The sequence below is a fragment of the Mytilus galloprovincialis genome, chromosome 10, assembly GCF_965363235.1.
Source record: "Mytilus galloprovincialis chromosome 10, xbMytGall1.hap1.1, whole genome shotgun sequence".
Classification (NCBI taxonomy): domain Eukaryota; kingdom Metazoa; phylum Mollusca; class Bivalvia; order Mytilida; family Mytilidae; genus Mytilus; species Mytilus galloprovincialis.
The window spans coordinates 63,292,335-63,436,513 of NC_134847.1; the positions used below are offsets into that span (position 1 = coordinate 63,292,335).

Here is a 144,179-nt window from a genome sequence, read left to right on the forward strand (position 1 = left end):
TATAAGCAATTAACAAAAGTTATTCCTTGAAAACCTAAGTACATAGTGGTTACATTAAAACACATTAATAACCCTGAAACATTTACACATTAAAAAAAAAACCATTGATAACCCTGAAATATTATGCATGTGGCTATAGGAGAGGGCTGATGCAATCATTAACCTTATCAGCATATTCAGGTATTCTAATCCAGAGTGATAAAGGATGTGTATGATCCAGTAGAAAATTTAGAACAATTAGCATAACTAACTTTTTAATTTTAGACTGTTATTGAAAAATTTAATATCATTATATGTATTATGAATTAATTATATAATTATGTATCACAATATATACTTGGTGTATTTTCAGATGAAATAAAAATAAATTACAAAAAAAAAACCCTGAAATATTTACAAACTATTGGTCATGTAATTGTAAAACAATTCATGTAATATCCAGTACAGGCCATGTAAAACTAACTGAATGATTATCAGATACACTAGATGTCATTTCTTTAAGCAATGTGTATTTGCATTGTTGGTGGTGAACTGTTTTTCACTTGATTGTAATATATCATGTGAAACATAATTGCCTTTAAATTTAATTGTACTCAAATGGCTATAGATTCAGGGATCAAAATTTATTATCTACTTATAACCAACTGCTGCAGAACAAAAAATATGATTTTTCTTATCTGTTAAGATTTTCAACATAAAAATTAACAAACTTGAATAATAGAATAAACTAACAAGATATTCAAATACAGATTTTATGAAATTTTTAACTTTAACAAGTACTAGATAGTGACTGATTTAAAGATTTTTAAGTCTGAGTACCAAATAATTTGCAAAAATCATGGCCACAATATCACCCTGAGTTCTAATCCCAAATTGTGCTGTCTGCACTTAATATATATACAATGTATTTACACAACTACCACTTATATTTAGCATTGCTCCTCCTTTTCTTTTTCTGTTTTTGTTTTTGGGAATTAGTTGCACCTTTAATGGTACCTTGAGCCTGCTGGTGATTTCCTTCCTTAGAAGAATCAGTAGCTTCTTTTGAAGTATCTTCTGATAAATCTGGTTTTTGATCTGAAGAACATTTCATTTTATCACCACTACCCTGACTACTTTCTAATGCTTTACTAGGAATATCTTCACACTTTGGAAGAGATGTTTCCTTTTTACCAGTAGATCCTTGTGCCTCCTTCTGATTTACAGACTTAGAACCGCTAACTTTTTCACTCAATTTTGAATAATGTTCCTCTTGTTTCTCTATTTTTTGCCTAGAATCAGAGGACTTGTACTTAGTGTCTATATTTTTTGGTTTACCGGTAGTAATATAATCTTTTTCTCTTTCTATCTTTTTTTCAATTCCTCCGCCCATTTCTGATTTTCTAACATCACTGCTTTTATAATTGCTTCCATGTTTGTCAGATTCTTGTTTATCAAAACTTCTTCCTTGTTTTCTATCATGAGTAAATCTATCAGTTGTTTTTCCATTATGTTCCTTTACATAGTGACTTTCTTTGTAAGAATGTGATTTGTATGACGAGGAATTGGTCTGCTGAAATCTATCAGGGGTATTGTAATTCTGCTTTCTGTATGATCCTCTTGGGGTATTCCCATATGATCCTCTCCCTCTATTATTTTTGTCATGACTTTCTGAATATGAATGATATTGTCCATACTGTCGAGGTGACCCATAAGAATGATCATACCATCCATGTACTGGCTGTTTACAACTATCATGGCGACTGTTACCATAGTGACCAGGTGTTGATGTACCATGCCAATTTCTTTCTTTAAATGAAGATTTATTTGGAGTTTCATGTGACCTTGAGTAAGACTTTGGTTGTTGGATTCTTGAACCAACTGTTTTTCTTTGAGACTTTGAATTTGAACGACTTCCCCCATCTGATTTTACAGACAGGTTTTCCAAAGAATCTGCTTCACTCAAATTTCCATCTTTTGCCAGAAACTCACAAGATCTCACCATTGTAGGACTCAAACTTCCAGCCATACCCAATGGGGATAACCTCCTGACCTGTTCACCAATTTCTTCGGAATTTGTAGGTGAATTCCTATAATCCAATTGTACTCCATTATCATCAGCACCAATTTTCTCTTTGGCAGCCATTTCTGTAATCAAATCTTTCAAACCTTTTTCAATGGTTTTAATATCAGTCTGAATAATCTCAGACTCAATGTTTTCACTAGTTACTCTGGTATCATCTGTTGTAGTTTTTGACTCCGCTCCTTCAATCTTGGTATCATCAATAATTGATATGTTGGCAGCCTCTTTTTCAATGTCACCTTGAACTGTTTTGGTCAAATCTGCTATGGTTTTAGTGTCATCTTCCACTGTTTTATTGATATCTTTTAATGTGTTTTTAACATCTTCTATTGTTTCAATTACGTCTGCCATTGTTTTGTACTCATGTTGTACTGTTCTGACATTGTCTGTTTCTATGGTTTCTGCAGTTTTCAAAGTTTCATGTGATACTGTCTTTGTAATATCTTCTATTGTTATTCTATCATCTTCCACAGTTTTTGTGATGTCCATTAATGTTTTTCTTACACCTTCTATTGTTTTCACTACATCTGATGTATTATTTTTCTCATCTGTTTCATTTGTATTGTCCATCATTGACTTTGAGTGACCTTCAGATTTTTTTGTGATGTCTTTTGTTAAAGTGTCTTCTGCAGCTGCTGCTTTAGAGTCTGCTGCCTTGCTGATTGCAACTTTAGTCTTTGTGTCTTCTACTTTATCTGATTTAGTTTCTTTGCTCTCAGACTGCATCTTATAATCAGCCTGTACTGTCAGAGTGTCCTCACAAGTAATAATGCCTGACTTATCTGTTTCTGTAGTCTTTGACATACCTTTCACCAAGCTTTCTAACTTTTCTTGAGTGTTTTCGACTCTTGTTTCTTGTACTAATGAGAAAATACTGTCTGTAAGTGTTAAAGGCAAAGATTTTTTCTCAATGGTTTCTTTTTTATCTGTAGTCTTGTCTTTTTCATCAATCTTTTCTAATCCATTAGCTGGCATTTCCACTGGAATTTCATTTTGGACTTCTTTAGCAAGTGTTTCTACCTGTTTTTGTACTGATGATTCACAAACTTCATTGACAAGTGTAATGACACTTTGAGTAAGTGAAGAACTTTTTTCAACTGACTCTGATTGTATGTTTACAGATGTTAACTTTTCTGTTTCTTTTAGTTTCTGGTCTGATGCACAACTGATATTTTCATCTTCAATTTTTTGCTGATTTTCCATTTTGGTTACATCAAGGGTAACACTATGGGTTGGTAAAGGTAGTGATTCACCACTTTGTTCAAGGGAAGGAAGTGTTTCTTCGCTCTGAACCAGACCTAAAGCTGCTGCATAGCTCTGTTTATCATTCTCCTGTCCTACTGGTTCCTTGGTTACTTTGCTTTCTTTGTTGTATTCAAGTGTATCAGAGGTCTCTGTATAGATACCAGTATCAGATTTTACACTCTCATGTAATTTTGTTTTTACAACAAATCCTTCTCCTTCAGTTTTAACATCAACTTCTGATATAATTGTCATTGTCTCCTCTTTCATGTCAGTTTGTTTTTCTTCTGTCATTCTTTCCCTGTCTTTAATCTCTCTATCATGGTTTTCTCCCTGATGATCATATATTTTAGTTACATTCTCTGAAAATGTTTCACCTTGTTTTTCTGTGATAGGGTTTCCATTATCATCGAATTTCTTGGTTATTTCAGTTTCAATTAAAGCTAACAAAGATGTCAATGCACCACTGACTTCGTTCTTGACATCAGTATCACTCTTGTCTGGTATTAGATCATCCTTTTCAGTTTTGGTCTCTTTACATTTCCCAGCAGATTTTACAGCCTCAGAATACTTCAGCATAGTTTCTACTTTTGATGGTGTCAAATCCTTATCACAAATCAATAGGTCCTGTCTTCTCTCTGTATTGTCTCCCTCTTTCATAGCTGATTCATTCTCAGGCTCTGAGGTAAATTTTTCTGATTCCAACTCAATTTTACTCACTTCTAAGGAGTTTTTACTAGCATCTGTACTATTGTTCTTAATTTGATCATGTGCAGGCATAACATCTATGTTAACATTCTGATTTTCACCTTGTTCAGTTTTAACTTCTGCATCAGTTATATTTGAAGAAGTGATTTGCTGTGATTCTTCATTTGTCTGAATGTCTTTCATAGATTCCTTTGCCAACATTCTTGTCTTACCACCAGCATTTTCTCTAACAGTAGTAAGATTTGGATTTGATTCAAGTCTAACGTCAGTATATTTGAGTCTGGATGATCTAGACTTATCCGCAGCATTTTCTCTTACAACATTTAAATTAGGGTTAGTTTCTAATCTGACATCCGAGTATTTCATCTTTAATGACCTGTCAGTCATCTCCTTTTGATTTTTTGACTTTGATCCAGCATTCTCTCTAACAACCATTAAATTAGGATTAGTTTCTAATCTGACATCAGAGTATTTCATTCTTAATGACCTATCAGTTTTCTCCTTCTGATCTTTTGACCTTGATCCAGCATTTTCTCTTACAACCATCATATTAGGATTTGTTTCCAATCTAACATCACTATATTTCATGCGAGATGATCTTGAACTATCTGACGATCTTTGATCATTCTTATTATCAGATTTCAGATCCAATTCCTTTTTCGTATTTTCAGTCAATTTTTGACTAGTTTCAACATGTGCTACCTTTTCAATTGATGATTTACTTCCTATATTTTCACGCACAACTTGTAGAGATGGATCTGTTTCTAATCTAACATCTCTGCACATTCCACCAGCAGGTCTGTCATACTCAGAATGACCACTTTTTCTTCTGAAAATAAAGACAACACTATTTATGAAGAAAAAGATTTATAATTTGATTTTTTCATTATTTAAGGCTTTTAAATATATTTATGATTTAGTTGGTGTAAAATAAGGAGGTATGTTATGATTGCCAATGAGACAACTATTCATCAAAGTTCAAATGAATTTACTAAAGTCACTACATGAACACCAACAAGACCAGATATCTCATTTGGCAGTCAGGAAAAGAGAAATGATGGACAGAAAAGTAACTTCTTGGCCCTTGTTACCCAGTTGCTTGAGCCCTGTTGGTGTCTCCTTGACAATCAGATCCCATATCTTCCTATTCCCATATTACTGAAACATTCCAAAAATTGGAAAGAAATATGAACATTTTAAAAAGTTAATGAAACTAAATTTGGAACATGAATCCTGTTCTTTATTAAGAAACTTAGGAGAAACAAGATATTTAATACATGAAGATAGAGCAAAATCATTCAAAATGCTTACTTTTAATTTTATTTTGACTTTGAAAGTTTATTTGCCGACCTCACTAACCCTGATTTATAATAGTATAAGTTTTATTTCAACTAAGTTATTTGTCATTTCTGGGGCCTTTTATAGCTAACTAAGCTGTATGGGCTTTGCTCATTGGGAAAATCAGTACAGTCATCTATAGTTGTTAATATTTTGTGTAATTTGGTCTCTAATGCAGAGTTGTCTCATTGGCAATCATACCACATTTTCTTATTTTTATAATAATAATCACTCATATTATGTTCAGTGTGCTTTGCTTATTGTTAAAGACCATACCATGACAAAGGTGGGCTAATCTTGTATAAATTTTACTTTTTTCTCTTGCTTCTTACACAGTGTACTTACTTTTCTTGTTTTTTCTTTCTCCAGTCTGACTTTTTCTCTCTGTTTCCCTCTAATGATGGTAAATTCCTATAAAAACAAATCAAAATGCATTAGATAAACTGTTGAAACAGTGATATCTTCTACTTCTATGCAATAAGATAACTATCTACTAAAGACATAAGGACAACAATGTAAACAACATCAGGTCACTACATACTTCAACAATGAGCAAAACCAATACCAAATAGTAAGATGAAGATGTGCTCACTTTAAATGTTCCAAACTATATATATTTGAATGCATAAACCATGCTTTTCATAAAACATGTTTAAACTTTATATTAGTTAGATGGGACAACATCCCTAATGCGCCTCAAAATGAGGAACTCAAAAGTCACGTGTAAAGAAGAAATCTCTGTGTAGTGATATTGGACATGTTTCTATTTTTTACAAATGACTGAGCTTAACCATTTGTGGTGATTAGGAAAGTAGAGGAACATAGAATAAATGTGTAAAAACTATGGAGCTATTAAATGTGTTCAAAGTATTAAATTTTCAAAGAACTTATTGTGTTAAAAAGGGGATATTTTACCACAAGGAGTCGCTTCACAAAAGGATGTTCAGTGTATGCTAATTTACAGATAAAGTAATCTCACTTCGTACTCCAAAAATTTAACCACATATGTGAAAATGTCACAGCTTCAAACAGGCTATCATACATATCCAAGTTTACGATATGGACTGAGCAACGGGAAGAAACGTTACCATTACCGCCTATGTAAAAACAATTAAAGATATTGACCCAGATCCAGGAAAATTACTCTAAATGTCTGTCTGAAAAAGTTTCTTTTTCAATAAATGACAACTATTAAGAAATATTTTTCATGTTCATACAAGTACATCAACATTATCCTGAATTGTTCAACTTGCTGTCAAATTTATGACGATTTCAAAAGATCACTAAAGCTTGTGTTACTTTGTTTACAATGTATTGACAATAAATAAAACTTTAATTTGATTTGATTTAAGTGTTTTGTGTTTGTGAAAGTATAATAGTCTTCCTCTATAAATACTTAAAACATTATCTTGGTATTCAAAATCTGTTTTGTGTGACCCCTTATTGACATCTGTGTTACTTATATCAGCCTCTTTTTGACACACACCTGGATATTAAAGGATGTAATTTTCAAGCTTTGATTTTGTGTTTATTTCTTTTGAACCTTACTTAGTTTCTCCAAAATAAGTCAAATATATTACAATAGACACATGTTGTCTACGAAGCTTTGTTTCCTTCTCTCTTCTCTCTCTGTGTTACACATGACTTTAATACATAAGTAACTTACTCTTCAATCCAATCTTGGGTGAAAATAAGTTCTGCATTGTAGCGAGCTTGTTTTATCCAATAATGAAACTGAAATAAACAGAAATAATATCTAAAGCTAAAATAATGGTACAATCATATGAAACCCTTCTTAAAATTTTGTTTGATAATCAAAACTTCAAATAACAGTACCATGAGTACTGTCAGGTCTTTTAACTACTATTGAACCTGGAATGGTGCATTCAGTAAATATTTCTTTTGTTTAGTTTCATTGTAAATCACATCACATTTCCTTTTTTTTTTTTTTTTGCATTATGTTTTTAATTTAGCTAATAAAGTACTACATTTTATTGATCAACACTACAAATACAGCTTAACAAGCAACTATTCTACACTGTTGCAAAATCTCCACTAAGGATTTCCTATGAAGGCTGATAAAATTTTGCATCTTTACACTCAGATGATCTGATATATTTTGATCTAATTCATAGTTATTAGAAAAATATTAAAATATGATGTGGTAAAATTGCTGATGAGATAACTTTCCACCAGAGACCAAATGATGCAGAGGGTGATCAACTATACAATGTAGGTCACTACAGTTAAATTTAAAAATTGTCTATCATGTCTATAATATATATTTGTCCCTATCTATAAGTAGTATATATGTACTGACTGGCTTAATAAGCTATTGTAGTTTTCTACTTACCTTTCTATCTGCCGCCATTTTGTATTGGTCAATCACAGCTTCATGAATAGCTGTCTGCTTCACGTCCTTCAGAAATCCCAGTTCAAACATCAGTTTTTTAGCATCCACAATTACTCCTTTAGCTGTCTTTCTCTGAACAAACTCTAGAAAATTCTTAGGTTCAGTTTCATACTTTTCTTCCTTCTTTTCCTCTCTTGTTTCTGATGCTGAAGCACAGATTTGATCTTTTTCTTTTCTTGGTCTTTCTGACGGTGAGATAGAGCCTTTATTTCTTTTGCTTGGAATCACATATTTCTGCTTAGGTTTGCTTGTGTTTACATCTGTTTGCTCAGCTTTTTTTTCTTCTACTTTTTCGTCCCTCTTTGAACTTGTTTCTGCCTCATTTTCCTCTATATTTGCACTATCTGTTTTTACATCTGAGGCAAGAATTTTCTCTTCCCCTTCTTTAGATACTTCATTATTTTTCTGCTGCAAGCTAGAACTATTTTCTGTTCCCGCATCTTCTTTAGATTTGGTATCTTTTTTAGTTAAAGATTTTTCAGGTGTTTTACTTTTTCGTTTCTTTTCCTTCCATCTTTCCCGTTTTTCTAATTTTTTACTCAGTTTATTTCCTCCTTGACCTTGTGAAACTGGCATTTTAGGTACAACATACTTTGCATCAGCATCAACATTATACTTCCCATTTTCAATCATGGATTCTGTTTTATGAACTTCAGTTGATTGATTTTTTTCTTGAGTATTGCCACAATCATTTGTTGACATACTATCATGTTCAGATTGCTGTTTAGAACTATTTGCACCAAATGTAATGACATCTTGTGCATTTGAGTTTTTATCAGAGCTGCTTATTGATAGTTCATCAACTGTTTCCAAGTTTCCCAGTTCTCCAAAAGCACTCCTAACTTCTGATTCAGCATTGTTCTTGCTTTCTTCCAATCCAAAAACATCCTTTTGATCAATATGCACAAAGCTTGTAGTCAAGCGTCTACTTTCACTTTCTGATGGCATATCAATATCAAGAAATGCACTAGCATTCATATTGTTCCAGTTTTTGTCATTTAATGAAGTCATATCTTCAGAAGCTTCCTCTATTTTAATAAAACTATCTGTTGATAGTTGAACTTTGCCCTCTGAATTATCTGGCAGGCACTGAAATTCTTTGGACAATCTATCTTTATGTTCTGATCTGGTTTCTATGACAACACAGTCTTTGTATACATGTTCTGAAATGAATACTATAATATATCAAATGTCAATTTGAGTCTTCAGGAATAACATAAATTTAACCAAACAAATCTAACTTTTCAACTAAGATATTACACTATTATAAACCATCATAGAATATATGTATCTGCATGATAATACAAGAAGTCTCACAGAAGTTATGTTCAAAAATTGATACAGAAAGCAAGCAGGCCCTTACTGTGTATTACTTACTTTGCAAGTTTAAATAGTAATGGTCAGATCAAATCAAGGGGAAATGGCAAAACAATTTAGACATTGGTACAAGAAAAACCAGGGGATTTTATAAGAAAAACAAAATAAAATTTATAGGAAAACAATGGTTAGTGGAAATCTTGCCCGAGGAAAAAAGATTTTATAGAAATTAAAATGATTAAAGAGGCTACGATGAGGGTGGTTTTTAATGACCTTGACTTCCTATGTGGGTCATGCATGGTCAATTAAATGGATAAGGATTACCTTTAGTTGTAGAGGTGTCCACACTTTCCCATGTTGATGCTGACATTGCAGGTCCATCTACAAGTACTGGTTGGTCTGGACTTGATTGATTCACAACACATTCAGGACTAGCTGATTCTCCGCTGGTTTTGCTTTGTGTCAGTTTTATATAATCATCAGATTTATCTGTGTCCACTACTGTTGGATCCTTCTCACCTGTAAATAGACATTTTTACCTGATGTATTTCTATGCAAATTATTCTTGGTCAATTCGTCAATTGACCAAAATCAAATCTCCATTCTGGTTGACCGTTTTAATTAAATATATATTTTATTGTCTATTTTGTTTTAAATAATTGCCACTGACATTAAGAAACAACCAATTAGATCACATATTTTGCATACTTTATCTGCTTCACTCCTTTAGTTTCCAGGTAGAATTTTTATATGGGCACAAATTCCCCAATTACGGTAAAAAAAAAAAAAAGCCTGTGTCGCTCACCTTGGTATATGTGAATATTAAACAAAGGACGCAGATAGATTCATGACAAAATTGTGTTTTGGTGATGGTGATGTGTTTGTACATCTTACTTTACTGAACATTCTTGCTGCTTACAATTATCTCTATCTATAATGAACTTGGCCAAGTAGTTTCAGTGGAAAATGTTAGTAAAAATTTACAAATTTTATGAAAAATTTTAAAAATTGACTATAAAGGACAATAACTCCTTAGGGGGTCAATTGACCATTTCAGTCATGTTGACTAATTTGTAAATCTTACTTTTCTGAACATTATTGCTGTTTACAGGTTATCTCTATCTATAATAGTATTCAAGAAAATAACCAAAAACAGCAAAATTTCCTTAAAATTACCAATTCAGGGGCAGCAACCTAACAACCAGTTGTCCAATTCATCTGAAAATTTTAGAGCAGATAGATCTGGACTTGATAAACAATTTCTCCCACTGTCAGATTTGCTCTAAATGCTTTGGTTTTTAAGTTATAACCCAAAACTGCATTTTACCCCTATGTTCTATTTTTAGCCATGGCGGCCATCTTGGTTGGTTGGCCGGGTCACTGGACACAATTTTTAAACTAAATACCCCAATGATGATTGTGGCCAAGTTTGATTTTATTTGGCACAGTAGTTTCAGAGGAGAGGATTTTTGTAAAAGATAACTAAGATTTACGAAAAATGGTTAAAAATTGACTATAAAGGGCAATAACTCCTAAAGGGGTCAACTGACCATTTTGGACCTGTTGACTTATTTGTAAATCTTACTTTGCTGAACATTTTTTCTATTTACAGTTTATCTCTATCTATAATAATATTCAAGAAAATAACCAAAATCAAAGAGCTGAAGAGCTCTGAGGGAAAAGACGGCCATTGTTTCAATTTTTAGGGGGTATCTTTTGATAGTCTACATACAAAGAATGAGCAAAAGAACAGCTAGAACATATAGAAAGGCTGACAATAATGAAACTAATTGTTGTTTATTGTTATTTCATTTCCTTAGTAAAGAATTCATCATAGAGACAATTTGGACCAATGAGATCTGCACCTTCTAAATCAAAACATTTGATTAAAGTTGGGAGTTAATTATCTAAAATTCAATTGAATTTAACAACTACTACAATATATTTTAGAATTTTAATTATGTACAACTGAACAGCAAGCTAAGACCATTCTCATTTTTTGTGACAGTATTCTCAAGAATGTGAGGACTGAAAACTGAAAATAATTTTCCATTGATAAAGTTCCCAGTTACAACTCTCATCACAGGGATACATGTACTTATAAAATCAAATATGATTGATATAAGCTGTGTGAAGTTTGTTTCCAGATCCCACATTTTGATATATCTGTAAAATTCATGAATAAATAGCTTTAAACTACAAAAAGCAATATTTAAAAAAAAATGAAAAAAAAAATGACCACTACCAGTGTTTTCATTAAGAACCGGCCGCCGGCCATTTTGACCTGTTCAATTCAATTTCTGGCCGGTTCAGTTGTCCTGAATAAAAAAAAAAAAGTCCTATTTTTTTTTTATGAGATCTTTTTATATTAAAATCATGACAACGGAGTTCGAGGGAGTTCGAAGATTTGTGTTTATATTTTAAACCGACATGCGGTTGCAACGACGATTTTCATTGGCTGTTATTTTAGACTTCCTGTTTGACACACGTGTTTATCGTTGTTATGATTGAATGAATAGTATGTACCCTCGCAGCTCTCGAGTCTTCATTATGTATGTATGTACGTAGATCTCTCCGTTTACGGAGCACCCAGAACACTACATGATTTTTTTCACTTTAACAACTACCACGTCAAAGAGTAGAAAAGGTTTGGATTACTATGTAGTTTGACAAGATTTGGAACAGTTTGAATGACGTTATAGTTTTACTGTTTAATTGATGTCTACAACTGGCCCCGTCGATCTGCCGGCAACTACAGAGCATCCGAAAAGGGGGCAGGGTACATCGATGAAAAGTTGCATTGACAGGTCCCGTTCCAAATCATAGATATATTTCTGGTCATAATACTTTCAGTTGTGAGGTATGTAACCCTTTTAAAAGCTATCAAATGAAATTAAGAAGAAGTGGAAGCTCATGTTTTCTTATAAATGAGCCTGGCCAGCACTTCTTCTTCTTCTTTCTTTACACATCTTTTCATACCACCGGGATAATGGGAAGGGGGATATTTAAAACTGCTGCGTGCAGGGGAAGTGCTGTCCAAATTTTTTAGGGGTCCTCAAAGGTAGGACAAGAATCTGGTTTTAAATGTAAATAGCACCATAATTTTCTTATTGTCCCAAGTCCCTATCTAAATAAAATTAACCTCTTGTCAGGTTCAGAGTTTTTGCTACTACATGTACATGTAACCTTTTATCAACAATATAAAGCCAGAAATAAATTATGATGCTCAATGTAGTATTTTTTTATTCTGAGGATGAATCAGATTTTGAGGACGATTGTTGCTGGTGAACTCTATTTTGGCATGGATAACAAGTTGTTATACATAAGTGTCATTGAATTGTATCCATCAATCATTATAATAATTAATCTCTTATTAAAGTGATAAAAATGAAAATATTTCAATATTATACTTTCTGACTTGGTGATGTTAGATAATAATTCATTCATTGACTTTGAAAAACTTTAGGTTGCCTACATTAACAGTAGTACTGTAAAAGTGACATTTTAAGAACAATAATAATTTTATGCCATGGCCAGAATTCAGGATTTTGTGTCTAATTTTTTTTTTTAAATCTTTGAGGGGTAGAAATGACATTTTCAGAACTATAGTTTTATGCCAGGAATGCAGGTTTTTAAGCCTTTTTGTTTCAAAAACAAGGGGGCTAGTGGTAAAAGTGACATTTTCAGAACTATAATTTAATGCCCAGAATGCGCCAGAATGCAGGATTTTGCGTCTAATTTTAAAAAAATCGTGGGGGGGCAAGCCCCCCCAAACCCCCCCTTTTAGGTTTGGGCCTGCTTAAATCTCTAATTGGCCACTTCAAACAAAATGAAGTGAAACCCCTGACTACAATAATTATGCTGGTACGCAAAATTATTTTTTAATTGATGACTACTTATCATATATATACTTAATGTGACATTTTTAGTGTTCAGATACATTAGCTTTCATTTTAGTGGGTAATTACTCATCAATTGAGGTGATCCTTAATTGGAGAAAGATTCTAAAAACATAACTTTACAGAAAGAATAAAAACTGCAGTGGCTCTTCTCAATCTCAATAGGTATAAAGTACAAAAAGCAACATTTTATTTTTTTTAATCTTTTTTTAACCATTTCAATAATTATGTTGGTACACAAATTTTTTTTATGTAGAAGACTACATATACTAAATGTCACATTTTAAGTGTTCAGAAACATTTACTTTGATTTTAGTGTATAATTACTCATCAACTGAGGTGCTCCTGAATTGGAGGAAGATTCTAAAAACAGAACTTTACAGAAACAATGAAAACTGCCGTTTCTCTCCCCAATCTCATGTGTCCCCATTGACATTGTTTACCGCGAAAGTTGACCTACAAATTATCTGATTATAGCCTAAGATTAAATCATTGCATGTTGGTGTGTGAATCATCTACACTACAGCAAACATCATTAGGTTTACATTTAACAAATACGGATTTTGAATTAGTATGCAAATACTGTGAATGATTTTTATAATGAATAAAGGATATCCCTGTGTAGTGTGGCATTCCAACAATGACGTCACTAGGTTAGATATATTTAGAATATTTCGTAATTCTGATTTTTCCGGAATGTAAAAGAAACGTATATAGTGTAAGGGAAAGCTCAATATACGATAATTTCACGAGAAACAGAAGGGAAATGTGTAAAAAATGTATTTAAAGTCAGTCTGTTCTCCTTGCCATCAATTTCAGTATGACATTTTGAGGGGGTTTCCAAACTATCAAAACAAAATGATTGACGTGAGGGAATGATACTCTGGCCAACCCCATTAGGGAATTGACGGCTTGAAGCCGTCTTTCCCCAAATAGCAAAAATTTCCTTAAAATTACCAATTCAGGGGCAGCAACCTAACAACAGGTTGTCCGATTCATCTGAAAATTTTAGGGCAGTTAGATCTTGACCTAATAAACAATTTTACCCCATGTCAGATTTGCTCTAATTGCTTTGGTTTTTGAGTTATAAGCCAAAAACTGCATTTTACCCCTATGTTCTATTTTTAGCCATGGCGGCCATCTTGGTTGGTTGGCCGGGTCACCGGACACAATTTTTAAACTAGATACCCTAATTATGATTTTGGCCATATTTGGTTAAATTTGGCCCAGTAGTTTCAGAGAAGAAGATTTTTGTAAAAGATAACTAAGATTTACGAAAAATGGCTAAAAATTGACTATAAAGGGCAATAACTCCTAAAGGGGTCAACTGACCATTTTGGACCTGTTGACTTATTTGTAAATCTTACTTTGCTGAACATTTTTTCTATTTACAGTTTATCTCTATCTATAATAATATTCAAGATAATAACCAAAAATAGCAAAAATTTCCTTAAAATTACCAATTCAGGGGCAGCAACCTAACAACGGGTTGTCCGATTCATCTGAAAATTTCAGGGCAGTTAGATCTTGACCTGATAAACAATTTCTCCCACTGTCAGATTTGCTCTAAATGCTTTGGTTTTTGAGTTATAAGCCAAAAACTGCATTTTACCCCTATGTTCTATTTTTAGCCATGGTGGCCATCTTGGTTGGTTGGATGACGACGGACGCCAAGTGATGGCAAAAGCATACATTTCCTTTTAGGAAAGGTGAGCTAAAAACAGGACAATTTCCCGAAATTTTCATTCTACTAATGAACTCAAAATCCTTAACTTTTTTTTCTAGACTTTTTCAATTCCACGCATCTGCGCAGCAATCTACTTCCTTTTCCAGTTTCGTTGGCACAAGACTTTAAATAAAATTTATCAGTCTAGTAAAATATAGGAAGGGACTCAATACCTTTTCATTTTTAATAATTGTTTGATATGAAAAAAACGTTACCTGATGACAGCATTTCTTTGTTTACCATGTTTACATTGAATACGACTTCATAAATTAAATAATGTCACAAATAAAATCCCTAACAACAGAACTAAAATCAGAAACGTTCAGTATTTCTTTTTCTTTTTTAACAGATTTTGAAGTTACAAAAAAATAATTCATACAGACTTCATCCTCTTTCACAGGTAAAGCCTGCCTCATAACAAAATGTCAATACGTACATTAACATGAGAATTTTGTTCAACAATGAATGTTTCCAAGTGACCAACTTAAAAGCTAGATCTAGCTGGCAAGTAAAGAAAAAATGCAAGCCAAAAATATGGTTTGAAGTTCCAGGTGAAAATACAACAGTGGAAGGCAAACATCAATAAATCTCTTAATAAATAGTTTTCGTTGAAAATAAAAGAATACATTACTGACTTTGATTTATTCTCTATTAGCCAGTTTCTGTCATTTTGTATTGAATTTCCCACTATTTTTATTTTGTGTATTGATTTTCACAGTCACATGGTTTGTGTACATTGTATATAAATATGCTTAACTAATAAAATCTAAAATCCTAGAATGAAAAGGAGATGACACTGTACATAAAACAATAAAGTGAGAAAAGTATTTAACTGATTTTGTGAAATTAGAGTTTTTAACACTAAATGTCTAACATATGCATATTTCATGGGCAAAATAATCAATACAATGGTGGTTGAAAGTGTGCCGTAAATGCAATGTATGGTATTGATTGACAAGCAGAAATCAATTGATAGCCCCTTAATTGGTGACACACAGTTAATTTTACTATATAGGTGTGAAATACATATATGAGAAACAGGTGCAAAATATATAGACAGTACTTAAAGAGTTGTTCATGATCATGAACTAGTTAATTATCGTCTCTCCATTACATTCATTATTTTGATTATCACTATAAGTACTAGGGGTTTTAAAGAGGTCATTTATGAAATTCCCTAACATTCTAAAAGTAAATAAAAAGATTATTTAGGTTCAACAATGAACATACGACAATCAAAAACACTCTTTTTAAATGTTTTTGATTTTTAAAACTTAAGATTATAAAACATAAAACTTATTAATAACGAGAATACAGCCAGGTAGGCCAAATAAAAAAGAATGTGTTTACTGTACCCATACCTACCCTATTTTTTATCCCCTACCCCAAAGTTTTATGGGCCATTTTTGATTAAGCAATGTTAAAGTCACAATGTTGCTCCCATAGACTCAATGTAAAAAATATAATAAAAATTAAAAAAAATCCCTACCAACATGTACCTATCCTATTTTTTTTTTCAGCATGTGACAGTAAACACATATACTTTTTTGTTTGACCTAATCATTTTCAATTGCCTAGTGGGTCATTTTGTCCGTTGACATGGTCTGGAGAGTAACCTTGATCAGTTGATCATTATTTCATGTGTTTCCAGAGTGGAATTCATTATTATAAATCAGCAATTATGTAAACCCATAATAAATAAAAGAGCCCACCTAAATTTTAATGAAAGTGTGAAAAACATGGTAAGCGTAATCAGAACACATAAACTGTGCTCCTTTTAATCTAAACCATATAATGTGAGATAAGATAACATTACTTTAACATGCATAGTGATTTTACGATAATTTTATGAATCATTTAGAGCAACATGACCTCTTTCAAAAAGAAACATGAATTAAATAACATTATACCACACAAAGGATAATTTAATATTTTGTTGAAACATCTCAAGAACAAAATGGCAGGTATACAAATGAACTTTTTCACTCCTCTACATTCTTTAATATTCAAACAGTTGTGCCCTTGAAACTTCACAATCCCACTTGTTTTTCAACTGTTTCAATAAATGAATTTCATTAGAAAACATACAAAGTATTTTTAGAATGACATGAGAGGAATTTGCTTAAAAACTTTAGCTTGATCTAAGTCACAAAGAGAGCTATATGCCATAGCATTAAAAGTATCTTAATATTTAATACATACTAGTACTACTTTCTTGTAGGTTATCTGAGGGTGGTTTTATTTCCACATTTATCCATGCTGACTTTTCAGAGTCAGGACTAGAATCTACTGAGTTATTTCCCTTTGAAGCTCCTTCTTCAATTTTTACATTTGAAAAAGCTGCAACTAAACAAAGTCATGAACACAGTATGATGAACAATAAATTCAATGTCAAATGTTTAACAAAACAATAATATTACTGTCTTTTTTTCAGCTTCTTTTTTCTTCTATCACTATAAGTTTTGACATATTTTTTTTTGTATTTTGTGCTATCCATGCAGTTCAGTCAAATCAAATCATGCACAGTAAATGTAATATCTAGATCACTTTTTATTCTGACAGGAAAATTCAGAACTTTTTTTGAAAATAAATAATGTTCCATTTTTCTGATTGGTCAAAATTTTCAATGATCTCTAATTAGAAGAGAGAAATAAATGGTCTACTAAAGTATGTTAACTTGTAAATTTGTCAATTTGATAAGTGAGACCCAATTCAAATCATTGATAAGACACAAGTGTTAATAGATTGTGTATTTTAAAAATGTTTGAATATAAATTAATAGCTAAGGCCAATTAAAATTAATTGCTAGATTTTCATCCCCGCCCGCCCCTCTGAAATCGTCCCGCCCCGACTTTTTTTATTTAACAAAAATACGATTTCCGGATTTTATCATGTCCGTTACCGGGAACCATCGATAATTTCGTTTCATTCAACACTCCCTGTTTCAAATTTCGTTTTTGTATTTCTCCGAGTAATCTAATAACGATATGATTGAGTCGACATATTCTGCTGCTCTATTATGACAACATCTACCGAGAATAGAGATTGATAACGAGAAGGGCATGAAATATTCGAGTAACGAGTAAAACGCCTTGTCATTAAACGCACAAATTGCAGTAGTCACAAGTGAATCGAAAACCGTGTTTTTTCTTTATGTATACGATGACTTTGTGTCAGGAAATTTGGACTGTGAATGATATCCAAAGCGCAAGAATCGTAGAACAAATTGGTACAAAAAACATGACTGGAGTAAAGAAATTGACACAAGCACGAATTTGTTTGATTTATGACCGTATATTGTGAAAAAAAAGTCGACAAACACGCATTTTAATTCCCTTATATTTACCCATGGCTGTTGTTTTTGTTGACAAACAGCAAACACCCTCTGTAACTGTCCCAATACCCTCGATTTAGTCATTAAACAACAACTACTTTTTGATTAAGTTCATGTTTTACATCATAAGGCAGCAACCATCTTTTTTTTCCAAAAAAACCATAGCCCCCCCCCCCCCCCCCCCCCCCCCGAAAATCAAATGGTTGCTGCCTAATTACTTTCCACACTGAGTTTACATTTTATTATGTACTCATAATACTTGTGTTGCATACAATTGTACCAAAACATTTTATTGATTTTATGTGGACTACAAACTATTGCTTAGAAAGCAAAATAAATTTGGTGTAGGTCTAGTCCAACTGAAGAGAGCATTTCTCTTCCCTTTGATGTATACTATAAATAGGTTTCTAAAGCGGTAATTACATGTATAACAGTGGTTGTCAATCAGGGATTTTTATTTAAGAGTTTAAAAAATAGTGTCAGATTCCTTATACAACATGTATCTACATTATACAAGCTTGTTTTCCACTAGCATATACCCCGCGGTATGAAGAACTTGTGACAAGGGTTTCATATGAAATAAAATTTAAAAAATAAAATCCTCCCACCCGCCCCATGTTTTTCAAAAATTTGGATGAAAATCTACTAATTAATTTTAGTTGGCCTAATAGGCCTGGCATACTAAGTTTTATTTTTTTTTAAATGTTATGTTAACTTGATAATGGCTATCACTTTGATGCGAAAGCCATTCAAATCTAACCCTGGATTTGCCTAAGGATTAGAACTTTTCTGACAGAGCAGAAGATCATTTTTCTTCTCTTTTTTTCTTTCTTTCAGGACTAGATTTCATCTTACTAGTATGACCTACTCTGCTAAATGTAAGGCTAAAATTGAGAATGGAAACGGGGAATGTGTCAAAGAAAGAACAATCTGTCACGTGAAAGACCAGAAAACAGCCGAAGGCCAATAATAAGTCTTCAACTCATCTAGAAAATCCTGCACCCAAGGCGGTTGCAGCCAGCCCCCATACAAAAATCTGGAAGATTTTTTCTTACCAAGTGGAGGTTCCTCACTTCTTTGTCTTTTTGCTTCTGGAGTAGACCTTTTCTTCCCTTTTGATCTTGTTTGATGTTTACGTGGGCTAGTATCTTCAAATGAATGTCTTCTTTCCTTTGAAGAACTTTCATCTGTTTTCTTTTCAATCCCTATAACAAGTAATGGTATATTTTTTTGTATAAGAGGTCCTTCATTCCAAATCAATTCTACATTTCATATTAGTCACTTTTAAAGGATAAAGATTAACCACAAAATATATTAATTTAACATGCCAGGATATATTGAACAGATGTTGAAAAAATTGAACAACAGTTTCAGCAAGTTAATTTAAACTGCTGGTCTTAATGTATTGCTGTTTCAAATTAAAAAAAATAATAATAAAAGAACTGAGGTCCAATGTACCGGAGTTGAACATTTTTTATCTGTCCAAAGAGCAATAACTAAACAAACCCTTTTTTCTGTTCTTTAAAGTTGCTTAATGCATATCTTACGTGAAATGAAGGCATGACAGCAAATACAATGCAACTTCTGATAGGATTTATATTTCCAAAGGGGCATAACTATCATCGAGAGACAAGTTTTGCAGTATGTTATCTTGTGTCCTGTTCCTTGTTATAACCTTTTTCACTGAAACTCTTTTGGCATGGCCAGTTGTGCTTGCAGTACTTGGAAGGCAATGCTTACTCTGTTGATGCACCCCAATTTGAGCTGTTTTTTAACTGAAGTATCAAATCTTGGTTGGAAAATTTCAATTTATTATTGGAATAGACCATCAGAAAACCTCTTTATCTAAAGAGACAGTGAATAGGGATTCCCTTGATTTAAGTGTTAGCTAACAAACTAATATGAAGTAAATGTAGTCTACTTTCCTTACAATAGTAATGTTTCTTATGTTCAATCTACTTACCAAATACTTTGGACATTAATCTACCAAACATATTGAAGTGGTTCTATACTTATCTGAAATAAAATTAAAAACATGAGTATGCATTTTTAATTAAGAATGAATTATTTTTTTCTATAAATAAACTGTCAACACAGATATGTCTTGCCTTTTTGTGATTTTAATTATGCATATGTTGAAATTAAAAGAGCAATACTTTAACATGTAAGTTATATTCAAAGTCAATGAACCATAACTGACGGTACATGGCTTAACAATCTCCATGGGAATGAGATGTGCTAATGCTAATACAACTGCATACCAAATACCATTGACTTATCATAATTATATATATGTAGTTCCTTTTAAACAAACGTAAACACAAACATTAACTTTGAAAACTATGAAAAAGTTTCAGTAAATGAACCATGAGGGGGTGGGGTGTTAAAATCTCAATGGAAATTAAAACTTGCAAATGACAATAAATACCAAATATCATTGACTTAACATGTACATAAGTAGTTCATCTTAAACTGATCTAATCACAAACTAATACATGTAAAACTAAGCCAAAGTATTAAAGTCAATAGACCATGACTGAGGGGGCAGGGCCAAATATTCTCCATGGAAATTAGATATGCTAATCCTTATTCAACTGTATACCAATCAACATTGGCCTACTACTAATGGTTCCCCTTGAACTGACCTAATCACAAACTAATACATGTAAACACCGCAAAAGTTTTAAAGTCAATAGAACATGACTGAGGGGCAGAGTCAAATAATCTCTATGCAGGGCCAAATCTCCAGGGAAATAAGATGTGCTAATGCTAATACAATTACATACCAAATATCTGACGTACCACAAGTTGTTCACCATAAACTAGAACTAACCACAAACTAATACAATTGTTAATGCTGCCATCGCCAACACCCCAAACAACATACCTACATCTTTCCTTTCGACTCCGTCAAGGGGAGAAAAAGAGTATTACTGGTCTTAACAAAATTGCTTACATCCCCTTTATTCAAACTTTGGTGGATAGTTGTTTCATCGGCAATCATACCCCATATTTTTTTAATTATTTTTTCAGTGAGTCAGATATTCTTTCAACCAAGTTATATCCCCCTTTCATGGCAATCATTTATTTAACCACATTTTGATTTTAAAGTTAACTACAACTTGAACTGCAAAGAATTAATGAAGTGCATGTTTTCCCCTGCACATTTGGTTTTGTATCTGTGGATACTGACCTTTAAAGTTTTATCAATCATATTGAATTTCAATTTGTATTATAAATTTGAACTGCCTACTATAAATCATTTCACTGATATCAGTATTCAGTTAAAAGGAAGTTGATAAATGATGAATGTGACACATTTTAACGTGCTCTCTTATTTTACTGCTTTGATGCCTTTCAGTCGCAGTAAGGCGTCATAGCAAAAAAATAAAATGGCCTTTCATAATTGTTTGGACTAGTGGAAAACTGGGTTGGATAACATTGATAAATTGTTTCCTGAATGCTAGGACAGTTTATGAATTGTCACAGTAAGACCTCAAAGCAAAAAAAAAAAAAATAGCCTTTCTGACAAGACGTCATAATCCACTTTATACAAAGTCTAAAATCCTTCATAAAAGATGTTGTATCAACTAAACTATAGGATGAACTATTTTTTTTCCTGATATTAATGTGCACAGTGGATTTCATTTTCTGACAAGTGGCAAAATATTTACATTAGAGTGTACCTGAAACACCTCACAATTTCCTCCTGGAATTTCCTTGCTATGAGAACGTTTGAGAAGATATGTTACATCAAATATCCAAAGAGGTCACGATCAGAAACCTGAATTTTGCTACTATGCTAACAAGACTAGACGGCGAGAACACCAAAGAAATGAAAGCCAATCTACAAAGTGGCACACGACATCGACAGAACTGGCACACTTGATACTGCTGTTCCTCAATCCCAATCTTAACCAGTGCCATACCATTTTACAGCACAGAGAGGAAAATACACTGAGCAAACAGAACAAGGGTAGCTGCAGAACCGTAGCTCTTATACATGTAGGTCCTTATGTTATTTTTTGACTATTTGCAGACCCTAGATGCCAACCCCCTTTTGACACAATCAGTAACAATCTAACAAGTTTTCAGTAATTTTGAAAACTTTTCAGTAATCATTCAAAAACATGCATTTAAGAAAACAATTACTGACGAATGGTTGTAGAATGATGTGCAATAACATGTTTCGTTCAACATGTTATCTGTAGTATGTATTCCATTCATTAGTTGTTCAAACAGCCTCTTCTCATACATTTTCGTTTTGTCACGGAAGTAGAGAAAGCGGGAAAGGTACTTCCATAAAATGCAAGTTTGCCTGTTCGGAAGTCAGTTGGTTATCAAACGATAGGTCGATAACTCCCGTTAAACCGGAAGCATTACATTGGCGTTTTCTAAATACCCAACCAGGCCGGAAAAGCAATGATAAAAATCTGTGTTTTACAAAATTGAACGGCGATGACTGGGCAGTCTGTAACTAATCAACTTTGACCGTAATAGCATAGTTTTAATCGCTAAATGGGAAAAATTACTGAAAAATCGTAATGGTTTGCATCTATGTATGGACTGCAAATAGTCAAAAAAAATAACATATGGACCTACAAGAGCTACCGTTCTGAAGCTATGGTCCACAAATAGTCAAAAAATAAAAGAAAGACATAACAGCTACAGTTCTGCAGCTTATATCAAGGGATGTACTTATTTTCATGTGTAAATAGAGGTGGTGGTTAATGTGTAGAACAGAATCTCTATTAAAGTGCATTGGAATAATTGACAATTTCATGATATTCACACTGAAAAGTGGGTGACTAATAAAGGGGGAACAGTACAGACTAAACTGTATCCATTATCTTTAAAACGAGTGCCCAACTTTTATAACCTCCCTTTTTTATTTATTCTTTTGACACTCCATCCAACAAATATTGTCTTTCTATTCTGTGTACGTATTTATTAATTTTATAGAAGTATTTGTTAAGATGGGGGAAAAATTAATAGATGCACAATATTCTTGGGGAACACTATTTTGGTTTACAAATACAGCATGCACCCGAGCTAATTGATGCCATACGAGGTTCAAAAGTGATTGTCACCTCGAGTTTTGCATGTCAATTGGTCTATTCCAATCTGTTGAATGTATTTTTCCCCGCTTAAAGTTGTCTTTTACTGACAAAGAGACGAATTTTAGTTGATATAGCTGACTGTTCTGTTCCAGTCATCAAAATTTGCCGCCATTTAGTCAAGGTAGGTAAAACGTTTGAGTAAAAGCTTCATCTGTTATAGAAAATCCCTCCTGCAAAGGAATACTTCGCACAAAGTTGCTTTTTAAGAGAAAATTACTTGTATTTTCCGAACAAACATGACAATTTAAAGACAAAACGACTTCTTTCACAATTTTATCTTTTCGTCATTGCAATGTAGTAATGTTGAGGTATCTCACTGCATGCTTTATTTAGAAGGGTGTGCTCGATTCATATTACTGTTTTGCCACGTTATGGTTTTTGTCGAGCCTGCGACTTTTATCGCAGAGAGCTCGACATAGGGATAGTGATCCGGCGGCCACGGCTTTATCTAACTTCTTAAAAGCTTTATATTTTAGAAGGTGGAAGACCTGGATGCTTCATACTTTGTATATGGATACCTCATATTACGAAGCTTCCGTCAGTTACATGTCCAATGTTCTTGACCTTCATTTTCATGGTTCAGTGACTACTTGAAAAAAAGTTAAGATTTTTTGTAATGTTAAATTCTCTCTTATTATAAGTAATAGGTTAACAATATTTGGTATGTGCGTACCTTGCAAGGTCCTCATGTCCGTCAGACAGTTTTCACGTGACGTAGACCTCATTTCATGGATCAGTGAACAAGGTTAAGTTCTGGTGGTCAAGTCCATATCTCAGTTACGATTCAGTTACTATAAGCAATAGGTCTAGTATATTCGGTGTATGGAAAGACTGTAAGGTGTACATGTCCAACTGGCAGGTGTCATCTGACCTCGACCTCATTTTAATGGTTCAGTGGTTATAGTTCAGTTTTTGTGTTTTGGTCTGTTTTTCTTATAATGTATGCAATAGGTCTACTATATTTGGTGTATGGAAGGATTGTTAGGTATACATGTCAAGCTGGCATGTGTCATCTGACCTTGACTTCATTTTCATGGTTCAGTGGTCAAAGTTAAGTTTTTGTGTTTTGGTATTTTTTTCTAATACTATATGCAATAGGTCAACTATATTTGGTGTGTGGAAATATTTTATGATTTATATGTCAGTCGCCGGTTTTATTTGACCTTGACCTCACTTATAGGTCAAGAATCATTGCTTAAAAGTGTTAAATTTTCTGTTTTTCTTAAACTATAAGCAATAGGTCAGCTTTATTTGTTGTATGGCAGAATTGTTAGCTGCATACAGTACATGCCTGCCTGGCATGGTTCATCTGAACTTGGCCTCATTTTCATGGTTCATTGGTCCATGTTTAGTTTTCTTGGTCAATGTTAAGTTTATGTGACAGTTGTAATAAAGCTTTATATTTAGGACTATCAACATAATACAAATGATTAGTAAAGAACTTGCGAGACATTTCAGCGTGTGCACGCCTCCGGGTGCGGGAATTTCTCGCTACATTGAAGACCTGTTGGTGACCCTCTGCTGTTGTTTTTTATTTGGTCGGGTTGTTGTCTCTTTGACACATTCCCCATTTCCATTCTCAATTTTACTCTTATTTTTCTATTCATTTGATTTTCTTTTAGACTGGTAAATATGTCTCAACTGTGGTCGATATATTGAGTGTAGGTATCAAGCCAGGGGACAGCACTCACCAGTCTAGATTTCCTTTTTAGGCAGAAGTGGGATAGTTGGGTTCGTGTGTTTGTGATTAGTTTGTTGGAATGCAAATCGGCAAAGTGCGGATTAAAATCATTATGATTGAAAAGTATAGGTATAATCCCATTTCCTAAACAATTTTTTTATAACATTTTAGAAAATAACATTTTATTTAGACTGAATGAAAAACAAATGAAATATGCCCTAAAATTTGCTTCTGTGTTCAAACTACATGTATCTATGAGTGCATAAGTAATTGAGTACCATACATAGATTTGACTATGCTTTATCAAAAATATTTTAAAAGGTATGGGTCACCGTACTATTTTTAAATTTATTTTTTTTAAACAATAGTTTGTTCATAAAAAAAAAAAAACATTTTTGTGCAAAAAAAGAAATCTACTAAATAGAATTTTGAAATAGAATATGAGAAGATGATAGGTCTAATAATATGCTTTAAGAAAATTTTCAAAAAATGGTGTCAACAAACTTGTTTTCTAAGGGAGCTACCATTTGATTTTTATGGGGGGGGGGGCTAGGATGAAATTTGAAAAAAATAGGCAGGACAGGAGTTTTGAGTAAAAAAAAAAGGCAGGATGTGACACTTGCCAAAAAAAAAAAGTCAGGACGACAATTTAGGTAAAAAAAAGTCAGGATAAACTAAAAAAAAAAAAGGCAGGACCGATTAGAGTGAAAAATAAAAAGGCAGGACAGAGATTACAGCTAAAAAAAAATGCAGGACAAAATTTTTCATCCTAGCCCCCCCCCATAAAAATCAAATGGTAGCTCCCTAACTAGTTTTTTTTTTTAATTTCCCTATCATTCCGGTATGGGGAAAAAAATAGTATAAGAGTTATCTCCCCTTAAATGACTTAGTTGAAAATTAGATTAAAAAAAACACAAATATTTAATATTTTGTTGATAAAAATTGATAATGCAATACACCTCTCATTTTTCTCTTTACAAATGAACAGTCTTAATTAATTTCCAATAATTTACAAAAAATCTGTCTTCAAATCTGCAGATTTATGCAAATCATAGATGGAGTTATTGCTTTTGAAATAGCATAGTTTTTTTACCATTTTTTATGATAACCATAGCAGCTTAATAATTAGTGACAATGGTAAACTGTAAAATATAACCAGCATGACAAGATGTATCCACCCAGGAAATTGAAGAGATCTGAAATCCAACACATATTTTTTTGCTCATCTCTTGGAAACTAAAGGATTTAGATTAAGAGTGTAATTGAAAAAATGTTACCAGCATAGCAAGGATTTGTATAGTGAGACTTATGTACAAATACTTGAGCAAAGTAAGATCTATAAACCCTGAAAAAATGTGAATCTGTTTTTTGAGTTATTGCCCATGGACAAAATATGTCTACTTGAAAATTTCAGAAAATCAGACATTCTGTTACGGAATTGTTGCCCCTAAAAAATTAAATCTTTATGGTTGTTGTGTAAAATTAGAAAAGAACAACTTTCAAGCATATGAAGTAAGCAGTCGAATATGATTTTGTGAGTCCATGTCAGTCACAGAAACCCGCGGAATATTAAATCAGTAGTGAAAGTGTTCAGAAGCATTATTTCTTGACAAAGAAACCAGTGTGTAATTAAATAGTTTGACATTAGTGACTTTCTTAAATCAAAATACATTTTTTATATTAGAATTCATAAAAGGATGTGATTGTAATGGTTAACAACTCCTTCTTTTAAAGGACTATTTTTTGTTTAACTTTGTCTTGAGTTAGACTAATATTAATTCAGGGAACATGTAAATCAAAAATCTATGTTAGAAAGAACTTACTATTTCAAGAGAAAATATAATCAGATAAAAAGAGTGAAAACTGATACCTGATAGATATCCAGGATGAAACGAATATAAACATATCTTATTTTATATAAGTTAAGTAAATATAATCTGTCCTAAGTACATCCTTTTCCACCGCAATTGATATTATAAAGGGTATAAATAGGAATACTGTTTTCTAGATAAGCTAAGTCGATGCAATGATGTATTGTCTTTGGAACAAATCATTGACTCTAATAATAAAATGTCACTGTGATTTACAAATGAATTCTGTTGGATTGACATCATTAATATGCTTGATGATTTTTTTTAATGAGAATATGCTTATATTTGTTAATGTTTGTTAAGTGTGATGAACAGAATATGTATCAATATTTAAAACAACTTATAAACTATCTCCTCATAAAATGTTTTTCCTCTTGAATTTAGAGTACAACTGCAAATAAAACACACTGCAGTACAGCACAGCTTGATATAAGACTGCAGAGTTTAACCCTGAACAGTTGGGCCAAGTAGACACAACATTCAAGCTTTATATAATTCTGAATTTGGACTGTGATTAAATATTGGCCACAGCATTATATATATAGGTTTCTGACACAGTATATTATTGTTGTTTAGGAACTTAAAAATTCGAAATTTCCCTATTATGGTCAAATATCTAAAATCTAAATACATGGTTAAATTTAGCACATCAAGATTACAATTTTGATGATTAAACAAATTATAAAATTCCACTCTTTGGACCAATTTAGAAATGTGGCCAAATATCCAGAATTTAAATACACATTTTAATTCACCTTATCAATACCCAAGAATTCTGAACTAAAAATGAAACCCCATTGAAATTGGTCAAGAAATTAGTTATTTATACAAAAATTTGATATTTGTTTTTGTTAATCCGAAACAATTAGGGTCAAAGCATAAACAATCTGTCCCAATCTTTTCCTTTTTGGTTGGGAAGTTGTGGTACAATTTCATAGAGATCCATACACTAATACACAAGTTATTATCAATAAACAAGAAAAATGCTTGTTTTTGGCATCTACTGTCTACAGTTAGAACAATAACTATATTCATTAATCACAACCTTTCTTTTGTGGTATGGAATCGTGTGGTACAATTTCATACTCAATGGTTCATAAGTAACTGCATGGAAACTATATAAAGATCCATTTCCAAATCAATCAAGGTTCATAACATAAGAGTGCACATAATGACCCTTCATTTTGACAGTTCTAAATATAAAGTTATACTACAAGTGTCACATAATCTTTACATGATCAGGAAAAAATTTAGGTCAACCACCAAGATTAGATAAACTTGAAAACCATGAAAATGAGGTCAGGGTCAGATGACTTCTGCAAGTTAGACATGTACACCATGTACACCTGACACTTATTCCATAAACCAAATATAGTAGAACTATTGCTTATAGTATCTGAGATATGGACTTCACCTTGTTCACTGATCCATATATGATATCAGGTCGAGGTCATATTAAAACTGTCTGAGAGGCACAAGGGCCTTGAAACTTGCTTGCAAGAGACGCACATACTAAATATAGTTATCCTATTACTCATAATAAGAGAAATTAACATTACAAAAAATTGTTTTCAAGAAGTCAGTGAACCATGAAAATAAAGTCAATGATCATTAGACACATGACAGACTGAAATTTCATAACATAACATAACATATATACATGTACAAAGTATGAAGCATCCATGTCTTCCACCTTCTAAAATATAAAACTTTGAAGAAGTTAGTTAATGCATCTGCTGCCACTGGAAGACTATCACGTTGTCAAGCTTGACAAAAAAAATGATCATTATTAACCACATGTAAAAAGGAGAATGGCCAATTTCCCCATTTGTTGTTCATTTTGTATGTCATTGTTTATAGATATAATTTTTATGAGTGGGCTGTTGATGATTGGTTCAGTCTGTTGTATTGTCCAATATTTCTGGTAATTCTCGGTATTCTTTTTACCTGTCATTGTTTTGCTTTATAAATACAAAGTTTCATTCAATGTTGCACTTGGATTAAATACTGTAAACCAACTTAATTTCATGGATACTTTATTTTGCATTTAGCCCTTTGTAGCCAACTTTGCTGTGATTTATATTCACGTTTTTAAATTATTTTGACATTTTTATATAAAGGAAGATAAAATTTCAACAATTTCAAGAAGATATATATATTTGCCATTTTTTTTCAACTCGTGAAAGTTGAAAAATTAAATTGCTCATGAAAAAAGTTTGGTTTACAACAGTTAAAAAAGACGTGGTGGGATTGTCATTTAGATAGTCAGCTATCAAAGTCCAGTAAAGCACAGGCACTTGTCTCAGAAAAGAAATTTCCTATAACATAATAATTACGATTGACATACTTCGGTAGGCCTACTACAAATCATTCTAACAACAAAAGTAGGCGTGTTATACTCCATTGTCTGATAAATCAATTTAGATATACGACATAACAAGTTTTAATGGGGTTGACTGCCGAGAAATTGGCATATAATGGAATTTCTCCACCGGCTGACATTTTTCTAAAATGCAAGTTAAGTACTCTGTGTTATATTAAGGTACATAGGGGGAAAAAATTCTGAGACAAGTGCCTGTGCAGTAAAGGTAGCAGATGAACACTGAATAATTATTGAACAGCCTTCTATAATTTAAATTGGTGGCAAACTGTATTTAATAAGAATAAATATTAAATTATTCAAAAGCATAAAATAAATACTGAAGAGGCAGACAAAAATAACATACTTTTCTATAATGTAGCCTTTAATTTGTTGTGATCATTATTTTATACACAAAATAAATAAACCACATATTCAGTAATACAATAGCATTAATAACCCCTCTATGGACTGTACATATCTTTACAAAGGACAAAAAACTCATTGTCATCAATAAAAATATTTATTGCATTGTGTACGAAATATAGACATTTTGGCAAAATATGTACTTTTATTATAAAAATACCAGTCTCAATAAAATAATGAATAATAAACATAGCTGAATAGAAAAAAATATTTTCAATATTAAAAAAATCTAAATTTTGTATGGTGGTCAAACTTTCAAAATGTATAGGCTTTTTACATACACCATATGAATATTTGCCCACCATAAACACAGCAATACCATGTACATGTATTTATAATTTTTGACAAGTATGATCTCAACTGGTGAAGTGTTGTAGAATCCTTAACAGACAAAAGGTCAAACATTGAATTAAAGACTCCCTTTTAATATTTTAAAATTTTCACCTGGCCAAATTCAACATTACATTAAATTTTAATACTTCTTATGGATTGATATCTGTAAATTTGGTCTATGAAAAATAAACTTTAATGTAACAGCTGTATTATAACCTGGCATTGAAAGAAAATGGTGTATAATAAACAAAATATTCTATAGAATAAATACAATAAATTTTCCAATGGTTCTTATGAAATGAATTCTGACACTTAAATGTATATTAAATCACATAATCTTATAAATTACAATTAAAGCACTGAAAATAATTGAAAAGGAGGAAAACAAATGGAGAAAAATAATAAAGAGAACCAGGTGCTCCGCAGGGCGCAGCTTTATACGACCGCAGAGGTCGAACCCTGAACAGTTGGGGCAAGTATGGACAAAACATTCAAGCGTGATACAGCTCTGAATTTGGATTGTGATCAAATTTTTGACATTACATGGTTTTTTTTTACACAAAACAAATGTCAAGATTTAAAAAATCAATTAAAGATTTCTTCTTCAAACTTTTTAAGTCTAAAATTAAATAGTTGATCATGACACAGCATAGGTTTCTGACACAGAACGAATGTGGTCTAATGAACTTAAAAGTTTTTTTTTGCCTCTGAGCAATTAACTATGCTGTTGAATATTAATCCTCTCAAAAAAATGTTTGAAGAAATTTTCTTTTTATTTATGAAATCTGAAATGAGAAAAATTTAAACCCCCCCCCCCCCCCTTTTCACATCCCCGTTTCCCTTTTTCCAAAACTGATATCAATTCAAATTTCTTATGGAGTTTGCAACAATAACTACTCTTTTAAATACATCATAAAATATTAAAATGTAAAATAAAGTGCTTGTTATCACTGAATGGTAAAGATTGGTTGGTAGTAAAAGTGAATATACATTGTTTATTGTATAAAACAATAAAAAAAACTTCATCAGCAACATTTTATATTGGCAAATTTCCAATGAAGTTATTTACATAAAGTTAGGCCAACTAAAATTAATTAGTAGATTTTCATCCAAATTTCTGAAAAAAATGGGGCGGGTGGGAGGATTTTATTTTTTAAATTTTATTTCATATGAAACCATTTTGTGACGAATTCTTCATGTAGGCAAGTGTAATAATAAGCTTATAAATAAGCTTATATCATGTATACACAGGTATGAGGAATCTTACATTATTTTTCAAATCCTAAAATAAATGTCTCTAATTGCGGCTTTAGAAACTAAACAACAAAGACGTGTAGAAATGCTCTCTTCAGTTGGACTTTCTACACCAAATGTATTTGGGTTCCTAAACGATTGTTTTTAGTACCCATAAAATGAAGCAAATGCATTGGTATGCAACACAATTATTATGAGTACAGAATAAAATGAAAACTCAAACAGTGTTTAAAATAAGGCAGTGTCTGCGCGTACCCGCATGTGGGTACAAATAGTCAAATTGCCGTTCTAGGCTGCGCGTACCCACATCTGGTTTTATAATAAAATGCCGTCGGATCGGGAATGAAACGTGAAATATATAGTGATTAAAACTACTCAGAATTTTCATAAATATACACATATATATTTCATACAATTGTATATAAGAATTTATAGAAGCCGCAGAGAAAAGAAAGAAGAACCGGGAGCACAAAAATTAAAGAAGATTTAAAGTACAACAGAATAAATTTTTCCTGCATTCATAGTGGGAAGCAATTCCAAACAAATTCGACAAGAAAAAGGCCTAATACAAGGTATTTGTTTTAAATTGTAGTTTTTAATCGAATTTGCCACGCGTTTCATTTAAGTTTTTTTATAATGTCGATTACTTATAGTTTTTGTATTGTAAATCGTTCGTGATATTAAGGATATGTCTAATTTCAGTACTTTCCAAATGGAATGTCCTTTCCACATTAAACTTGGCGTAACTAAAGATGGACAAAACCTTAATTAGTTACATGAATCTTTTATAATTGGTTTAAATTGATATCGAGTCATTACTTGCTTCTTTAATTTTTATAAACTCAAGCTTAAATTTTAGAATTTTTATATATTTTAAAATTTCAGTTTCTGTTTTACATTTTACTAAAAGATTATTTTAAAATATCATATGGGTATTTTTTTAAATTATTAAAATTTTATTCTTAAAATTTTCATTTAAATTTTATAATAGTATTAATTTCTATCATGTTTTCTTTTACAGGGAATGTACAGTTTCATTTTCCATCATTGTGCATTTAATTTTTGCAATGTTTATTATGTATCATTATTTAATAAATACAATTTGAAAATATTATTTTTCATACTCTTCACTCGTTCTACACGAAATCCCTATATTATCGATAATTTCCGTATATATTTCACGTTTCATTCCCGATCCGATGGCATTTTAATAGAAAATCGGATGTGGGTACGCGCAGCCAAGACTGGCAATATGACTATTCGTACCCGCATGCGGGTACGCGCAGACACTGCCTTAAAATGATAGGGTTTGTACAGTACTTATGCATTTATGCAAGATGAAAATTACCATGTAAAACACATGTGAACTTAATAAAAAAAAAAGAAGTTGTTGTTTAATGACCCTTTTGGGGATATTGGGACATTTTGTGTTAATCAACAAGAAAAGACAGTCATGGGTAAAATCTAAGGGCTTCTGTAAATAAAAAGCGTATGTTAGTCGACTTTTTAAACTCAATAAACAAGTTCGTGTTTGTGTTTCAATATCTTTAATCCAGTCATGTTTTCTGTATCAATGGGTTCCACGATTTTTGCGCTTTGGATATCTTTCACATTTAAACTTCCTGACACAAAAATATTGCCTAAAAAATCCAGTTTTCTAATCACAGAAATTTTTGACATACCGCGATTTGTGGTCTAGGACACAGCGTTTTTCTCGTAACACGAATATTTCACGTCATTATCGTTATCAGTTTTTACTCTCGAAAGAAGATGTTGTCATCATAGAGCAGCAGAATATGTCGACAATCATTTTGGTTAGATTTACTCGAGGTACATAACCGAAAATTGAAACAGGAAGTCATAAATGAAACGAAATTTTAACGGTTATCGGTAACGGAAACGAACAAAATCCGTAAATCGTAAATTTTATAAAATAAAAAAAAATCGGGGCGGGACGATTTCAGAGGGGCGGGCGGGGATGAAAATCTATCAATTAATTTTAATTGGCCTTATTGGCAAATAAAAATAGAAAATGACATCATAGTCATGTCTGGCAAATGTCCAACATACATTATCTAAAAACATTTTAGATAAGATAAGGAAAAAAAGCTTCATCAGCAACATTTTATATTGGCAAATTTCCAATGAAGTTATTTACATAAAGTTATTGGCAAATAAAAATAGAAAATGACATCATAGTCATGCCTGGCAAATTTCCAACATATATTATCAACTACTATTCTATACAAAGAAAGATAACTCCAATTGAAAATTAATTGCTATTGCACAATATTGTGCAATTAGATATTTCTTGCTATTGTGCAATACTGTGCAATTGAAAATTTCTTGCTATTGCACAATACTTGATATGGAATCCTGATTTGGACCAACTTGAAAACTGGGCCCATAATCAAAAATCAAAGTACATATTTAGATAAAGCATATCAAATAAGCCCAAGAATTTAATTTTTGTTAAAATCAAACTTAGTTTAATTTTGGACCCTTTGGACCTTAATTTAAACCAATTTGAAAACTGGACCAAAAATTAAGAATCTACATACACAGTTAGATTTGGAATATCAAAGAACCCATTTATTCAATTTTTGATGAAATCAAACAAAGTTTAATTTTGGACCCCCATTTGGACCAACTTGAAAACTAGGCCAATAATTAAAAATCTAAGTACATTTTTAAATTCAGCATATCAAAGAACCCCAAGGATTCAATTTTTGTTAAAATCAAACTAAGTTTAATTTTGGACCCTTTGGACCTTAATGTAGACCAATTTGAAAACGGGACCAAAAATTAAGAATCTACATACATAGTTAGATTCAGCATATCAAAGAACCCCAATTATTCAATTTTTGATGAAATCACACAAAGTTCAATTTTGGACCCTTTGGGCCCCTTATTCCTAAACTGTTAGGACCAAAACTCCCAAAATCAAACCCAACCTTCCTTTTATGGTCATAAACCTTGTGTTTAAATTTCATAGATTTCTATTTACTTATACTAAAGTTATGGTGCGAAAACCAAGAATAATGCTTATTTGGGCCCTTTTTTGGCCCTTATTTCCTAAACTGTTGGAACCAAATCTCCCAAAATCAATCCCAACCTTCCTTTTGTGGTCATAAACCTTGTGTCAAAATTTCATAGATTTCTATTCACTAAACTAAAGTTATAGTGCGAAAACCAAGAAAATGCTTATTTGGGCCCTTTTTGGCCCCTAATTCCTAAAATGTTGGGACCAAAACTCCCAAAATCAATCTCAACCTTCCTTTTGTGGTCATAAACCTTGTGTTAAAATTTCATTGATTTCTATTTACTTTTACTAAAGTTAGAGTGCGAAAACTAAAAGTATTCGGACGACGACGCAGACGACAACGCCAACGTGATAGCAATATACGACCAAAAAATTAAAATTTTTGCGGTCGTATAAAAATCATGTAATAATAAATATCTCATTGACAATGAATAAAGCATATATTATAACTGATTAACATAAATTAATACATCAACATTAAGTAGTTTCTGAAGTGTGTATTATTTTTTTCCCATGGGTATGGATTAAGCAAACAATTGCACTTTCATTGTGACTTAATTTTTGGATACTTGTTGATACTTATAATTGTGGTTCCCCTATACTGACTGTCTGACAATTATGATGACTATCAATACTTCATGAAAACTAACAAATCTACAGTAAATTATTGTGTACGATGAATAGTCATAGACATAATTGAGATGAATTTTTATGCTAATTTCAAAGTCATACTATGATTCTCAGTAATATGCAGACAAACAAGATAAAAGCAATGTATGATTATCAGTGAGAAACCAACCTGAGACAGTTAATTTATTGTTAAGTTCAAAGTATTGTAACATCTGCACAAAATTGTTAATATTGTAAAAATGTAATCAAAACAGGGTTCAATAATATTAAAGGAAAGTTTCATCACCGAAGTATGTATATACCAGAATACATATATTTCACAAGCTAAGTGAAAAGTTATCATTTGCATACATGGTAGAAATTTAAATACAGTCAAAGCTGCTTTAGAGACCACATGTATTAAGCAATAATTGGTGTTATATGACCATTAATTTAAGTCCACCTGTAACACAATAAATTGCTCACATGTTAGTTTTTATATACTATATGTTTTATATATGTTTTCCAATATGTTATGTTAAATGCAATGTTTTATATGTATATTGGAATGTATAATATTATACAAGTGATGAATCTTTAATATAATATTGAATCATATAATAGAAGACCAACTGTCTCATGAGAACACTTTGTGCTCTCCTTAAATGGTCTAAAAACTAGGTTTTACTGTAATTATTATTGATATATGTCGTGTTAATGTCATGTGATTATCTGAATGCTGAAGGATGATCATTTTAAAATTATGGATTACTTTTTTGTATAACTTCTACCCTTTACAATATATATATATTTAACAAAAGGATAAAACAAAATAACCTATTCATATTATTGAATACAAAAACATAACATTGTAAATATGACTGAGAAACTAATAAACATTTCAATCTGCAAAATAAAAATAAACAATAACAAAAATCACAACAAAAATATCACAGTGAAGAAAATTGGATTTCACATTGACCTTAAACTTTGTTCATGTCTTGTTTTAGACTGATATTTATCCTTCTCTTATCAAGTGGTGTATCCAGAAATTATCATAAGGGGTGCCCACTAACTGCCTAAGAGGGGACCCACTCTAGTCATGTTCCATTGATTCCCTAAATAATAAACCAAATTTTTCCCACAAAGGGGGGTGGTTGGGTACCTCTGGAAAACCCACTAAATCCCCCTCTTCTTATCAAGTGGCATTTGTCCGGTACATATCATTCTTGTATTCTTTCTTAATTTAACTCCTCCTACATAACTTGAATGGTTTCATGGCAAGTTTACACAATTCAGTATATAATATAAATATATGTGAATAAATGAATATGCTTGTAGTCTTAAAAGAACTGGATTTTTTAGTTTGATAGGAAATAAAACAATAGGATTCAGTAATTGTGAATAGCAAATCTTTCTTTACTTTTATTTTTTTTCCCAAAACTAAACAACCAACCTATTAATGGACTATTTTGATTTCATATCTTAACTCTTTTGCTTAGCTAACTAATGACATTACTGTAAATCAACATATATCATTCTCAAAAGACTCAAGTTAAATAATGACGATGGATTGGACAGACATTTTTAACATACATGGTCTTACGGAGCACCAGGGGTACAACAAACCATCACTGTAAAAAGCTGACTACAACGCTTGAAAAGAGATCAAATGACACAGAAATTAACATCAATCGATCACTGAACGGCCTACAAAAATTAGCATAGCCCATACCATATTGGCTCATAAAATAGTTAAACAGCCTAGTACATATCTATTGATAAAACCCATTTTCAAAGGATATAAATAATGAAAATAAAAAAAAAATTGTACAAAAATTATACCATTACCCTTTATTCAATGAGTCAAATTAGAACAAATATATCTAAATAAAATAAAAATATATGAAAAAAAAACCACCAGATAACTTGAACCAAATAAATATTCTTAAAAGAACAATTAAGGCGACTAGCTTTGAGTACACAACTATTATTTTTATAATTAAAACATATGAAAGACCAGTAATTTTCAAAATTGTTCTTAGTATTAATAGTCAGAACAGATAACTTGATGCACAAATTCCAATGAGTTATTCATTTAAATATATATTTAACTTTTTTATAATTTTATCCTGCAGTTGATTTTTCTACTTGACAAATACAAGAGGGGGGATAGGACCTTTATCGGGACTCCGGGATCGGGTGTTTTAAAACTCGGGATTTCGGGATTGATCCTTTCGGGATCCGGGAATTCTTTTTTTCGAATTTCGGGACCTCGGGATTTCATGTTTTTAAGCCCGGGATTTCGGGATTTCGTGTTTTTAAGCCCAGGATTTCGGGATCAGGACCCCTTCTATCCCCCCTCATACAAGTGGTTAACTACTTTAGCTAAAACTTTAACCTGAGAATGTACTTATTGATATTTATGGTCTCTTTATTATATAATATGTATTTATCTATCATTTATCATTAAAATGAATTACATCATGTTATATTTTTAATTCTGCATATATCTAAAAAGAACGCCCAGATGGAATGCTTTAAATGTGAAAATATAAAATTCCCAGTATGTACGTACACATATACAAAGAATTTGATAAAAGTTTTAATTGTAGAAATTCAGACTGTGGATATTGGATTTAATCATTAATAATTTAAAACTGATTTTTTTTAAATACAGTTTCAACAAAGAAAGCAAAACATATTATCTGTATAAAGCATGTTGTATCTTAAAGCTGCTCACAAGCCAGTAAAGCAAAATTAGATCAATACAAATTGTAAATAAAATTGTGTAGAAGCATACCAGAGGGGGTTCAATTTTTTTTTAATCGAACCATTACAGTTCTAAACTGATCCAATTCTCTGTTTTGAATATTTAACTAGGTCAAGGGCCCTTTTAAAGGACAGATCATATTCCAAGTCAAAGGAGTAGGTCCGGTAAGGGCCGGTTTTGGCCTCAAATTTCAAGTTGATCTGACGAAAGATTTTGGACACTTTCTAAACACTTAAATGTCTATTTCAATTGATTCAATTATTTTTTGTGAAAGATTTTAACTGATTCACTTATTAAAAACGCTCCGATTCAAGCTTAAATATAAAAAATCTATCAAATATTCCAAAAACTGTCACTTTTCATATGGTTTTTGTCAAAAATGAAAGTGGCCGCATCCGTGTTCATCCTTGACCTTTATATATGTTATGTATTATCATTAAACACAACTTACATTTCAATATCAAGAATGAACACGAATGCGGCCACTTTCATTTAAGACGGAAACCGTTTAAAATTTAACTAAAATGCTGAAATTGTGAAGATTTCAGTAATTTAGCATGAATTAATGATGCAAGTACCCAATATATGTGCATTGTAATGCCCAAATAAACCCATATTTATGTAGCAGAGGCATTATACCTTCCAAAAAATAACTAAAAGTTCACATTTAGCAATTTTGCAAAACTGCTATATTTTGGGGCCAAAAAGGGGTCTTACTGAACCTACTCCTTTGACTATGTAGCTATAGGTGCCACACAGAGTGAAGAAAATAAAAAAATAATTTCAAATTGGAAAACATTTTACCTTTGGTTATCTAATACTTTATTTGTTAATCTTCTTCACCCTTTATGGTACAAAAGGTCATTCAAATTTTATGAATATATCAAGAAAATTATGTGGTATATATAATTATGTATAGCTGGAATTTTTATATAAACCAGATTCATCTTTTTTCAATATATCTCCTTTTTTCAAAATGGCTTCACAGACATTATATAAAATATTTCATAGCTACATAAACATTTCTTGCTCATGAAGCATAAATATAAAGTCTAAAAAATATTTAAACTTCTTTTTGCTTTAATACTTGTTATGCCTGTTCCAGAAATAAATGTTTAAGGGGTCAGAAGACACTTTCCATTTAACCCAGCCATGCATAAAATCTAAATTGACTTTTTCCTATGATTGTTCAAGCTATCTTTAAAACATAATTACCAACCCTCAAACTGTAAAAGAAGTGTTATTTGACCACTATATACATTAATTCAGGACCAGCCCCATTACTATCAAACTTTAAATATAACATTTAACAACAAATTATAACAAACAAACAATTTCAATCTGACGACTTTTTGGCAGTTTTACTTTGAGATATAACTGGTCTTCACTGTAATAAAACCATTGTCATGTTGACTGAAAACTTGTTTAACATTCAATGTAAAATCATAATAATATAAGTAATCTATATTGCACTACTAATAAATGCCATCTTTTATCACATTCCCATCCAAAATGGTCTCTACGAGTACCCTTGACCACAGATCAGATCTACTGTCCCATAATGCTTCAGTGTCACCATTTTCACCGTCGGAATATTTCTTCATCACTGTCATGATAACGACTGACATGTCGACTTGTTGTCAGTGTTGTTTCTTCTTGATCTGACCTAGAATAGATGTTGAAATGAGTTTGTCAAAATAATTTATCTACTATAGCAAACTGTAGTTGTTCTTTATCTTTATTACTTAAATCGCATTGCAGTCTTGTTAATTTGAATTCATATACTAGTTCACCAAGTTAAAACCAAATCCTCAAATAAAGTACTTCAAGAGTGCAAACGCTGAAATGTCTCTCCTGCTTTACTGACCATTGATTTTATGTTGAAAGTCATAAATATGAAGATTTTACTTCAAGTATCACATAAACTTTATGTTTATAATTTATACAAATGACAATGTGATTGAAGTCATATAAAGTCTGTCAGAAAGATATTTACACATTACAATTATTCTATACACCAACTGCTTATAGTAATTAATAGTCAGACTGAAAAACAAAAACTTAACACTGTCCAATGTACCATGAAAATGAGGTTGAGGTCAGGTGAAACCTGCCAGACTAACATGCAACCCTTACAATTATTCCATACACCACATATAGTGGACCTACTGCTTATAGTATCTGAGAAATTGACCTTATCACGTAACTTTAACCTTGATCACTGATCCATAGGGTACCAACTACCAACGAGTACCAACAGTAGTATACACAGCCGGCAGATACTGCAACTGTCATTACAGGTAAAACAATATTGTTACCAATTTTTCTGCAAGTCAATATTTCAGCTTATGACCAAATCAATGTTTGTTTTGTATACAAATTCCATTAATCATGTTAATGCTGTCTTTTTGTAAGTCAGCTTTATCTCACAAAATGAAGCATTCTACAGAATTGAGAATTTCTGTATCAAAACCAAATTTAAAAGAAGAGATTTCTATACCATAACAGATTTCAAAATGTCTGTAAAAATAGTTAGGCATCATAGCTTCAACCTTTTCACTAATCATAAACTAATTATAAAACCTACCCATAATGCACATCTTCATCTGAGTCATTTAACATACTCATTCCAGGATTATCTTTAAAATTACTCTCTGTGAAAGAAAAGTATTGTTATCGTCAAAAATTTAAATGCAATATTTTGGACTAGGGTACTATTTTATTCTTCATTCAAAAACCATGAATTATTGATCATGAGCATTATTTTTTTTAAACACAGACAGATTTTTTTTTAGCTCTCAAAATGTCAGACTAACAAATGATTCTAGTATTGCTTATTTGAGCTACATGTTAATTCTGATAAATAAGGGAAGATAATTTGCACCTCAATTTTTTCCCACTATTTTATATAATGTTTCTGTGGTCCTGTTAATATTATTGAGTTAAAATATCAAAAAGATTGACATAGAAAAGATGTATAAAGAAAGGAAACAACATATTTGTTTCATACTCTGAATATGCTTACCATATATAGCATTTTTGGAAGGCGAATACACAAATGCCATTGTGTACATATAGAAATTGAGCAGACCATAAATGGCAACAAATTCTGCTGAATTTTTGTAGTTCGTGGACAATTCTGCTACAAAATTATCTTGTAAAGCTGCAGCACCATATCTCATCACTGTTATTGTAATACTGATTGTCAACACAATTAACATCAAAAACGTCATGAACTTTAACCTCAAATCTGAAATTAAAACAATTTTAGTGAAAACGAATGTAGAAACACAGATATAAAGTCAGTTACCGGAACAAAAGCTTATTGTATAACCAGATGCTCCACAGGGCGCAGCTTTATACGACCACAGAGGTTGAACCCTGAACGGTTGGGGCAAGTATGGACACAACATTCAAGCTGGATTCAGCTCTAAATTTGGATTGTGATTAAATAGTTGACACAGCATAGGTTTCTGACACAGAATGAATGTGGTCTAATGAACTTAAAATATTTTTTTTGCCTTTGAGCAATTCACTATGCTGTTGAATATTAATCCTCTCAAAAAAATGTTTGAAGAAATTTTCTTTTTATTTATGAAATCTGAAATGAGAAAAATTTAAACCCCCCCCCCCCCCCCATTTTTTTTTTCACATCCCCCTTTCCCTTTTTCCAAAACTGATCTCAATTCAAATTTCTAATGGAGTTTGCAACAATAACTACTCATTTAAATACATCATAAAATATTAAAATGTAAAATAAAGTGCTTGTTATCACTGAATGGTAAAGATTGTTTTAATTTATCAGTTGGTAGTAAAAGTGAATATACATTGTATATTGTATAAAACAATGATTTAAGTTGATTTAACTACTATTCTGGACAAAGAAAGATAACTCCAATTGAAAATTTCTTGCTATTGCACAATATTGTGCAATTAGATATTTCTTGCTATTGCGCAATACTGTGCAATTGAAAATTTCTTGCTATTGCACAATACTGTGCAATTGAAGATTTCTTGCTATTGCTGAATACTATGCAATTGAAAATTTCTTGCTATTGCACAATACTTAATATAATAATTTTGGATCCTGATTTGAACCAACTTGAAAACTGGGCCCATAATCAAAAATCTAAGTACATGTTTAGATTCAGCATATCAAAAAAGCCCAAGAATTCAATTTTTGTTAAAATCAAACTTAGTTTAATTTTGGACCCTTTGGACTTTAATGTAGACCAATTTGAAAACGGGACCAAAAATTAAGAATCTACATACACAGTTAGATTTGGCATATCAAACAACCCCAATTATTCAATTTTTTATGATATCAAACAAAGTTTAATTTTGGACCCCGATTTGGACCAACTTGAAAACTGGGCCAATAATCAAAAATCTAAGTACATTTTTAGATTCAGCATATCAAAGAACCCCAAGGATTCAATTTTTGTTAAAATCAAACTAAGTTTAATTTTGGACCCTTTGTAGACCAATTTAAAATGGGACCAAAAATTAAGAATCTACATACACAGTTAGATTTGGCATATCAAAGAACCCCAATTATTCAATTTTTTTATGAAATCAAACAAAGTTTAATTTTGGACCCCGATTTGGACCAACTTGAAAACTGGGCCAATAATCAAAAATCTAAGTACATTTTTAGATTCAGCATATCAAAGAACCCCAAGGATTCAATTTTTGTTAAAATCAAACTAAGTTTAATTTTGGACCCTTTGTAGACCAATTTGAAAATGGGACCAAAAATTAAGAATCTACATGCACAGTTAGATTCGGCATATCAAAGAACCCCAATTATTCAATTTTTAATGAAATCAAACAAAGTTCAATTTTGGACCCTTTGGGCCCCTTATCCCCTTCCTCCATAATGTTGAAATAGTTGTTTTTAGCAATGCCTTAATACTTTTAAGTATATTTTCAGCATTTCATTAAACAAATCAAGTATGCAAAAAACAAAATTCAATGGAGGAAAGGGTTATTCTAAACTGTTGGGACCAAAACTCCCAAAATCAAACCCAACCTTCCTTTTATGGTCATAAACCTTGTGTTTAAATTTCATAGATTTCTATTTACTTATACTGTACTAAAGTTATGGTAGGAAAACCAAGAATAATGCTTATTTGGGTTTGGCCTCTAATTCCTAAACTGTTGGGACCTCAACTCCCAAAATCAATCCCAACCTTCCTTTTGTGGTCATTAACCTTGTGTTTAAATTTCATTGATTTCTATTTACTTATACACATGTACTAAAGTTATTGTGCGAAAACCAAGAATAATGCTTATTTCAGCCCTTTTTTGGACCCTAATTCCTAAACTGTTGGAACCAAAACTCCCAAAATCAATCCCAACCTTCCTTTTGTGGTCATAAACCTTGTTTCAAAATTTCATAGCTTTCAATATACTTAAACTAAAGTTATAGTGCGAAAACCAAGAAAATGCAACTAAAAGTATTCGGACGACGCAGACGACGACGCCAACGTAATACCAATATACGACCAAAAATATTTCAATTTTTGCGGTCGTATAAAAGCATTCACTTATTTTACAGTGTCTGTAGCAAGCTAGCTATGCTACATGTTTCTGGACCATGTGTTTTTATTCTATGTTGTTTGTCCTTTTTTTTGTACTTTGTAGGTCTGGATTTAGTAGTAGGGAGTTGATATGGTCTGATATAATGTTATAGAATACCAAAAAGTTTTGAATGTAAACTTGATCATACACAATGGATATACAGTCAATGATGTTATTTTCATTTTGGTGAACCAGCAATGAAGTTACCCATGAACCAATAACTACTAAGATTCTGAAACAGTCAATTGACAGCCTAGTTGATTAATTTGAAATTCATTTTATGAAATCTCAATAGAACACAAGTCAATATAATGATTTTTTTTATAATTTTGAGGTCCAACTACATGAGGCATTGCAGAAAATAAAGTCATGAGTTAAATATATATATTCAAAATATGTCTGGATTGATTAGCTCTTAAATTTTCTGAAATATTTTTTTTTTTATCATATTCCCTTGTAGCCACATCCTGGCTGTCACACCAATCTCTAACACTGTAATAACGGCAGCAGGCCTAGGCAAGATAATAAAACTGTAAAATATTTTGTGAGTATTGATACTTCAAAGAAACTGCAATATTAAACACCATATATGCATTCTCTAACACTTAGTAACACACATAATTTTACTTTTAACATAGGCGGATCCAGGGCCCCCCCTTTCGTGGGAAAAATTTGGTTGATTATATAGGGAATCATTGAAGCATGACTGGAGCAGGCCCCCCTTAGGTCAGTCAGCGGGCCCCCCTTATGAAAAGTTCTGGATCCGCCACTGTTTAATATTGTAGAAAAACTTTACATTATTGTTTCATAAAATCCTGAAAATAAACTTGTTCATGCTCTTACCAAAATATGGCATAGATCTCAGCTCTGCATATGCTCTGATTAACAAATACCCTAGGTACAGAAGATACAGGCCTCCAACAATGAAGAAAAATATTTTAAAACCCTGAAAATAAAAAAAGATATAGTAGAACTACATGTATATACAATATTAGACTGAAATAGGCAATAGCATAAAACTTTTATGAAAAAATGTGAGTAGTGGTATTTTGCCATCTGTCCTCCATGCTTTATCTAGGGAAAGACAACTATTAACAATAATACCTCATCTTAATATAGACACAAGTATCGTAAGCCTTGCACAATACCAATTTATGGTAATAAATCACTTGTGTGTAGTTCAAGTCACACATAATCATTTATACAAGCACTTATCATAATGTACAAACACTTCTGATGTCAAGAAGCATTACTTTGCTGTGTTGATGGGTTTCTGTCCCATGGGCATGTAAACCACATCCCCATACATAAGAAAACATCTCAAGTATCACACAAAACAAGAAAAAGATAGAGATTTTAGAAAAATAATTTCTTTAAAAAAAGCAGTATCTACTGAGGACCATATTGGATGTAGATCTTAATCATCTGATTTAAACCGACTGTGCAAGACCCTCAAGAGTATTCAAGGTCATTTGAAACCCCCCTTTTTGAAGTCTGATTTATTTCTAAAAGGTGTAAACATGAAAGCTACTATTGAAACATAGGTGGGCGAATAAAAATTCTCATCTTGAAACAGAATTAGTTGAAATCCTGTATGGTCAAGGTCAAACATTATATTAATGTACAAGCACTTCTGATGTTAAGAATCATCACTTCAGATAATTCAAATTTAAGTGTGCTGCTCAGTAACTATCTCATGAACAAGTATACCATATCTCCTTGTTTCATCAATTTTCCATAATCTAATCTGTTGAAATATCAGAAACTGAATGTGATATCTGCTGTTGAAAAAACTATATTTGATGATTTTTTTTAAATTCTGTGTTGTTTTAATTGATTACCACAGCATTAAACAAAAAGAAAAAATAGAATAGTATTTTTTTCTGTTGGCTTAATGTTGAATGCATGCAGAAATGTGACGTCTTTGTTATTTATCATCTTGATTTTAGAACACTTAATGTCTTTTGACCGACAAGGCAATACATTTTTTCTTCTCTTTATACTATAAAATAGTAAAATATGACATAGAAATTTGGATGGATTGAAAACTGCAATATATTTGTGGACGGTTCATGTTACATTAACTAGTTCGTTTAGCCATAAAGTATCCCTAAAATCAGTATGTACTATTGACCCTCTTTCCATTGTAGAATCAAAGAATTTAAAGTTAAAGACTATAGTGATAAAAATAAAGATCGGTTTATCACTACTAATATTCTTCTTCCGAAAATCTTCTTAAAATATCAATCAGTGACCTTATACATGTATGGAGATTTTAAAAAGGTTTTATGAAGAAGAATATTAATTCTGAAAGAATGTGGTACTTGATAAGTACTACAGAAGATAGGATTTTGTACCAGTCACATGCGCTTCACTTGATCCTTATCATACAGTATATATTGTCATGAGGTTACCATTCCTTTAAGTATTGACTTCTTATACACTCTGGTACCAAAATTGTTGTTTAAGTGTATGTGCTTAAACTAAATGATTCAAAGTTTTTTGTTGCAAGGAAATTATACTTGTACCAAAGAGTCCATTAAATATTATAAAGTATAATATGTAACTACAACTCATGAAAGTTCTCAGACACTTTGAGTAAGTGTTATACAAAAACAATCCACTTTGATGTCACATTGAAAGGGACTTATTTTTAACTAATATAAAGTATCTGCTTTGCAATTGGCAGACATATAATACTTTAATATTTAAAGTGAATAGTACAGCTGTGTGAACACATTGTATTTAATTTTAATTAAACAAAAGTCAGTCATTATTTTCAAATATTCAGTCAGTAGTATATTGAAACAGTTCAGAATGAAAGGATTATTAGCGACTTTTATCATTCATGTCATTCTAGTGGACACTGTCTTATCCTTATCCGAATCTGACTCCTGTGATGGAGAACACTGTGGTAGTGTTATATCTATGCCAATAATGGACAATATGAAAGCTTCCTTAAAAGCTGACTTGGATGTGTCTAAAATGAATAAGTATTTAAAGGCATACATTGAACAGGAGATTGAAAAAGGTGTGAAGATAGCAATGGAAAACATAATGAAACAAATGATAGAAAACAAAACAGAAAAGATGGAACTGCTCATAAAAAACAAGAGTGAAGAAATGTTGACATTATTTGAAGTCAGAGATGAAAAAAGTAAAGCAAGCTTTGAAGTCAAAATGGAAGAATTCAAACAGAAATTCGAACAAAAGAATAAATTGAACTATGCATTCTTCTCCCATTTGTCTTCTACCAAGACAAACTTAAAACAAAACACAATAGTTATATTTGATGTTGTACGACTGAACATTGGTAGTGCTTACGATGGTACCACAGGAAAGTTTACGTGTAAAGAAGATGGGGTATACACATTCTCCTGGACTACACTGTCTAATGCAAAACAAGATTTTACCAGTGCTCTAGTGGTTGATGGAACACCAATAGCTAGTAATGTAGTAGACAATGAGTCAACTGATGATGCTTTGTCAGGATCCATTCGTGTAATTGTTAAAATGACCAAAGGACAAGAGGCATGGATTAAAGCTGTTGGATCACAGGGGGATTATGTATATGGATCATGGTATGGTAGTATACCATCTTCTGTTTTCTCAGGATTTAAAATTTAACTGCTAGCAAACAAGTTGTAGTATTTAAGATTTCTAACAGTCAACCTCATTTTACATTTTGATATTTTTGCAATTTATTAATTTCATAAAAAGACATTCAAGGACAAAAAGGATTTATCAATTATGAAATGAAGGAATAAAACCAATAATACATAGCCCATTGCTTTCTATGTTTAATTCTGCAATTTCAAGTATTAATGGCTAATTTGTCTTAAGTTTAAATAAAGTGGCAGCCATTTCATGTCAAAATTAAACCTTATCCTGACTTGTGATGAAAAGTTCAACATACCTTTAATTACATACTAGAGCACACTGATTCTGAGAAGTTTGGTAGCACAAAAACAGGTACTTCTGATCTGAACAACAGGGCAAATGTGCCCTTCTATTATAATTTTTAATATTCAAAATACTATTTGAACAAGGGTTCAACAGTGAACTCCAGTCCCCAAGCTTTCGTTTATTACTAAAACTACCCAAATATTTTACTTGTTGACAAAGTTGCAGCTATACGTGGGAACTATTGTTTTGATTAACATTTGACCTATTTTAATACACTTATAAATGCACTAAAGCATCAGAATATTAGACATTCCTTTTGGTTCCATTTTCAAAACCTATGATTGTAGCCATTGTTTTTGTACATCATATGAATTTGTACTATGCATGCTTTTTTAGTGAAAATGGTGATGTCACAATGCATTCTTACTAGCACGAAAACCCATTAGATGAAAATATGTAGCCACATCAATTCATAATCAAATAAGTCTTTAAGGCTAATTTCCTCTACCATTTATTTTTTAAATTTGAATCAATAATCCAAGAAATATTTTTTGGTAGTTTCCTGTTTGTTAGTATCTCACATAATTGAAACAACAAGTGTCCTTATTTACCTAAAATATTAGTTAATGAAATTGAATGTTGAGAAATAAACAACACTATGAGAAGGAGCAATTACATACCATAAAATTAGTAGTATCTAGTCTGTAATAATATGTAGGATCTTGTATTTCATTATACTCTTGCCAGGAGGATAAAGTTACTGCAGAAATCCAGATCAGTCCTACTATAAACAACTTTGGGATGTAGAACTTCACAAATCTTCTGTCAGTCTGAAAATAAAACCATACAACAATTAAAAATGAAACATCAGTATGTAGACTGTAAGCATACTTAAAAACTTTCTTCAGTTTTTGACTGTATTAAGATTTATCAACATACAAAAGATGGGATATCGTCTGATTTATATTTCATTATTGTGTTTAAATCATATTAAAGGATGATTGGGATACATGTACAAAATTATCTGACTATAGCATATTTTCTTAAGATACATCTGTGATGAGAGGTGTGTGGGATGTATTAACCCACAACCACATGTAGTTTGGGCTGAGGGAGGGTGGTCACTTTCTAAAAGGATAAGAATCAAAGCAAAGCTGAGTTCAATATAATTTTAGACTTTTTTTTTTTAGAGATTATGGACAGTGCTTATAGGATAGATTTTTTAAATTATATAAATACAAAGTGTATACTCAACTATAATAATCTTCATACAAGACAGCATGTATACTCAACTATAATAATCTTCATTCAAGACAGCAAAGTTTTTTTTTTTTCAAGGAATATGAAATATATTCTTAGAATCATTTGTATTGCTTAATGCAAATATCGTTTCAACACTTCAAAAGAATACTTTTATGTTAATGCTCTTTATTGTGTAATATATGGAGAGAAGAATAAAATTGTTTATATCTTGAAATATTCAATGATTTTTTAACCATTTTACTGAAATAAACTACTTTACATCATAATCATCAACCTATTGTCTTTTTTGTCATTAAGATTACACAGTGTAACCTGACGTATTCCAACATCTTGCTTTAACTAAGGCATTTTCATGATCCCAAAGTATGCCTGTTCTTGCAGAAAAACCCTGATTTTTCAGACACCCTGCTTAATCCGTCATTTTTTCTGGTCCCCCAGTGTGTCGGATAACACAATTTACACTGTATCAACAAAATTTACCTGTCTGACACCATGATATAAACACAACCAGAATAATAAGAGACCACATAAGAAAGAGGCTTGGAACAAGGCATCAAACATACCAGGTACCCAACTGTTTACTAGGAATGTCAGCGGAAATATTGGATCTGAAAAATAAAACATTTAAAATGCAACAAAGAAATTCATCAAACATTCCAGGAACCCAACTGTTCACTAGGAATGTCAGCGGAAATATTGGATCTAAAAAATAAAACATTTAAATACAAGGAGCATCAAACATTTTCACCAAAAAAAATCATCATGATAAAGAATTTTAAAAAAAACCTGCTCTACTTATTTCCCTTTGGACTATACTGTATCATTTGATTTTTACATAAAGCTTGCCTGAATGATGTTCACTCTCAATTTTGAAGTGAACTATTTTCTTATCACTTCTTTTTTTTCAGTAATTTGAGAATTCTTTAGAGGTATCAAGCAACAATCCTGCTTTTAGTTGGACATTCAAGAGAGTGTTGCATCTCTTGGTTCAATATTTAAATCATTGTTGTGTTTGGTAGACTTTTATCTTATACATGTATTTTTTATTGCCATTTCTTCAATAGTACTTGTATTTGTCCCTTTTATGTATGTAATATCAATTGAAACACATACATGTACAAAATAAACATTTGTAGAAATACAAATTAACGATTATCAATTATTTAAGTTTTAAATGTTGTGACTGGTAAAGAGAAATTTCAGTTTTTTTTAAACATGCTATGACTTATAGTCCTGACTACAATAGTAATTTATCACAAACAGACAGACACATAGAGGGAGTAAAACTCCTTGGGAACTGAGGTATGACACACAGCTTACCATTATACAATAACAGTAGAGGTAGTAGTAAAGACATCCATCTTTGTTCTATTGACCAATCTCGTATAGTAAACTTCCTCAAAGAATGACCAAATACACACTGAAAAGGTACATACATTTACTATAAACTGAAACACAACAAAGCATTAAAGAAAGGCAGGTGTCAGAGAAGAAAAAATAGTCTCTTTCATTTTATAAATATGTTTTAAGTATAACTGTTAGGAATGCAAAAGCTTTTAGATTATTTTTTTGGTACCACAAGAACAAAGCAAATATAACTTGCATTCAATTAAAATTACATAATTTATAAGGGGTAAACATATTATAAGTTAAAAGTTATATGGTTTGCTACTGACCAGCTACTGGTCCATAGAGGGCTAGTCAAATTGAAGGCTGAATCCTCTATGGATTTTACTAACCCTCTGTAGATCTGCAGTGGGTCAGTAGTGAAAGGTATAACAAATTTACAGTACGCCCAAGGAGTTTGTAATCCCAAACTCCATACTCCGATATTTTTCCTGGTGTAACACCAGGAAACTCCGACATCCCTCCCAAAATTCTCGGAGAAATTTGGGAGTATTCCCTCCGACTTCCGCGTAAATCCGCTACCTTTTGTTTATTGTATTAGCGACATCTCTCCCAGTCTGGTGTGACGCGGTGTGACACCAGGTAATTAATTGCCCTAATCCGTCTGATCTATGCCGGCACGCGACAGTCAAGGTATGTGAGATTTCTAATGTAATTAAACAATTGTATTTCCTGTCTATTGATTATCAGGTTATATCTGATTGCTTGAAACAAATGAAAGGTTAAAATAAAAAGCAAAACGTTGTTGTTAATTCTTTCAATTACTCTGTACATTTTAATCAAGTTTTTAAACAACTATATTTGATTTTGACTTCCGTTTTTTTATCAGTAAATAAATATTTAATTTACTGAAAGAGATATAATTGTGCAACAATAAACGGAGACTAACGCTGAATAAATGAGGGCAGTTTAAAGAAAAATTACACGTCTCAAAGTTTTTTATACTACAAGTAAAAAAGAAAATATTATTCCTTATCTGTTATGCTAATAATTCTACGCCATTTCCATTTTACGATTACAAAATAAAAGTTTTAAAATCCAAAACGTTGTTGTTAATGCTTTCAATTGCATTAAAGTTTTATAAAAAAAAATCTATACTTGATTATGACCTCGTTTTTTATTTATCGGTAATTGATATAACTTACGAAAAGAGACATACTTGCGTGAAAATAAACGGAAACTAACGCTGAAGGTATAAAATGTGAGCAGTGAGTTTAAAGAAAATTACGCGTCTTAAAACTTGTATATGCAAGTAAAAAAGAAAATACTATTCACCATTCGTTATGCTTAATAAGTCTACGGCATTTTCTCTTCACGATTAGCATTACTTTAGGATATAATACATTTCGGCTACAACAGGAATACTTCTATAGCTGCATCAACTCGTCGTTGCATAATATTCATTGAATGTAGGACAGAAAGTCACAGGACAAAAAGTCACAGACAAAAAGTCACGGACAAAAAGTCACAGGACAAAAAGTCACAATTCATTTTTTCTGATTATTTTCTTTGAATAAAAAATGCTTTATTTTACAAAAATATTTTTGTATTTTTCTTGATGTATTATATGTTAACCAACTTTGTAAGCAAAATTTATCAAAAAAATATCAAAGATGATCAAATAATTGTTAAGAAAACAAAATGTCAAAGTAGATTGGCACTCAAATGGCTTCATGGTGCCAAGAAATATGTCCTTTGCATGATTAAAATAAAATAAATCTTCATTTTTCAAGTAAAATGATAAATTCCATGAACTTTAATATGAATATATGTATTAAAAAGTAAATATTTCAAGATATTTCTCTTATATATTCCAACAATTGTCAAAAAATTATTTGTGACTTTTTGTCCCGTGACTTTTTGTCCTATCAAATTTGTGACTTTATGTCCTGTGACTTTTTGTCCTGTGACTTTCTGTCCGTTTACCTATTCATTTACGCACAATGAATGTAAACCTTTGTGTTGTATTTAGAACAGTTATCTTTAAATATTTTTAAAACAATTAATTGCCGTGGGAAGACGACACGCATCTCAGTGATCAACAGTGCGTGGAACAGTGCGTGGTTGAACTTGAACTTGACTTCGCTCACAATATTGAATGCTAAAAATAGTGACATCAATTTTGTCCACGAGATTTTTATTTGGCGGGAAATAGTATCATGTAACAGTAAACTCAGGTGACCTTTCTGGATAACCGTGGGAAAATTCATGTAATGATTGACATTTGTGTGCGTTAAGATTGAGGCTCTAGAAGGTCCTTTTACAATTGATTAACCGGATTCTAAATTTTATTCCTTTTCTGAATAAACGAACATCAGCCTTTTATTTATACGTTTCTCAGTCAACAGAGGACATAAACCTGGACATTATTTATACTTCCATAGTCAACACTATACATTAATGGTAGATGAAAACAGGATGCATGTCGTTTAGTTCCTGATGGGCGTTGGTAGAGATCCTCTGTGAAAATGTGTCGATCGTAAAAATCCGATCCACATTTTTTTTTACATATTTCTTTCTTGTACGATATAATTTCATTTTAATATTCTATAGTATAAATTGTTGAAATACTTCTTTTTATATTTCGCCGAGGACTTTTAACAGCAGTAACATACGGATTGCGCCAATCCAATTTTATTTTAAATAATAAAAGATCAATAACAGATCATAACAGATAAAAAACACATGATTTTATTTCTTCATATAATTAAATAAGGTTGTGATTATTGTGTTGTGTCTGGGCGGGGAATTATCTCAGTATTTATGAATATAGGGCTGCCACATTGCATACAAAACTATTTGTCACTTTACAGTTTCTTTTTTAAATTCAAATATTTCAAGTCGGTAATCTACCGAGGTAGTGAAACATAATATTTTACATTTCAAAATAAATTGAAAGTAACAGAGTTCACTTGTTGGTCCGATAAATTAACTCTAGGGTTTGATTTAGATTGGACAAATTACCGTAAAAACAACATTTTGTTTTAAGCCAGTTGATATTAATTATATAATATTGAACTATTAATGAACCGGATATTCACTGAGTAGGTCATAAAAGGTTCTAATTGTGGTAAAATCATCTTTGTTGAAACTTTGTTGAAAAAACAAAAATTATGACCTGATCGGACTATAATGAAAATACTAAATAAGTGTTTTATTCGTATTTTTATACGTTTTTACGTTTTATTTAATATGACAATGACATGGGCATATACATACAAGAATAATTATCTTATTTTAAATAAAAATGTCACACTTTTATCTGACAATGAATGGACATTTAAATAACGTATTTTAAAGCACACAGGTGCAATCAAGATCGATTAAATGTACAAAGGTAATAAATCTGGCTAATCCGATTATGTTGTCACGCGTCATTAATTTTCAGTTCATCCGATGGGCAATAAACCAATTAACAGCCACGCGGTGTTGGGAGAGAATCTTTGGAGGAAATTGGGAGTAGAATCCGTGATTCGCGGTGTCACACCGCTACACTCGGAAATCGGTGATAAAAGTTCGCGATTACAAACTCTCTGGGCGTACTGTATCACACTCTGGTATTTTCTTGTCAAGTTTTGTAAAAAAATAAACAATGAAATAAAATAACATTAAGAGATGACGTCACTCTTAAAATCAATCATAATGCCACTAATTTAAGGGAGATGCAATTAAAATCATTCTAATAAAAGCTACAGATCTAGAATGCATAAGGTTATAAAATATTTTAAAATTTTAACAGATTGACTGCTGTGGTACAAAACTAAAGAGACTTTACACGCTACATCTAATTGTTTCTGTGTAGTTATTTTGGAATGTTGATGGTCTTATTTGTCTGCTGTCTTCTTGACGTATGGCACTATTTTAATTTTGACCTATGGTATTTGATTGTACCAAAGTATCTTTTCCCTCTTTTTTTTAACAAATTAACTTGATAGTTGACAATAACATGACAATACTTACTGTTGCTACAAATGTCATGAATAAAAACACAAATCTAATCCAGATTTCAATCTGTGTGAATGATGAGTTATAAGTCTTAAACTGAAAAATAAAACCGTAAATGATAATTCTCTAGATCTTCTGAAAATGAATAAACTGCAAACAAACACTATAATATAATTAATTCTAATCAACATCAATCATGGTTATCATGGTTATCATGGTTATCATGGTTAGTAAAAAAAAGTAGTTTGTTGTCTTTAATATTTGTTCTGAACTTAAAGAAATGGGAAATGTGTCCATGGGACATAGATGATGCCCCCTCTTGCATATCATAGGAGCTGCGTCGGATAGAAATCGACCTTATGCAAGTGGATGTACACAGGTTCAAGTATAAGACTTTGATCGATTTTGGAATAATTTAAGATATAAAAGCTGCATTTTGGTCCGTTTTAAAGGGTTGTCTTCTTCTGCAAATCTACCTTTGGAACAATTACAGACTTTCCGTAAAAATTATTTCAACCCAAAAGAGATTAACAGAGTTATTAATTTTCGTTTGCATAAGGTTGATTTCTATCCGGCGCAGCTCATATAAAGTAATAAATGAACATAACTCAAGAAAGATAAAAGTAACGCTACCCATATGTGTACTTGATCTGAGTTTTGTGGTAATAAGTATTGTGTATAAGTTTGATAAGTTTAACATTTGATTGAGACAAACAAAAGTTAGAGAGAAGAAAAGAAAATTCAGCAACTTTTCCATTGTAAAGAGGCATAACTCTAGATTTTTGCCACCAAAATTCAAACATGATCTATGTTATGTGGTAAGAAGCATTGTGTATAAGCTTCATAACATTTGGTTGAGGCAAACTAATGTTTGAGAATGGTAAACAACTTTGAGACATACAGACAGACTGACATATTATAACTTCAGGCTGTTATAAAATTAATTGTATGTGGCAGCTGGTATGTGGAGGAAATGGGGTACAGAAGGCACTGATATTAAAATTCAACAGGTGATGATTATTTTAGAAAGATAGCCTAAACAATTAAAGGAACAATTAAAGTAAAAATTTCATTTATAGCTGGATTAAATAAAAAGTGCCTTTTGCCCCATCCCAATTTTGTTCCTGGAAAGGTCCTTATTCTCCCAGTGAAATCAACAAAATCTAATGCAAAAAATTAACAATCAATTTCTCTAATTATAAACACTACAATCGTTGACAAAATACTTACATAAAATACAATGTCTTTAAAATCAAACTTTGTGTTCTCTAATCCATAGAAATTGATTTTTATTCTATAGTAGTTGTAATCTAAGTATCCAAGATGTAATAAGATCAGGTCATCACATTGCTGAAATTATATAAACAAATTTACATTAATGGGTCAACATCTATCAAGGCTCATGCAAGTGGGTTTACACATATATATGTAATAATAATCTCAGCTGTAAATACCTACAGCTAACAAACGCATCTTTACTCAGAATAACCAAAAAGAATTTAAGTAAGAAGAAAGATACAATCAAACTTCTTGTAAGCACTAAAGGGTAAACAATGCTTTCATTTATCAGTTGGAAGTAAAATTAAACATTGCTTTGTATCAAGCATTGTAGAAGCTGATTCAACTAAAATTCTTGACAAAGGCAGATAACTCCAATTTGAAAGATTACTTGTGATATTTTTAGAACAGACATTAGATTCCTGCACCTTGCACAAGTAATGTAATGTTCATCATCATGTAACTTGAATATCTGAGCATATGTTTCAATGATAAATTTCCGGAAATGTTCATGGATATATAGGATATTTAAAATATTGAGATCAGTGGACTTTATTTTATGTTTCTCAAAAGTAGTGATTTACCTTCAAAGATTTAGATATTAAGTCTGACAGTACCATAAGGTTTTGATTGAATTTCATACAATCTTTACCCCCCAAAAGGTAAAATAACAAGTAAATGTGTAACTGCAACATGGGAAGAGGCACTTCTCTTTCAAGTCTCATCTTTTCTTTGTCAGTTTCAAAAAGAGAAATCATTTATACCTATGATTCTGAAGAAGCCTAATTCCTACTTATTATTGGTTAACAAAAACATTACTCTGCTACATTTAGCTATATATATATAGAAATCAAAGAACTTAAACCATTATTGCTATTAAAATGCAGAATACCAAACACAAAAGATGCACAACTTTGGTTGTAAAATGTTTGCAGAGTAATGAATTCCCAACAGATTGAGACAATGTTTTTGTTTTTCACTGTGAGATGTGTTTTTGCTAAAAGAATTATGTTATATCTCCTATTGGATTATTCAAATTGATAGAACTGTTACACAGGTAATCCTGACATCTTAACATTAGTTTCTTGTCATATTTTCTCTGTTTCTGAAACATTGTTTTCATGATAAAAAAAAAATGATAACTGGCATTTTTTCCTGATGCCCTTTATTTAAAACATTTTTTTTATAATAAAGGTAATTTGAGTGACTGTATTAAGATAAAAAAATTTATATTTAAACTGTAAACTACCTTTGAACACTTGAGAATTCTTGTTCTGTTATGAATCTTTGGACTTAATTGAGGATTATCTGCCTGTATGACTCCCTCATCATCAGCTTTCATACCACGGATCTGTACACTCACTGTAAACTTCTCCTCAAACTTCGAGTCTGAAAAATTTAATTATCATACAAGTGTTTAGAATATTCATAACATTTGAAAACAACTACTGTAAATTCAGAAATTATCGCGTGCATTGATTATTGCAATTTCGTCATTTTAGACTGAAATGCGATTTTAAATTTTGCGATATATTGAGAAAAATCCTGTTTTAATTCATATAAAAAATTTCAAAATGCAAGTTTAAATTATTGCGATTATAATCTTGTTGCATTTTATGCAACAATTAAAGCTATTGTCAAAGAATTGTTGATAAACTTAAAATGTGACCAGGATGACTATGCAGAAGGTAACAAAATGGAAAGGAAATAAAATATATTACGTGTTTCTGAGTCTGTAGTTATTCGTGCTATAAGCCAGAGTTGTTGATGGTATGTCGTCAGTGGATCAGACTTCAGTATGAATGGTCCTGTCTATAAAATGTAAAACAAAACAAGTTAATAAATTTTAAATATTATATATACTCTTTAATGTAGAGGTTTTAGTAAGTATTAGTTACATAAAGATTTATACAAATACCTGATAAACTATATAAAAACTTCTACATTACTTCATTCATTAGATTGATTGATTGATTGGTGTTTAACACCACTTTCAACACTATTGTGCTATTTTGTAGCAGTCATTTTTATTGGTGGAGGAAGCCAGAGTGCTAAGAGAGAACCACTGACCTAAGGTGGGAAAACTGACAATCCTAGTCAATTAAGATTATAACATCTGTGTGGGATTCAAACTCACAACCTCAGTGTAAACAGGCTTGTGGTACAGCAGTTTCACTATTTAGAACACTCTGCTATTTTTTTGGCTTATTTTTTATTTTCATGTCATAAAGAACATTGTTAGTAATGTCTGCTTTATTTATTGTTCTATGTAGTTTTTAAACCATAAAAAATTATGTTAGTTTTTTTCTTTTATCTGTTTCAAATTGGTTATGTGGTATGTGTTTTGCTAATTGTTCAAGTCGTACATTGCCCTTACCATTTTTAAAATTTGTCTCTTGTTGATAGTTGTATCGTTACATATATGTTAAGTCTTAGTAAGATGATCATACATTTGTAAACTACACAAAAACCACACCATTTAGTTGTCTTTTACTTGTTCTGTTGATCAAAAGCATTTGATTTGTCAGATTTTATTAAAGGACTTTATCTTTTTGAACTTGCTTTTGGATTCAGGATTTTTGTAATATTTTTCTTGATAAAGAACAGACAAATGGATACACATACCTGAAACCATAATGACCCCATATATGAGTCATGTCATAAAAATACTATCATAAATAAATGACCTTAGAACTGCTTTATTTACCTTCAAATCTTTAGGTTTATGTGGACCAAATGATGACCCATTCTTAGAGACTGTTTCAATATTTGGTGGTCCTAAATATAAAGCAGTCAGCTATTAAAAGATGTAGTTTAAAACCTGTAAATTGATCTTCTACAAATATTTGAATAATTAAATGACAACTGAATTTAGACTTTCAGCAATTTTAAGAGCAAAATTACTCAAAATTTTGTTCCTGCCAATTGCATGTTACAATAAACATATAATTGGATGAAGAGTTGTCTCATTGGCTCTCATACCACATCTTCTTAAATCTATATTAAAGCAAAAACATCATCTGTTTTTTTTCCACTACAGCCATGTGCATGCCAGTCTGGAAGAAAATAGCAAAACTATAGCATTCTTAATTTTCTGCCATATACATGTACATGTATGTATGACTATGATGTAGGTTAACCGATTAAAACTAAATACAAAATATAAAGACGCTTTACAGTGTAATTTGTAGCTGATGAAAATGTGAGATTTTAGGGACACACAAATGGAAGGGTGAAAACTCAACAACTAAACCTTTCACCATTGAAATTTCTCCCCCTGAAATTCATACATAGCATGTTAAGAAGATTGTTGTAATTTGAGGAATATCATGCATTTCAAACGGATGATAAATACCTAAATTTGAACATACACATGTCATGCATGTTAAGATGTACACAAATTTATAATATATATGTAGAGTTAGTTCAAAACTTCAAGTTGCTTTAAACTTCCAGTAGCAAACATTGACTGAATATTACAAAAGCAACTATCATGACTAGCCTAGCTGCATCTCAAATTTATATAATGAAACCAAAATATATGAAGATTATAATTAACTCACCTGCAACTCCAATCAATAAAGTAATACCAAAACATATGAAGAAAGTAACAAAAACAAGTACAAATTGTCTTTTGTTCAATGCATACAATCTCATCTGGACTGACCTATAAAACAAAATTCACCAGAATGTTATTTTTTGTCTTAGTATGTTTGTGAAATCAAGAATGAATGGAACATTTTAAGGAACACATGTAAATTATAAGCACACCGCCAGTTCAACCTCCACTTTGTCACTTACTGGGTTGCAACTTTTAAAATCTTATATCTGTTAACGTTAAAATTTATGCAATAATTTCATGTCATAATGACATATACATAATTTTGTAGTTAAGGTTTGATGTCATCAGGGAAAAACATTTTCGTTTTTCCCTGTTTGAATTGTTTTACACAGTAATTTTGGGGCCCTTTATAGCTTGTTGTTCAGTGTAAGCCAAGGCTCTGTGTTGAAGGCTGTACCTTGACCTATAATGGTTTACTTTTATAAATTGTTATTTGGATGGAGAGTTGTCTCATTGGCACTCATACCACATCTTCCTATATCTATCTACATTCAACAGTTTTTCACAGCTTAACATCCACAGGTAGAAAACAGTGAGGAAGGGGGTATCCTAATTCAATTTTTTGCATAGGAATGGCTTAACATAAAATATGGAAACTCCCTTCCAATGACCGCTAATTGATTGTGGTGTGGAAGGAGTAAATCAATGTAAATAAAAAGTTCTTTTTTTCAGTGTTATGTTGTCTGTAACATTGTTCTCCTGATGAAGACTGACGGAAAACGTGTAATATACATTTGTAGGAAGAACCTGAGTACATTTATTTCCAGATCCATATTTTGTTTTGAATTTCTAAATTGCCAAATGTATCACTCAAATGGATTGAAATTACTCTTTCATGTCTTTGGATTTAGTGGACATTAGTGACAATATTTTATATCCAAAAAATGCAGGTTGTTGCCATGGTTACATCAAACTAGAGGCTCTAAAGAGCATGTGTCGCTCACCTTGGTCTATGTGAATATTAAACAAAGGACGCAGATTGATTCATGACAAAATTGTGTTTTGGTGATGGTGATGTGTTTGTACATCTTAATTTACTGAATATTCTAGCTGCTTACAATTATCTCTATCTATAATTAACTTGGCCCAGTAGTTTCAGAGGAAAAGATTTTTGTAAAACATTACTAAGATTTACGAAAAATGGTTAAAAATTGACTATAAAGGGCAATAACTCCTAAATGGGTCAACTGACCATTTCAGTCACTCTATCTATAATAATATTCAAGATAATAACCAAAAACAGCAAAATTTCCTTATAATTACCAATTCAGGGGCAGCAACCCAACAATGGGTTGTCCGATTCAACTGAAAATTTCAGGGTAGATAGATCTTTACCTGATGAACAATTTAACACAGTGTCAGATTTGCTCTAAATGCTTTGGTTTTTGAGTTATAAGCCAAAAACTGCATTTTACCCCTATGTTCTATTTTAAGCTGTTGCGGCCATCTTGGTAAGGTGGGTGGGTCACGCCACACATTTTTTAAACTAGATACCCAAATGATAGTTGTGGCCAAGTTTAGTTTAATTTGGCCCAGTTGTTTCAGAGGAGAAGATTTTTGTACAAGATTACTAAGATTTACGAAAAATGGTTAAAAATTGACTATAAAGGGCAATAACTATTAAACGGGTCAACTGACCATTTCGGTCATGTTGACTTATTTGTAAATCTTACTTTGCTGAACATTATTGCTGTTTACAGTTTATCTTTATCTATAATAATATTCAAGATAATAACCAAAAACAGCAAAATTTCCTTAAAATTACCAATTCAGGGGCAGCAGCCCAACAACGGGTTGTCCGATTCATCTGAAAATTTCAGGGCAGATAGATCTTGACCTGATGAACAATTTTACCCATGTCAGATTTGCTCTAAATGCTTTGGTTTTTGAGTTATAAGCCAAAAACTGCATTTTACCCCTATGTTCTATTTTTAGCCATGGCGGCCATCTTGGAAGGTTGGGCAGGTCACCGGACACAATTTTTAAACTAGATACCCTAATAATGATTATGGCCAAGTTTGGTTTAATTTGGCCCAGCAGTTTCAGAGGAGAAGATTTTTGTAAAAGTTAACGACGCCGGACGACGCCGGACGCCAAGTGATGAGAAAAGCTCACTTGGCCCTTCGGGCCAGGTGAGCTAAAAAGAGATCTTTTTAACTATATTGGAAATTAAATCAATTGAAGATGCTGTTTCTGTATACATGTAGTCCAAATAATTATGACATCTTGAAAGGCTATTATATTTTTTTTCTTTGATGCCTTACGTCGCAGCAAGGCCTCAAAGCAAATATTTAAAAATAGCCTTCCAAGACCTCATAATTATTTGGACTAATGTACATAATAATAATGATAATTTGTACATGACACAGAAAGAGGTTGATTATTAAGTGTGCTTCCTATCAGTTAAATGCTACCTCAGATGCTACCTACAGTGTTACAGTCCAGAGGATAATAATACCATAGTCCACTCCCTACCCAGACTTATTAATCTTATCAAATTTGATAGTGAGGAGGTCTAAAAATTGTATGTGACGTTGAACCTTCTGCGCAAAATGGGTGATATCAGATTTGCTCGCCATTTCTGGATTTTATATAAGTGTTTCCTTATTGAACTGTGACATTGGAAATGATTGCAATGTTTGTTTTGGGATGGAAATTAGCTTACGACTCAATTTCTCGTGCCATGTTGGCAAGTCAATATTCGTGTTTGTCAAGCATCAACAAGATCGAGATCAAAAATTCTAAAAAGGAAATAAAAGCCGTAATTGAAAATTACGGATTTTTTTATCTTTGTTCTCCATATGGTATTCAGTTATCCTTGGAGCAGCATATCAATATGTATGTTCTTGAGTTATCTTCAGAGGCGGATTTAGGGGGGCCAGGGGGCCCGGCCCCCCTTTTTAAAAAATTGGGGAAAAAATGGTTGCTCATATAGGGAATCACTCTTAGGTCAGTCAGTGGGCCCCCACTTCTGAAAATTTCTGGATCCGCCACTGATCTTAGTCTTTAGGTCCTGTCACGAAATATAAGTTCCATTCATAACAGAAGTTCCAAATGGAAAAAATGTTCTGGAATATTATTTCTCTGGAATAATTATTACAGGTCCTGTCACGAAAGATTAATAGCCAAAATCAAAAATCTAGGTGTCCACGAGGATATAGTAGGGTGGATAACGAGCTTTTTAGAAGATAGGAAACAAAAGGTCGTAGTGAATGGTGAAGAGTCAGACTGGGCTAACGTTACATCTGGGATACCCCAAGGATCAGTATTAGGACCACTACTATTTGTTTTATATATAAATGATCTCCCAGACCAAGTAGATTCTGATGCATACCTATTTGCAGATGACACTAAGATCTTCAGAATAATTAAAACACAAAATGACAGACAAATTTTACAAGAAGATCTTAATAAGATGGAATCCTGGAGTGACAAATGGCTACTAAAATTTCACCCAGAAAAATGTAAATATATGAAAATAAGTAAGAAATCTAATAGCACTGACCATCCACCAATCTATAACCTACTAAATCATCCTATAGCACAAGTTAAAGAGGAAAAAGATATTGGAGTCCTCATTGATGCAGAACTCACATTCGAAAACCACATTAGTGAAAAAGTGAACAAAGCAAACTCCATATTCGCAGTTCTTAGAAGAACATTTAAATACCTGGGAATAGAAACATTCATGCCACTATACAAAACCATGGTTAGAACACACCTAGATTATGCCAGCTCAGTCTGGTCCCCATACAAGAAGAAAGATATAGACAAAATAGAAGGTGTTCAAAGAAGGGTAACAAAACAACTACCAGGGCTAAAAGACATGAGCTACCCAGAGAGACTAAAAAAACTAGGCTTACCTACATTATCCTATAGGAGAATAAGAGGAGACATGATCGAAACCTTCAAAACAATGAACGGATACTACGACAAAGAAGTTAGCTCATTTTTAAGAAAGGCAGAAGATTCTCAACAAAGATGTAGTAGTAGGACCAACAGCAATAAAGTAGTTCATCAAAGATTCCAATCTAATATCCGTAAACACTCTTTCTCTGTTAGAATTGCTAAAACCTGGAACAAACTACCAGATAAAATAACAAAGTCACCATCGATAAATTCATTCAAAAATCGACTAGACAAATATTGGTCAGACGAAGAATTATACTATAATGACTATAGAGCAGAAATATCCGGAAGTCACGGTCAAAATAGTATAAGAAACACATTAAATTACGAGTCTGGTGAAGAGGAACCTTGAGGGATCCTGTACTGGAAATCAACTATAAGTAACTATAAGTAAGTAGTATATATAAGCCTATATACACTGTAATAAATAGGCCTATATATATATATATTCCTAACGGAATAAATGGTATAGAATATTTGTTCCTACAGGAACAGATAATATATCATATCATGACATTATTTAGGCCAAATAAAATAATATGTGTACAGTATTTCTTATTATGTCTTTTAAATTATTTTTTTATTACTGACAATTTTTTTTACAATTTTTCAAAATGTCCATGGGGGTTTTGCGTGCAAGATGGCTGCCATATTCCTTAAAAACCTTCAAGGCGGCCTTCAAATACATTTTTATGTTGTTTTTCGGCTTCTTCATAGTTTTTCAAGCCTACAGTCATTGTAAAATTGTTTAAAATTATGGACAAAATTGCTCTTTCAAAATTTCAATTTTGGAGCCTCCATGGGGGAAATCCCCCGAAAATAGTGACAGTTGGCAGATATGAAGTTAAGAATACCGGGGAGAGAAATTCTGACTGTAATAGTGCTTAATTATTGAAGATCGTTGAAAAATGACCAGAAAAACTTTAAGGATTTTTAGGTAGGCTGCTTCTAAGCTTAAATATGGGGTAGGTAGCGAAATAGGAAACACACATATTTCTTAAGTTGGCTTTTTATAACAAAGTTTTCACTGAAACTTCTAGGTTAGCGCAAGGATTTGTATAGTAAAATAGTCTTACTATACAAATCCTTGGTTAGCGGCAGAACAATTATGGTGAACAAATAAGTAAGTAAGTAAGTAAGTAAATTTTATTTAGAGTCGGCATATATATACACAATAACAGACAAAACATGAGCTCTGGTGAGCTCTTTAACCGGCTATCACATAAACAAATCATGCAGCATCATGCAAATACTATCAAATAAAAATGAAAAAAGCATGCAAGTATAATGAAAGCAAAATTTATTTGATCTGTGAGCATCCAGAGTCAAAGTTCATGTGGCAAGCGCCTCTATGTGCATTGTACAAGGGAGTCAGCAAATCACTTGAAAATCATAAAATAATAACAAACTAAAAGCATAAAAACAATAAATAAATAAATAAATATACGATGATAGTTTAAGCAACGAGATGATCAAAACATAAAAGGATAATGATGAAAACATGTGTACGCATCCCCTTAATTTATATTTACTTCATCATTTTCGATCCTAGAACAGTTTATTTTCCTAGCATTTTGTTCTATGACATTACTTATAGGACACCACGAGTAATCGATGACCGGCATGCAACCATTCATCATCATTTCTCCGATTAATCGGAAAGCAGTGAAAAGTCACAATCATGGCTTTCTGCTGTTTAACATCATCATGATCAGATTTTGTTATAATGTGCTTTTTCATATATATTTTATGGCGCCGAAGCAATTTGCATTGTTAGTGTTTCAACCTTTGTTGTGTGAAAAATTGCATTGAGTATTTTACTCACCTTTCACATCGATCATGATGATATGTCGGTGCTATGTGTTTAGAAAATGCACTAAACATGTCAGAAAATTGTGACAAAAATGCGCGTGCATTGTTAGTCCAAGACGGCGTAGAAAACGAATATGTATAAGAATCCATTTTGTCAACAAGGTCTCACGGTTCTCTCCTGGAAATGCTAACGATCAGCTTTCAAGAGTTACACATTAAAATAACAATCTCAATTAAGAAAGTTACGTTGCCATATATGTATTTTCATGTCCATATTTTTTTTGAATTATAACTAATTTCATTTCCATACAAATGACTGGAACCGATAATGGTTGATGGCTTCCATTTATGGCAGAAAATCGATTTAAGTGACTACAGACGATAGCGGAAGTGAAAATCTCCATGAGAATTAATCGATAACCATTCTGTTTTCTACATGTGATTATCGTTTATGTCAACCTTGGCATAACTGTGGGTAATCGATGACAATCAATTATCAATTAAGATACTATCTTAATTAAGACAGCTTTTAATTGTGAATTTTAGATAAACAAGAAGAAACAATAATACACTTAATTAGTTGACAGGTGTTGCGATCGTTGATTTAAGGTAAAACCCTTTTGAAAGTTGAACACTGTCACTGTGTATACAAGGATTTTTATAGTAGAACTTGCTATACAAATCCTTGGTGAATAGAAAAGACTATGTTATTGCTGTTTTTCTTCTGAAAACGTTTTTCCTATACCAAAAAAAAAAACGGTCAATGATTTCGGGTGCTCCAGTAGGTTGCTCATGTAAAAACAAAGCCGATTATCAGTTTAATTCGGTAGGTGACATTCAAGGAAAAAAGTATCATATCCGTGGTCATCTGCGTCTTCTGTGAAACAGAAATTTCATAACGGCCAGCAAACTCATGATGGCGCCAGGAAAATTTTCGAAGGGATGTTTTCAACTTTATCACTTTGAGAAATATAACCCATATGCAGTCGCTACTTTATGTTGCTACATTGAATTGGGACTTATTTTTTTTTTTTTTTTTTTTTATCATAACCGACCGACAATGTCCATTTATCGAAATATTCCTATTGTACAATTCTAATTCAACGTGGACGGAAGTTTTGTTTTGTTCTCAGTGTTGTTTTTAACTTTTTAAATATCAACGAATTTTCCAAAGTTGCAATTTCCATTAGTAATACAATATGTAATTTACAGTGAATGTTTCAGATTCATTTTTTTTTATTTCAGTTTGTTTATCTTCTTTTGCAAATCTGCAAATACTGCAGCAAGTATCATGCCTTATAACTAGAGGCTCTGAAGAGCCTATGTACATAGCTAACCTTCGTCTATATTCATGTTTAGCAAAGGACACTCCCATGATAATAGAATTCATAACAATTTTTTTTTATCTTGTATTGCTGATCATTTAGTCTGTTTTTATCTAGATTTTTTAGATTTTTAGATTGTGCTCAGAACACAAAACTTGGATAATGAATAATTCTAATGTAAGGGCAATCACTCCTATAAATAATGGTATTCCACTAACTATATCGGCAAAATTTGACTTAAGGTGTCGACTGACGATTTCAACCGTTAGACTTATTGGTAGAACTTGTCTTGCTCATCATTATTGAATTTAAAATTTCTCTTTATCTATTCTCAAATTTGTTTTTCAAAATATTTCTCAAAAATGAAAACAACGATAAAATTTGCCATTTAAGGTCAATAACTCCTATAAGAAGTCGTCTGACAGTAACATTCTGAACGTTTATGCCACTGTCTCTATTTGTCACGGTTTTCAAAATAATAGACATAACTTGCGTTTTATCCCTATGTTTCATTTTTAGCCATGTCCGCCATCTTGGTGAGCACGCAAGGTCATTAGACACATTTAAAACTAGTTCCCCCAAATGGTGATTGTGGCTAAGTTTGGTTAAATTTGGCCCAGTATGTAAAAGTTAACGGACGACGACAACGGACACCATGATTGATGAGAAAAGCTCACGTGGCACATTTGGCCAGGTGAGCTAAAAGAAACAACAAAGCAAAGGTGAGCTAAAAACAACAATGTGTGTGAAGTTAGCAGCCGGTTCGTTATTCGATATTCGATATTCAATATCCAACCGGCTGCTAGCAGTCGGTTGGATATTCAAAATTAAGTTGAAAATAAAAAAAGAATAATACTTAATAACATTAAAAGCATGATTTTTATAGTTAAAAGAACTGATAAGATACGTAGGAGATAGTTTCATGACCTCTTCAAGCTGTCGCAAATTCTCGTTGTTCTCGAATATAAACCCTTTTCTAATTTGCATATTTGTCTAAATGTAATATAGATTAATGTCAATAAAAAAAACCCCAAAGAGGTACAGTACTTTAATACAGGATTTTTCTTAAAAACAAAAACAAAAACCGATTACTCTAGAAAACAATTAGGATTATAAATAGAAATATTTATGGAAAGCCCATAAAAGAAATATATAGTGAAAAGCTACCTGAGACCGCTTAAATGAGGGTGAGACCATCTAGTCTTTCAATGTTCACAAAATTTAAGTAAATCATAGACTCTGTATATATAAAGGTTGTATCAGAAGGATTGCCCAGAATAATGTCATATTCGATATCTATGGAGGGCTTGTATTGTCACTTTTCAGCTAAAAATTATCAAAATTTTAGGACAAAGGGCACAGGGCAATGGTGAGAGCCTCCTAATTGCTCAATCTTTCTAATATTATGCAGACATTTAGTCAATAGGTAGATACACACGTGACTAAAAGGAATTTGGATAGACTTCCTGTCTTTAATGTTTACGGAGCGCCCAAAGTGCCAGTTGGATATTCAAAATAGATAGTGAAAAGCTACCTGAGACCGCTTAAATGAGGGTGAGACCCCCCTGGTCTTTCAATGTCCACAAAATTTAAGTAAATCATAGACTCTGTAAATATAAAGGTTGTATCAGAAGGATTGCCCAAAATAATGTCATATTCGATATCTATGGAGGGCTTGTATTGTCACTTTTCAGCTAAAAATTATCAAAATTTTAGGACAAAGGGCACAGGGCTATGGTGAGAGCCCCCTAATTGCTCAATCTTTCTAATATTATGCAGACATTTAGTCAAAAGGTAGATACACACGTGAAAAAAAGGAATTTGGGTAGACTTCCTGTCTTTAATGTTTACGGGGCGCCCAAATTGGCTGTTGGATATTCAAAATAGATAGTGAAAAGCGACCTGAGAACGGTTAAATGAGGGTGAGACCCCCCTGGTCTTTCAATGTCCACAAAATTTAAGTAAATCATAGACTCTGTATATATAAAGGTTGTATCAGAAGGATTGTCCAGAATAATGTCATATTCGATATCTATGGAGGGCTTGTATTGTCACTTTTCAGCTAAAAATTATCAAAATTTTAGGACAAAGGACACAGGGCAATGGTGAGAGCCCCCTAATTTCTCACTCTTTCTAATATTTTGCAGACATTTAGTCAATAGGTAGATATACACGTGACTAAAAGGAATTTGGATAGACTTCCTGTCTTTAATGTTTACGGAGCGCCCAAAGTGCCAGTTGGATATTCAAAATAGATAGTGAAAAGCTACCTGAGACCGCTTAATTGAGGGTGAGACCCCCCTGGTCTTTCAATGTTCACAAAATTTAAGTAAATCATAGACTCTGTAAACATAAAGGTTGTATCAGAAGGATTGCCCAGAATAATGTCATATTCGATATCTATGGAGGGCTTGTATTGTCACTTTTCAGCTAAAAATTATCAAAATTTTAGGACAAAGGGCACAGGGCAATGGTGAGAGCCCCCTAACTGCTCAATCTTTCTAATATTATGCAGACATTTAGTCAATTTGTAGATACACACGTGACTAAAAGGAATTTTGGTAGACTTCCTGTCTTTAATGTTTACGGAGCGCCCAAATTGGCAGTTGGATATTCAAAATAGATAGTGAAAAGCGACCTGAGACCGGTTAAATGAGGGTGAGACCCCCCTGGTCTTTCAATGTCCACAAAATTTAAATAAATCATCGACTCTATATATATATAAAGGTTGTATCAGAAGGATTGACCAGAATAATGTCATGTTCGATATCTATGGAGGGCTTGTATTGTCACTTTTCAGCTAAAAATTATCAAAATTTTAGGACAAAGGGCACAGGGCAATGGTAAGAGCCCGCTAATTTCTCACTCTTTCTAATATTTTGCAGACATTTAGTCAATAGGTAGATACACACGTGACTAAAAGGAATTTGGATAGACTTCCTGTCTTTAATGTTTACGGAGCGCCCAAAGTGCCAGTTGGATATTCAAAATAGATAGTGAAAAGCTACCTGAGACCGTTAATTGAGGGTGAGACCCCCCTGGTCTTTTAATGTCCACAAAATTTAAGTAAATCATAGACTCTGTATATATAAAGGTTGTATCAGAAGGATTGTCCAGAATAATGTCATATTCGATATCTATGGAGGGCTTGTATTGTCACTTTTCAGCTAAAAATTATCAACATTTAAGGAAAAAGGACACAGGGCAATGGTGAGAGCCCCCTAATTTCTCACTCTTTCTAATATTTTGCAGACATTTAGTCAATAGGTAGATACACACGTGACTAAAAGGAATTTGGATAGACTTCCTGTCTTTAATGTTTACGGAGCGCCCAAAGTGCCAGTTGGATATCCAAAATAGATAGTGAAAAACCTACCTGAGACCGCTTAATTGAGGGTGACACCCCCCTGGTCTTTCAATGTCCACAAAATTTAAGTAAATCATAGACTCTGTAAATATAAAGGTTGTATCAGAAGGATTGCCCAGAATAATGTCATATTCGATATCTATGGAGGGCTTGTATTGTCACTTTTCAGCTAAAAATTATCAAAATTTTAGGACAAAGGGCACAGGGCAATGGTGAGAGCCCCCTAACTGCTCAATCTTTCTAATATTATGCAGACATTTAGTCAATTTGTAGATACACACGTGACTAAAAGGAATTTTGGTAGACTTCCTGTCTTTAATGTTTACGGAGCGCCCAAAGTGCCAGTTGAATATTCAAAATAGATAGTGAAAAGCGACCTGAGACCGCTTAAATGAGGGTGAGACCCCCCGGTCTTTCAATGTCCACAAAATTTAAGTAAATCATAGACTCTGTATATATAAAGGTTGTATCAGAAGGATTGCCCAGAATAATGTCATATTCGATATCTATGGAGGGCTTGTATTGTCACTTTTCAGCTAAAAATTATCAAAATTTTAGGACAAAGGGCACAGGGCAATGGTGGGAGCCCCCTAATTGCTTAATCTTTCTAATATTATGCAGACATTTAGTCAAAAGGTAGATACACACGTGAAAAAAAGGAATTTGGGTAGACTTCCTGTCTCTAATGTTTACGGGGCGCCCAAATTGGCTGTTGGATATTCAAAATAGATAGTGAAAAGCGACCTGAGAACGGTTAAATGAGGGTGAGACCCCCCTGGTCTTTCAATGTCCACAAAATTTAAGTAAATCATAGACTCTGTATATATAAAGGTTGTATCAGAAGGATTGTCCAGAATAATGTCATATTCTATATCTATGGAGGGCTTGTATTGTCACTTTTCAGCTAAAAATTATCAACATTTTAGGACAAAGGACACAGGGCAATGGTGAGAGCCCCCTAATTTCTCACTCTTTCTAATATTTTGCAGACATTTAGTCAATAGGTAGATACACACGTGACTAAAAGGAATTTGGATAGACTTCCTGTCTTTAATGTTTACGGAGCGCCCAAAGTGCCAGTTGGATATTCAAAATAGATAGTGAAAAGCTACCTGAGACCGCTTAATTGAGGGTGAGACCCCCCTGGTCTTTCAATGTCCACAAAATTTAAGTAAATCATAGACTCTGTAAATATAAAGGTTGTATCAGAAGGATTGCCCAGAATAATGTCATATTCGATATCTATGGAGGGCTTGTATTGTCACTTTTCAGCTAAAAATTATCAAAATTTTAGGACAAAGGGCACAGGGCAATGGTGAGAGCCCCCTAACTGCTCAATCTTTCTAATATTATGCAGACATTTAGTCAATTTGTAGATACACACGTGACTAAAAGGAATTTTGGTAGACTTCCTGTCTTTAATGTTTACGGAGCGCCCAAATTGGCAGTTGGATATTCAAAATAGATAGTGAAAAGCGACCTGAGACCGGTTAAATGAGGGTGAGACCTCCCTGGTCTTTCAATGTCCACAAAATTTAAATAAATCATAGACTCTATATATATAAAGGTTGTATCAGAAGGATTGACCAGAATAATGTCATGTTCGATATCTATGGAGGGCTTGTATTGTCACTTTTCAGCTAAAAATTATCAAAATTTTAGGACAAAGGGCACAGGGCAATGGTGAGAGCCCCCTGATTGTTCAACCTTTCTAATATTATGCAGAAATTTAGTCAATAGGTAGATACACACGTGACTAAAAGGAATTTGGGTAGACTTCCTGTCTCTATGTTAACGGAGCGCCCAAAGTGCCAGTTGGATATTCAAAATAGATAGTGAAAAGCTACCTGAGACTGCTTAAATGAAGTTGAGACCCCCCTGGTCTTTCAATGTCCACAAAATTTAAATAAATCATAGACCTTGATTATATAAAGGTTGTATCAGAAGGATTGCCCAGAATAATGTCATATTCGATATCTGTGGAGGGCTTGTATTGTCACTTTTCAGCTAAAAATTATCAAAATTTTAGGACAAAGGGCACAGGGCAATGGTGAGAGCCCCCTAATTTCTCAATCTTTCTAATATTATGCAGACATTTAGTCAATAGGTAGATACATACGTGACTAAAAGGAATTTGGGTTAGACTTCCTGTCTTTAATGTTTACGGAGCGCTCAAAGTGCCAGTTGGATATTCAAAATAGATAGTGAAAAGCTACCTGAGACCGCTTAAATGAGGATGAGACCCCCCTGGTCTTTCAATTTCCATTAAATTCAACCAAATCATAGATTTTATATATATAAAGATTGTATCAAAAGTGGAATGTTCTTGAACGGACTGTTTGCTGCAGATCAGATCAGACCAGAACCCTAGGCCTAGTAGAATCGATGACCTAGTTTAAAATACAAACCGTCACTATAGGTTGAAGGGAAAATATACAGACCTTTATCACACACCTTCACACAGCTCACACAATCACCCCTTTTGATGTAAAATCCAGGTCCAAATGCATTGTTGATCGCTATTTCACACAGACAACTTAGGGCTCCAACACCTCATGCTGACATGAATTGTGTTCGCCAACATAGGAAAGGCTCGCATTGCCCTTTCCGCTAACATGGATAGGAATCCACTTTCTTTTTGAATGTTTTTCTTCAATTGGTTAGTGCTTTTTTCCACTAGAACCATTTTGTAGAAGCTTGGTGATCTTTTCAATCTGTCGCGGGGTAAACAACATCTTGTGTTCACCATGCAGGTTTGTGTGGGATAAACGAATGGTGACCGGGAAACCTTTTTTGTCTGCTCTCTGTAATATTTAGATTGACCTTTTATAAAGTTCAAACCGTATTTCAATAGACTATTTATTCATGCCTCGCGAAGATGGAAGCGGATGGTGAGATGTTCTCTGCGGAGATTGTGGAGGATCGCCGTCTGGATTGGTGAGGTATGTCTGCATGCGATTGATGGTTCTCAAGATCACGGGTAAGAACACCATATTTTTTGGGGGTTTGAATGATCTTTACCCCGGAATCGATTGCATGGGGGAGCTTCAGATAGTGGACTGTTGGGAGCCGTGTATGTAGCTGCTATTGATGATGCCACTGTTCACCAGGATGCTGTTGATGCTTCTGATGCTAACAATGTCTTCACCCTCTTTGTAACATTTGTTGCCCGATCAAATGTGTAGAGCTGTCGCTTAAATCCCAATGTGGTGTTCGATTCCTTAAATTGTAGTTGGGGGAGGGGGTTGAACAGAGTAAAAATGCGACTGTCGTTTCTAGAGACAAGGATGGAAAACCCTTGTTTTAGGTCTGTGTTGTGGACGATTTGCTGCAACAGTGTGGTGTCCATTTATTTATTAAAACACGACGTTCAACTACTGACCGACCGATTCGAACTGGATGCCTAGGACTCCTACGGAGATTGGAAGTGCAAATGCTTCGGTGTTGGCGGGAACATAACGCTCGAATTCCGCTCGAATTTGGATGTCCGCTCGGACTGATGACTTACATCGATGACCAACAGCGGCTATATGTCAATGAAATCAGAGGGGTTGACATCACCGTTACTAAGGAGGGTGTCAATGTTGTAGAATTTCTTTCTGAAGTCTACATCCTCCTTGAACACTATGGCAACCTTGTTTTCTGAAAAAAACCGGCATTAAAGTCGACGGCTGAGTAGCGTTCAGCTTTGAGGGTGACATGGATATTTTGCAATCGACAGCGATTGAACACGGAAGCATTATTGGTTTTGTCATTATCTCTGTCGGTTTGAAAGGCAACGATAATATATCTTGGCTTTTCGCGACCACTATTGGCAGCTAGGCGGCAGTTAAACTGTGAGGCTTGGAGAACGACTATGAAATCACACTGTCTCATGCGAAATCCACAGAGGATCCTGGATTTTTTCTGGATGGTTTTGTACAGTTGCATCTTGTTTTCGTCTGCAGGAGTGACGCTCCAGAGTTGGTAAGTTGGGCGCCGGCTTAAGGTTCGAATTCGTGAACCTAGTATTAATATTTTTGAAGACTTTCATCGAAGGTCAACCCTTCTGTGATTGTAAGGATGTCAGACATTATGTATTTATTTATAGCATTGGAGGAAGTTGGGATGGTACCGATGCCACGACCAGAGATGAAATTGTTTAACTGGGTTTGGTTGTTGGGCTTTCTGCGTTTAACACTGAGCTGTTGATTGGGCTTGCTGCGTTGGTCAATGGGTTTTCGAGTGCGGGTCACTTTGTCAACGACATGGTTGACGACTACCACCTACCACTCCTATCATGGCTGCATTGGTGGCAGTGCTCATAGGCCTACTTTTCAATGTCTTGGCAGCAGAGGAGGTGAACATGCGACCAGCGATACTGGTGATAGTGTCAAAAAAACTTCTACCACCGTATGCATACTTTCAAACAAAACCTTTCTTAATTGAGGATATTACGATGGAGTTGCATATACTAGTATTCCTTGATGCTGATGTGTTCACCTTTCTTTATGGCATCGATGATCGCCATAATCGCGTTGTGCACACCATTGTTTCCAGCACGGTATGCAGTGTTGCACAGATCCAAGCAAAAAAGGAGCTGGTCAAAGTCGGAGGGTAGAAACACGGTTTGAAGTCCGCTACAATGCTTATCTTGCTTTAGATGTGAGACACAATCTTCGTTCACTTAGATCTTTATCGCCTTAGGGTTCTCGAGAGGGTTAATTGCCTTGATACATGCACCGGAACTGTGCAGGATCTCTGCATAGTCGACAAGGTCTTAAAAACTTCAGACTCGAAAGATTCTGATTTCTTTTTCACCATGAGTTCCCAGAGGTTAAGGGTTCCTTTGTACCTCACACCATCCACGAAAATATCATCGTCGTCAGAAGTAACTGGTTAGCTTCCGATGAAGAGATCGAGATCCAAAGGTGTGGTCGGCGAAGGATCGTTACTGATCTGCAAATACTGCTGTGCTCGAAGTCCGAGGATGGTGTCTATAGGTGGTGCAATGGATAGTGGGTAGTCAAACTTGGGCGGTGGAGGCTGGAGGGTTGTCACTGCTGCAGGAAGTTAAACGATCGTTTAGGTGATCGGTGAAGCTGCCTCTCGCTGAGCCTCAACCACAGGCTTAACACCTTGGAAAGGTCAGGGTTGAGTCCAATCTTCTCCAGGCGATGCTGCATGTTACTGGCTTGAATCTTCCGCTTGATCTCTTGCAACTCCTTGGCGAGCGCCTCACACTGTTTCGGGTCTGTAATCTTTATAAACGTTCATTTATTTAAAGCGTTGACGTGAACCTTCCTAAGTGAAGGTTTGAATACCTGTAAGCGTTTGTTTGAACGCCCCTAAGCGTTGGTTTGAACAGTTGTACCTTTCCTGAAACTATAGGCATATATCTATCGAAAGGTTAAAAAAACACACATGCATTTTTGCTCGTTTTTCCATAATTTGAATTGAAAAGGTCGAGCTATAAATATTTGTTGATAAACACTACAATAATTTATGGACCTATCGGTGGTACGGATAGAAAAATACGGACTGTCAAACAGATACATACCATATAAAACATGCTAAAAACAATATAAATGTTCATATAACCCCACTAAGGAGGCTATATTATTCTTCAATTATCTAAAAATGTATTTCATTGTACAAAAACTTTCATATTTAAAAAAATTCACCATGGCCATAATGCGATACTAAACTTCTATTAAACTGTGTATTGCTACAGAACCTTATCGTTTTTGATTTCAACCTTATCGGTAAATCAAAGCACTCGAAGTCCGCGTACACTACGAAAGGGACTCTCATCGGGTGGGTGTTGTTGACAAAAGTCAGCTGGTATGTCCCTTCTTTGGGCAGCTCTGATCTTGGCTGCCTTGTGGTTGACGCAACACTCTCTGTTGGTTTCCAGAACTTCCTTGCTATAAACGTGGTTTAAGCACATGTAGCCTTGGATCAGCAGTAAGTTGAGTTCTCTCTCCTGCTGTTCACTAATGTTTGAAATGTGCAGCGGGTATACTTCACTATCATCTATTCTAAATCAAGGGTTAATCTACCCTTCTCAAGGGTTTCAAGCAAGTCCGTGGTTGAAGGGAAAATCTGGTTTCCCGAGTGAAAGTATCCCACGTTCTCATCATCCATCTTACCTGTTGGGTTAATCTTCACAGTGCAGCATCACATTGACTTGTTATCCTTTCAATGCCCAATCGTCTATAAGTTCCACTCTTGACATCTGAGAGACCTCAAGGAAGGTCTGCACCTCCATGTCAATAATAGTGGTCATCTTTCAGGTAGTAAATACATCTTTAAAGGCTTTCTTCAGTGGATGTACCTCAATTTTATCCCCAATGATTTCCTATCTTCTCTGATCTGTTCCTGTAACTTATCCAGCTGTAGTCGATCTTTCGACATCCTGCTAACCTCTATCAACTCATGCTGTTTGGCTAGGGTGATAATATCCTTCCTAGTATAGGGTTGGAACAACGCTAAAAAAATGTTGGTCTTCGTTCCGATCAACTGATCCAACTGATCCTTCCTCATCCGGGAGTACCATCGGCGGTGGTTCATTTTGGCAATACCACTCAGGGCTTTGACGTTTTCAACAACTAATTCCAGCTATTAATAGTTATTGGATCGATGTCTTAATCTTTATAACAATCCAAAATAAAATCAATTTGTTTCACCCAAAACCAATATCCACGATTAAACGGTTTTAAGACCCAGCTTTTGATCTTTCGATCCTATCGTCCATATCAAAAAATATAAAATTCGTGGTAATCATACCCGGTGCGCCTGTTTTTTTTTTCATCCCATAGCTCACAATTTGCCGAGCTCAATCGGTCTCTCTCTTTGTCAAGACAGTGGTCAGCTGCTTGTTTAATCTCTCACAACCCCAAGTGGGGATATGGTTGGCCCTTTCCAACATAAGGTTATAATTTCTGCCTACCTATTAACTAAATGTCAGCTTAGTAATACAAAGATTGAGAGATTAGATGGCTATCACCATTGCCCTGTGCCCTTTGTCCTAAAATTCTGATAATGATTAGCAGAAAAGTGACAATATAAGCCCTCCATATATATATCGAATATGACAATATTCTTGGAAATCCTTCTAATGCAACCTTCATATATACAGAGTCTATGATTTAATTAAATTTTATAGACATTGAAAGATCAGGGGGGTCTCAACCTCATTTAAGCGGTCTCGGGTAGGTTTTCGCTATATATTTTGAATATCCAACTGGCACTTTGGGCGCTCCGTAAACATAGAAGACAGGAAGTGTGCCTAAAGTCCTTTTAGTCACGTTTGTATCTACCTATTGACTAAATGTCTGTTAAATATTAGAAAGATTGAGAGATCAGGGGGCTCTCACCATCACTCTGTGCCCTTTGTCCTAAAATTTGGACATTTTTTGACTGAAAAGTGACAATCTTAGCCCTCCGTAGATATTGAAGATGACGTTTTTTTGGAAACTCCATCTAATACAATCTTTATATATACAGAGTCAATGATTTGGTTGAATTTTAGGGACATTGAAAGACCAGGGGGGTCTCAACCGCATTTAAGCGGTCTCGGGTAGGTTTTCGCTATATATTTTGAATATCCAACTGGCACTTTGGGCGCTCCGTAAACATAGAAGACAGGAAGTGTACCCAAAGTCCTTTTAGTCACGTTTGTATCTACCTATTGACTAAATGTCTGTTAAATATTAGAAAGATTGAGAGATCAGGGGGCTCTCACCATCACTCTGTGCCCTTTGTCCTAAAATTTGGACATTTTTTGACTGAAAAGTGACAATCTTAGCCCTCCGTAGATATTGAAGATGACGTTTTTTTGGAAACTCCATCTAATACAATCTTTATATATACAGAGTCAATGATTTGGTTGAATTTTAGGGACATTGAAAGACCAGGGGGGTCTCAACCTCATTTAAGCGGTCTCGGGTAGGTTTTCGCTATATATTTTGAATATCCAACTGGCACTTTGGGCGCTCCGTAAACATAGAAGACAGGAAGTGTACCCAAAGTCCTTTTAGTCACGTTTGTATCTACCTATTGACTAAATGTCTGTTAAATATTAGAAAGATTGAGAGATCAGGGGGCTCTCACCATCACTCTGTGCCCTTTGTCCTAAAATTTGGACATTTTTTGACTGAAAAGTGACAATCTTAGCCCTCCGTAGATATTGAAGATGACGTTTTTTTGGAAACTCCATCTAATACAATCTTTATATATACAGAGTCAATGATTTGGTTGAATTTTAGGGACATTGAAAGACCAGGGGGTCTCAACCTCATTTAAGCGGTCTCGGGTAGGTTTTCGCTATATATTTTGAATATCCAACTGGCACTTTGGGCGCTCCGTAAACATAGAAGACAGGAAGTGTACCCAAAGTCCTTTTAGTCCCGTTTGTATCTACCTATTGACTAAATGTCTGTTAAATATTAGAAAGATTGAGAGATCAGGGGGCTCTCACCACCACTCTGTGCCCTTTGTCCTAAAATTTGGACATTTTTTGACTGAAAAGTGACAATCTTAGCCCTCCGTAGATATTGAAGATGACGTTTTTTTGGAAACTCCATCTAATACAATCTTTATATATACAGAGTCAATGATTTGGTTGAATTTTAGGGACATTGAAAGACCAGGGGGGTCTCAACCTCATTTAAGCGGTCTCGGGTAGGTTTTCGCTATATATTTTGAATATCCAACTGGCACTTTGGGCGCTCCGTAAACATAGAAGACAGGAAGTGTACCCAAAGTCCTTTTAGTCACGTTTGTATCTACCTATTGACTAAATGTCTGTTAAATATTAGAAAGATTGAGAGATCAGGGGGCTCTCACCATCACTCTGTGCCCTTTGTCCTAAAATTTAGACATTTTTTGACTGAAAAGTGACAATCTTAGCCCTCCGTATATATTGAAGATGACGTTTTTTTGGAAACTCCATCTAATACAATCTTTATATATACAGAGTCAATGATTTGGTTGAATTTTAGGGACATTGAAAGACCAGGGGGGTCTCAACCTCATTTAAGCGGTCTCGGGTAGGTTTTCGCTATATATTTTGAATATCCAACTGGCACTTTGGGCGCTCCGTAAACATAGAAGACAGGAAGTGTACCCAAAGTCCTTTTAGTCACGTTTGTATCTACCTATTGACTAAATGTCTGTTAAATATTAGAAAGATTGAGAGATCAGGGGGCTCTCACCATCACTCTGTGCCCTTTGTCCTAAAATTTGGACATTTTTTGACTGAAAAGTGACAATCTTAGCCCTCCGTATATATTGAAGATGACGTTTTTTTTGGAAACTCCATCTAATACAATCTTTATATATACAGAGTCAATGATTTGGTTGAATTTTAGGGACATTGAAAGACCAGGGGGGTCTCAACCTCATTTAGGCGGTCTCGGGTAGGTTTTCGCTATATATTTTGAATATCCAACTGGCACTTTGGGCGCTCCGTAAACATAGAAGACAGGAAGTGTACCCAAAGTCCTTTTAGTCACGTTTGTATCTACCTATTGACTAAATGTCTGTTAAATATTAGAAAGATTGAGAGATCAGGGGGCTCTCACCATCACTCTGTGCCCTTTGTCCTAAAATTTGGACATTTTTTGACTGAAAAGTGACAATCTTAGCCCTCCGTATATATTGAAGATGACGTTTTTTTGGAAACTCCATCTAATACAATCTTTATATATACAGAGTCAATGATTTGGTTGAATTTTAGGGACATTGAAAGACCAGGGGGGTCTCAACCTCATTTAAGCGGTCTCGGGTAGGTTTTCGCTATATATTTTGAATATCCAACTGGCACTTTGGGCGCTCCGTAAACATAGAAGACAGGAAGTGTACCCAAAGTCCTTTTAGTCACGTTTGTATCTACCTATTGACTAAATGTCTGTTAAATATTAGAAAGATTGAGAGATCAGGGGGCTCTCACCATCACTCTGTGCCCTTTGTCCTAAAATTTGGACATTTTTTGACTTAAAAGTGACAATCTTAGCCCTCCGTAGATATTGAAGATGACGTTTTTTTTGGAAACTCCATCTAATACAATCTTTATATATACAGAGTCAATGATTTGGTTGAATTTTAGGGACATTGAAAGACCAGGGGGGTCTCAACCTCATTTAAGCGGTCTCGGGTAGGTTTTCGCTATATATTTTGAATATCCAACTGGCACTTTGGGCGCTCCGTAAACATAGAAGACAGGAAGTGTACCCAAAGTCCTTTTAGTCACGTTTGTATCTACCTATTGACTAAATGTCTGTTAAATATTAGAAAGATTGAGAGATCAGGGGGCTCTCACCACCACTCTGTGCCCTTTGTCCTAAAATTTGGACATTTTTTGACTGAAAAGTGACAATCTTAGCCCTCCGTAGATATTGAAGATGACGTTTTTTTGGAAACTCCATCTAATACAATCTTTATATATACAGAGTCAATGATTTGGTTGAATTTTAGGGACATTGAAAGACCAGGGGGGTCTCAACCTCATTTAAGCGGTCTCGGGTAGGTTTTCGCTATATATTTTGAATATCCAACTGGCACTTTGAGCGCTCCGTAAACATAGAAGACAGGAAGTGTACCCAAAGTCCTTTTAGTCACGTTTGTATCTACCTATTGACTAAATGTCTGTTAAATATTAGAAAGATTGAGAGATCAGGGGGCTCTCACCATCACTCTGTGCCCTTTGTCCTAAAATTTGGACATTTTTTGACTGAAAAGTGACAATCTTAGCCCTCCGTAGATATTGAAGATGACGTTTTTTTGGAAACTCCATCTAATACAATCTTTATATATACAGAGTCAATGATTTGGTTGAATTTTAGGGACATTGAAAGACCAGGGGGGTCTCAACCTCATTTAAGCGGTCTCGGGTAGGTTTTCGCTATATATTTTGAATATCCAACTGGCACTTTGGGCGCTCCGTAAACATAGAAGACAGGAAGTGTACCCAAAGTCCTTTTAGTCCCGTTTGTATCTACCTATTGACTAAATGTCTGTTAAATATTAGAAAGATTGAGAGATCAGGGGGCTCTCACCATCACTCTGTGCCCTTTGTCCTAAAATTTGGACATTTTTTGACTGAAAAGTGACAATCTTAGCCCTCCGTAGATATTGAAGATGACGTTTTTTTGGAAACTCCATCTAATACAATCTTTATATATACAGAGTCAATGATTTGGTTGAATTTTAGGGACATTGAAAGACCAGGGGGGTCTCAACCTCATTTAAGCGGTCTCGGGTAGGTTTTCGCTATATATTTTGAATATCCAACTGGCACTTTGGGCGCTCCGTAAACATAGAAGACAGGAAGTGTACCCAAAGTCCTTTTAGTCACGTTTGTATCTACCTATTGACTAAATGTCTGTTAAATATTAGAAAGATTGAGAGATCAGGGGGCTCTCACCATCACTCTGTGCCCTTTGTCCTAAAATTTGGACATTTTTTGACTGAAAAGTGACAATCTTAGCCCTCCGTATATATTGAAGATGACGTTTTTTTGGAAACTCCATCTAATACAATCTTTATATATACAGAGTCAATGATTTGGTTGAATTTTAGGGACATTGAAAGACCAGGGGGGTCTCAACCTCATTTAAGCGGTCTCGGGTAGGTTTTCGCTATATATTTTGAATATCCAACTGGCACTTTGGGCGCTCCGTAAACATAGAAGACAGGAAGTGTACCCAAAGTCCTTTTAGTCACGTTTGTATCTACCTATTGACTAAATGTCTGTTAAATATTAGAAAGATTGAGAGATCAGGGGGCTCTCACCATCACTCTGTGCCCTTTGTCCTAAAATTTGGACATTTTTTGACTGAAAAGTGACAATCTTAGCCCTCCGTAGATATTGAAGATGACGTTTTTTTTGGAAACTCCATCTAATACAATCTTTATATATACAGAGTCAATGATTTGGTTGAATTTTAGGGACATTGAAAGACCAGGGGGGTCTCAACCTCATTTAAGCGGTCTCGGGTAGGTTTTCGCTATATATTTTGAATATCCAACTGGCACTTTGGGCGCTCCGTAAACATAGAAGACAGGAAGTGTACCCAAAGTCCTTTTAGTCACGTTTGTATCTACCTATTGACTAAATGTCTGTTAAATATTAGAAAGATTGAGAGATCAGGGGGCTCTCACCACCACTCTGTGCCCTTTGTCCTAAAATTTGGACATTTTTTGACTGAAAAGTGACAATCTTAGCCCTCCGTAGATATTGAAGATGACGTTTTTTTGGAAACTCCATCTAATACAATCTTTATATATACAGAGTCAATGATTTGGTTGAATTTTAGGGACATTGAAAGACCAGGGGGGTCTCAACCTCATTTAAGCGGTCTCGGGTAGGTTTTCGCTATATATTTTGAATATCCAACTGGCACTTTGGGCGCTCCGTAAACATAGAAGACAGGAAGTGTACCCAAAGTCCTTTTAGTCACGTTTGTATCTACCTATTGACTAAATGTCTGTTAAATATTAGAAAGATTGAGAGATCAGGGGGCTCTCACCATCACTCTGTGCCCTTTGTCCTAAAATTTGGACATTTTTTGACTGAAAAGTGACAATCTTAGCCCTCCGTAGATATTGAAGATGACGTTTTTTTGGAAACTCCATCTAATACAATCTTTATATATACAGAGTCAATGATTTGGTTGAATTTTAGGGACATTGAAAGACCAGGGGGGTCTCAACCTCATTTAAGCGGTCTCGGGTAGGTTTTCGCTATATATTTTGAATATCCAACTGGCACTTTGGGCGCTCCGTAAACATAGAAGACAGGAAGTGTACCCAAAGTCCTTTTAGTCCCGTTTGTATCTACCTATTGACTAAATGTCTGTTAAATATTAGAAAGATTGAGAGATCAGGGGGCTCTCACCATCACTCTGTGCCCTTTGTCCTAAAATTTGGACATTTTTTGACTGAAAAGTGACAATCTTAGCCCTCCGTAGATATTGAAGATGACGTTTTTTTGGAAACTCCATCTAATACAATCTTTATATATACAGAGTCAATGATTTGGTTGAATTTTAGGGACATTGAAAGACCAGGGGGGTCTCAACCTCATTTAAGCGGTCTCGGGTAGGTTTTCGCTATATATTTTGAATATCCAACTGGCACTTTGGGCGCTCCGTAAACATAGAAGACAGGAAGTGTACCCAAAGTCCTTTTAGTCACGTTTGTATCTACCTATTGACTAAATGTCTGTTAAATATTAGAAAGATTGAGAGATCAGGGGGCTCTCACCATCACTCTGTGCCCTTTGTCCTAAAATTTGGACATTTTTTGACTGAAAAGTGACAATCTTAGCCCTCCGTAGATATTGAAGATGACGTTTTTTTGGAAACTCCATCTAATACAATCTTTATATATACAGAGTCAATGATTTGGTTGAATTTTAGGGACATTGAAAGACCAGGGGGGTCTCAACCTCATTTAAGCGGTCTCGGGTAGGTTTTCGCTATATATTTTGAATATCCAACTGGCACTTTGGGCGCTCCGTAAACATAGAAGACAGGAAGTGTACCCAAAGTCCTTTTAGTCACGTTTGTATCTACCTATTGACTAAATGTCTGTTAAATATTAGAAAGATTGAGAGATCAGGGGGCTCTCACCATCACTCTGTGCCCTTTGTCCTAAAATTTGGACATTTTTTGACTGAAAAGTGACAATCTTAGCCCTCCGTAGATATTGAAGATGACGTTTTTTTGGAAACTCCATCTAATACAATCTTTATATATACAGAGTCAATGATTTGGTTGAATTTTAGGGACATTGAAAGACCAGGGGGGTCTCAACCTCATTTAAGCGGTCTCGGGTAGGTTTTCGCTATATATTTTGAATATCCAACTGGCACTTTGGGCGCTCCGTAAACATAGAAGACAGGAAGTGTACCCAAAGTCCTTTTAGTCCCGTTTGTATCTACCTATTGACTAAATGTCTGTTAAATATTAGAAAGATTGAGAGATCAGGGGGCTCTCACCATCACTCTGTGCCCTTTGTCCTAAAATTTGGACATTTTTTGACTGAAAAGTGACAATCTTAGCCCTCCGTAGATATTGAAGATGACGTTTTTTTGGAAACTCCATCTAATACAATCTTTATATATACAGAGTCAATGATTTGGTTGAATTTTAGGGACATTGAAAGACCAGGGGGGTCTCAACCTCATTTAAGCGGTCTCGGGTAGGTTTTCGCTATATATTTTGAATATCCAACTGGCACTTTGGGCGCTCCGTAAACATAGAAGACAGGAAGTGTACCCAAAGTCCTTTTAGTCACGTTTGTATCTACCTATTGACTAAATGTCTGTTAAATATTAGAAAGATTGAGAGATCAGGGGGCTCTCACCATCACTCTGTGCCCTTTGTCCTAAAATTTGGACATTTTTTGACTGAAAAGTGACAATCTTAGCCCTCCGTAGATATTGAAGATGACGTTTTTTTGGAAACTCCATCTAATACAATCTTTATATATACAGAGTCAATGATTTGGTTGAATTTTAGGGACATTGAAAGACCAGGGGGGTCTCAACCTCATTTAAGCGGTCTCGGGTAGGTTTTCGCTATATATTTTGAATATCCAACTGGCACTTTGGGCGCTCCGTAAACATAGAAGACAGGAAGTGTACCCAAAGTCCTTTTAGTCACGTTTGTATCTACCTATTGACTAAATGTCTGTTAAATATTAGAAAGATTGAGAGATCAGGGGGGTCTCACCATCACTCTGTGCCCTTTGTCCTAAAATTTGGACATTTTTTGACTGAAAAGTGACAATCTTAGCCCTCCGTAGATATTGAAGATGACGTTTTTTTGGAAACTCCATCTAATACAATCTTTATATATACAGAGTCAATGATTTGGTTGAATTTTAGGGACATTGAAAGACCAGGGGGGTCTCAACCTCATTTAAGCGGTCTCGGGTAGGTTTTCGCTATATATTTTGAATATCCAACTGGCACTTTGGGCGCTCCGTAAACATAGAAGACAGGAAGTGTACCCAAAGTCCTTTTAGTCACGTTTGTATCTACCTATTGACTAAATGTCTGTTAAATATTAGAAAGATTGAGAGATCAGGGGGCTCTCACCATCACTCTGTGCCCTTTGTCCTAAAATTTGGACATTTTTTGACTGAAAAGTGACAATCTTAGCCCTCCGTAGATATTGAAGATGACGTTTTTTTGGAAACTCCATCTAATACAATCTTTATATATACAGAGTCAATGATTTGGTTGAATTTTAGGGACATTGAAAGACCAGGGGGGTCTCAACCTCATTTAAGCGGTCTCGGGTAGGTTTTCGCTATATATTTTGAATATCCAACTGGCACTTTGGGCGCTCCGTAAACATAGAAGACAGGAAGTGTACCCAAAGTCCTTTTAGTCCCGTTTGTATCTACCTATTGACTAAATGTCTGTTAAATATTAGAAAGATTGAGAGATCAGGGGGCTCTCACCATCACTCTGTGCCCTTTGTCCTAAAATTTGGACATTTTTTGACTGAAAAGTGACAATCTTAGCCCTCCGTAGATATTGAAGATGACGTTTTTTTGGAAACTCCATCTAATACAATCTTTATATATACAGAGTCAATGATTTGGTTGAATTTTAGGGACATTGAAAGACCAGGGGGGTCTCAACCTCATTTAAGCGGTCTCGGGTAGGTTTTCGCTATATATTTTTAATATCCAACTGGCACTTTGGGCGCTCCGTAAACATAGAAGACAGGAAGTGTACCCAAAGTCCTTTTAGTCACGTTTGTATCTACCTATTGACTAAATGTCTGTTAAATATTAGAAAGATTGAGAGATCAGGGGGCTCTCACCATCACTCTGTGCCCTTTGTCCTAAAATTTGGACATTTTTTGACTGAAAAGTGACAATCTTAGCCCTCCGTAGATATTGAAGATGACGTTTTTTTGGAAACTCCATCTAATACAATCTTTATATATACAGAGTCAATGATTTGGTTGAATTTTAGGGACATTGAAAGACCAGGGGGGTCTCAACCTCATTTAAGCGGTCTCGGGTAGGTTTTCGCTATATATTTTGAATATCCAACTGGCACTTTGGGCGCTCCGTAAACATAGAAGACAGGAAGTGTACCCAAAGTCCTTTTAGTCACGTTTGTATCTACCTATTGACTAAATGTCTGTTAAATATTAGAAAGATTGAGAGATCAGGGGGCTCTCACCATCACTCTGTGCCCTTTGTCCTAAAATTTGGACATTTTTTGACTGAAAAGTGACAATCTTAGCCCTCCGTAGATATTGAAGATGACGTTTTTTTGGAAACTCCATCTAATACAATCTTTATATATACAGAGTCAATGATTTGGTTGAATTTTAGGGACATTGAAAGACCAGGGGGGTCTCAACCTCATTTAAGCGGTCTCGGGTAGGTTTTCGCTATATATTTTGAATATCCAACTGGCACTTTGGGCGCTCCGTAAACATAGAAGACAGGAAGTGTACCCAAAGTCCTTTTAGTCCCGTTTGTATCTACCTATTGACTAAATGTCTGTTAAATATTAGAAAGATTGAGAGATCAGGGGGCTCTCACCATCACTCTGTGCCCTTTGTCCTAAAATTTGGACATTTTTTGACTGAAAAGTGACAATCTTAGCCCTCCGTAGATATTGAAGATGACGTTTTTTTGGAAACTCCATCTAATACAATCTTTATATATACAGAGTCAATGATTTGGTTGAATTTTAGGGACATTGAAAGACCAGGGGGGTCTCAACCTCATTTAAGCGGTCTCGGGTAGGTTTTCGCTATATATTTTGAATATCCAACTGGCACTTTGGGCGCTCCGTAAACATAGAAGACAGGAAGTGTACCCAAAGTCCTTTTAGTCACGTTTGTATCTACCTGTTGACTAAATGTCTGTTAAATATTAGAAAGATTGAGAGATCAGGGGGCTCTCACCATCACTCTGTGCCCTTTGTCCTAAAATTTGGACATTTTTTGACTGAAAAGTGACAATCTTAGCCCTCCGTAGATATTGAAGATGACGTTTTTTTGGAAACTCCATCTAATACAATCTTTATATATACAGAGTCAATGATTTGGTTGAATTTTAGGGACATTGAAAGACCAGGGGGGTCTCAACCTCATTTAAGCGGTCTCGGGTAGGTTTTCGCTATATATTTTGAATATCCAACTGGCACTTTGGGCGCTCCGTAAACATAGAAGACAGGAAGTGTACCCAAAGTCCTTTTAGTCACGTTTGTATCTACCTATTGACTAAATGTCTGTTAAATATTAGAAAGATTGAGAGATCAGGGGGCTCTCACCATCACTCTGTGCCCTTTGTCCTAAAATTTGGACATTTTTTGACTGAAAAGTGACAATCTTAGCCCTCCGTAGATATTGAAGATGACGTTTTTTTGGAAACTCCATCTAATACAATCTTTATATATACAGAGTCAATGATTTGGTTGAATTTTAGGGACATTGAAAGACCAGGGGGGTCTCAACCTCATTTAAGCGGTCTCGGGTAGGTTTTCGCTATATATTTTGAATATCCAACTGGCACTTTGGGCGCTCCGTAAACATAGAAGACAGGAAGTGTACCCAAAGTCCTTTTAGTCCCGTTTGTATCTACCTATTGACTAAATGTCTGTTAAATATTAGAAAGATTGAGAGATCAGGGGGCTCTCACCATCACTCTGTGCCCTTTGTCCTAAAATTTGGACATTTTTTGACTGAAAAGTGACAATCTTAGCCCTCCGTAGATATTGAAGATGACGTTTTTTTGGAAACTCCATCTAATACAATCTTTATATATACAGAGTCAATGATTTGGTTGAATTTTAGGGACATTGAAAGACCAGGGGGGTCTCAACCTCATTTAAGCGGTCTCGGGTAGGTTTTCGCTATATATTTTGAATATCCAACTGGCACTTTGGGCGCTCCGTAAACATAGAAGACAGGAAGTGTACCCAAAGTCCTTTTAGTCACGTTTGTATCTACCTATTGACTAAATGTCTGTTAAATATTAGAAAGATTGAGAGATCAGGGGGCTCTCACCATCACTCTGTGCCCTTTGTCCTAAAATTTGGACATTTTTTGACTGAAAAGTGACAATCTTAGCCCTCCGTAGATATTGAAGATGACGTTTTTTTGGAAACTCCATCTAATACAATCTTTATATATACAGAGTCAATGATTTGGTTGAATTTTAGGGACATTGAAAGACCAGGGGGGTCTCAACCTCATTTAAGCGGTCTCGGGTAGGTTTTCGCTATATATTTTGAATATCCAACTGGCACTTTGGGCGCTCCGTAAACATAGAAGACAGGAAGTGTACCCAAAGTCCTTTTAGTCCCGTTTGTATCTACCTATTGACTAAATGTCTGTTAAATATTAGAAAGATTGAGAGATCAGGGGGCTCTCACCATCACTCTGTGCCCTTTGTCCTAAAATTTGGACATTTTTTGACTGAAAAGTGACAATCTTAGCCCTCCGTAGATATTGAAGATGACGTTTTTTTGGAAACTCCATCTAATACAATCTTTATATATACAGAGTCAATGATTTGGTTGAATTTTAGGGACATTGAAAGACCAGGGGGGTCTCAACCTCATTTAAGCGGTCTCGGGTAGGTTTTCGCTATATATTTTGAATATCCAACTGGCACTTTGGGCGCTCCGTAAACATAGAAGACAGGAAGTGTACCCAAAGTCCTTTTAGTCACGTTTGTATCTACCTATTGACTAAATGTCTGTTAAATATTAGAAAGATTGAGAGATCAGGGGGCTCTCACCATCACTCTGTGCCCTTTGTCCTAAAATTTGGACATTTTTTGACTGAAAAGTGACAATCTTAGCCCTCCGTAGATATTGAAGATGACGTTTTTTTGGAAACTCCATCTAATACAATCTTTATATATACAGAGTCAATGATTTGGTTGAATTTTAGGGACATTGAAAGACCAGGGGGGTCTCAACCTCATTTAAGCGGTCTCGGGTAGGTTTTCGCTATATATTTTGAATATCCAACTGGCACTTTGGGCGCTCCGTAAACATAGAAGACAGGAAGTGTACCCAAAGTCCTTTTAGTCACGTTTGTATCTACCTATTGACTAAATGTCTGTTAAATATTAGAAAGATTGAGAGATCAGGGGGCTCTCACCATCACTCTGTGCCCTTTGTCCTAAAATTTGGACATTTTTTGACTGAAAAGTGACAATCTTAGCCCTCCGTAGATATTGAAGATGACGTTTTTTTGGAAACTCCATCTAATACAATCTTTATATATACAGAGTCAATGATTTGGTTGAATTTTAGGGACATTGAAAGACCAGGGGGGTCTCAACCTCATTTAAGCGGTCTCGGGTAGGTTTTCGCTATATATTTTGAATATCCAACTGGCACTTTGGGCGCTCCGTAAACATAGAAGACAGGAAGTGTACCCAAAGTCCTTTTAGTCCCGTTTGTATCTACCTATTGACTAAATGTCTGTTAAATATTAGAAAGATTGAGAGATCAGGGGGCTCTCACCATCACTCTGTGCCCTTTGTCCTAAAATTTGGACATTTTTTGACTGAAAAGTGACAATCTTAGCCCTCCGTAGATATTGAAGATGACGTTTTTTTGGAAACTCCATCTAATACAATCTTTATATATACAGAGTCAATGATTTGGTTGAATTTTAGGGACATTGAAAGACCAGGGGGGTCTCAACCTCATTTAAGCGGTCTCGGGTAGGTTTTCGCTATATATTTTGAATATCCAACTGGCACTTTGGGCGCTCCGTAAACATAGAAGACAGGAAGTGTACCCAAAGTCCTTTTAGTCACGTTTGTATCTACCTATTGACTAAATGTCTGTTAAATATTAGAAAGATTGAGAGATCAGGGGGCTCTCACCATCACTCTGTGCCCTTTGTCCTAAAATTTGGACATTTTTTGACTGAAAAGTGACAATCTTAGCCCTCCGTAGATATTGAAGATGACGTTTTTTTGGAAACTCCATCTAATACAATCTTTATATATACAGAGTCAATGATTTGGTTGAATTTTAGGGACATTGAAAGACCAGGGGGGTCTCAACCTCATTTAAGCGGTCTCGGGTAGGTTTTCGCTATATATTTTGAATATCCAACTGGCACTTTGGGCGCTCCGTAAACATAGAAGACAGGAAGTGTACCCAAAGTCCTTTTAGTCCCGTTTGTATCTACCTATTGACTAAATGTCTGTTAAATATTAGAAAGATTGAGAGATCAGGGGGCTCTCACCATCACTCTGTGCCCTTTGTCCTAAAATTTGGACATTTTTTGACTGAAAAGTGACAATCTTAGCCCTCCGTAGATATTGAAGATGACGTTTTTTTGGAAACTCCATCTAATACAATCTTTATATATACAGAGTCAATGATTTGGTTGAATTTTAGGGACATTGAAAGACCAGGGGGGTCTCAACCTCATTTAAGCGGTCTCGGGTAGGTTTTCGCTATATATTTTGAATATCCAACTGGCACTTTGGGCGCTCCGTAAACATAGAAGACAGGAAGTGTACCCAAAGTCCTTTTAGTCACGTTTGTATCTACCTATTGACTAAATGTCTGTTAAATATTAGAAAGATTGAGAGATCAGGGGGCTCTCACCATCACTCTGTGCCCTTTGTCCTAAAATTTGGACATTTTTTGACTGAAAAGTGACAATCTTAGCCCTCCGTAGATATTGAAGATGACGTTTTTTTGGAAACTCCATCTAATACAATCTTTATATATACAGAGTCAATGATTTGGTTGAATTTTAGGGACATTGAAAGACCAGGGGGGTCTCAACCTCATTTAAGCGGTCTCGGGTAGGTTTTCGCTATATATTTTGAATATCCAACTGGCACTTTGGGCGCTCCGTAAACATAGAAGACAGGAAGTGTACCCAAAGTCCTTTTAGTCCCGTTTGTATCTACCTATTGACTAAATGTCTGTTAAATATTAGAAAGATTGAGAGATCAGGGGGCTCTCACCATCACTCTGTGCCCTTTGTCCTAAAATTTGGACATTTTTTGACTGAAAAGTGACAATCTTAGCCCTCCGTAGATATTGAAGATGACGTTTTTTTGGAAACTCCATCTAATACAATCTTTATATATACAGAGTCAATGATTTGGTTGAATTTTAGGGACATTGAAAGACCAGGGGGGTCTCAACCTCATTTAAGCGGTCTCGGGTAGGTTTTCGCTATATATTTTGAATATCCAACTGGCACTTTGGGCGCTCCGTAAACATAGAAGACAGGAAGTGTACCCAAAGTCCTTTTAGTCACGTTTGTATCTACCTATTGACTAAATGTCTGTTAAATATTAGAAAGATTGAGAGATCAGGGGGCTCTCACCATCACTCTGTGCCCTTTGTCCTAAAATTTGGACATTTTTTGACTGAAAAGTGACAATCTTAGCCCTCCGTAGATATTGAAGATGACGTTTTTTTGGAAACTCCATCTAATACAATCTTTATATATACAGAGTCAATGATTTGGTTGAATTTTAGGGACATTGAAAGACCAGGGGGGTCTCAACCTCATTTAAGCGGTCTCGGGTAGGTTTTCGCTATATATTTTGAATATCCAACTGGCACTTTGGGCGCTCCGTAAACATAGAAGACAGGAAGTGTACCCAAAGTCCTTTTAGTCCCGTTTGTATCTACCTATTGACTAAATGTCTGTTAAATATTAGAAAGATTGAGAGATCAGGGGGCTCTCACCATCACTCTGTGCCCTTTGTCCTAAAATTTGGACATTTTTTGACTGAAAAGTGACAATCTTAGCCCTCCGTAGATATTGAAGATGACGTTTTTTTGGAAACTCCATCTAATACAATCTTTATATATACAGAGTCAATGATTTGGTTGAATTTTAGGGACATTGAAAGACCAGGGGGGTCTCAACCTCATTTAAGCGGTCTCGGGTAGGTTTTCGCTATATATTTTGAATATCCAACTGGCACTTTGGGCGCTCCGTAAACATAGAAGACAGGAAGTGTACCCAAAGTCCTTTTAGTCACGTTTGTATCTACCTATTGACTAAATGTCTGTTAAATATTAGAAAGATTGAGAGATCAGGGGGCTCTCACCATCACTCTGTGCCCTTTGTCCTAAAATTTGGACATTTTTTGACTGAAATTTTTTTTTTTGGCTTTCCATATATATTTCTATTTATAGTTAAAAATATTTCTAGAGTTATTGGTTTTTCTTTTTGTCGTAAGAAACATTATACACAAAAGTACATCTTTGAAGTCGTTTTTATGACAAAACTCTATATTACATACAGACAAATAAGTCGCACGGAAAAGGGTTTATATTCGAGGACAACGAGAAATTGCGACAGCTTGAAAAGGTCATTTAATGATTCCTACGTATCTTCTCAGTCCTTTTGACTATGAAAATCGTGCTTTTTATAATTTCAAGTATTTAATTTCTTATGATTTTTCACTAAATTTTGAATATCAAACTGGCTGCTAGCAGCCGGTTGGATATTGAATATCGAATAACGAACCGGCTGCTAACTTCACATACATAAAACATGAACACAAATTTCGTGTTTTTTTTTTTCATTTGAAATATTATTTTTCAATTTGTTGTATGCTTTTTTAGGACATCTATGCGTTTCCTCTATGAATAAACTCTTGCGTTCTAACCCTTTTCTGTTGCAAGTGCTCCTCTATAAAACGCCCATTGAGTATTTTATAATGCGATGGACAAAACATTTTGACTACACATTATCGTCTGTAAATAAGTGGGTAAATACATCCAGTTCACTAACAGTCTGTTTTGTTTCGGCACTGCGATCCCCGTTCCCGTGGGACGTTGACGACGAGCTGGAAACAGATGCAAGTTTAGTGCACATTGTAGGTTCGCTTGATGAATCACCAACCCAAGCACATGACGTCGGTGTAGTATTGTGAACTTCTGCATTATGGTCTACAGAACTATAAGTCCGTTTTTCTGGTATAGAATGTTTTCCTGTCACGCCAGTCGCTTTTTCTTTCCTTGGGACCGGTATTTCTGGTATTGATTGTAGTTTAGGTGGCGACGAAATATAACAAGGAGATACACACGTATTATGAATATAATTGTTTTCAAAAGGAGATTGTTGTCCTGACGCGGTAGATTCAGTCTGTGATTTTGATGCCTCTTTATCATGTATCATGCTTGGACTGACCAGGGAAGTTATAAGCCTTGACATATGACCAGAAATGGTTGTATCATGCGGTGAGGTGACAGGGGTGTTGTCCTCGACATGTGTTGGTACATTTGGCTTTTCCTCTGCAACATCTGGTGACAGAAGATGGTGAATTTGATACACTTTGCTAGATACTGGACTAATCATATCTGAAGCTACTCGATATGGGTCGTCAAATGTCCTCGATCGCTGTGACGTGGCATCCGAAGTCTGAGTTTGCATCCGTTGGCTGTTTGGATTGATAAAAATGTTGGAACTTGAAGACTCTGACGGATACTGCGCAACGTTTCCACCAAAGGTTCCAATAGCCACACCTCCGGGGACCGACATTATGCTAATTACATTATGAGGCGTTGGTCCACTGGTTCCAACTGACATATTCTACAAATTAACAGTAAACAGTTTTAACATTACCACAATTTTGATAAATGTGACATCTGAAATAATGTTTTGTCCTATACACGCATATTTTTTTTTTTATCGTTTTGTCATAAATCAGGCCGTTTTTCCATTTGAATTGTTTCAAATTTTGTCATGTCGGGCCTTTTATATCCGACTTTACGATATGGGTTTTGCTCATTCTTGAATTAAGACCGTACGGTGACATATAGTTGATTAAATTAGCTCTGTTGGAAAGTTGTTTCATTGGCAATCATCATGAAACATACAACATTCTTCCTATTTAATATGGTTTACAATATTGCGAATGATTTTATGCATGGTGGAATTACGAACGGAAGCCAGAATCAGGAGAAAAGAATTTATCGTTTACCAAGTCTTTTACTAGATTCATTATTTTTCTAAGTGAATAAGCTGACGAGAACACATGTTTTATGGATTTTGTATTGAAATTCCTTCCGATCTTAAACTTTGGTCAGATTTCTTCTCCCTGTACGTTGTAGAATTTAACCAAAAAAAGGTTAATAAATCCAAAGAAAATCTATACATTGCAACCTCGACAAAAGAGTGAGGACAATTAACTTAAACAATAAAAGTTAATTTATGTGTCTATTATATTAGAATAATAAGCACATATTCTAATATGACGTGCTTCCTTTCGCTTTGTGAATAAACCCATGCTCTAAATCCAATAATATGTGTTTGCACATGCGTATATTGACTACTGCAGAATAATGAATTTTATCAAATTGGCATGCATTTGATATATTTCATTAACTTAAAACACTACCAAACTCTTAAATGATGCACAAGTTGTTACTAATTCATTTATTATGACTGTAATGTGTTGCAATTGGAAATTGACATATTTGACCTAGATACGACATCCCTTCATGCTGGCTGTTCAAATTCCTCCGTCTGAAAAATCACAATGCCAGCTATTTGCTTCTTTACAAACAAAAAAGGGAGGTTCAAATGGAAGAGCCTACACACACCCTCTACACTTATACACATCGGACATAGAAATTACCTTAATTGTCCTAATCAGAATCGAAATAATTGATGCAAGCTATACTTTATTGTAGTTTTAACATGGGTAGGCATTATATTTGTGTTATTTTAGCCCTTACTATTGTAGTTTTAACATGGGTAGGCATGATATTCGTATTATTTTAGCCCTTACTATCGCTCGGGCAAAAATAATTTTTTAATTTGTTTTTCGTTAATTTTTTGTACATAAATAAGGCCGTTAGTTTTCTGGTTTGAATTGTTTTACATTGTCATTTCGAGGACTTTTATAGTTGACTATACGGTATGGGCGCTGCTCATTGTTGAAGGCCGTACGGTGACCTATAGTTTAAATTTTTGTGTCATGACAACTCTCTTGTGGAGAGGTCTCATTGGCAATCATACCACATCTTCTTTTTTTATACTAAAATTGAGAATAGAAATAGGGAACATGCCAAAGAGACAACAACCCGACCAAAGAGCAAACAAAAGCAATGGGTCTTCAACGCAACGAGAAAATCCCGCAATAGGGGGTTGTCTCCAGTTGGCCTCTAAATAAAATTGTGTAGTATTTCAGTAAATCTCCAAAACACATAAGGGTCGTTTTCAAAAAATGTCGAATTTTCAGTACACCCATGCTAACTTTTTTATTTCTAATGGAAATTTCAGTTGTAATGGTTTAAATGAAAGCTTGTCAGATTTGTGATTCAGAACATTAATAATAAACACACCTTACATCTATTTTGATAAGATTAAACTGCATTTAAGACCCATTTTGGGGGTATTTGTCTGCGTACAGTGTCAGAAAATCACATTTCAAATGATTTTTTTGCGATTTTCTGATCGGCTTGATATCTGCAAAAGGGACTTTTTAAGAACGTTAAATATTACTTTAACGAAAAATCGTAGCTTCTATATCATTGTATGTAACATATTATCTACAAACTAAATCGAATCTGCGTACAGGAGGTTCATGTCTTTCCTGTTATCGCTACTTAAATCAGCCGTTAAATTATTCTCCCTATGAATATTGAATCAGTCAGTGTTGATCTCAAAAGTACAAAGTAATCTTTACATTTAAAACGCCTCGTTTCTTGAACGACAGTGTAGAGAAAAGAAATTTCAAGACATTTAGTGAAAAAAATATAGCGTACTTTTTTTCATGTCTATGCTGTTACCACCAATTTTGATTAAATACACCAACAGTATACTTGTAAAAATTGCAATAACGTGTTGGAAACCAAATTCACAATAGAAAAACATAATCACTTCACCAAAGGGAGTAGTTATTCCACAACAGCAATCAAAAACGAAGAAATTTGTCTATCCTGTTATGTCTATCCTGTTACTATGGTTACTATGGTTACAGTAACAGGATAGACAATTGTAGACAAAAACGTCGTTAATTTTTTTATCTTAACATATAGGTGCAAAACGAATGAAATATTTCGTTTTTTGAAGTCATCTTAAGGTTATAACGTCTTAATCTTCCCAATTAAGCATTCGCAGGTGCAATACTGATATCGGTAACAGGATAGACAAAAAGGTAACAGGATAGACTTTTATATAGTAATATATCAGAAACTTACGTTCCTGTTACCAATGAAATATAGAGAAAAGTAAACTAACTTATGAGGGATTTACTTGATGTTGGGTTTATTTGAAAGGGTGAAAAAATGCCGAACAATATAAATTGCTATCTTAGACTTGCATTACTGGTGGTAATTTTTACAACCTTTGAAAACCAATTTTTAGAGGCATTTTTCAGTACAACCTGGAAAATTGGCAAATAATCTATCATATTACAGAATGAATATATATAGAAGTTTATTCTCTTGAAACCCATCTAATTGTCTACTTAAAACAAGCTTAACATTTTATCTAAACCTTTTCTTAATAACCCAAAATTTCTTTTGAAAATGGTAACAGGATAGACAAAATAATGTACCACCGATCAAAAAATGTTTCAACATATTCTTGTATGACATCATTAAGATTGCATATTTTAATATGTTGTTCTTAAAGTACTGTTTGTTTTGATTTGTTTATGTAGAGGGTTGTTTGAATAAGTAACTTTTAATATTTTTTTCAATTTCAAAATTCGACATTTTTTGAAAATGACCCATAAATGAACTTAAAGTAAAAAGAACATAAAAGACCATTTTGTTCTACGAAAAATTGTTCACATGTGCTTTAATTATGAGGAAAATCTGACAATCGATCAGAAATGTATAGGGTCTTGTTGGATTTTTTTTCTCTATACAAAAGTAATATATATATGAATGAAATAATTAAAATCGCGGCTGATATTTTACGATATCAATGTGTAGAAAACCCGATAATCTATATTCAGCCAACTATTCCCATCTTGATAATGATTTACCTAATGTGATGAAAATGTTGTTTTTTTTTAAATACTCCACTTTTTCGAGTAGACAATTTGTTTACACATTTATTCTATTAGACGTTACATTTTTTTCCTGCATTTTATTAATTGGAAAAATTATTCATCATGTCTTGGGAAAGATAATTGTTTTGTTACCCTGTACATCTTTCACTATATTCCCGAAAAGGCCATTCTCTTACTCAATTGGTTCATCTCCAACTCAAAACACAATTTTGTGGAAGAAAACATTAATGTTTTTTATTGTGATCTATGGGATGTTTTAAGCTTCAATGGTATAGGAAGGAGATAACATGCGGTGGTAATTCTAACAATGACAACAACAGATATGATAGGGTGGGTGAGAATTAACTCCGATAAGTAGAAATCTCCATTTTTTTGTGTTTGCATCGGCCTTTTGCTGGGTTAACGAAAATAAACATTTCGAATTAAATATTGTATATTCTTTGAAATCATACTGGTGAAATTCGTTACAACTTTCTGTGACATTTGTCTTTCGAAAATTGAACTCACCTGTATCATATCACTTCTGGACTTTTCTGAATTTTTAGTAGCCGTTTGGGAAATAAGGTGACCTGAAGAAGTTTCCAGTAGTGTTGCTATCATCTGTGCATTCTCGTGGAACATAGCTAAAGCTTCATTAATATCGATTGGGACATGAATAGATGTTGGCGAGGTTGATGTTTCTTGGTCCTTGTACCGTTTTGTTTTAAACCTTGTTTGGCCTTTAGTCTTGAGATCTTTTGTGCGAACCAGATCGGTAAGCGTTGCTGACGAAGAATTTTCACGATTTCGAAGTGCCCGTGACTCCAGAATAACGTCGTCTCCAAAATCATAGTCGTCTGCCACGTTGTACTCACTGACAGCAATCATGACATTGTCAGTTTTTGACGTACGTTGTGCCCAAGGTATCAGGAACAAAACCAACGCTCCGCCAATGATTGGAAGACCAGCCAAGTGGAATGCAAGGTCATATGACCCCATCATGTCGTATAAAGCACCTGTCGAAAAGTAAAAATTAAGTTAAGTAAATACAAACATTTTCAAAAGAGGGATTATATTTACTTGCTCGTAAGATCAGACCCGACGACCAAAGGCAAGATCAAATGATATAAGAAGAATGGCATGAGATAGGCAATAACGTTACAACAGACCTATATGTACTAATACCAGAAGGTTGTCAATCAACTAGATAAAGCTATTCCAATGTCATTGCATGGATGTCATTTATGAATAAAGAAGTCAGAGTAGTTAGGTATACATGTACTTAGGTTATTACCATGGAAGACTAGTGTGAATTTTGAATTTTTGAAATACTAAAGCTTTTGTATCCCATGAATAGATAACCTTAGCTTCATTTGCAAAACTTTTAAAGAATTTTGGTCATCAATGTTCTTCAACTTCGTACTTTATTTGGCCTTATAACTTTTTTGGATTCGAGCGTCACTGGTGAGTCTTTTGTAGACGAAACGCGCATCTGGCGTAAATACAAACTTTAATCCTGGTATGTATGATGAGTTTATTTAGACGTACATATAATTGACATAAACGCCGCTAATTCAATCGTGTTTTGAATAAAAAATACTTGATGGACCGGACATTTGGTAGTCCCGAGATTACTCTGACGTCCAACGACTGTTTTGCCAGACAAGCTGGGCCGTTGGTCGTCAGAGTAATCTCGGACTAGACCTTAGGTAGCAATCGTATGTTTAGGTATTGAAAAAAAGTACCATGATTCCAAATTTACCATACATATGCATAACCATAAACTATCTACACAGTTTTTCCCCACACCGTAATATCAGCAAGATGCATAACAAAATATAAACTTGTAGGTTATTTAAATTCTTCATTACTGCAGTCATTATTGTATTCATCAGGTCAGTGATTGAACAACGTATAAATAAATTACCTGCTAAGGGTGGTCCTGCGGTAAATGTAACTGAACTGGTACCAACCAAGAAACCCCAGGCTAACACTGTGTTGTCAACACCCACCAAGGTTGCGGTAAGGACAGGCAATAAGACAACATAGCAGCCATCCACAAGTCCAATACAAATAACATAAGCTGAAATTCCAGTGAAGGATTTCAAATAAGGTAATAGCATTACCCCGGTCCCAGTTACAACCATCGAAAACTGGTGCATGGCTAGACGATTCAAATAGCCATACTGGATAATTTTTCCAAACAGTATCCGACCAAATGCTGTACAAGCTCCAAGCATCATGATAAATATGGCCCCCTTTTCGGGAGGAATGCCACAGTCTTCTGCATACGCCACCTGGAATTTAGATGCATTTATATATAAGCAAAAAACTTATCAATCCACAGATGATGATTATAAGTGCTGTTATTTCTATACAGTTTTGTTTTTTTGGCGTTTGACTTTATGCTCGCAGCTTTGAAAAAAAATAATAGGTGAAAATTGATTCCATATTTTTTGTTGGTGATTTTTTTGTGATACCAACTAAATCCGTTTGCAATGCATCCAAACTTGAACTAAGTAATAGATAACAAATATGTATTTCTATTTTAGTGGTCGGTGAGTAGGGTCAATATTATCAAAGATATTAATTATGACTTTACGCACGGTGTTCGGTTTAGTAATGGTAACGTTAGTCGACGTCGTTTTTCTATTATATTAGCCTACTATATACTGTACCAAACGTCAAAGCTTTGCAGCTTTTTAAAAAACGGCTTTCATTTTGATGTTTAACTATTTATTTAAAAACTAACTGTTAACATGACTGATTACTAGTATATATTTTTGACAAATAAACTTTAACTAAAAAATATTCTTAACATAATGAAAGTGTATATTTCAAATATTTGTCACTGCCCAAGCATGTCAATTGTTGCAAAATGCATATCCTCTATGATTCTCAGAATTCCGTCATCACAAGTATCTAGGACTATAGGCATTTATATCGATTAGAAACCGCCAGTATACCAAAGCTTTTTGTGCTTCAAGAGTATAAATTTTATTAACCCGCCCTCAACTAATTTTCAAACTACAGTTCGTGAATTATTTTAGGGTATTTTATTTCGTATTATCAACATCTCAAATATGTGTCTTTCAAGAAGATTATAATGATAATTCCACCCTATGTAATAATGCTGTATTTTGATTGGATGAGAAACATGGTATTTTTCACCAATTTCTATATATTGAGATTTTCTTTTCTCTGCCGGGGTATTTGCCATTAGGGAATTCCATGTGCCGGGGTATTTGCTAGCAAATACCATGGCAGATGGGAAATACCATGGCAGATGGGGAAAACCATGTCTAAAAATAACTCAATGAATTATTTCTATTCTAATATTACAAATTCATGGTCATTCTAAATATGGTTCCAGATGAAATATTAAGGGCATACGATACAGTTTTGAACCTGTATTTACAAGTTGATGAAAATTTGCATATAGGCTATTTTTTACCTCCTTAAATTAAATATGTAATAAAAAATATACCTTCATGTGCTACTTTTTGAGTAAAATGAGTTTGAAATTTTGTATATTTGCTCAAAATTCAGATTTGTGTCCGTATTTTCTTTTTCGAAAGAAAGACATAACTTTTTTGTTTTAAAAGATAAACACAAAATGGTTTTTGTTAAATAAACGGTAATTTCTGTATTTTATAAGTATCATTAAAAATTATGCAATTTTTATTCCGAAATAACTCTATATTTATTGTATAGCAATATAATATTTACAACAGAAAGTAACCAAAAGTTAGCGTGCAATAAATTTTATTATTGCACTAGTGCAATAAATCTTCAAAATTCATGACGTCATCAACGACAAAATCTTAGTTTAAACCAATTTTTACTTTCAAATATTATATTGCTATACAATAAAAGGGTTATTGCATGAATATTGGGGAATATTGTCCCTCGTAGAACATATATTGCACTCGCAAGCTCGTGCAATATAAAATTCTACTCGGGACAATATTCCCCAATATTCATGCAATAACCCTATATTATCAAATGTTCATGGATAGAGGAAAAAACGTTATTTTTTGCTGCATGTTTATCAAAATTAAAAAAATTGCGCTATTTACAGTTTTATAAAATTTGGGTCACATAATCTCCTTGCAAAATGAAACAAATTGCTGTTTTAAAAAATAGGGGTCCATGAACTAGTTTTCAAACTAAATCAGTTTGAATGATAAAAATCAGTCGAAAAATGCATCTTTTCCCGATATGTCACAGTTTGACGTCGCGAAAATAACATGTTACGTTAGCAACGTCATTACCTTCCCTGTAACTGTATCGTATGCCCTTAAGATAAAAAGCATCATTATTGAAGTTGGAGCGAATGACGTAAAAATTCCGGGAATGACGTCATAAATAAAAATAAACGGAAACGAATTGTCAACCGGTCACATAAAACTGGAATCCACTTGTATTACGCTTCACTGAAACTGATGAACAAAGTGAAGTAGTCAGCCGAGAACCAGCTTATTATCATAAAAAGGGAGATATATATACAGTCAGTGACTGTACATAAAAAAAATGATAAGAAATGATTATACAGTCAATGCAATTTGACTGCGCAGTGTATACAAAAATTATACATTCAAGTCGAAATTTCATATGATACCTGATTATAATAAACTTTCTGAGGTGGAACATTCGGTGGAATTAAACAATTATATCATGCTTACAAGGGGTATTTGCCAAAAATACCGGTTTCGAGGTAATCAAATTTCCCTTGCCTAACGGCTCTGGAAATTTGTACCTCTCAACCGGTATTTTTGGCAAATACCCCTTGTAAGCATGATATATTTGTATAAAAACACTCCTTGTTCAGGTCAATGGTAGCAACAGCAACAGCTACTATTGATCCTCTGTTTGCTTGATCTATAATTTTAATTTCATCGTCAGATTTTGGAATGAAAACGGCAGTTTAGAATTGTTGATTTTATCTAAAAATTAAAAATTGATCTACAGTCCTTGGAATATAATGAGTAATTTCAAATGCGTCTGTTCGTCGGATGCGTGGAAATGACTTTTAGTGTATACAACATGTACTAGCCGACGCATATATGTTACTAGATTCCAAAAACGAAAGCTTCGGTATTATTAAAGCTTGTGTAAAATATATATTCATCCGAAAATTTAGAGTAATATTCGATAAATTTACATGTAAATTAACTCATGAAAATCGCGGGAATATATCAAGAGAATCATGAATGAATCATGCTTTTATAGCTGACAATGCGGTATGGGCTTTGCTCATTGTCGAAGGTCGTACGGTGACCTATAGTTGTTAAAATGCATTTTTTTGCATTAAAAATACCTAACCTTTTGCATGAAACTTTTATTTATCTGAAAACTTCGTCGACGCTTTTAAAATCAGCACATGGCTAAAAAATTTTGATAGAAGTCAAATTTTCTTGTTGATTTAAATAATTATTAAAAAATTATCTCCCAATATAATATCATTACACAGAACGTGTCAAATGCTAAAGACACAACATGCTACACTTTCAGTAAAATAAATTTATATACATTGCAAATTATAACGTTACATTGACGTTCCGTGCAAAAAGTCGTTCAATTTGGACGTGGTAACATTTTGGGGAGACACGGACAACTTGATGGAAATTGATGAAAAATTTAGCGTGTCCTTAACCTTGAAGACTTAACCAAATCTTTAAAAAAAAATCACATTTCAGTAATAACATTTGTTTTCATAGTTCATTTGTCTGTCACAAATTTAAAATACCCTAAATTATCATGGTATTGAAAATATTTGAACAATGGTAACATTTAAGGGAGACACGGAAAATACTGAAAAAAATAAAATGAGAGAATCTATGTTAAAAATAAATTTTTTTTTGTAAAATTCAATAAAATCATATTTTCATGTTGAGGTGGCGAACCTTTCCTATTATTTATGTGAAAATATTATATTATTGAAGTGTTTGCTTTCATTTTTGTGTTCTCGAATTTTTGCCATCGTACAGCTCTATATGGAATTTCGAAAATGACTGCTAGATTGCGAACTGACAGGATATTTATCGTGACCGTTTTACATAATACATATGATCATATCATATCCCACCTGTACAATTTTTTTCGGAATTCATTCAGTAGTTAGTATTTTTTCTTCGTTTATATTTGGATGATTGGCGCTTGTTGTTACGCCTTTAATACACGACAAATATGGCATTATGAACACAAAATCATTGCTTAATCATATCATAAGACATATATATAACATTAAATTTATTAAAATCAGGTTTTATTTAATTTCGATTCAAATGAAAAATCAAGACAAGTTACTATTCAATAATGCGTAGATTTGATTTGTTTTTGTCATACTTATGCATCAAGAAATGGTCAAATGAAACATATACCGAATACCGTGCGTAACGTCTAAGAGATGGTATACTTACTAAATGAACGTACGGAATGTAGAATCCAAACATAACTAGGGTGATGGCTATTGTCCAAATTACAAACACACGATTCTTCCAAAGTTTTAGATCCTGAATAATCGAACGAATTGGTGATTGCTTCAACTTCTGCTCGTCAGTTTTCTTTTGGTTCGAAATCGGTTTGATGAACAACGAACAAATAGCACTAAGCGCACACAGTCCGGAATAGCACCGGAATGTATTTCTCCAACCATAGGCACCAATGAAGGCTTGAGACATTGGTGCGTAAATGAGGGTTCCAAAGCTACTTCCGGCAGTCATGATTCCGACAGCAATAGTCAGGTACTTGTCGAAGTATTGCGTGGCAATAGTCATAATGGGAGTTATACATAGGCATGTCCCAATTCCATAAAAGACGGAAAATGTAACAAACAACATCTCTATTGAATGGACAAACGAAGCCGTTAAGATCGATGCCGAACAAAGAAATGCTCCAAATACCATTACCACTCTGTTGCCGAATCTGTTTACCAACATCGAAGCTATAGGTCCAAACGTCATAGACAGTCCATATGCTAGAGAACCAATCCATGCTGTATAGAAACAAATATAGTAATATATAGTCTTACTTTCGTGTTCTGTTAAGTATCAATACTTTTGTTTAAGGTTTTATAGTTAGTGATAGAGAGCTAGACAATCTTGAGTATTGTAAAAGTTTGTTTTATTATTCATATAACAATTGTTTTCGTTTGCCCATTTTATGCAGCATACTTTCCTTTTTTTTCTCTTATCTGGTGTACAGTAATTTTATATACTAGTATGAGATCATATGTTATTTATCTATAAATGAAAGGTGATATCGAGTATACGTACGTTAATAAACGAGAGAAAAATAACCCGGCAAAACAAACATCTTGAGGTCTGGCAACACAGATTTTCGACAATTGCCATGTAATATATAAAAAAATTCACTCTTCGTGCTGTACTGGGATGGAGAGTTTTCTCATTGGCACAAGTAACACATCTTCTTATATCTATTAACCTTTTTAACATCCCATAAAACAGTGCTTTGCTTTTGCGCCAATTGGCATTTCATTTGCGCCATAATAATCTTCCTTATGATTTTGTTAAAATTGGCGGAAATGCAATGCCCCTGATAACGATAACTATTCCCGCTATTATCATCCACCAATAATGATATAAAGGAACTTAAACAGCAGAAACAAAAAGAGGGTCAGTGTGCTTGTTATTCATATGTAAGCCACTGAAAATTTGGCGGGAAATAATTCTCAATTTAATTTTTATATTTTTTTCATACATGTAACAATAGCATCCTTTTTCTTTCCAAAAAACTTGAAAAAAAATTAACGAAATTATATTTTTTTTTAAATATGCCTTTTTAAACTATATGTAATAATTTTATAAAAAGTAAATTAGGATTTAGCGGGAAAATGTTTTGATAGTACTACAAGGATAAAACCAATGGATTCTCCTCTGAATATCTGGCAAAAATTCTAAACTCCGTCATTAAACTACGTTCAACTGTAGGTTTTGTACCCTATCTGTATTTGACAGTTTTGTTGTTAGGTTGCTGTTACATTGACGTAGTAAGTATTTCCCACATCTTTTGTTATTCACAGTAAAACTTTACCTGATTTTTCTTTTGTTATTTTGAATTCTTCAATAAATGCAATAAAGAAAGCTCCGAATCCATGCAAAACACCAACGATAATGACTCTGGCCACGAATCCACATGCACAAACAACCCATGAATAATATGTATCTTTCTGATCACTTTCTTTGTCAAGAAGATCATTTGAAGATGAGAATTTCAAAGAAGATTCAGAGTCCGTCATGGCCGTATAGCGTGTTGTTGAAAGGGAATTCCTATGGGAACAATGGAGTTTCTATTATGACATCATTGCTTTTTGTGCACACAAAATAACATATTTCGTTTTTTACGATACCAGACTTATTTTTGCAATCACAATTATATGCTGTATACTTTACAAGTACAGAAAAAAGTGGGTCAGACAGAAAACTTACCAGCTTTTGATTTTGAAGATTTGAAGTCCTTCGTAAATTCCACAAAGAACACACCGAATCCATGCAAGACCCCCAAAATCAAGATTTGGGTCAACCATCCATTGAAACAAATAAACCAAGAAACTTTAGAATCTTTTTTGACGGTTTCAGATTTCTCTTTTATCAACTCAGTCTCTATGAGAGATTTCTCCACCGACGACATCTTGCTAATTTATGAATTATGTATGCAAATGAAGCATCTACAACGCTCTTGGACTCTTTTACTTTCCTGTCTTTTCCATTGATCACCTATAGTTTCGAAGGACGACGTAAACGTCATAAGCATGTGACGTTTGTAATGCGCAGGAATTGAGATTCGTGAAGACAAGGGACTAAAATTAAAACACTATGTATGATGTAGGTGTTATTTGTACGGGTTTTATCTGGGACTATTATACTAACGTTAGTATAATAGTCTCAGGTTTTAGTCACACTATCTAATCCAAGGGGAATATTTAATTCGAGGAAAATATTTGTTTTTATCTTTGAAGACCATTGTTTTCAAAAATGGAAACATTTTTTTTTAAATAAATGGCAAAATCAAAAATGATGTAGAATCCTAGTGTTATAACAGAGACATATAATACGTATTCAATGTCTCTGGTTATAATAATAGTATGAAAAACAATGCACAAAACAAAGTGTATGTAAACAAAAACAAAACAAAAACTTTTACAACTATCGGATATATATATTGCCATGTTGTTGTTGTTGTTGTTGTTGTTGTGTGTATCTTTCCTCCACTGTTTGGAGAACTGTAGTGTTGAGTACTCAGCACTACATATATATATGCACTGTCCCACAATTACTCAAAACTAAAAAGAAGAAGAAGTCTATATACACTAAGAGCGGGATGGTTTCTACTGTGTTTCAATCACTCAATAATTTTAAAGTTATGATAAATGTCAATGGTATGCAGGCAAGTAATTCAAGCACATTACTTGTAGTGAATGTCCAAAGCAGTACTACGTGCAATATGGAGTGCATAACATAATCCTCTACTAATACATTCCAGTCTATTGTAAAATTGAGGTAGCACCAGGTGACTAGACGAACAATCCAGTATGATCTGTGTAAGCTGATTTGGTTCTGATGTTATTTGTTGGTATAATCCCGGTGACATTTCCTCGATAGCTTTGCTTAGGGCATCTATAAAGGGTTGTCTAATCGAAGTAAGATGCTGGCATTGAACTAAAAAGTGAGTTCTGTCTTCAGGACCTTGCTTACAGAGCGGACATGTCGGTTCTACTTCATATTGGTTGAACTTATGTCTATTTGCTTGTAGAGTATACACTCCAAGTAGCATCCTACATTTTATAGAGGCTTTTGTTATAGCATGAGTGTTTTGTCCAGCACTACTCCATATCAGGTGTGTCTTACCAATTGAGAGGCGGTCAATATCTACATATTTCAGAGAGGATTTAGATGCAGCTTCTAACTTCAGTTTGTTATCCCAATAACTATTTACAGTTCGTTTTACAAGTTCTTTCCAGGTTAATTTTCCCGGTGGGTTTTGAAGAAGGTCGTAGCATGAGGGTAGATCATATTGTTCCAGTATGGATTTCACCATGATAAACCAACTATTTGACGATTTTGATTTTGTTGCTAGTTGACGCCATGCTAATTGATGTTCTATAGAATCAAAATTTCTTATGATGTTGCCAAAAGTTGTTAATATCCTCCTATGTATCTCTGCTTTAATTGGTGGTTCACCTAGTAGCAAATAGCAAGCGGAATCGGCAGCCTTGTCTGGTAAGTGCTGTATCTGTTTAAGTAGCCGCTTATAATATTGATTGATGGTAGTAAGATCCTTTGCTGCTAGTCGTATGGCTTCCAGTCCATATGTCAAACGTGGTATTATGTAAATACGAATTAAGTGTATTGAGACACATGGGTTTAGACCATTAATACCGTGCAATCCTGCTCCCATCATTGCATAGGTTGCTCTACGAGCAGTGCTTATACGTTCCTGGACCACTGTACTTGAGTCAAATCGTGATTTGCTATCTCTGGTTATTCCAAATCAGTGTGGCAGTTTCAGACTGCTGAATCAGTGAGCCGTTGAGTAAAAATTCATGCGTGTCCTGATTTCCAGTTACTAATACTGTAGATTTTGTTTCACTTAGAGTGTAGTTTTCTTGCAGTGCATAGTTTTCCTGGAGGTCTAACATGGCTTGTAGCTCATATGGGCAGTTTGATGCTAGGCATATGTCATCTGCGACAGTAGGAGTCCCACAGTAAATTGATCCAATGTAACATCCTAGTCCATTTTTTTGTAAAAGGTCCAAGAGGGGGTTAATGAAGATTTTGTAGGCTGTGGGTGACCACACACCACCCTGTCTAACACCCTGCTTCTCTGGAAATGGACGAGAGAGACCACCACTCCACTTGACTTGGGATACTAGTTCGTTGTACCAGGCTTTAAGCATAAGCCACTTATCTCCCTCAATTCCAATCTGATATGATTTTCTAAGAAGTGAGCTGTGCCATAACTTGTCGAAAGCTTTCTGGGCATCTAATAATGCAAGGATAAGCAATAGTTTATTGTCTTTTGCCTCCGCAAAAAGTTCGGTTATTATGATGGCAGCAAATATTGGTGAGATTCCTGCTGTGAATCCACGTTGCAGATAGTTTTGTATTTTGTTAATGATGGTACTATTGTCATTCAGGTGGAGTTTTTCCATGACCTTATTGATAACACTTGTGACGGTGATTTTCCTATAGGAGTTTGGATCAGTGGCTGGTTTACCTTTGTTTTTGAACACGGGACTAACTAAGCCCATTTCGAAGAGTTCCGGTAAAGTACAAGATTGAAATATCAAATTTATGAGTTTAGTTAACATGACGACCAGAGTTTTTCCACCATATTTAAGATGTTCGCTACAGATGCCAGCGCTGTCAGCAGCTTTTCCATTTTTCAGTTGACATATTACTTCACTGACTAATTCTTCACTTACAATGATTTGTGATTTTTGTTCAGATCTAAAGATGTCTTCCAAAAATAAACAATCAAGTTCAACTTGGTTTTGATAGCTGTTTTTGTTGTAATGTGGAGTTGCGAGTTCTTCAAAATAGTCAGCCCATCCATTCCGAATATCATTGGGCGTTGATAGAAGGTTCTCTTCTACTTTCAGGCATGTAGTTTGTACGGATCCATCTTTTCTTTGATTGGCAATAAGACGATAAAAGGTTTGCTGATCACCCTCATGGGCTTTCATGATTTTTTCATATTTTGACTTGCGTAACATTGCCTCATGCTGTCTTTGGGTAGAGCGAAGTCTCTTTTTTGCATCCTTCATGTTAATGAGTGACATACAGTTTAAATTTAAAGGACGCCCGTCACATTTCCACTCCCAGAATTTTTGTTTACTAACTTTGCAAGCTTTGTTTATAGCTGGTGACCATGAACGGGATGATTTTGGTTTGCTCTTACTTTTTTGAGTCGGAGCACATGCTCTTGCTGCAGTGTCAAGTATGGCACATAATTCGCTTGTTATATTTGAGAGTTCACTATAGGTAGGCTTTTCCGGTTCTAAATTTATTTCTAAAAGTTTATTTGAGACCATATTTTGGTACTTTTCCTTGTTTATCTTTTCCCATTTTACTCTTGGCGGTAAGTTTGAGATAATAGGTTCTGAATTATAAGTAGCCACATGAGTGAAACTTGTGTCGAGAATGTAATGCGTATTTTCTACCAAACATCTTGAGTATTGAATTTGTACTTCAGTTTAGGAGAATTGTTTACGAAAAGATCGAACTCTTCAGAAAAGAATAGCAGGAATTATATTTTAGTGTATTATTTCCTTTTCATTGACTTTTATGTTTTGTTCTTTAAAATTCTGTATAGAAAGAGAACACTTTCAACAATATATTCTAATGTTATAAATTGTACGTAGAATAACATCGGATTTGCGTATTTAAATGGAACTAATTTCTTATGTTTGTAGCTTAAGGCTTTGATCGGCTTGCTTGTTTTGTTTGTATTAACGTTTGTATAAACATTCATTCAAACAAAGCAAGCAAGTAAACCAAGGTCTTAATCTACAAGCAATAGGAAATTAGCTCTAAAGATCTTGATCGACTGTGTTCTGCCATTTTACATATGGGGATCGTGGATGACACCAACTCTAACTGTATCATCATAAGCAAAGAAACTTTTATCAGAAAAAATATACATTATAACAAATGATGATCTATGATTTTTTCAGAGAAAGGTACCTGGATGTGATCACAAGAGGTACTCCAATATTGCCATGATTTGAAAGCAGCACACACCAGGAGTTGAAACAAGATAGGTAATTGGAACAAGTCTAGATTTAAAAAAATCACACATCCTACCCTTTTTTTTGTACTGTCACCCAGCAGTATTATACTATACCACGTCATGGGCCACGTTTTAAGAGCATATTATACACACTGTGTAAGACGAATTGTAACAAGAGGCTCTTTAGAGCCTGTGTCGCTCGCCTACATCTTCAACAATGGCCACGGTCATTTTTAAGAAAAATAGTCCTTATGACCTAAATCTATCAAGAGTTGACTGACAATGTGATGTTGGTGTATTTCTATACCTTATCCAACTGATTATTATTTTAAGTTTCTATATTTGATCATCTGTCTTATATATTTTTCAAGATAATGAGCAAAAAAGTAGAAACAAATGGTAAATATGATCACTAAAGTGCAATAACTCCAATAGTGAGTCAACTGAAGATCTCAGCCATGTGGCTTATTTTTAGATCTTGTCTTGCTGATCTTTTTGCTACTTCAAAGTTTCTATCTGTCTTTTATAGTTTAAAAAAAAAAAAAGAGAGAGAAAATGTATTACAATCTTCGAGATATCAGGTAAAAAGAAAACAAAATGGTTAAATTGACATTAAAAGTTTCAGAAGGGATGATCTTTGTGAAGTTATTGGATGATGACAGACACCAATTGATGGTAAATGCTCACAGGGCCCTTAGGCCGGGGTAGCTAAAAAAAAGGTCAATTTTTTTAAGTTCAGAGAGGAGAACTCTTATCAAAACATCGTTTGTGAGGATTTAATAAGTGAAATATAAGTCAATTAGTTCCAAATTCCACTGTATTTATTTCAATCACAAGATAAAAAGTATTTATTTCTATACAAGATAAAAACACAGAAGCGTAAAGGAATAACATTTTAGTAAAAGTGGGAATAAATTAAATCTTGACATTCTGAGAACTTTCACCCTTGCTATATTCTATCTACTAGTATATTATGCTTTTCAAGATACGACAATTTATATATTTTCTTTTATGATCTATTTTAGCCACAGTGGCCATGTTGGAATGACAGAGAGGATTAAAAAAAACCATTGTCCATTCAAAATATTCAAGTGATAATTCATCCCAAAATTAATTTGTAATTAAACCAGTGGTTTCGAGAAAAAAAATGAAAAATTTTATGACAATAAAATGCCATATGATGGCAATAGTTTAACTGGCACAATATGCCATGCGAGCTAAAAATAAATAATTTGTCCACATTACTATGTTCTTTGGCAAGCCAAATTCTTGTCATTAGTCCAATATTTTAATGTGTTTTTGTCAAGTTGGGGAATATTTCTTGAACTAGAAGCACTTAAAAACTTAGACACATAGTATGGACACACCTGTCTATTGTTGAAAATAATACATTTACCTATAGATGTCTGTCTTTTGGTTGCTGTATCCTTTATGTATACCAAGAAACACCTTTTATTAAATGAAAGAAAGGATACAGTGAACAGTAAAATAACAAAACTACTGAAATTCTAAGGAAGATTCAAATGGAAAGTCCCTTAACAAGATAAATTCTTGACATAAATCACTACAAACCCTTGACAGCAGTGAAAGCAAAGGAATAGAACTTTTATTGCTGCTCTTCTTCCTAAAAATTGCAGTGAGGTCTTCAACAAAGAGCAAAAACTCACAACTCATTGCAAGTTGAAGATCCCCTCTGGACTGGTTTGAGCAGAATCTTGACTGTATGTGTTATATTCTATGTGTGTGTCATGTCAACATTATTAAAAACACTGTCAACATTATTAGAAACACTGTCAACTCTTATATGTTCTATGTGTGTGTCATGTCAACATTATTAGAAACACTGTCAACTCTTATATGTTCTATGTGTGTGTCATGTCAACATTATTAGAAACACTGTCAACTCTTATATATGTTCTATGCGTGTGTCATGTCAACATTATTAGAAACACTGTCAACTCTTATATGTTCTATGTGTGTGTCATGTCAACATTATTAGAAACACTGTCAACTCTTATATGTTCTATGTGTGTGTCATGTCAACATTATTAGAAACACTGTGAACTCTTTTCTTTCTAAGACTTGATTTGACACTACATAACAGATTAATTTCAAGGGCATCACATTTAGAAACTTTTTAATCACTTTAAAATTTACAACTGTCGGCTAATATGCTTCAGTAAACTAATAAGAAATCTGTTGTATAAGTAATAAAATAATTTTATTCTAAAATGTGAAAGCAATGATATAAAACAACCTAACTCCCTGATTTTTCTTCATACATACTTTATAGTCATGATCTAACAATAGAAAACTAACACATACATCTCTTTTCCTTTATCTTATACTCAATATTCAATAATAATAATGCAATGTATTTTTATTTTTGATTATAAACACCGTGTATCCTTGTACAGCGGATATAGGTACTAACCAAGCTGGCGTGATCGATTTTGACCTCACACGGTAATGAAAATTTTTGTTTTGTTCACATAATATCAATGTGTACCTCAATCTAAACATAATTGTTGTTTTAAGAAATGATTTGGTCAAGGTTAATGATTAGAGATGTCTCATTATTTTCCCAAATCAAGAACGATTACTAAAAACATGTGCAAATACTTGTCAAAGAAGTTGGCACTCGTCTCATCCGATATAATTCTATATTCATTGCTCTTTTTCTGATAGAAGGCCACTGTGCGTGTGTAATAAGTATAGTTGTATCAATAATTCACATTGAAATCTTTCATGCATATGTTTTTTTTCTGAAAAGAAGCGTGGTGTACGGTGTTTAGCTGACCACATAAATCCTTCTGTACAGTGCATAGTTAAGTTGCTGTTCACCATACACAAAAACAAAATTTTCATACTCGGTTTTTTTCCCAAAAAAATTCAAGGAATGAGTAATCACAGGTAGGTTTATGATTGGTAACAATTACTTTTGCCCTGTATTCGCCTTCTTTCAGTTAAAACATGTAAATGTCTCGACAATTGTATCGAAATTGAAATTTGTTGTTGACATTAACAACTATTTGCGCATTTACAAGTTAATTGTTCTTATTACAATTTAAAAGTTGTCTTATAAATAGGAGAAAATCGATGCGAAAATTATTTTGGAACAGGAATTTCAAATGTTGAAAAATGTTTACTGAATGTTGATAAAACAAAACAAAGATTTTTCGTTACCGTGTCAGTTCAAAATCGATCATGCCCGCTTGGTTAGTACCTATATACGCTGTGCGATGATACACAGTGATAAACTAAGTTTCGTTTGGTAAATTTGAATAGATAAGTTGTTTCATGTCCAACTAGTTCTCATATGGTCATATAAAGCAAAACATATAAGGCTTATATACAGAAACAAGTTTGTGTTGTGCACCTAGATTTGTTTATACAGCTCAATCTTGAATTCAGTGTAAAAGAAGAGGACAAATCATTCAATATTAAAATATAGTCCATTTTGTAAGTTCAACCATTATTGTTGAATCATTAATTAAGCAGTGAGGTAGCATATTTTTTCTTTGACCAATATAAAAGGGACTCTGACAGCATACACACAGGATATGATTATTTCATTTAAAATTATATGTGTGGTCTGGGTGCAGTCATAGAAAAAGTTATGTTAATTATAATGATTTCATTAATTTATATATAAATCTCTACAATTTGTTTTAATGTAGATACATAACAAACAACCCTTTAATATGTTATATTCAATTTGAAAATGGTTTTACCCCTTTAGAACATGAAAAGGCCTTCATTAGAAATAAATAAAAAAAAAAGCCTATTGGACTAGCAATAGAGACAGCAACCCATCACATTACCATTACAATTTATATGAAGATAAATATCTAGCTATTAAATTTGTTTATACTTTATTACAATCAACAATAAGCAATAGCCAAACACCAAAATATATAGTAATAAGCTCCTTTTGTCCTGACAGCAAGCAGACATGTTTGTTTAAAGACAAACAAAACAACCTTATTATGCACTTGAGAATTCAAAAGCAACATGCTGAGAACAGACCCTAATTTATTGGAAAAGTTGAGAACTTAAAATATGTTTAAAAAGCATGTTTTTGTTAGTAATTATTCATAGTAAAAAGTACATGAAAACCTGACTTTAAACATATTATTTAATGTTCAAGCTTGAAGTTTAAATCTTTTGATAACAGTCTTTTAAAGTTGTAACATTTTTGTGAAATTTGAAGAAATTTGAAAAAAGTTTCTTGAACTTTTAAGTTACTGAAATACCAAAAAATTTATACTATAAATAATAATGACTTCTACTTAGATTAACTCTCTCCCGACTATTTGTAACTTGAAAACGTAAACCTCTTTCCAAATCTGCTAGTAATCTGAACAAAGTGAACTTATATATAATGTGAAAAGCAAAGATACATGAAGGTCAAAACTGCTGCATATGTCATTTACAATGAAAAAGTATAAAAATTATGTAAACTGTGCTTTAAAATTCTACAATATTTAAAATAGAGAGCAGTACACAATGTAATAAAGACATAAAGTTTGATTAAGAAAACTTTGATTACCATATATTGTTTTAAGTAGCAGCTACAAAAATAAAGAAGAGTGTAAATATGATGGCAATTGAATACAATCTGAATAAGAAAAGCAAAAACATGTACGTTTAATTCCAATTATCTAATTCGAATTAAAAATACGTTTTTGTTAATACGAATTAAAAGTTAACGCCGTTAGGACAGTAAAGGGAATTTGACGCACATTGCAATTCGAATTAAATTAATTTGAATTAGTTAATGCAAATCGAATCGAATTAGGTGTGAACTCAGCATCTGTATCTAATCCAGACAAAATCTGCAATTTGTTCATATATTTCAAAATACTTACTCTGTCTGGAAGCACTTTTCATAAGTTCACAACCATAAAATATAAGTAAATAAAATCTACAACCACAGCTAACAATATGGTATATTCTACAGACCTCCTTTCAATGGTTAACATTAATTTTTCACATATAAGTTTTAATATAAAAACATTCAGAGCCAGCTTTGTGTAATAGAATACCTTTTTTATAATTATAATACTGCAGTATAAAATGTATCAACTAAAATATACATAGTGCTATAATCTATGGACAACTTTATTCAGATATACATGATATAACTGGTGTGAAAAAAAACCAAATTCTTTTACTGAATTTCTTAAAATTGATGAAATTTCCATAATTTTACAGACTGTCAGAACATTAACTTTTACATATTAAGAGATTAATTATCTGCAAAAACCTGTTATTTTAAATCTCCAAAAATGCAGAGTTGTTTTAAATTGTAAATAATATCCCAATTATATACACATGCTGTTTTAGCTGTTATTTTCTCTCAAAAGACTCTCTCTCAGAAATCTGTACTATGGATTGGCTTATGGCTTAACAAAATGTATCTTTTAATATCATATTGTATGCAGCAGGCGAGATGTAAATAAGATATTGAATTGAATTTTGTTAATTGGCAATTGCAATTGAAATAAATCATTGTATTTGAAATAAATTCCTTCATCTACATGTAGAACCAAACATAACCCTGTGAACCAGCCTCTAAATTTCATACTTAACATTTTGTTTATAATTGGAATGTTTAAAGTTTCATTTTTTTGAATTGTAGTTTTTACCACTTTATAAGTAAATGATACTCTTTTTATGTTTTTTTTCTTTCATTTTTATAAAAACTGGTAAAAATATAACAAGAGTGCACACACTGAAATGTCTCGCCTTCTATACTAATCATTGATATTATGTTGATAGTCCTAAGTATAAAGCTAAGCTTCATTACAACTGTCACATAAACTTAACATTAACCAAGATAACTAAACAAAGACCAATGAACCTTGAAAAAGAGGTCCAGGTCAGATGAACCATGCCAGGCAGACAGGTACAGCTAACAATGCTTCTATACAACATATATAGTTGACACATTACTTATAGTTTAAGAAAAATAGACCAAAACACAAAAACTTAACACTGTGCAATGAACCGTGAAAATGAGGTCATGGTTAAATAAAACCTGCTCGACTGACATAAAGATCATAAAATATTTCCATACACCAAATATAGTTGACCTATGGCATATATAGCATTAGATAAAAAGACCAAAACTCAAAAACTTAACTTTGACCACTGAACCATGAAAATGAGGTCAAGGTCACATGACATCTGCCCGCTAGACATGTACACTTAACAATCATTCCATACAACAAATATAGTAGACCTATTGCATATGGTATGAGAAAAACAGACCAAAACACAAAAATTTAACTATAACCACTGAACCATGAAAATGAGGTCAAGGTCAGATGACACCTGCCAGTTGGACATGTACACCTTACAGTCCTTCCATACACCGAATATACTAGCCCTATTGCTTATAGTATCTGAGATATGGACTTGACCACCAAAACTTAACCTTGTTCACTGATCCATGAAATGAGGTCGAGGTCAAGTGAAAATTGTCTGACAGACACGAGGACCTTGCAAGGTACGCACATATCAAATATAGTTATCCTATTACTTATAATAAGAGAGAATTCAACATTACAAAAAATTTGAACTTTTTTTTCAAGTGGTCACTGAACCATGAAAATGAGGTCAAGGACATTGGACATGTGACTGACGGAAACTTCGTAACATGAAGCATCTATATACAAAGTATGAAGCATCCAGGTCTTCCACCTTTTAAAATATAAAGCTTTTAAGAAGTGAGCTAACGCCGCCGCCGTAGCCGCCGCCGGATCACTATCCCTATGTCGAGCTTTCTGCAACAAAAGTTGCAGGCTCGACAAAAATCATTAAAATCAAAACCTATTACTGAAGACATTGTAGAAGCAAGTAAGATTTATCTAATATACAGGTACAGTCACTAAGTCTAACTGATGTTGCATCAGTATTTGTACATCTACAACCTTAGAATTACCATTCTCCTTAGCACCATCAAGTAAATTAACATATAACAAGTCTGTTGTGAAACCGGTTTCATCGTCAGTTTTGAAACAATACATTATATCATTGCATATAGTTATACCAAATACATATCCTCCAATTTCTTCATTATTCTTCTTGGTAAAATGTGTATATGTATTTGTTACTTCCAAAGATTTATCGTCAGAGTGTTGTAGCACATGTACTAAGTCTCGACTCGCTCTCACATATATTGCATTGTTGTAGGTACATGCTCCAAGGAATGCCAGTCCACTTTGTATATCACTCGACATGAGTAACTTTGTCCATGAATCTTGTACCGGAGAATAACAAAACATTGCACTACTACAGAACAAAGCGTATATTTTGTTGTGTAAAACTGTCAAAGCTTTGTGGTACCCATGTGTTGGTGATGGGGCCAATGAACACCACTTATCTGTTAACAAAAATAATAAGATTGATGTTGAAATTTCACATGTTATTCTAACTTATTGTAATTATAAAGTACAAAATAATAGAAAAGTAACTGAACATATTTAAAACATTATAATACTACAGACGAATGAAGCAATGAAGGGATTATTATAAAAATATGTAAGATTTAAAAACTTGAGTTTGACAATTCATTTTATGGAAGGCTTATAACATTTAAAAAAGATATAAATGTAATACTTTTACAAATTGTGACTTGGATGGAGAGTTGTCTCATTGGCACTCATATCACATCTTTTTACATCTATATATGAAAGATTTAAACCTTTTAGAATTTCTATGCCATTGAGTTTTAATTTAAAAAAATTTTGTACAGGGTTTTGTTAGGTAGCATAACACTGACAGACAAACAAGTTACCCACAAACTATATTTATCGCATGGAATTATTTCATAGTTGTGTCTTTTAAGACAGCTGCTTAAATAAGTATTTCTGAAATATACCCACAAACTATATTTATTGCATGCAATTATTTCATAGTTGTGTCTTTTAAGACAGCTGCTTAAATAAGTATTTCTGAAATAGGACCTTATTTTTATGGACTATGCATAATAAGTACTAAAACATAACTACCTGTACAAATATTTCGTAAGTTCTAAAATAATCATTAATAAGATGTCATGTTTATACTGTCATAAGGCTTACTAAAGAACCCACCATATTCTTAAATCTCAGAGGATAAGACCAAATTGTCCATCTATTACCTAATTCAAAGAAGCCATGTCAGGCTGCCCAACAGAGTCTTGTGATATCATTTTGAACAAGAGTTCCATCAGTATCATTCAACACAATTTATAAGATATAGATAACTATCATTGTAAAATATAGATAGCTATCTTAGGGCTCACAGGCATACATTTCAATAAAAGTATGAAGCTCCAGATTGATGTGTGAATACTGATAGATAATAGACAAGGAATTCTTGAAGGATAACTGCTGTCTTGTGACTTATCTGTTATAATTAACCTTACCTTCATCACAATCATACTTTTCCATAGAACTAAGTTTAACTCTAAATCGTCCATATCCACCGATCACATATAAGCAATTATTTATAGCACATGATGCATGGTGTCGCCTCGGACTCTGTAAATCTGTCAACTTCCGCCACTTGTTTGTAAAGGTATTATAGCAATAAATGCCAAAGTTCCATGTGTTTTTACCTAACTTTGGTTCCCCACCTGATACTATTATGTCTTGTCCTATAATGTAATACTAATCATAAAACCAAGTATCATTTATTCATTACAAAATATAATTGATTAAACATATGTATATATTTGATGCTTGATTAGAAATGTATAACAGTTGACAGTATATGACAACTAAACTTTTTTGTGATGTTTTGGTTTTAAATACATGCAATATGAAATGATCTGCAATATGCTTTGATATTAAAATTGACATAGATGCTTCAATGTGCATTGCATCAAAAGGGATGTAAGTTATATTTTTCCAATTTTGGTAGTTTAAATATCAAATCTTAAATATTTCCGTACTTAACAGTTGAGAGTGAAGAATTGCATGTTATGAGTGATATATTTGTAGTAGAAGAATTGTACAGAGCAAACTTACAGGCGATTGTGTTAAGTGTGTAGGTAAAGGTAATATCTTTGATTAGTTTGCTTGCTAGCTGCAACATGAAGTCATTATTAGGTTAGGTTAACTACCCTCCTTTAAAAGTAGACTTAAGTTGACAGATAACTAAACTATCTGTCGGTAGGACTAGGCTACTCCGAAAGAAGGTTAGTATACCTTAACTTATAATGACTTCACGGCTCAGCTAGCAAGCAAGCTAACCAAAGATATTACCTTTACCTACACACTCAATGCAATTTGCTGTAAAGATGATATAAAAATAAATTTTAGCATTTCTCTGCTAAACTACTAAAAATTATAAATACATTTGTTTGATGTCTCATTGTAGCCTTTTTATTCACTGTAACAATGTAAAACTAGAGAATGCTAAATACAAAAAAGTTCATCAAAACAGAACCACCTTGACCTTACCATTCACACAGAAACTATAACCAATATAATCTTACCATTAACACAGACACTATAACCACCATGACCCTCCACATTTGGTAGAACATCTTCCATTGTAGCTATAACATTATCCTTCAGTATACTACATTCCTTTGTCATATCAATCTTGTAGATCACAGGATCAAACCAGAAACTTTGGGAAGCTTCATCAAATCTCTGTAAACCTACACAAAACAGGTCTTCTGGAACTTGTCGATACTGTAATTAGAAACATTAAAAGTCTTTTTTAATACACTCAGAATAAAAAAAATACAAGTTTGTATTAAAAACTAGAGGCTCTAAAGAGCCTGTGTCGCTCACCTTGGTCTATGTGAATATTAAACTTTAGGACGCAGATGGATTCATGACAAAATTGTGTTTTGGTGATGGTGATGTGTTTGTACATCTTACTTTACTGAACATTCTTGCTGCTTACAATTATCTCTATCTTTAATGAACTAATGGCCCAGTTCTAGTTTCAGAGGAGAAGATTTTTGTAAAAGATAACTTAGATTTACGAAAAATGGTTAAAAATTGATTATAAAGGGCAATAACTCCTAACTGCTTTGGTTTTTGAGTTATAAGCCAAAAACTGAATTTTACCCCTATGTTCTAGTTTTAGCCGGGGCGGCCATCTTGGTTGGTTGGCCGGGTCACGCCACACATTTTTTAAACTAAATACCCCAATGATGATTGTGGCCAAGTTTGGTTTAATTTGGACCAGTAGTTTCAGAGGAGAAGATTTTTGTAAAAGATAACTAAGATTTACGAAAAATGGTTAAAAATTGACTATAAAGGGCAATAACTCCTAAAGGGGTCAACTGACCATTTCAGTCATGTTGACTTATTTGTAAATCTTACTTTGCTGAACATTATTGCTGTTTACAGTTTATCTCTATCTATAATAATATTCAAGATAATAACCAAAAACAGCAAAATTTCCTTAAAATTACCAATTCAGGGGCAGCAACCCAACAACAGGTTGTCTGATTCATCTGAAAATTTCAGGGCAGATAGATCTTGACCTGATAAACAATTTTACCCCAATTCAGATTTGCTCTAAATGCTTTGGTTGTTGAGTTATAAGCCAAAAACTGAATTTTATCCCTATGTTCTATTTTTAGCTGTGGCAGCCATCTTGGTTAGTTGGCTGGGTCACGCCACACATTTTTTAAACTAAATACCCAATGATGATTGTGGCCAAGTTTGGTTTAATTTGGCCCAGTAGTTTCAGAGGAGAAGATTTTTGTAAAAGATTACTAAGATTTACGAAAAATGGTTAAAAATTGACTATAAAGGGCAATAACTCCTAAAGGGGTCAACTGACCATTTCGGTCATGTTGACTTATTTGTAGATCTTACTTTGCTGAACATTATTGCTGTTTACAGTTTATCTCTATCTATAATAATATTCAAGATAATAACCAAACACAGCAAAATTTCCTTAATTACCAATTCAGGGGCAGCAACCCAACAACGGATTGTCCGATTCATCTGAAAATTTCAGGGCAGATAGATCTTGACCTGATAAACAATTTTACCCCCATGTCAGATTTGCTCAAAATGCTTTGGTTTTTGAGTTACAAGTCAAAAACTGCATTTTACCCCTATGTTCTATTTTTAGCCATGGCGGCCATCTTGGTTGGTTGGCCGGGTCACGCCACACATTTTTTAAACTAGATACCCCAATGATGATTGTGGCAAAGTTTGGTTTAATGTGGCCCAGTAGTTTCAGAGGAGAAGATTTTTGTAAAAGTTTACGACGCCGGACGATGACGGACGACGCCGGACGCCAAGTGATGAGAAAAGCTCACTTGGCCCTTCGGGCCAGGTGAGCTAAAAATACAAGTTTGTATTAAAATAATAAAAGGTAATAAAATGAGAGAATGAACTGTTTAAAAATCTATACACACTAATATTTCATTGAAGGGACATAGGTTGCAGAGTGGACTAAGTATCTCAACTACTGTATCACAAGTTTGTCAACATTGAGGTTCCAATCCTGCAAGTGGTAGGTCTGTTTGTCATAAATAAAAAATAAAAAGGATTGTCAGTTTTGTTGCCAAAGATTGTTGTTCTTTCTGGTCACTCTTGGTTCCTTCTCCAATAAAAACTGACTGCCTTAAATAGCCACTAGTGCAGAAAGTGGTGTTTAACACCAATCAATCAATATGTCGTTGATAGAAATCTTCATTATAATTCTTTTAAACAGGAACATTTTTCAGGTAATGAAGTTGATTACACTGGGTAACCTGCATAGCGGATTATTTAAACTAAGTGTGAACCACATTTTAGAGGTCATTTCAAATGCACAACAAAATGTACTACAGTCAGTCCTTACAGTTTATTTCTAAAGTTCCATTTTCAACCATATTTAGTAAATCATAAAACAACATTGATGACCTCACAGTCACATGACAAAATTATGTCTACATGGTTTATAAGCTGATTGACAAAAAAACTTGCAGCCAATCATAAGATGTGCTACATCCAAAATTGAATTATAACATATTTTTTGACATGTATGACATGACCTAAATTAATACCTTTCTTCTTATTTGATCTTTGTTATTTTCAAGTCTTTGCAAAATTCCATTTTTTGATATATGAAGATACTTGAATTCTGACAGCATGTTGAGTTCTATGGAAGGATTAATTATATCTTCAATGTGTATGTATTTAGACAGTTCTTTTATATACTGTTGTCTATTCTCTACATCAGCATCTATCCATCGTTCAAATGCATAATACACATCTATTTCTGATTCCACATTCAAGGCTTTCTCAAGTAATAAGCTTTTCAATGTTGCAACTTGGATGGACAGAAAATCCTCTGTCTGGCATACCTATGAAATATACATTTTAAATAAGTCATTTGGATATCTTTATTCTATGACAGAAATTGCAAATAAAATCAATCTGTTGTTAATACATAAGGGAAAGACCATTTATCTTCAAAGGGGGGGGGGGGGGGGTATGTTTTTTTTCCTAAAAAAAATAATATCCCCACTTTTATGAGAGAGACAAATTGTAGTCAAGTAGATCACAAAAAAACATATTCTGAATCCAGATTATACCCATGGCTTACAATGTAATATTTTGAAAAAAATAAATTGATTAACAGTGTCAAAAAACTAATTAAAATAAATGTTGAAGCTTTTTGTGAAAAACATTTCTGACTCAGACAATAAACTATAACCCCCCCCCCCCTCCCCCTTGAAGTTAAATGTTGGCTCTCTAGGAAAGAATTTTGTAAAACAATGCCTTTTTGTGTTATAAGGGGGGGGGGGGGGATTAAACAGACTTTAAATATTCAATTTCACATTTGGTAGAGCAATTAAATATCAATATTCCTATATCTATTCAGTGTAATTTTTAATACATTATGATAAAAAGTTGACTTTTAAATTAAATTCAACATATAAACATTAATAAAAGAAATAACACTCTATATTATAACAGTTGACTAACCTTTGTGAAGTAATGCTGCATGTGTCTTTTAGCTAATTTTAGCACACCTTTAAGATGATACAAAGTAGAACACTCCAATGTACTTGAACAGGTATTATGGCACAGATTATCACTTAAAAATTCACAACACAATTCTATGGCACTTGATATCTGTAAAAAAAAACACCATGCCAAACAAGTTCAGAGGAAAAACAAAACATACATGTAGGTACCAAAAAAGGGGTTGGGATTTAACTTAAGACTGGCTTCAGTATCACAAATGCTGTCTTTACAAAAACTGTAAACAATATTCTGTCTGATTTCCATGCTAGGTGAGACCATGCACTTTCTTGTCAGGATTTATGTAACTTTAAATGTGTAACACAGATGTAAAATCTTTAGAAACAAATTTCTCCAGATTTTAGAATTTCTAATATTTTTCAATTCTCCTTAATAAAAATATTTTTGATTAGTCCGATTTTATCATTTTTGTAAACTATTAACTAAATAAATTTTTTTGTAGCTTTAAACATGTATCTCAATACTGAAAATGATTGATTGGTTGTTGCTCTCTTACATCAATTATGCAATTTGAAGTTTTTATTAAAGATTTATTTTGTATACAAGTGATGTAGGACTATCAATACATATTTATTGTCACCACATGTTTTTCAAATTCTTTAATATCATATGCATACCTGAAACCTACAAGCCCCTGCTGTGATACAATACACAGATTCATTTGTTAGGTGTAGGACCTCAGACGATATATAACGGATCAGCTCTCTCATGACATCAGCTTCCATATCTTTTATTTCAACCACATTATAATGGCTTTCTTTCATACCAGAGGAAAACATGGCATTAAAGTAATCACTTTTCTTCATTAGAAGACATTTAGAACAGGTAATTTTTTCTTCCTCTCCAAATGTTATGGTTACATTTTCATCCTCTGGATTATCAGAATCGTCCTCCATCTTTGTTTCCCTATAAAAATGAATTTAAATGGTTATTTCTTTTTCATGAAAGATGAATCCAACTTCACCTAAGCCAACTAAACAATACACTGGACATAACCTATCTACAACAGTGAATGGGTTGACAATCGTGTCCTATTTTTGTTACTAAAAATTACTATCTTTAATTTTAATTTTATTCAGTCAAATGATCTTATACAGTATATAGTTGGCCTGTACGTGTTCATGGTTACGCATATTGATAAAGCTACATGTGTACATTATGAACACGGATGTAGGGTAATATTTAAAAGATTTTTTATTTTTTTTAAGATTACTGGTATACAAAAGAGAATCAATAAATACTGTCAAAATACTCGTAATTAAATTTGCCAAACTATTTCCTTATAAACCTGAAGCTATACAATTTAAACAAACATGTCACGACAGCACACCATGTCATTTGTAAGAAAAATTTACAGAAAATGTATTAAAGGGGCACTAGCTACGAGATATGTAAAAAACATGAAAAATCTAAAGTTTGATTTTTTTCTGTTCAATCAATAATGAAAGTGAAATAGTGAAATAACAATTCGCTTTTTGCAGCCAAAAAGGTTAAATTTTGTCAAATTACGCTAAGAAACATTGATAATTAGTAATTCATTTGCAAGTGAATGAGTCCACCTCTTTAAATCCGTATTCATGTGAACTTCAATTTAACCCCTAGCTAGAGATTGACAACGCATCATTGTACGTGTACTGGTTATTTAAAGAAAAAGAATGTCAACAATGAAAGTGAATCTACGGTAAATCATTTGATTACTAATTCCATGCACATAAAATCATTCTTATACGGTTAAAAACAATGAGAAACATCTATTTTTAATCTATAAAATAAAATCAAACAGACCTATAAAAATCCAATTGCACGTGTTGGTTTAATCTATTCATATCTTTATTTATGTTTGCATTGCTTATATGGTCATCTGAGGTCAAATCGATAGTTAATTAGATGGCGTCTGGACTAAAATACACACGAAACGAACCTATATATTATCTAACCCATGCTCTGTAAATTGTTTATTTTAGACTTTAAATAGTTTGGATAAATGTTTTACATTGTTATAAATCAAATATGAGAATTTGAGTAAAATCGGTGACCATGAATTTAACAGCTAGTGCCCCTTTAAAAGTGCAATTCATTTATATTGACATGACAGATTGTAAGAACAATTTCAATACAAAATTAGCATAATTAGACTGAACATCTGAAAGAAGTGAAGTAGCACGCCATAGAGAGATTACATGGAAATTAAAATGCCACCACAACTAAATATCTTCAGCATGTTTTCTAAAAATGAATATGAGAATTTTTTTCTTACAGCACAACATATTTTTGTATTGTTGGATTGCTGTCTTCTTGACATACATGTACAAATGTCCAGTATGGTCACTACTATCAGACCAGACTACATACATGTACACATTTCCATTTTTCTTCTTTATATCTATTTTAATGGTACATTTGTAAATAATGTAAAATAAGTTTTATACCTCAGTTTATAAACTTCATCTAGGGTAGATCAAAATCCTATACAACATGGAATACCAGTTTTGCTTATAAAACTTGAATTACATGATGAAATCATCTACCTATAAATACAAAATGTACATGTATAATGATACAAAATAAATGAGTTTAATATGAATGAGTACATAGATATAGGAAGATGTCGTATGAGTGCTATTGAGACAACTTTCCATCCAAATAACAGTTCATAAAAGTTGACCGTTATAGGTCAAGGTACGGCCTTCAACACAGAGCCTTGGCTCACACCGAACAGCAAGTTATAAAGGGCCCCAAAAATTACTAGTGTAAAACCATTCAAACGGGAAAACCAACGGTCAATGACGAAACAAGAAACATGCATGAACTACATAAACAGACGACAACTACTGTACATCAGATTCCTGACTTAGGACAGGTGCATTAAACGTTTTAATGGTACCAAACCTTCTCCCTTTTCTGAAACAATAGTATTACATCACAACATAGAAAAACACACTACAAAATATCAATTTGAAGGCTTTACTCAATCAAAAAACAACTATCGTAGGTGGGGCATAAAAATCAAGGTACATTCATGATTGTAGCAAACAAAAACTGAGTTATCAAGAGTAATATAAATCACTAAAAATAGAAATTTTTAATACGGATGTTGACTTTAAAGGCGTCAGACTTCTGGTGACGACATACTAAACCAAATTTTTGCTTTGAAATAAAATTAAAATATCAAACCAGAAAGCTTTACACTTACAATGTAGAAATTAGCTGATATGGGTCAATCCTTTTTTTTATTTTGGCGGATAGTCCTAGGACAGGGGAAAGAAACATATTTACAATTTCACAAAAGTGTATCTAAATACAAGTTTTACAATCCCGAACCCGTAACTAAACCAAGAAAATCATCATCAATTTGTAAATAAATGAATGCAGTCTGATGCTATCTAAAGTTAAAGATTTACAAAATTAATTTAGAATAATAAGGTTGATTATGAAATTATGACAAAAAGTTACGAAAAATTCTTGCTTTTTTTACATTTTTATATGTAACATGCGTAACTCGGTTACCGTGAAATAGAGAGTTGTTTTCTCTTTGACACATTCCCCATTTTCATTTTCAATTTTATCTTCAACAACGGGCACTCTCAAACGTTGCTTTTGTATTGCTGATATTTTTTTTGTTTACCCTTTCTCTCCATCTTCTTTAATTTATGCTCAAAACACAGAAACTGTCAATAAAAGCAATCCCTAGGAGTCTCTATCGGTAATAATGATTTTTTTGCATTTTTTTAGATCTTGTCATGCTGACCATGATAGTTATTTAAAGTAACTATTTGTCTATCTTTTAAAGATTTTACGAAATTTGGTAAACCACAAAATGATTTAAGGTTTCATTATGTATCAGTTCTAATTTTGAAACTTAAGGCATAAAGGTTTTTGGAATCAGATGTAAATATGAGAAAATAATGTGTAAAAGTTGGATATATTTTTGGAATCAGATGTAAATATGAGAAAATAATGTGTAAAAGTTGGATATATTAAGCAGGGATACCAGGGATGAATGAGGAACTTTTCACGTTTTTGTCTTTACCTACAAATCGAGTGTACAAAGTTTTCTCAATAGATCTAAGAAACAAAAACAACAACGCGTGCACATTTTAAAAAGGGTTCGAGTCCACAATCTTAATGCAGATGCGGATTTAGGGAGGCAGGGGTTCCGGTAGAGGGTTTTGTCTGTCATTTGTCTATTGTCCTAGAACTCATTCGTATTGTCATACCATGTATGCAGATGCCATATTTTACGAAGTTTCCTTCTGTCATTTGTCCATTATCCTAGACCTCATTTTTATGGATCAGCAACTACACAAAAGTGTTTTCTTCGTGTCCGTCAGACCGGGTTTATCTGACCCCGACCTTACTTTATGGATGATTAGGCAATGTTGAGTTTTCTTAGTCAGGTCTGTGTTACTGAAAAAAGGTCAACTATATTTTTAGAATGGAATGATTGTAAGGTGTACATGTATGTCAAGACGGAAATCCGCTTGTAATACGCTATACACTGAAACAATGAACAAAGTGTAGTAGTCAGTCGAGGTCAAGCTTAATGCATGCCTAGCAAATAACATCTGACCTTGGCAATATTGACCTCATTTTCATGGTTCATTGTTCAATGTTAGGTTTCGTAGTTTATGTTACTAGTAATCAGATACTATAAGCCTTATAAAAAAGAAGATGTGGTATGATTGCCAATGAGACAACTATCCACAAAAGACCAAAATGACACAGACATTAACAACTATAGGTCACCGTACGGCCTTCAACAATGAGCAAAGCCCACACTGCATAGTCAGCTATAAAAGGCCCCGATAAGACAATGTAAAACAATTCAAACGAGAAAACTAATATATATAACGGCCTTATTTATCACGGTAAAAAAAATGAACGAAAAACAAATATGTAACATGTCAACTATATTTGGTGAATGGAATGATTGTTTGGTGATCATGTCTGTCTTGCAGGGCTCATCGGATCTGATATTGACCTTACTTTCATGGTTCGTTTGTAGATATTATAAGCAAAGGGTATACTATATTCGTGGTATAGAAGGATTGCATCTGACTTTAACCTCATTTTGATGGTTTATTGACAAATGTTCAAATTTGGTTATTATATTCTCCCTATATCAGGTGTATGGTAGGAAATTGAATCATGATAGGTAAAGCAGGAGAGACATTTCAGCGTGTGCAGTCATAATTCAAATTCAGACTCACGCTTTGTTGATCATCCCCTGAGTGGGAGTACCCCGAATGAGGCCCCATGTAGTTTAATTTTCATTTATTTGTTATTAAACGTTTGTTTGAATTGTTTTCACTTGGAATATGTGTCGAAGTTACTGACAAACAGCATTTGAGATTTTTGCCGGTCGACTGATATGATATAGATATAGAGGAGGCCCTCATAGAGATATACGGACCCATTATCAAAAATATAAAATCAGGGTTATATCAAGCATATCAAAGAACCTCATGAATTCAATTTTTAGTGAAGTCAAACTGGGAACAGTATATCTAACAATATATATATATATATATATATGTTCCTGAGTCAAATAAAGTTTAATTTTGGACCCTTCAGACCTAAATCAGAAAAATTTAATAAAATGTTTCTACGAGCACAGCCTGATCCGACCGCAGAGGTCGAGCCTTAAACAGCTTGAGCAAGTTTGGACACAATAGTCAAGCTTGGTATGTCTGAATTTGGATAATGATCAAAATTTTTGACATAGTATAGGTTTCTGACATAAAGTAAATGTGGTCAAAGTCTTTAAAATTTGAAATGTGACATTTAAGAAATTAATTTATAGTATAGTTGATATTCAAAAGCAAACACCATTGTTAGATTTAGCATATTAAAAAAAACACCCAAAAAATATTTTACTTGAAATCAAACAAAGTTTAATGTTGAACCCTTCAACCCTTAGTATGGACTTATTTAAAAACAGGGCCCAACATAAAAATCCAATTGCACAACAAGATTCAGCATCATAGAACCACAATAATTCAGTTTTTAAAGAAATAAAACGATTACCTTTAGATCTAAATGTAGACCATTTTAAAAATGGGACCTAATATTCAGAATAGTAATCCACAAGGTTAAAACTCTAAAAAACAAAAGATTTGAAAATCCTATTGAAATGGGTTAAAAAATGTATTCATTTTCAATAAAACATTTCTTGCTATTGCGATAATACTGTGATATTGCACAATACTGTGCTATGTTTGAAATTTTGAAGATTTTTTTTAGGAAAAATGTACAATTTCAGAGATTTCCATAATGTTTAACACAAGTTATTGTCTGAATAAAATTGAGAAAGGAAATGTGGAACGTGTCAAAGCGACAACAACCCGACCATAGAGCAGACAACAGCCGAAGGCCACAAATGGGTCTTCAATGTAGCGAAAAAAATCCCGCACCCGTAGGCGTCCTTCAGCTGGCCCCTTAAATACATGTATACTAGTATACAGTGATAATGGACGTCATACTAAACTCCGAATTATACACAAGAAACTAAAATTAACCAGGTGCTCCACAGGGCGCAGCTTTATACGACCGCAGAGGTCGAACCCTGAACAGTTGGGGCAAGTATGGACAAAACATTCAAGCGTGATACAGCTCTGAATTTGGATTGTGATCAAATTTTTGACATTACATGTTTTTTTTTACACAAAATAAATGTCAAGATTTTACAGATCTTCTTCAAACTTATTTAAATCTAAAATTAAATAGTTGACACAGCATAGGTTTCTGACACAGAATGAATGTGGTCTAATGAACTTAAATTTTTTTTTTGCCTTTGAGCAATTCACTATGCTGTTGAATATTAATCCTCTCAAAAAAATGTTTGAAGAAATTTTTTTTATTTATGAAATCTGAAATGAGAAAAATTTAACACCCCCCCCCCTCCCCCCTTTTTTTTCTTCACATCCCCGTTTCCCTTTTTCCAAAACTGATATCAATTCAAATTTCTAATGGAGTTTGCAACAATAACTACTCTTTTAAATACATCATAAAATATTAAAATGTAAATGAAGTGCTTGTTATCACTGAATGGTAAAGATTGGTTGGTAGTAAAAGTGAATATACATTGTTTATTGTATAAAACAATAAAAAAAACTTCATCAGCAACATTTTTAATTGGCAAATTTCCAATGAAGTTATTTACATAAAGTTATTGGCAAACAAAAATAGAAAATGACATCATAGTCATGTCTGGCAAATGTCCAACATACTTTATCTAAAAACATTTTATTGTGCAATTACATATTTCTTGCTATTGTGCAATACTGTGCAATTGAAAATTTCTTGCTATTGCACAATACTTGATATGGAATCCTGATTTGGGCCAACTTGAAAACTGGGCCCATAATCAAAAATCAAAGTACATGTTTAGATAAAGCATATCAAATAAGCCCAAGAATTTAATTTTTGTTAAAATCAAACTCAGTTTAATTTTGAACCCTTTGGACCTTAATGTAGACCAATTTGAAAACTGGACCAAAAATTAAGAATCTACATACGAAGTTAGATTTGGCATATCAAAGAACCCATTTATTCAATTTTTGATGAAATCAAACAAAGTTTAATTTTGGACCCCCATTTGGACCAACTTGAAAACTAGGCCAATAACTAAAAATCTAAGTACATTTTTAAATTCAGCATATCAAAGAACCCCAAGGATTCAATTTTTGTTAAAATCAAACTAAGTTTAATTTTGGACCCTTTGGACCTTAATGTAGACCAATTTGAAAACGGGACCAAAAATTAAGAATCTACATACATAGTTAGATTCGGCATATCAAAGAACCCCAATTATTCAATTTTTGATGAAATCAAACAAAGTTCAATTTTGGACCCTTTGGGCCCCTTATTCCTAAACCGTTGGGACCAAAACTCCCAAAATCAAACCCAACCTTCCTTTTATGGTCATAAACCTTGTGTTTAAATTTCATTGATTTCTATTTACTTATACTAAAGTTATTGTGCGAAAACCAAGAATAATGCTTATTTGGGCCCTTTTTTGGCCCTTAATTCCTAAACTGTTGGAACCAAAACTCCCAAAATCAATCACAACCGTCCTTTTGTGGTCATAAACCTTATGTCAAAATTTCATAGATTTCTATTTACTTAAACTAAAGTTATAGTGCGAAAACCAAGAAAATGCTTATTTGGGCCCTTTTTGGCCCCTAATTCCTAAAATGTTGGGACCAAAACTCCCAAAATCAATCCCAACCTTCCTTTTGTGGTCATAAACCTTGTGTTTAAATTTCATAGATTTCTATTTACTTATACTAAAGTTATGGTGCAAAAACTAAAAGTATTCGGACGACGACGACGACGACGACGACGACGCCAACGTGATAGCAATATACGACCAAAAAATTAAAATTTTTGCGGTCGTATAAAAATCATACAAGACCAACAAAGGCCAGAGGCTCTTGACTTCGGACAGGCGCAATTTCATAATGACCCATAGACTCATATTCAAATAATTGTCCCCACACATTACCCCCCAAACCAGACGCAACATTCCCTTTGAGGTATGGAACCTCGTGGTACAAATTCATAGAGAGCCATACATTAGTAATTGTCCTGAAACAAGAAAAATCTTTGTTTCTGGTCCCTATTGTGCACAAAATAGTTATGACTCTATCTCCCAAAATCAATCCAAACCTTCCTTTAGTGGTATAGAAACCAAATGTATTTAAACGCCATCGCATTTTTTTTTTTTGCGTTTCAGTGTATCAAAGTTTTGAAAAAGAAAATAATTCTATCCAGCTTTACATCTTCATTATATGTCCAGTACAACTAATCTAAAAATTAAATGTCGCACGTTTAAACCATAACAGAAGTACAACAGACAAATCACGTACCCATCATGTAGACGAACGGACGGACAGCCTATCAGGGGTAAATGATGCCCGAAGTATAAAAATAAAATCTAAATTTTGTACTGGTCATATAAGTGATGACAAGAGGTTACAACAAAAAGGTAAAAAAAACACATCTTTAACTTGCGTGTTCCTGAGTTTTCTGTTTCATGTATAATTATCAAAGACCAGCTATCATTTATTACTTGCACATATTACACAAATCAATACTTTTAAATAATCAACACAATAAATACCATTCTTACTGGTGCTGTCTCAATTCTTCTTCAATATGAAACCCTTTTATTTTGTTTATTGTATTTTATTAAAAACATACAAAAATATAATAATAAATTAAAGGCTACAACAGTATTTTGTCACAAATTCTAAAAAAAACAAAATATATTGAAACATTACATTGGTTGAATGCGTAAAAAGGGAATAGAGTCCTTGAATTATGTTGTGCAATAGCACATTTGCGCCATCCACCAATTTGCGCCAGTCCACGGATAGACTGTTATGTGTTTCGGATCACTTCCAGTTTCCGAAAGTCAGTGATAACGAGGAGAAATAACAATAAGCTATTGCAACACAAAGAACTGTAACAGACATGAAGAGAATAGGATGTTCAATAAACGTGTCTAATAGATATCCACATACACTTCTTTGATCTAGAACAATTCGTACGTCCGGGGATAACAATTTAGAAAGAAAAAGAAGATGGCTGCTCGTATATTCGCCATCGACATCATTCTTCCATCGAGCATAACAAGATGCAGAATCGATTCCGAGGAATTCTAAAAATTCGTCCTCGCGTTCTAGAATTTTAGCATCTTTCCAGTCTACTAAGTCTGTCTTTGTCAATATTCCAAATATAGGGATATCTGAAAAAGATCAAAATACTTTATGTTTTATATTAATGTCTTTTATTTTGAAGTATAATGTTTTGCAGATTTTATTACCTTAGACAACTTTGCGTAAGCGTGAAATACACAAAATACACCTAACTGAGTTTAAGTACTTAAGGGACGAAATCAAAAGATCAATGAAGGATAAAAAACTTAATTCACATAGTTTTTTCACTGACCCCCCCCCCCCCCTTTTCCTCCCCATTAATTTGAGAAAAATTGATTGACCCATATGGATATATGTAAAAATCAATGTCGGATAACCAAATCTTGCAGCAGTTCAACCCCCACCCCCACCACCAAACTATTTGAATTAAGTTTTTTATCTTACATTGATCTTTTGATGTCGTCCCTAAACAATTCTTGGTTTCTTTTGTAAGTAAAATTAAAACACTTTAAATATTTGTTGCCGTTTTTTCTTGATTTACCTCCCACCGTGAACGATCATAGCCCAAAGAATTGAAAGCTAAGGATGTAGAACTACCTAAACACATCTATATGATCAAAAGGTTTCTAAAAGAACAACCAAATTCATATAAGGTCAACTTTGCTTAGAGAGTTAGATTTTTAATCATTTCTCATTTATCTCATTAAAAGAGGGACGAAAGATACCAAAGGGACAGTCAAATGACAATGTATAAATATGATAAACCCAGAAATAAAAATAATTCTACGTGTAGTTTTTTTCATTTCTGCCTATATAATTGTTTCTGAGATGCCCAATTAAGTTGATTGATGGTTTAACTTTAAAAATATACAACTTACATCTTGGGTTCATGTTTCTTCTACTACCATCAGGCTGTGCCACATTTTTCACAGACTGAATTAAGTGTTTCGGTATAGGTTCATCAGCGCTGGCCACAAACAATATTTTATGGATTTTACGACTATTCATTGAAAATGGAAAATCTCTTTTCATTTGCCACCATGACCCATTTGCATTCTGAATGTCCTGTAAGGCAGGAATAGAAGTCTGGTCAGGGATTCTTCCAGTAACTATCATTTCTAACAATTCTTGTTGATCTTTGGTACACGTGTCTGCTAAACCAGTCATATCAACCAGATGAGGAAAAGCTTTTGGGACAGTCATGTCTTTCTGTTTTGCACCGTCGATACCACATTTGTTGTACCTAATAAATAATGCACATTAACAAATGTTAGTATACAATACATGAATATAAAAGTGAAAATCGCCGAGGTCTTGTAAAGACCAAAGCGTGATTGAGATTGCGAGATGTGCGGCGCTTACATGTTACAGTGTTAAGTCAATACCTTGCGTTTTACTTGAATCCTATGAAAATATTGGACATTCATATAACTGATAACTACATCCTTAAGTTTGTTGTTCGGGATAATAATAAAGAAAAGCCGACACTTTTGTATCTGTTCACAGACACATAGTTGTTAATGTCTGTGTCATGTTGGTCTCTTGGGGACACTTGTCTCAAAAAAAAAGTTGAACTGGAATAACGTTTTACTATATTTCAGATCCCACTAAATATCATTCATAATTCGTTACCAAATCAAATGTGTCGTTGTTCTTCTTCGTCCATCTTTATGCATATGTGTACCCTTGCTCCCAGTGGGAGCTTTGTACGATCTTTCTCCCGACAACGTTGCTGTAATTGTATTAATTGTCGCAGATTTACCAGCCCCTATCGTACCAATGAGCAGTATATTTTCCTGCCGTCCAGTTTTCTTGTAGCATTCAAATATTTTTCTTTGGGATGGTATTATAAGCTGGTCTCGTTTCTTCATTTCTGTTGGAAAATTAAATCTGTTTCAATTATTCGAAACATGTTTGGGTGTCATATTGTTTTTTTTACCAGGAAAATTGAAGACACATATATTCCCCAGGTCACATGCTACTTTGTTGACAAAAGCACCGTAGATTTGATTTTCAATGCAAATTTTGTTTACACCAAACTTAAGGTCCACGATAGACCTAAATCACCCCAGGTTTTTGTGGAGTCTTTATTTGTTTACATTGTGTTTTGTATATATACTGTTTGCAGGCCATGGCGTATCTAGGACTAGTCATGGCGTTGTCAGTTCATTTTCGACTTTGATTCAGTTAGACTCTATGGTATCTTTCGCTTCTCTTCCAGCATAAAAAAAAACATGTGGTTCCCACGGTGTTTCACGTTTTCTTTGAAATGATTTGAGCTATAAGTCCTCAAAACAATACCAATTATGTGTATAAAATCATAGAAGAAAAGTAAAATTCATTCATATAAACAAATGAGTACTATATATATATATATATATATCATTTGGTGTCACGATATCACAGTAGCATGGGTTCGAATCCCGGCGAGGGAAGAACCAAAAATTTGCGAAAGCAAATTTACAGATCTAACATTGTTGGGTTGATGTTTAGACGAGTTGTATATATATATATATATATATATATATATATATTATGCAACTGTTATCTTTTATATAGTTTACAATACACATTTTAATATGTTTTAATGTCATCTTATTAAAAGAAGTTGGTAGAAAATGAATTGTCAAATCTTTTAGTCATATAATTTCCTATAATTAATTAAGCTTACTCAGCACTATTAAACTTCTCAGTAAGGTCTACATGAAATAATGTAAATTAACGTGTTTTAGTGAAAAATGTTATGCAATTCATATAAAACTAAATACCTTTATAGACTTTTGTAAGTTCGTCTGCTCTGTTTTAAAGAAATGTTGTTCCTTGTTCCTTGTAGCAAAAACACAATTATTTCTCAGTGTCGTTACTATACATATATACAAAAATATCAATGTCAGTTACTCCCCCTGTGTTTATATTGTGAAATAACAAATTACGGCTAAACTTGTTTCAATAATAGAGGTGTATTTACAGGTAATATTAAGTTAAGAGCTAAAACATTATAAAGAATATGCTGAGAGTAGAGATGTATATATATTGACGGTTATATATTGCTGACAGTAAATACTCTAAAAATTCTATTAACAAACGAACAACAAATATTATATAAATAGAAATAAAATATTAAGCGATAAGATATTCTGCTTTGGCTGTCGTTTAAAATCAAGTAAGCCCTTTCGACATAGTGTTTGGAATAACCCGAACTATTTATAGAAATGATTGCCAAACACGTGTAGCTAATTTGTTGTGTGAAAACTTAAAAGTTAAAAATAATCACAACAGTTAAATGAAAGCATTTATATTCAGCTATTTTCATTTAATTCATCATTTGGATTTTATGTCTGTTTTCTTTTAGTCTGGAAAGGTTTTATATAAAAAGTAAAAACACAAAAATACCGAACTCCGAGGAAAATTCAAAAGGAAAATCCAAAATCAAAAGGCAAAATCAAAAGTCCAAACACATCAAACGAATGGATAACAACTGTCATATTCCTGACTTGGTACAGGCATTTTCTAATGTAGAAAATGGTGGATTGTATATGTGCGAATTACGTTTACAACCCAATAATCGCGTTATAGAGTGGAATGCGAGGTATTAGAAGTTGGGTTTTCAAAACGCATGCAATTTAAAAAGCAAGCTATCACCATATACTTCTAATATAAATAAATCGAAACTTAACGCAGAAGATATGAATACACACACTACTAGATGCAAAATCGAGTGAGGGAAAGAAACTGCAGTGTATCTTAAAGAATTATACTCAGGAGCAATATAAAGGGTCCGATGTTTAACAAGATTGACTACCAATGAGGGTCTCGGTCGGAAAGGGGAAAAGGAGTAGAGCTTATTTATTATGACAAAAGAAAAATAAATCATTATGTAAAACAAGCTTAATAAGGACTAATTACAAAATATAAGTATTAAATTAAGCTCAACGATCAACAGGCTTTAATCATAAGCTCTGTGGGAGCAATGAATGTCATAATTTGCACGAACTACTGGTACAATGTACAGAAAAGGTTGATAGACTCTTTGTCCAATATGGTAAGCATGGTAAGAGGAATTTTACATTCTGGTTGTCTCATAACATATAAATCCGAGTGCTCGCTCTTGTATTTTTGTATTTTTTTGGGTGTCACTGATTTTGTTCACTGCAAAAGCGCCATGTAAGTTGACGGTAGCTATGATAAATGATAAGTTTAGATAATGGTCTATAGTGAGAGGAGTACCAATTCTTTTCAAAACATTAGATATAGTACTAGTGCAGCTTTTTTCAAATGTTTGAGATTTCAGATGACATTTTTGTGTGTATTGAATCGTTTACAATCTTTCTTTGGTTTCAACAAAAACTTTAACCCTATTGTCACACTTTGTATTGATTCCGTTAATATTGAGATTGGTGTGTGTGTGTGTGTGTGTGGATGTGTGTGTTTATATTGCAATTACATGGACTTTGTCATGTTTGCCTATAATTTGTTTGACGAGAAAACTCATGATATTGAGTTAACTTTAATATTATCTTCTGCTAGGGTTTAATAATACATTATTCCAAGAAAGTGACAGATTTAGAGATGGTACTGTCATTGGCATGGTGATATGTCTTACGAAAAGTAAGATGTCAATATAAAGACATTAAATAATATGCAGGGCCAAGTAGATATCACAGAGAAAAATCTTTATAGGTATATGCCAAGCAATAAACCTATACTTTGTCTTATGTTGAAACACGTGACTGTTTCATTTTAGATGATAGGATTTTAACAATTCTAGTGCAGAAGTACTTATAGACCATATTATTTTTCAAAGTAAAGACAAAGATCATTTGGTAATTTGTCTTATGTTTAAACACTGTTTCATTATATATGATAGGTTTTCATACGCCCGTTCACGGGACGTATACTATTATGGTATACCGTAACGGCGTTGTCCGTCCGTCCTACGTACCATCCGTCCGTCCGTCCGACCCGGTCCGTCGGTCGTCCACATGTAGGTCAATAACTCAAATACGCTTAAACCAATTTGCATGAAACTTTGGTGAATTGTTCATATCTATTGACTTGAGCTCCCTTAGACCATACTTTGAAGGTGAAGAAGAAGATTATGTGATAGACAGTCAAACGCTTTTCTAAGGTCCACATTTATTGCTGCTTGATATGTACTGGTATTAATTATTCAGTACCTTTTTCCAGTTTTCTAACATTTTGCGTGATGTAAGACTGGCAGCCAAAGCTTGATCGAAGTCGCAAGGAAATATAAATCTGGCAAAAATACAAAATAGCAATATTTCATGTAGATTCCTTCAGAAAATGCATTATTTCAGAGTTACCTCCCCTTATAATTTTAATTTGAAAACATTGAAAAATCAAGCAAAATCAATCAACACTTGTAAAAAAATATTATGAGTTATAAGTTATAATCTTATAATTTATTCTCTTATAATTGCATGAGACAATAACATTTATCATGCATGATGACACGAGGTCCCACAATAAAGTGCACAGGTGAATTAAATAAAACTGGATAAAAATCGTGTTTTCCTGATCCTAGCTAAAAAAATGTAATTATAAGTATTGAATGCTTCTTTTTGTAACTTTATAGGGTTGTAAAAGCGTTGACCGTGCGTACATTTTTAAAATGAAGCGCTTCCGCGCTTCATACAAAATGTACTTCGGTCAACGCTTTTACACCCCAATAAATTTACAAAAAGAAGCATTCAATTCTTAAATAAATGCAGTTTTACATTAGTTATCTGCATTCCTGGATCAAAATTGCTAACTTGATTGAACATCTTAATTGACCTTAGATTCTCTGTTTTTACAATCCAAAAATTCATACTATATTTGGAATTGATGTTTTTTTACTAAACATATGAGAAATTCCATAGAACATTTGTCATTCTCTATTTACATGTTTTATTGCAAATATAACTACAATATCGTGTAAATAACCAACGAGCTGTAAAAGCTTAGTGTAATGAAGTATTTTATATTACTGCAGTATAGTCCAATATTACTCCATTATGACATGTACTTTCCTTATTACATTATGTGGTTTCATTGTAATCTATTGTGGTTTCTTTATCATATTTTGTACTTACTTCATTATAACATGTACTCTTTTTTTACACTATGTGGCTTCATTTTCTTATATTATATGGTTTCTATTACATTTTATGGTTTCATTGTTATAATATGTGGTTTCATGTTATAATATGTGGTTTCTGTAACCTTTTTGTTAGTTTATATTACTGCTTTACTATATCATGTTTATACTTACCCTTTGCTATATTATATGATTTTTTTTTACATGAAGTTATGTGGTTACTTTATTGTTATTTTGTCTTTTATATGTATCATATATATATATATGTTGTACATCTTTCTTTTATAACGCAGATATCGATAATACTTATATTTGGTACACACTTAAAGAAGAAGATGCGTTATTGATAAAGAGAAGAATTTGCTTCGAATTATGCATAACATACAGCGTAATACCTTTTTCATTGCATCTTGTATTAATTTTATGCTTTATTTAGAGTCCGAGAGAGAAAACCAGGGGGCGCAAACTTTTATGAGCAAAAGATATGTTTTCCGATTAAAAGGAGGTGATGTCGTCTGGCCAAGTCCTATTGAAATTGTTGGACTCAGCAGGTTTTTTTTCAAATTTATTTTGTCCATGGCTCAATAATTACAGTTGAGAGACGACATTTTTTGTTTTATATAAAGGTATACTCAAAAACCAAAATTTAGACTATGAACTGGAAACTGAGGAGATGTTGGATATTTACACAAAGTTTGCTTTGCTACGAACAAACAACGGACATCTAATTAAATTAGTACTTTGGCTGGTAGATACATGTAGCATTGGACTGTTTTTATGCGAGACATCGTATTAACTGAAGTGTAAGGATGAACAATCGTGTTAAACAGTATGCATATGTTGATTAATCGTTGTTTGCAGTACTTTAAATGTTGCTCACATTATTACATGTACTGATCTTGTTGTATTGTGGACAAAGTACATTTTATCAACAGGAATTTCTTTTGATTTGTCATACGCACTTTTATATGCAAACGTTAATCTTCAAAGTGGACGCACATGATACCCGGCATGCACTTTTAAAGTTCATTATCCACGATAATTCCAGCTCATCATAAAAGTATTTATATGATCAATTATTAATTTCTGCTTTATTGATTTATATATTGTTTACAAACATACGCATGACTACTGACGAAAGGTGATATTAGTACTTATTGTTCAATAATTTGCAATACTTCTAACCGCAAACCAGAAAATAAAACCAAGCTGTTATTGAATTGTTATTAAATTTCATCACACGCATCTGCATGGTTACATCATATAATCTCAAGGTTCATTCGATTGAAAATTACCATTAAATAAGTTGATCATGTGATCAATGATCCTCTGTTTAGCGGAGGCTCCGAGCCTCCTGGCTGCTGTACCCAATAGATGGGAATTTAACTGTATCTACTAAATCGCATAGTATTGAAGACAATCTGGATTGGGGTCTTCGTTTCTGAATTCTTTAATTTTAATGCCATTTTTCTTTTTATTTTATCTATTTTGCCCAATATCCTCTATTCTATATCTATTGGTCTGTTTTCCTTTATTCTTTTTTTTTTCTATATTATTTTTATTCGTCCGTTTTTCTGTTCTACTTGTTCATTATTTTCTATTCCTTAACACTACCCAGACCCTCTTTATATGGTCAAATACGCGAAAGTTTAAAAAGACTTGCCAATGTCTACTGAATGTATTTCACACCAGGGTCATTTTCGAAAAGTCTAATAATCTACTAATTTGATTCACCGTATAGATTACAACCAAAAATATAGATTCAAACAATTGAAATTATGGATTATTTATAAACCGATCGGCAAAGCATCATAGACTCATAATAGCCCAGATCGCAATAGTTATCAAAGGTACCAGGATTATACTTTAGTACGCCAGACGCGCGTTTCGTCTACATAAGACTTATCAATGACGCTCATATCGAAATATTTATAAACCCAAACAAGCACGAAGTTGAAGAGCATCGAGGATCCAAAATTCCAAAAAAGTTGTGCCAAATACGGCTAAGGTAATCTATATTGACAGATTAAGGAATTTTTTAGTAATCTATGTTGACAAATTAGGGAATTTTTTAGTATTTATTCAATGAATGTACAAGAAAGGATGGTGGAATTAAAGCTATGACATTCGGATTAAAATTGATTCATGTTGGTTTAAGATAGTATGTTTCTCACATACATTAGTTTTAGACGGTATTTCCAATCCTACCTCCTATTATAACGTCGTGACTATAACTGAAACATTGAAAAATTATATGTAAAAAGAAGGGAAAGTTATCACATCTTTAAATGGCAAGCATGGGGTACCTTCTAATTCAGTTACAGCCGGTTGCATTAAGTGTGTAGGTAGAGGTAATATCTTTGGTTAGTTTGCTTGCTAGCTGAAGTCATTATTAGGTATGTTTTTCTGTTGTTGGGATGTACAAGTACCCGGCCACGTCCACTTATATGTTTGTTCATCTGATGAGTTAAGCCTTTTTCAACTGATTTTTATAGTTCGTTCTTATGTTGTACTGTTATACCACTGTCCCAGGTTAGGGGGAGGGTTGGGATCCCGCTAACATGTTTAACCCCGCCACATTATTTATGTATGTGCCTGTCCCAAGTCAGGAGCCTGTAATTCAGTGGTTGTCGTTTGTTTATGTGCTACATATTTGTTTCTCGTTCATTTTTTAAAATAAATAAGGTCGTTAGTTTTCTCGTTTGAATTGTTTTACATTGTCATTTCGGGGCCTTTTATAGCTGACTATGCGGTATGGGCGTTGCTCATTGTTGAAGGCCGTACGGTAACCTATAGATGTTAATTTCTGAGTCATTTTTGTCTCTTGTGGAGAGTTGTCTCATTGGCAATCATACCACATCCTCTTTTTTATATATACTCCTTTCGAAGTATTAATTGGTTATCTGTCGGACTAGTCTACTCTTACTCTTAAAGGAGGGTAGTTTACCTAACCTAATAATGACTTCATGGTTCAGCTTGCAATCAAGCTAAACAAATATATTACCTTTATCTACACACCCAATGCAATCGGCTGTAAAATGGCTCTTTCTTTTTATGGTCTGGCAATTTTGAATACTTACTGACCTCATACAAATACTATACCGATTTCGAATAGATTTCATGGTAAAACTTAGATATGCAACGATATTGAATCTACTTTACTTGGTTTTTTGAGCTACAGTATAGAAAATCAACAGCATCACCTTAACTAGCTTCAATTGTTGTACAAGTAATTGCAAATGATCGAGACAACTATTCACCATAGTAAAAATACAAGCATTAATTTTGAACAACTAAAAGTCACTAGTATACTCTAAGGTGACTTATCATGTGCTTTACGCGACGGACATAATCGACATCTTATTTGGACACCTTAAAGACGGTTGCGGCTATGCAAGTTTGATCCATATTTGCCCGTTGGTTTGAGTTTTGTAATCTTGCAATAATTCAAATGGCCCTACAAGGCAAGGTGAGTTAAAAACTTATTTGACACGTCTTTTTTTTCTAAAACCGTATGTTAACCTTGAGTGTTTGTATCGTTTGGTTGCTGTCTCATAAACATCTATCACATGCCTCCTTTATCAATGGAATGCATATAAAGCTACGTTGCCCTGAACATGTATACTTTGGCCTGTAAGGGTTTACTTTTACAAACTATGACTTGGATAGAGAGTTGTCTCATTGGCACTCATACAACATCTTTTTATATCTATATGAAAAGTCTGCCATTTAATTTTACTCAGCCAACTTTCACCAATCAATGAAATGTGTTTACCGGGGACCATTATACCAATACCGGTAAATGTCACAAAAAATCAGCTTGGCAAATTAGACCCGAAATTTCCAGAGAAACGTATACGAACTGTTCTGGTTCATAATATGCTGACATTAAAATTAGGCAAAAATTGTCACATTTTTGTTTTGCCTACATATGTATTGGAAGGACGAACAGAGAAAGACAGGAATGATAAGAATCGTAGTGAAACAATCGTCCTTCAAGTTTGGAGAAGCGCTAGAAAAATGGAAGTGAATTTTAGAGAAAAAAATGCTATTTTCTGACAATGCTCCAACATCACGTTTCAATTTCTGTGTCCAATATACAGGTCAGCGTTTTGTAGTGATTAATATAAATCAATGAAAATTTAACAATTATTTTATAATTTATTCACATAGTCTTCGAATTCTCGAATTTATGAAATAGAGATGAGAAATGCAACCATCAACATTTGGTAAATAATAGAAGTAAAATAATTTTCCCCTTGGTTTACATTAAGTCAATTCATCCGAGTGTTTTATAGGATTTATTCAAACAAATCCAATATCATTTGTACATATTTCTTTTTTATACATTTTAAATCATCACAGTGAAGGCATTTCATTAAATCAAATAAATTATACACATAAATGTGAAATACACAAACAAATAACATACAGTCTCGCTCAAATAGCTGAGATCATCAAAAATATTGCACATAAAATTAAAACTATAGACTTAAAGTCATACAGCGTCGCTGAGTAAAATGATTGCTATAACTTAAATGCCATAAACCATCGCTGAGAAAAATGATTGCTATAACTTTAATGCCATACACCATCGCTGAGAAAAATGCCGCGGACTTCCATTGTCATAAAGCCATACAACATCACTGAATAAAATACTGGCTCAATACTAAACAATCATAGTTAAATGTCTCAATGTCACATTAGTCAGGTTACTCTTTGACCGACGGAGATCGCAGACATATGCAGTTGTCCCGTTATCAGAACTGTAGAGCACTGCTATATCAGTTTTAGGATAAGTTCAAATTCTAACTAATCACAGCCTTTGTCAGTCAACCTCCGAATCTGTTTCTTCTAGCATAGTTTCCTAAAATACAAATAATAGGATTGTGAATGCCAATGGGGAATATATCAAATAGTTCAAAAAGACAATAACCCGACCAAGTCAATGTATACATTATTTTCATTATGTATAAGGAATAACATCAGTCTGTGAGAGATGAGTAAGTAGTTACAACTTAATACAAGTGTATCTATAATGTGCAACTTTTTGTTTAAATCTAAATAGCTGTCTCTGATCGCTCAAAGAAATTGAAATAGTTAAACGGCGAGGACCACAAAGAGGACCCAAAAATGAATTGTCACGCTACAAGTATTATTCACTTTACCGTACGTTTTCTCAACATTGAATCGGCTTAACAGGGGGCTGGAAAAAAGCACATTTTCTCTCCGTGATCGTTCTCTCCTAATCGCGAGTCGAAATTATTCTTTTTAGTTACAACATACAGCATTTCCCACAGAACGAAAGGAAAAATTGGCTTGAAATATTTTATCATTTTGCACCAGTGCTTATAATGCTATTATTATCCATCGTAGAATATACATTGGCACTCTTTAAATCGTGAGACATTTTTCACCAGGATCCCTGCAATAACCCTATATATAATTATGCAATGTAATTTATAGCAATCAGAGAGCAGCGTATATAACGACTGCATTATGTAATTTATAGCAATCGGAGAGCAGCGTATATAACGACTGCATTATTCTGGTTAAGGAAGCTTATAAAAAGTTGTATAAAACATACCAATCCACCTCTATCGTATATCCATGGAGATAATTCCTCGTGGAAATATCTAACCGCCATGTCCTTTAGTTTACAGGCAATACTTCCACCAGCCCCGGCCATCACAATAGCTGCTTTAGAAATATAAAAATACAAAGCAACCTGGTCCCATCCTATCGTCTCGCACAAAGCCTTCTTCACTAAGTCTTTGAAATGGTCGTAGGTTATTTGCTTGACCATGTCCATTACTATCGGTAAAAGATTAGCAGGCAAATTCATCTGAAATACAATAATTTTCTAGTTGTACTATTGAAGGAATTTTTATCAAACTTGAAAATAATAGATAAACCAAAAAATTATTTCAATTCTAATTAAAAAAAAAGAATTTGTATAAACCCTGTGGTAAAAGACAAATACATTTACAACTGTTGCCATGTATTGTTGGACATTTTGCGTTTAACCTCGTATCTTTAAAAGTCGACATGATTGGAATACAAGTCCGCGCAAGGAATATTCTCTTGAGAGGGAGCTAGGCCAAAAAGAATGGAAATAAAACATTTTTTATGGTTGTCAAATATACCTTTTACCTTAAAGATTATTAACAGAACTAATATCCTTAATGACATCTATCTTATTTATTTAAAACAATTGAGAAATGAAATTTAAGGGTGGCAATCGATCCTCTCTATCGTTGTCTTATTTTGAACAAGACCTCCACTGTATGTCGTCGTCTGATGTGTTTTATAACATTTTATTCCTTCATTTTACACGCATTTCGTGTTGGCTTTTTTCCTGAGAAAACTAATACCATTTGTATTTCGCATACATTGTGTATGCACAAAAGTCCTTTATCATTTTTAAATGACTTGTTTTAAGTTTCATTAAAACGTAGACTGCAGTAAAAATCTTCTCTTTCAAACAAAATAATTTATCATAGCGGATGTAAAGATAACATTTTCAGAGGTCAGTAAGCAAATTTGGTTAAAAGCTATTTATACCTCTCGGGATAACCTGTCTCCTTCCTTTCTTAGTTCATCCACTAAGTCTTTGGCAAGCTTCCTACCTAAAAGAATAAGTAATCACTTAATAAAGATCAATGCACGATGGTATTATAGAAGGTAAAATGTTCCTCTCTCAGAAGATTTTATTAACATGTCGATTGTTCACCTTTAGCTATGAATTAT

At 33.5% G+C, this 144,179-nt stretch overlaps 7 protein-coding genes across 12 annotated transcripts in view; 1 reads left to right on the forward strand and 6 right to left on the reverse strand.

Annotated features, from left to right (window-relative positions):
- Positions 1-826: 826 nt before the first annotated feature.
- On the reverse strand, positions 827-23,298 carry LOC143048078 (uncharacterized). Of its 4 annotated transcripts, none has more exons than XM_076221522.1 (9): positions 23,130-23,298; positions 20,003-20,055; positions 19,113-19,244; positions 16,908-17,045; positions 9,405-9,599; positions 7,704-8,938; positions 7,017-7,084; positions 5,696-5,761; positions 827-4,841 (listed from the first exon to the last, which is right to left on the reverse strand). In XM_076221522.1, exons 2-9 carry the CDS (start codon positions 20,031-20,033, stop codon positions 917-919), a joined length of 5,790 nt encoding a protein of 1,929 aa, XP_076077637.1. In that variant the 5' UTR covers positions 20,034-20,055; positions 23,130-23,298; the 3' UTR covers positions 827-916. The 4 variants fall into 4 exon arrangements, with proteins under 4 accessions (XP_076077637.1, XP_076077636.1, XP_076077635.1 ...); XM_076221521.1 differs by having other exon boundaries at positions 7,704-8,926; positions 19,095-19,244; XM_076221520.1 differs by having other exon boundaries at positions 19,095-19,244.
- A 15,172-nt stretch (positions 23,299-38,470) lies between these two features.
- LOC143048079 (transmembrane protein 181-like) lies at positions 38,471-64,555 on the reverse strand. Of its 2 annotated transcripts, none has more exons than XM_076221524.1 (14): positions 64,247-64,555; positions 58,454-58,557; positions 57,598-57,668; positions 56,612-56,702; positions 56,140-56,279; positions 54,843-54,962; positions 53,628-53,708; positions 49,581-49,680; positions 48,741-48,868; positions 47,678-47,827; positions 43,935-44,037; positions 40,534-40,758; positions 40,096-40,162; positions 38,471-39,174 (listed from the first exon to the last, which is right to left on the reverse strand). In XM_076221524.1, the coding sequence occupies exons 1-14, from the start codon at positions 64,381-64,383 to the stop codon at positions 39,090-39,092; spliced, it is 1,602 nt and encodes a 533-aa protein (XP_076077639.1). In that variant the 5' UTR covers positions 64,384-64,555; the 3' UTR covers positions 38,471-39,089. The 2 variants fall into 2 exon arrangements, with proteins under 2 accessions (XP_076077639.1, XP_076077640.1); XM_076221525.1 differs by lacking the exon at positions 64,247-64,555 and adding an exon at positions 61,178-61,260.
- LOC143048080 (uncharacterized) lies at positions 45,585-48,526 on the forward strand. The gene has a single exon (XM_076221526.1). It carries the CDS (start codon positions 45,909-45,911, stop codon positions 46,716-46,718), a length of 810 nt encoding a protein of 269 aa, XP_076077641.1. The 5' UTR covers positions 45,585-45,908; the 3' UTR covers positions 46,719-48,526.
- Positions 64,556-91,155: 26,600 nt separating the features above from the next.
- LOC143048081 (uncharacterized) lies at positions 91,156-104,672 on the reverse strand. Of its 2 annotated transcripts, none has more exons than XM_076221528.1 (5): positions 104,361-104,672; positions 102,333-102,907; positions 97,838-98,207; positions 96,439-96,926; positions 91,156-92,495 (listed from the first exon to the last, which is right to left on the reverse strand). In XM_076221528.1, the coding sequence occupies exons 1-5, from the start codon at positions 104,560-104,562 to the stop codon at positions 91,644-91,646; spliced, it is 2,487 nt and encodes an 828-aa protein (XP_076077643.1). In that variant the 5' UTR covers positions 104,563-104,672; the 3' UTR covers positions 91,156-91,643. The 2 variants fall into 2 exon arrangements, with proteins under 2 accessions (XP_076077643.1, XP_076077642.1); XM_076221527.1 differs by lacking the exon at positions 104,361-104,672 and adding an exon at positions 103,966-104,201.
- Positions 104,673-115,485: 10,813 nt separating this feature from the next.
- On the reverse strand, positions 115,486-124,944 carry LOC143048085 (kelch repeat and BTB domain-containing protein 2-like). Its single transcript, XM_076221533.1, has 8 exons — positions 124,861-124,944; positions 124,097-124,195; positions 122,285-122,573; positions 121,608-121,757; positions 120,683-120,982; positions 118,154-118,355; positions 117,080-117,310; positions 115,486-116,053 (listed from the first exon to the last, which is right to left on the reverse strand). The coding sequence occupies exons 3-8, from the start codon at positions 122,561-122,563 to the stop codon at positions 115,539-115,541; spliced, it is 1,677 nt and encodes a 558-aa protein (XP_076077648.1). The 5' UTR covers positions 122,564-122,573; positions 124,097-124,195; positions 124,861-124,944; the 3' UTR covers positions 115,486-115,538.
- Positions 124,945-130,835: 5,891 nt separating this feature from the next.
- Positions 130,836-134,233, reverse strand: LOC143048086 (uncharacterized). Its single transcript, XM_076221534.1, has 4 exons — positions 134,098-134,233; positions 132,962-133,202; positions 132,208-132,572; positions 130,836-131,418 (listed from the first exon to the last, which is right to left on the reverse strand). The coding sequence occupies exons 2-4, from the start codon at positions 133,198-133,200 to the stop codon at positions 131,066-131,068; spliced, it is 957 nt and encodes a 318-aa protein (XP_076077649.1). The 5' UTR covers positions 133,201-133,202; positions 134,098-134,233; the 3' UTR covers positions 130,836-131,065.
- A 7,344-nt stretch (positions 134,234-141,577) lies between these two features.
- LOC143048087 (uncharacterized) overlaps positions 141,578-144,179 on the reverse strand; it is a 6,335-nt gene continuing 3,733 nt past the window's right edge. The window contains exons 5-7 of the mRNA XM_076221535.1: positions 143,994-144,058; positions 143,017-143,274; positions 141,578-142,296 (exon numbers count right to left, since the gene is read on the reverse strand). Of these exons, the coding sequence (XP_076077650.1) occupies positions 142,258-142,296; positions 143,017-143,274; positions 143,994-144,058 (362 nt within the window). The 3' untranslated portion in view covers positions 141,578-142,257. The remainder of the gene's footprint in view (positions 142,297-143,016; positions 143,275-143,993; positions 144,059-144,179) is intronic.

What these genes read in the sequence shown, in the direction of transcription:
- LOC143048086 (XM_076221534.1), bottom strand. Translation starts at nt 133,200, where the DNA reads ATGAAGAAACGAGACCAGCTTATAATACCATCCCAAAGAAAAATATTT. An exon ending in ACAACGACACATTTGATTTG is followed by an intron (nt 132,573 to 132,961) that starts GTAACGAATTAT and finishes ATTATTTATTAG; the next exon opens with GTACAACAAATGTGGTATCG. An exon ending in AAGAAACATGAACCCAAGAT is followed by an intron (nt 131,419 to 132,207) that starts GTAAGTTGTATA and finishes GATCTTTTTCAG; the next exon opens with ATATCCCTATATTTGGAATA.
- LOC143048080 (XM_076221526.1), top strand. Translation starts at nt 45,909, where the DNA reads ATGAAAGGATTATTAGCGACTTTTATCATTCATGTCATTCTAGTGGAC.
- LOC143048081 (XM_076221527.1), bottom strand. Translation starts at nt 104,170, where the DNA reads ATGACGGACTCTGAATCTTCTTTGAAATTCTCATCTTCAAATGATCTT. An exon ending in ACATTCCGTACGTTCATTTA is followed by an intron (nt 98,208 to 102,332) that starts GTAAGTATACCA and finishes TCTAAATTCCAG; the next exon opens with GTGGCGTATGCAGAAGACTG. An exon ending in CCAGAAGTGATATGATACAG is followed by an intron (nt 92,496 to 96,438) that starts GTGAGTTCAATT and finishes GTTAATTTGTAG; the next exon opens with AATATGTCAGTTGGAACCAG.
- LOC143048078 (XM_076221520.1), bottom strand. Translation starts at nt 20,033, where the DNA reads ATGTTTGGTAGATTAATGTCCAAAGTATTTG. An exon ending in CCTACAAGAAAGTAGTACTA is followed by an intron (nt 9,600 to 16,907) that starts GTATGTATTAAA and finishes GTCTATTTACAG; the next exon opens with GTGAGAAGGATCCAACAGTA. An exon ending in AGAAAGAAAAAACAAGAAAA is followed by an intron (nt 4,842 to 5,695) that starts GTAAGTACACTG and finishes CTTTATTTTCAG; the next exon opens with AAGAAAAAGTGGTCATTCTG.
- LOC143048079 (XM_076221524.1), bottom strand. Translation starts at nt 64,383, where the DNA reads ATGGATTCTTATACATATTCGTTTTCTACGCCGTCTTGGACTAACAAT. An exon ending in TCATGACATTTGTAGCAACA is followed by an intron (nt 49,681 to 53,627) that starts GTAAGTATTGTC and finishes GTACCTTTTCAG; the next exon opens with TGTGTATTTGGTCATTCTTT. An exon ending in TCTACTGTTATTGTATAATG is followed by an intron (nt 48,869 to 49,580) that starts GTAAGCTGTGTG and finishes TTTATTTTTCAG; the next exon opens with ATCCAATATTTCCGCTGACA.
- LOC143048085 (XM_076221533.1), bottom strand. Translation starts at nt 122,563, where the DNA reads ATGGAGGACGATTCTGATAATCCAGAGGATGAAAATGTAACCATAACA. An exon ending in TTATAGTGTCTGTGTTAATG is followed by an intron (nt 117,311 to 118,153) that starts GTAAGATTATAT and finishes ATTACATTATAG; the next exon opens with GACAAGACATAATAGTATCA. An exon ending in AAAGTATGATTGTGATGAAG is followed by an intron (nt 116,054 to 117,079) that starts GTAAGGTTAATT and finishes TTTTGTTAACAG; the next exon opens with ATAAGTGGTGTTCATTGGCC.